The sequence below is a fragment of the Brienomyrus brachyistius genome, chromosome 4, assembly GCF_023856365.1.
Source record: "Brienomyrus brachyistius isolate T26 chromosome 4, BBRACH_0.4, whole genome shotgun sequence".
Taxonomy (NCBI): Eukaryota; Metazoa; Chordata; class Actinopteri; order Osteoglossiformes; family Mormyridae; genus Brienomyrus; species Brienomyrus brachyistius.
The window spans coordinates 29,389,566-29,502,530 of NC_064536.1; the positions used below are offsets into that span (position 1 = coordinate 29,389,566).

Sequence of the window (112,965 nt, forward strand, 5' to 3'; positions counted from 1 at the left end):
GGCGGAATTAATTACAGAGTTATAGCTGTTTCTCACTTGTCAGTTCCTCTGCACTCCATGTCTGACTAACAGCCTGAACTTCCGCCCACGTTTGGTGGACTGCTCACACTACAACTAGCGGGCGACACTGAACAGCGGGGTCGCGTAAGGTCACCTCCATGTTTATGCAACTAGAGTCCATCTCCAAGCACTCTGCCCCCACATCAGTCTGCAAGGTAATTAGAAGCACATTGCTATTTCAGTTCACGCTTGAACGGCCTGCGATATGTTAGCACATCCACAGTTTGATCCAGATCGTCATGGGGTTTGGACTTATGACAGCTGACTCTGTTTTAGGGATGCAGGTGTGCATAGAAGCTTTGTGGTGATGGTTTAGCAGATCTGTTTCGCGTCAGCAATTCTGCCCCCCTCCCTCAGTCATTCCCAGTACCTGTTTACTAGCTTGCTCCAATCACATCCGAATGCTCATCATCAGCACATTGGCCATTGATGTCCCTTCCAGAGCCCATGTGTTCACTCAGCTCAGACTGGATTTAAAGTCCAGCAGTCCTGGCATGTGATAAATGGGGCTTGTAGGCCAAACGAGGTAGTGTTTGGTTCTACAGGTTAGGACACCATATATTTGTAATCGGAAGGTTGCCAGGTGAAATCCCATCTTGTTCAGTAAAAGTCTGTTGCTGTCTTTTTAATAAGTGGACGTATATTATTGCTAATTTATTGGTCTTATTTTTAAGTTATTTCTGTAGTATCTCAATATTCAGTTTTTTTCTGAATATTTTATTTGTGTAAGATGTACCTTGGGGCAGCATGGTGGTGCAGTGCTTAGCACTGTTGCCTCACACCTCTGGGACCCGGGTTCGAGTCTCTGCCTGGGTCACATGTGTGCGGAATTTGCATGTTCTCCTCATGTCGTTGTGGGGTTTCCTCCGGGTACTCCGGTTTGCCCCCACAGTCCAAAAACATGCTGAGGCTAATTGGAGTTACTAAATTGCCCATAGGAGTGTATGTGTGAGTGAATGGTGTGTGAGTGTGCCCTGCGATGGGCTGGCCCCCCATCCTGGGTTGTTCCCTGCTTTGTGCCTATTGCTTCCGGGATAGGCTCTGGACCCTCTGCGACCCAGTAGGATAAGCGGGAAGCCTGACGGGATGCGGGCGTCCCCGCACTGAGGTGCTGACGCCATCCCTGATAACTGCTGCAATCTGCTGAGCCCCATGGTGCAGTGGGGTGCTTAAAATTCATGAATTCTCTGGTGCTATTTACAGCATAGAATTAAGAGATGCCCCCACCTCCCCACACACACACACACACACACACACACACTGACCTAGATGGGGCTCAGTTTCATAGAAGAGTTATCAGTCCATAGAGAGTTTTTCATAGAAAATCAAGGGCAATTGACAAATTTTCTCACTACAGGTACTTTTCTTCCAGTTAACAAAATCACCTTAACGGCAGTTACATTGCAAGGGTCTGCGACTCCCCCCGACCTCCTCCATGCTCATGAACCCTAAGACACCACTCAGCACTGGGGCAGTTCCTGTATACGGTTTCCCTTGCTGGAGCGGGATGTGTGGCATCAGCATATGAATGTCATTCAGTCGCCATTAGATCTTATATCTAGTTCACTCATCAAGAGGCAACATTAAATGTGAATGAGAATCATAAATTAAGAATGAGAATTGAAAAAAAATGAACACTGAGTAGAATGTTGCACTGGTGCCCTGCGATAGACTGGCGCCTCGTCCTGGGCTGTTCCCTGCCCTGCCCCTACAGTCTCTGGGATGGGCTCCGGAGTCCCACAACAAGCGGGAAGGAAAAATGGATGGATGATGGTGAACTTATGAAATGTCCCCGGATTCATAAATTCAGATAGGGGGCGCCAGCTGTACCTGGCCCTGCCCTGAGCCCACAGCAGCCGAGAGGCTGAGCACATCGGCTGAATCATTAATTAGCCGACTGCCGCTGGCAACATATCCACTTATCCGGGCTCCTGCCCTCCGAGTGTCGTCTCCTCGCTGAAAGTGAGGACTGGGCTGAGCCTCTCATGCCGGATTATTCCCACGATGTGTGGATGGAAGATGAAGACACTTATATAAGGTTATGTGGAACCACACAGGCATATGGAGGCCTCATGTGCCCAGCATGACAGAATGAGACCCAGGCAGGCTTTGTTTGGTCACACAGTAGGCCTCCCGCACACACACAGGCCGCACAGAATAGCTGTCTTTACATGCGCCTGAAGGTCCTAATTTATTTTTTAATGCACTGCATATATTTTGAGATTTTAATGTTTCTCTAGGACATTCACCGAGGCTGAATTATTAAGAAGCCTTGTATTTTTAAAAATATTTTGTCGCATGAATGTCTAATATGTGTCTTCAGTGTCTATTGAAAACCTCTGGTGTAAAATGGTTCAATGTCAGTTTTAATTTCTCTGATTAGATATTGAATGTTTCATTGTGTCCATCCATCCATTTTCTAAAGCCGCTGAATCCAAACTGGGGTCACGGGGGGGGGGGGACCGGAGCCTATCCTGAGAACAATGGGCACAGGCAGGAAGCAACCCTGGGCGGTCGCCAACACACCGCGGGGCGCACACACACACACACAAACACACACACACACACACACACACACACAACTACAGGGCCAATTTAGACTCACCAATAAACCTATCCTGCACACTTTTGGATTGTAGGAGGAAACCGGAGCGAAAACCCACATGAACATGGGGAGCCTGCGAACTCCACACAGAAAGGACCCGGGCTTTCATTATGTCACCTTTTTTTTTTTACTTATGGACGGTATAGTCTGACAGTCCAGGCCTTTGGAAGGCTGTAGTCTCATTTGCAGCCTCATCATATCCCGGGCAGTGCGTGTGAGAGAGTTTCGTACACAGTTACATTAAACTGCTGTTTCTGGGCTTTTCTCTGGAAGCACACCGGAGGTGTCCTGGGATGCAAAGTCAATGTTAGTCTTGCCTTTGGCTATCTGCTCTTCTGCTGCTCTCCCGCTGCTCCTGTTAGCGCACTGCGACGACCCACCGAAGACACTCATCTCCCTGAATTCTGTGTACACAGAATGTTAATGAGCTCTTCTAGTTGCCTCAGTTTCTGTATTCAGTAGGCATTCAGTCCCTCCCATAATCATGCCAGACCTGTGTAAGTCTCTCTGTGAGAACAGCAAATGGAAGTGAAAAGTCTGATCTACTTGTTTTAAATCTACGCTTTCATATGAGCAGGCAGGAAAAAAAAGGGTTAGGGTTTGTATTATTTTAAGTTGTTTACGTATAAAGCCAGTTGGTGATTTTTATTTATTTCCTGGCGACTCGTAATCCACGAGCGAAAGGCAGGGCCTGTAATTCTGTGCATGACCACTAGGTGCTTGAAGGGATAATAACGCGTCGGTCAGCAAAGGCGGCCCAGCCTTCCGTTTATCGCACTTCGTGTTCAGCGCCAGAGGATGCAGATCGTTTCCCTTTAAGAGCCACTGGGCTTTCGAGCGCAGTTACATGCTCGTGTTCACACATATCCAGTGATGCAGACGTCTCTGACCGCCATGCTAAATATGCGAGTGTGGTTTTTACACCTCCACACACCTCCCACGGTCAGCAGGTAGCATCACTGCCACACAACTCACGGATAGGATGTAAGATACAGCCCCATGGCTTTGTATGTCTCTCTGTGTCTGGATTATGTTTATATTACATTGTGGGGGGACTAATTGTCCCTCACAATGTGATCAAAACCTATTATTTTAACGCTGTGGGGACCATTTTTCAGGCCCCCACAAAGATCTGTGAATGCAATCACAAAACTGAAAATTCCAAAAGTCTCGTATTTAGTTTGGTTATTTATGGTTAAGGTTCGGGCTGGGTAGGGGTTAAGGGCATTATGTTGTGACTAGAATTTTTTCCATAGAAATGAATGGAGAGTCCCCGCAAAGATATTATTTAAATCCTGTGTGTGTGTGTGTGTGTGTGTGTGTGTGTGTGTGTGCCTGCCTGCGTGTGTGTGTGTGTATATGTGTTAATTGCAAGCCCGTGTTGAGAAGTTTACATGTTCAATTGCATTTCCTCTTGGTTTTGATGAATGCAATTCAATTTAATTTTACATGTCGCCTATAACAGCAAAGTCACCCCAGAACGCTTTACATGGGTGTAGTTCAGACATAGTTTTTTTGTGCTCATTAATGCCTGTGTCGGTTCACATGGAGGAATATCTGCATCTGCTATATGGGTTATGTAGTGCACTGGTCCCAGGACAGAATCCTGGTCGGTTGCTAGGATACATGTTCTGCTCTTGTTTCGTAGTTATAATCGTAATGTTCTTCACAGTTGGGTAACTTTGATGCTGGTTCTTCAGGTAGCAAAAGCAAGTGCCTTCTGTGATCTGAACTGCCACTCTATGGATCGCTTGCAGAGCGCTCTGTCTACCGCATGACAGTTTGCGAGCAGTAAAAGTTTTAAGATGTTTTAAGAAAAGGTGGAATCAAGGATAAATGCAGGTGATCCACACACTGACTGGGGAATTTGGCGTAGATAAAAAGGATGATGATTCTCTCTTTACATGAGACCTAAGTCATATTCCCCAAGAAAAATGAGTGTGTCTGCAGACAGCTGTATAAACACACCGTAAATATTAGCAATTCCGGAGAAGATGGTGTCTGAAGATTTAAGTGAGAGGTTTTACCGGCTAAATGCGTATATCTATCCATTAACAGGCTTTGAAATGCGTATATTTATCCAGAAACAGTTTTTTTTTACTGAGCCAGTACTTGCTGGCAGTTTGGTTTTATCACTCAGAAGCACAGATTGTTTGTGTCCAAGCACCCCCCCCCCAGAAATGGCCAGAAAGTTCCCCTTTTCAGCACCAAAATTTTTCTGAATATGTGTGAGCAGGAGACCCAGATTCAGACGGGTGAGCCGAAAGCCGGGTGTTTCATAGCAAGTTCAGATGACCTTTACCCTATGATGGATCAGCCCTAACCCTAACCCTAACCCTAGACTGCAATAAGGTCACCTTTTACGAATAAGTGAAATGCCCTTTTAAAAGCTTGAGTGACATCTGTACCTTAATGATCAATTAGCAGCAGGCAGTGATGCGGAGTGCCATCGAGAGGAGGCTTCATTACATCACAGCCATAATGCGGAAAACACTCCGTGTTAACAGCACAAACGAGGACCCGGTCCCGCCTGCTCCTCCCCCATGCCTCATTTTCCTTCACCCCTCAGCGAGCAGCCGTGCATTTTTACTCAGGGGGCTGTGCAGGATCCCCGGGTTTCTCATCCCGGGCTCCCATGAAGCCATGTTCCCCTACAGCCAGGCTCCCGTGAAGCGGAACAAAAGGGCGAATGATTATCCAGCCTTTCACACGCGGCCACCAAGGGCCTCCCACGGGCCCCTTGTCATGTTGGCCCCGAGCACTTCCTGAGCGAGCGTCTCCAAATGAACACTCTGTGTGAGATACTGGGAATTTCACTGCGGCAGCTAACCGCCATCGCTAGATAGCCAGAATTCTGGGACCCCCCCCCATACTGCTGCCACTTTCAATGGGGGGTGCACAGATGAATTGTTCCCCAAGCTTGTAAATGATCATTTTCCATGTTCAGTGGCCCCTATAAAGTGATGCCCCCCTGACTCTGCCCAGGAATCCATGCTCCTTCTCCCTACTGAGCCCCCATGGTCAGCCATTGTTATTATTGCATTTCTATACTGCATTTTTTTAATATATTTTATCGCAGATACTTTTACTGCAATAGACACATGAGTTCATGTATTACAGCAGTATGCTGGGCTGAGTTCAGGGTTAGATCTGTGCTCGAGAGCCGGAATGTCAATCCATCCCGAAAAAGCTGGAACCTAAGGTGGCTGAACATCACCCCGGATAAGGAGCATCGCACAGAGCAATTCCGTAATGCGGCAGAAGCGGGAACGTGGGCCGGAAATCGAGCGTGGGAGGATGCAGAGGAGTTCTTGGTGGATGACTGGGGGGGCGCTATAAAGAGGCATGTAGCCCTGACGAACTGGTCTCCATGCCCACCAAGACCCGGCACGCACTCCAGGGAGATCCGGGTCATGCAGAAGAGTGGCCAGCGTGCTGGAGGGGCCCCCGGGGGTGGCACACTGCTGCGTGTCCATCCCGCCATCACGCATCGCTAAGAGCAAAGGCTGCAGTGCTGTTATCTGGTTATTTAATATGCTGCCATTCAAAGCTGTGACCTTACATGCTTTTAAATTTACACCCCCCCCCCCCCCCCAAAAAAAAAAAAAATCAAATAAAGGTATCAGCAATTCCCCTCACGGAAAACCTGGCTTAATTTAGCCTGTACACCTGCTGGTGCCCCCCCTCCGGGGTAAAGCAGAGCAAACTGGAAGCCCTTAAGTAGGAACAAAAGAGCACAAACTCAGATTGTTCTAGTAATGGCGAGAACAGAACCAGTATGGGGCGACGTTTTGACACCCCTGAGGCGCCGCTCGGGTTTCAAGGTCAAGCTGTTACACTGGAGAGTGCAGAACATACAGACCCATGTGGATGGATGGGACACTCGTCTGCATCCTCCCAGGGCTCGCTCTATCTATCTATCTATCTATCTATCTATCTATCTATCTATCTATCTATCTATCTATCTATCTGTCTGTCTATCTGTCTGTCTGTCTGTCTGTCTATCTATCTCTCTGTCTGTCTATCTATTTATCTATCTACCTATCTATCTGTCTGTCTGTCTCGCTCTGTCTGTCTATCTATCTATCTACCTATCTGTCTGTCTGTCTCACTCTGTCTATCTATCTATCTACCTTTCTATCTACCTGTCAATCTGTCTGTCTGTTTATCTCGCTCTGTTTGTCTGTCTATCTGTCTGTCGGTCTGACTCTCTGTCTGTCTATCCCACTCTATCTATCTATCTATCTCTCTATCTATCTATCTCGCTCTGTCTGTCTATCTTGCTGTCTGTCTGTCTATCTATCTGTCTACCTGTCTCTCTCTCTGTCTATCTGTCTATCTATCTGTCTGTCTGACTCTCTGTCTGTCTATCTACAGTATCTCGCTCTGTCTGTCTATCTATCTATCTATCTCGCTCTGTCTGTCTGTCTGTCTGTCTATCTCGCTGTCTGTCTGTCTGTCTATCTATCTGTCTATCTGTCTCTGTCTGTCTGTCTATCTATCAATCTATCTGTCTGTCTCTCTGTCTGTCTATCTATCTATCTGTCTGTCTCGCTCTCTGTCTATCTATCTACCTATCTGTCTGTCTGTCTATCTATCTATCTACCTTTCTATCTACCTGTCTTTCTGTCTGTCTATCTATCTGTCTATGTCTCTGTCTGTCTATCTATCTGTCTGTCTGACTCTGTCTGTCTATCTACAGTATCTCGCTCTGTCTGTCTATCTGTCTGTCTATCTATCTATCTATCTATCTATCTATCTATCTATCTATCTATCTATCTATCTCACTGTCTGTCTATCTATCTGTCTATGTCTCTGTCTGTCTGACTCTGTCTGTCTATCTACAGTATCTCGCTCTGTCTGTCTATCTGTCTGTCTGTCTATCTATCTAGCTGTCTGTCTATCTATCTGTCTGTCTCTCTGTCTGTCTATCTATCTGTCTGTCTGTCTCTCTGTATGTCTGTCGTCTTAATTCTGCAGTGAGTCTCACATAGACCCTTTCTCTGCTTGCCTGCCAGCATCCGTAGCTAAATTTAACCACATCTCTGTGCATCAGGAAACGCAGCAAGGTGGTTTTGCACAAGGAAGTTGGATTAGAAATGAAAACATTTTGAGGTGAAAGGAGCTTATTCACAGGCTCAGTAATATGCACAAAAGGCAGTAATCTCAAAATGAATTATTCAAAAATAATTTACCACTGTTAGTTTGAGATCGTAATGTCCAATTGGTTGGTCTGCCTGTGATTTAATAGCTTCTCACTGATGTTTTTTTTTATTATCTTTATTAAAAACAAACAGCACTACAAAGTAATTTAGCTCATATGGTCTTTATTGTTCTTTATTTTAATTTTTTTTATTGTTTTGTTTTATTGCATCTGTCTGTAATAACTTAGATATCATCTTATCATCTCAGGTCATACAAAACACAGGGACAGCTGTCAGGGCTGCAGCTGCACTCGAGATACCATCTCAGGTGGCTTGTGTCCGAAAATAGGCCAGGTGTCCTGTTTGTCAGGGAGGACTTGTGCAATGCAGCCTTTTAGATTCACATTAAAGCTCTTACACGACGTGAGTCGTATCGGGGCAATGATATTGGCAGAGTCAGGGAGGAGCTGGGGATGTGACCTTGGCGCCCGCCACTCAGCGCCGCTAATGAGACCCTCCCCCCCGGCGAGATGCGACCTCATCAGTTTCTCTCAGAGGACATGAAAAACCAAGAGTCCAAATTAATTTAATGACCATCAATGCAGACCTTTGTTTCCCTGTAAGACGCTTAAGGAGTGATTTTGGCTGCCGCTGAGAAGAAACCTGTGTAGGTAAGTCAGAAGGTTGCGGGGAAGGTTTCTCGGTAAGCTGACCTCCCTGTGCAGCCTCTGGCCCAGAGATTCTCTCAGGGAGCCACTATCGTCGACCTTCAAGTTAGATTTCAGCCCTCAAGGTCACCCAGTGACCAGTCCTCGACCCCACCGCCCTCTGTCCAATGGGAGCGTCCTGTGACTCTCTAAGCCATCGTCACCCCCCTTCTGCTGTGACTTCAATGGGGGTATTTTCATTTGCTTTGCCAACAGTGAGATATGGGAGTGTTGCAAAAACACCCAGAGCAGTTTTTTTTTCTTTTCTTTACCGAAGGACTCGGCACCTACAGGGAGACAATCCCGGGCACCCGTGGGTCAAGGAGAATTTTAATGTGTTTCTAGGAATTCTGTTTGCTTTTCTCAGTGTAACACTGAAGGTTTTGGCATGGCCACTGCACCACTGGTAACACAAAGGCACATATTAAAATTAGAGGAGTCTGATTCTCCCTGAAATGTGTTCATCCCCCCCCCCGCCGATTCCCGACAATCCTGCCGGCTTTCTGTCTGTGTGCCTGCTTGACATCTATACACCGACAGGATGGCCAGTATAATGATCAACGGGAACATCTTTTGTAATCCTTACCTTTGATCTGTAACAAGATCAGTGCCATGACACAGTAACACCTTCCGGGGCGAATTTAACTCGCGTTATTTTTCGCTGTTTGTTGTTGGAGTCTCCAAAAGCCTGTACAGTGGCTGAAGACGCGTTCCTGGTTGTCCGAGGAAAGAGGTTAAATACGGCACGGCATCCCTGTGACGGATAAATAGCAAAACTGTAAGCATGCAAGTCAGAATGCTTCTTTTTCTCAGTATAGACCAGAAAATGTCCATAGGCCTTCGGACGCCTTTTATGTGTGTTTATGTATGAAATAATCAGCATTTGTTAATGCACGGTGCATAGGAGGTAAATAACAGCTCTTGCCCTTGGCCTCATCCCTGCCTTCGAGTGACTCATCATTCTGGGAGATCAGAGATCACATCAGAGATGGGAAATTAGTACGGACCAGTGTTTTGTGGTGATTAGGCCTACCCTTCTTTCTGCCGATGAGATAATCGGCGCTCGAATGTTGTTTCATAACTCGCTGAACCAGATAATTAAAAATAAAATAAGGCGCACACATGGTAGTTCTGGGATGCTGGATGTAGATGAGCTCTCGTGAACTTATTCCTCTAACTGCGTAAAACGACAGGGTTTGTGGAAAGGGCACTCTTACGCTCTTTTTAGTGTCGGCATCAGAGCCTCGATGGGAGCATGTCCTGCATCATCCTGCTGAAAATCTTGCTATATCTTCCATGACATTACACTCACTCACTGCCGGTGCACAATCCTGAGTAGCTGTGAGCTCTAAGTCAGGCCCAAAGAAAACTCGAGTAGGGGTGTGTCTTTGTTGTCTGTTCAGCGTGTGATGGTGGGGTCCAGGACTTGGATCTGAAGATCCAGATCAAAGGAGGGTTAACACTCAGGACTGCAGCAGGATCTGGAAATGTTCTTTGGGTCTCAGAAAGTGGTAGGTTCAAATCCCTGGGTCAGCACAGTGATCCCACCACTTGGCCCTTGAGCAAAGTCCTAACCCCAGTTCCTCCAGGAACTGGCTGACCATACTGTCTCCTCTACACCAATTTCATGAGGTGGCCTCCTGAGATGCTTATCTAGCTGTCCTGAAGGAGATCCCAAATATATGCTGAGCTCTCATTGGCTGCTTTTCCTCCAAAGCCATTTATACTGGGTTTAGGTCAGGTGGCCAGGTCATGTGATGAGACCATTTGTAGGTGGCTTGGTGTGTCCAAACTTTAGACAGGATTTATACATGTGTGTTTATGGTTTTCCATGGTGCCGAAATGAAAAACAACAAAATTTCACATTTTCAAAAAAGCTTGGTGCTTCATCCTCAGAGACATTTGTGACATGCCCTCCATACTGCCCCCTAGAGTGGGGTCAGATATGCACAGCTGCTGTTTGTAATTGGCGTGTCGATTAGTCAGTCGCCAGTTAGCACATTAGTCAATTAGCACATTAGCCAATTAGCGGATTAACGCTGCTGTGCAACAAGGACATATTTACAGTGGAGCCAGGGGTTCACTTCTGCCTTCCCAAGAAGATTGATAGATGTTTTATTAATTCCCAGAGGGCAATTTGAGAGGGTAATGAAAAAGGGTAATGAAGGCAATAAATCTTAGGAGCCCGTCGGTCGCTCTCCCAGCAGTCATTTCCGTTCGACCCCTGTTAGCATCAGCTAGAATTTAACCTGTAGCGCTGACTATTGTTTTGTAGTATCGTCCCGAGGTTCTGCAGTGGATGTCCTGTAGCTTAGCAAGTCCTCTGGCATGAACACCCAGCACCTGGAGTCCCCCGGGCACCAGCCGCTAAGTCACTCCCGCCGAGACAGGTGGCCCCCTCCTCCCCAGACCGAGCCCCACTGCCTGTAAGCGTGCAGTCTGCCACCGGATCCATCTCCCACCCGGATTCCCCGCCTTCTCCACTTTGTCATTCAACAGGAGATAAACAAAGGAGAACGTCATCAGGCAGAGGTGCTGGTAATGTCCTGAATTTAACCCCCACGGGGCCCCACTATTCTGAAACTGGATCCCTCCCAGCTACATAACAAGGCCTGTTTGGGGCTGAAATGGGGCAGAAACTCTATACCCCTCACTCCCACCCATCCACCCACCCACACACACACGCACATATGTTCTTGCCTTCCTGAGGAGTTTTGACACATTTTTTCAAATCCAACTTATGTATCTGCATGCTGCCAGGAGGGCGAGGCTTATGGTTAATGAGAGTTGTTTTCCCCTCAGATGATTTAACTGCTGAATAATCTGGCTCCTCACTGTCAAACTCATACCTCTGTCTCTAAATCAATTTATTTCTTCTATATTCTACTTCAGTACCAAACTTCTGTACCAATTTACACAGTCTTTCCCCAGAAGTTGGGTGGGTTACTGTGTCTATGTCTTAATGTCGTGTCTATATAATGTTTATATGTCTTAGTATTTATATTCGATTTATTACTTGTTTTTGTCCTACGACCAAGGAAAATGACATTTCAGCTTAGTGTGTGACTCCAGGCATCATATACTGCACTACACTTAATTCACATATAACCCTCTTTTGGCTTCTGCCATGTATCTCTTCCTCTGGGGGGGGGGGGGGGGGGAGAGGGGTGTAGGTAGGCAGAGAGCCTTAGTTTAATCACTGTCATGAAGTGTGGCTGCATGTTAGGCATTATCGTTATTATCAGTGTCGCGATTTAGCCGCTAATTAGCCATTAGTTGCTCAGGCTAGCGACCGCAGCCCGCGCTAATCGTCCCAGCAGTGCTGCTGGCAGTCTGCTGGACTTTGGAATTCCACAGGATAGGAATCTTCACAAGCATGCGCGACAACGAGGCCTATTCTCGGTCTTCCAGGACTCGGGTTTGAGGGGCACCTGTCTCCATGGAGACAGACACTGTGGGAGATCGTCTCAAATGGGGTGATGTTACACAGCGTGGGGACCGCAGCAGACACACTGACACCCTCTACGGCATCTAGAGTGCTTCTGGACATGGACCTTAATGTGGTGCAGATGCAGGTGGCCTGTATTCTGCAACTGCTGCATTTCCTGCAGTAGTATGTCATTGAGTGCCTTGCATGCGCTGGAATCAAGACGAAAAATTATTTGAACCATGGACCGTGATTCCGTAGTCACGCAGTGTGAGTCCACATGTGCGTGCTTGTGTGCATGTCTCAGCATGTTTGTGCGTGTGTTCGTTGCTGCGTGTGTTCGTTATACCTCATGGCTCGTTAGCTTGGGATTTTCCTGCGCTCAGCTGCCTGTGCCCCAACAGGCCTGCATTTAGGATCAGGGCCTCTCTATGCCCCTGGCTCCCAGCTGACACATTACCTCCACCCCAGTTCACTGAGTGAGGGGCACCGGATCGCAGGCGGTGACACGGCAGGCCAATCACACCATCCAGCTGTGCTCATCACGAATGCTTAGCGGTGTGTGGCGGATCTGGGGGGGATTCATGCTTCACGTGATATCAAATGTGCAGCCGTTGCATTGAGCATGGCCCCGTAATGAAGGGACTGGCACCGGTGTTTCCAGAACATTCCGTCCTCAATTCCACACAGGCTGCGGCTCGTGGGAGTTTGGGGGCCAGGGGTCTCCTTTGAGGGGCAAGTATTGAGTAGGGGTCCCTCAGGCATGTACAACTGAAATGTTCCTCCCCTACCCAAGAATGCCGCACCTTTCATCAGAGCCAAACCCACATATCACCGCAGTTTGCAAATCTGCCATCAGATAACCATATCAGTCTATACATTTAAATTACACTTTATCTCCCGCACTCTCGAACAACGCACTTACGGCTTTGCTGATTGGCTGGGAGCGATCCGCCTTGTGGGATGGCCCTGAGGATTGGCCGAAACCCACCCATATGGATCTAGGTAGAGGTGCAGAAATGGCTGGTTATGTAGTAATAAGAAACCAGAGAGCAAGCCGCTTTATGAATGACAGAATAACGACATGGCCTGATTAAGGGGTTTAATGGGATTAATGGGATGGTTCCTAATTCTCCTTCCTCCTATCAATCTTCTCTCTCTTGTTTATCAGGCCAGGGAATTGACATAATGAGCCAATCAGATAGAGTCGAGCTACAGACACCAAGAACGTCATCGTAATTACATTCCATATCAAACGGAGGTAGGTCTGATCCCATGCTATGCGATTCTGACCACGACGTTTGTTGGCTAAGCTGGCCTCAGTCTGAGAATGTTGCTCAATATTAATGAATTAATAATGAGTTGAAATAAAAATCCATTCAACTCCAGGATGTTGAATCACTAATGACCAGTGATGACCAGTAAAAAAAACGTGATGAGCAGCCTCTGAGAGGTCTCCCATGCTGTGATGTAGCTGCATGGTGGTTTCTCCTGGTCAGTGTGAGAAACCTCCAGGTCAGTCTTCCTGAAGACCATAAAAGCACATATGTCTTGTTTGGCTCTAGGTGGTGGGTAAACGGGTTCTTTTATTTTCTCACAGCAAGTTCTATAGGGACGCCCTAATCTCGCCTGGCTGGGGGCTGTTTTGACATTCAGCACTTCCAAACACTTACACCGGCTTTCATCTTCACTGGGAGCTTGAAACAAAGCCAGAAAGCGAAAAATCTAGACTTGACCTGTTTGTTCTTTTCATTTTATCATTTTTGGCCTTTTGCCTTTTTGTGGATTTGATTAAATTAATTTCAATGTTATTCATATGCCGAAGACAAAGGGCTTTACATTATCCCTGCCCAAAGCCCCCAGTGAGCAAACCAGAGGTGACAGTGGCAAGGAAAAACTCCCTAGAAGGATGAAACCTTGGGATGAACCAGATTCAGAGTGGGAACCCAGGGCCTGACGTTAAATGAGCAAAATGCCAATTTCTAAAGTAAAATAGTGTACAGTGCAGGTATACATGAGGAAGGTCCAGCTGACGTCAGGAGAGGCAAGTGAGGGAGCTGCTTCCTTTGGCGAGGTGGAGGGCAGCTGAGGTCCAGTGAGCAGTAAGCAGGTGAGGACAGCAGATGAGTAGGCAGGCTGGGGGGGGGGGGACGGTTAGGGAACTGCTACTGGATCATTTGTGCTTTATCGATGCCCATAGCCTTAGATGTACAGCCTCTACGTGTCCGCGTGTGTGGCGTGTGTGGCGTGTGTGCGTCACATGTGCCCGGCTGCCGCCTGCATGGCCTCTCCGTGTCCACGTGTGTGGCGTGTGCGGCGTGTGTGCGTCACATGTGCCCGGCTGCCGCCTGCATGGCCTCTCCGTGTCCACGTGTGTGGCGTGTGCGGCGTGTGTGCGTCACATGTGCCCGGCCTATTGAGTCGTGACCAGCATTCCGCCTGAGTCAGTCTTCAGTGCAGGTGCATTTCCAGTCTGCTTTTTGCTGTGTTAAAAATACACTCTCCACGCTGCCTCTTCAGGTACGCAGAGGGCGTTAAATGCCGGCGACTCTCCTGGCAGCACTTACATGTCCCGCGTATGCTGTGTTCCTACACCGCTCCCACACAGTCACCATGGATACCCACCAATCTCTGTACCTACGTATGGAGTGAGCGGGGTCACGTTGACCAAGATACAGCTATGGGCGGCCTGAGCCTAACCCTAACCCTAAGGCATTGTGGGTACTGTACCGGACACCTTCCTGACCTTCTTGGCATGCAGATAATGGGTGTCCCGTCGGCAGGCTGCAATCTGAAACGTAACGCGGCAGACAGGCTCCAGCACCGGGTGAGCCAGAGATTTAAAGCAGGACGCCATCGATCTGAATGCTCGTCTGTGTATGTGACACCGGGAACCCTGGTGACAAGAGCGAGGGCAGCGGAGCTGGTTGCTGAGGCCGATGTCGGGTGTGAAGGTTCCGGAAAGGCTGCTGCGGTGGCGGGGGGCCGAACGCCGTCTCCTGGCAAACCCGCCCCTCCGAGGATCTTGCCGGTTACCTGACCTCAGCCACTGTGGGAATGAGCTTCGTTGCTTCGCCATTGGCTGCTCGGCTTCACATTGGGAGGGGTGGAGTTGGGCTGTAAATTCTGCCTCAGTAGCATTCTGAAGCCCTGTGGCAGTGCCTCTCCCCCCTCCCCGTTCATTTACACTTCTCTCTCTCTGTGGTAAAGGATAGGGACAAGGTGACTACCCCCCCCCCCCCCCCCTGCACCCCAGACACGTGAGAACCACAGCATGGTGTGATGTGTGCCCGTTAGGTCTCTCACGTGGGCGTGCTGTCGCGCTCTGCCTGTGATTAAGGGTCACATGACTCTTTGAGTCACCTCCAGCCGGCAGACTGGGGTCAGCTAATGACTGACTCCAGCTTTCCCTCCCTGTCCTCCATCTTTCTCCCCCAGGGCCCCCCTCCTTTTCTGTCCCCGCGCTCGACGGTGTCGCTTGCTTCCATTTAATATGCTCTGTCCTTGAGGCAAAAGGCATCGCTAGCCTGTCTTGGGATACCTCCCTCCTTAGGGACATGAAGTACTGCAGATGTAATTCCGCATTCGATTACTAATGCCTGCACCCATGGTGCACGGCGACGCAATTCTGGGTCCGATTAAGCAGGTCTGTCCTTGAAAGAGTGACGTGGGTCTGTATTTTGTTAGCTGAGGCTGTCCTTGGGAGACGAAGTACAGTTTACTGAATTATTATGAGAGTTAGGCTTTGGATGAAGAATGAAACAGCTCTATTCTTGATTTTTGGGTCTCTGCAGCTCTGTGTGGGATTCTGAGGTGATGATTAAAGTCTTGCGGATTTAATATCTCAATGGACAAAGTTCAATCGTAAGGCGCTTGTGTATCTTTGGAGACTGGGCCACGTGAAAATGCTCTCAAGCACTAGAGTCCAGCTAGACAGCAGCGTATTCTTTCTCCCGTTAGACCAGCCAGCCCCTCTAGGAGGCGCCAGTGGGCTATTCACCTGCAGAACTGTGCAGAGGTCATATTCACGTTAAATGTGTGCTTGTGTGACCCCAAATCCCCATTTCAAAGTGGCATTGCCCCGACACCAAGCACACACACGCAGCTGAGAAAAGTCATAAAATAGATTTATTTAACTGAGAACAGCAGAATTACAGCACACTCTCCCAGCAGGTCTCTGACAATATTGCTTATCTTAAAGGCTTAAAATAAACTCTGCAATGAACAGATTTCTAGAGAAAAACACACAAGTATGTTTAGTTTATGATGGGAAAAAAATGAACAACTGGCATAAATGCTAGATTAATTAATTCCTCTGGTCCATTCATTCGTCTGCCTCCAGTCACTCTGTGACCCTCCCCCACCTCCCCCCACCATTGTCTCAGAAAATGCCAGAAGGAGATTCTAGGAATAACACAACATAAGAATCATTTGCATAATTTGCAAAAGAAAAAAATAAATTAAAAAGCTGCCAAACTAATAATTCAGCTATCGCCTGGGGCAGAACATGAGATGGGAAATGTAAATCTGAGTGGCCTCACATGGCCATTGCGGACGCGGCTGCCACGTTTCGTGGGACTGCTGAGCGCAACTGCGTGTTTTGCTGACGGGTGGCGACAGATTTTGGGGGGGTCAGACCGAACTGCAGTCTCCGGGAAGCTGACGGCAGATTACAAAATGAGGGCATGTCACCTCGGCCACGAGGTGCTTGTTTATGGCTACATCCTATTTCCTGAATTGCGACATGGTGTCGTGTGACTTTTGCGTGTTTGGACCCGTGATGATTCACAGCAGGTCAGGCATGGAATCTCAGCCCCCCCACCCAATCACAGGAGGTGTTGGGGAGCAGGGAGGAATTACTTGCACTAAGGTGGGAAACAGACACATGGAGGGGGGTGGGTTATGAAGGTTAAAGTTCTGTGCTTCTCCAAAGGGGGTGGAGTCAAGCCTGGGTGGGTGTGGTCATGACAGGGGGTGGGGCCATCAGGCTGATGTTGCTGATATTCACTCGAAAGAGGCGCGCACAGTGCGACCCTTGAGCGCCTGCGGGGGGCGATAGTTATCCACCATGCAGCATGGCTCCTCCCCCTCGGAGGTAAACAGGAGGCTGCGGAATGTCTCCATCTGTGGGGAGACGTAGTGGGAGTTAGGACAGGGTGGGGCGGGGGGGGAGGAACACGTAGCTACCTCATCACCCTCCAGAAGGCACCATAGTGGGGCTGCCTCTCACTAGCCTGCAGAGGCATAACATACAGACAAGGTCAAGCAGAACACCCTGCCCGAGATCAGAACCCACAACCTCAAGGTGCTGGGGCCGGAGCAGGAGAGAATCGGGACACAACGCCACTCATAACATCCCGGATCTCAGACGTCGGGATCCCTGCAGCCGACCCAAAAGAGTGGCTGTAACTGAAGAAGACGTTGGCACTGGCTGCTTGAAAGGTTCAGGTACAGCTTGTCTTGCGTCAGTTTTGACGAGTGCCAGGTGAAAGAGAATATGGTTGAGGAGCAAGAAGATAAAAGTATTCGCATCTGGTTTCACAAGCCAGACCAGATAAAAAGTTATATTTAGAAGCTCACTCACATAAACTGTGGATTATATTTGTTTCTAAGCAGCAGGAAACAGGGGCATCAAAGAGGAGAGGGGGCGGGGCCTAACCTGGTCAGAGCTGACACTGATTGGTTCCTTCAGCACAATCCAGGTCACACTCTCCAGCAGCGGGGGCGTGGTCAGGGACCCGTCGTAAGTCCAATAGTCCAGAGAACCAGGCAGCAGGATTGAGGGATCAAAGTCTGTGAACGTTGTCTGCTTGCCCTGGAGTGAAATGGATGCGAGAGCTAAAGGTTAATGCTGGGTCAGGTTGCCACGGTAACAAGCACCAGGCTATCGGGCCATCTGGGCTTCCTGGCACAGTCCTACCTTGGTCTTGACAGCATCCAGGACATCGAGAAGCGTTTGTAGATGTGGATTGGCATCACCGATCTGACAGAGAAGCACACGCATATTAATAACTGATTCAAATAACAGTCCGTCCATCCATTCATCCACACATCCATCCTTCCCTCATGGTACTAAAGATCTTGTACTTCCTAATCTGGTCCTCAGGACCCAACAGTAAGTACTTGTTTTTGCTCCCTCCGAGCTCCCTGCCAGTCAGTCCACACCGGGAGCTAGATGGAAGCAAAAATGTGGACTGTCTATGGCTGCCTGAGGACTGAATTGGGATACACTGTCCTGGAGGAACCCCCAGTAACAGATAGCCCTTGAGATAGGAGACGTTATTCATGTCTTAGTATAGTGAACCACGAAAAGCACCAAGGCAGCTGTGCCAGGAGTGAAACCCACCTGGAGGAAGACGCCCACCACAGCCAGGCCGTCTGGCTGAGCAACAGCCTCTGCGAAGCTGGGGTACTTAGTGTTCCAGTGCACCAGATGGAGCTGGGGTTGAGAAGACCTGTTAAATTAACTGTAGCAAGCGATGAACAAAACTCAGGGCAAACAGATCTAGCTTTTGCAGTGGCCATTATTAGTCTGTCTGTCTATGTCTGTACACAACACCTTTCCATTACGATTCTGGATCGTGACCCGAAGGTGGCAGGATTCCCGTACCTCAGCTGAGAACTTAGTCCCATCCACTGTGTGCTCTGAGCCCCTGTCGTCACTCGCCCCCCAGTGGAAGTGGAACTGCCGCAGCCGGTAGGTTCCTGAGATGGGTCCCCCGATCAGTGCTGTGGGCAGAGACCCGCACAGTGGTCAGTTCTACCCAGAAGGTGTGCATCTCACATCCCATCAAGTGTTCCAGACTCCCGAGTTCTGACCTGAATGGTATCGACATTAATCTTTTATTCTGTGAAGGGGCAACGTGCAAAACATCTAACCGTACTGTCTTGGATACGAGACAGGCTCATTATTCTCTCCATAACACAACCAGTCAGACCTCTCTCTGACAACGGGGATCAGCGTTGAATGCACTCGCTGATAGCGCAGTGGCAAAGAGACGTCAGGTCATTCTGTGTAGCTTTGTAGTCCTGTGTCGTTTTATGTTTCTCCAAGGTCCTGGAGAAACATTGTTCCGCTTCACTGCGTACTGCACCAACAATATGTTTGAGGTGACAAGAAAAAGCCACTCGACTTGTCTTAAAGTGGAAACTATTAATAGATGCCTAGTAATTATGTGTGTTGCACGCACCAAATACTCCAAATTAAACTCAACGCTAACAACCTTTGACCTGGTGGCTAAGTACAATCCGAGAGGGTGAACTTACGGCACGTTAGCCTCTCTTTTTATTATCGACGATTGATGACTTATATTAACGAAGACTATCTCACTGCATCAAAAATCGACCTGGAAACTCACACCTCTACGCAGCCCCTGGGACACTTTCTGCCCGGTAGACGTTCCAAGACTCTGAAGACGGTGGACACCTAACCGAAGAAGTCAGCTTTTTACTGTTATTATTTTTTTTGTCTTATTCAGCATCGTCCTGCATTTCACTGTAGATGCACGCGTTTTCTGCTAAGGCTTCACTGACCATGAACCCAAACCAAGACCCCGAGCGGCTGCAGCCGTTACATAAGATCCGGTGGTGCTCAGTTTCCTACAAGCGTTCTCTTTTCACAGCCTTTCCCGTCGTGCCAGACTAGGTCAGATAAACAGGATGTATTAGCTACAATCTGCTCCACATTCGCTGCCTTTTGAAGGTTTCTGCGTGTCGATGTGTGTTCGTAGGACACATTTACTTGCGTGTTTGCGCATTTAACTGTGGCTGCTGTTGACTCCTTATGGTAGAAAGTTTAAGTTTTTTTATTTTGATTGTGTACCTGCAATGTTACTGTGTATATAAAATTTGTGCATGCATGGTGGACACTGATCAGTATCTTAGTGCAGCTAATCCTCCAGTACCACAAGTAGCATCCCGAAATAGAGTTGGATTAATTTGAAGGCTTTATAAATGCAGTAAACGGAAACAGGCCATTTGCCAAGTACCTATGCTACAGCTGTAGCGGCATTTACGTTAAAAAAAAGAACAAGGAAAATTGACCTTGAGGAGGATTCAAGGACACATTTAAATTATATTACCATATAGGCCTATGCAAAAAAAGTTAACATCTCTTTTCAGAATAAAGCTCACGGAGATCACGACTCGAAGCGAACCTTATAACATCATTTTAATTAGTAGAGCGCGATCATTATTAAATATGGTTGATTATACACATTAAACGTCGTATTGTTTAATTAGTTCCCTCAAAATTTCACCTGGACTACAATTCATCTGGGTATATATTACTGTGTGTATATATGATAATTATTTGGTTATGCGGCATTTAAATGAATAACTGGTCGTGCAGATGTTACAGGTTTTTGCAAATCAGGTAATAAAACCGCATGCATTCAGAAATCCATTGAGAGTCGCGAAGGCGCTCATTCATTTGCAGCAGGACCGCGGTAGGCATCGTCCGTGCGAGTGGCCAGTACACCGGCTTTTAAACTGCACCGGCACACTAACTTGAAGTGTCGGTGTCGTCGGCGAAGTCCACTTGAATGGAGCGGCCGCTGTTGATGATGCTGCTCGAGGTGCTGGGGTCGTACTTCACGGTGAGCGGCTGCAGGTCGGAGTCGTACTGCGCCGCGCCGGGACAGATGTCTATGGGAGATTGCCGGGGTCCATCGGCGATGGAAAAGTTTTCGGCCCATTTGTCTGGTCCTGTGACAGAGCCGTGGTACACATGTCACACCTCTGCACCACTTTGGCCAAAATGCCGATACAGGATGCACAGTAACCCGGGTCGAATATGAAGGTTTTAATATAGAGGGTTATTCTAGGAGCCGATCTCATCGATTAGAGCATCTGACTCCTGCTCGCACCTGGCAATGAAAACGCACCTTGCAACCCTGCAGTAAGCCAAGCCGGTCACCTTGAAATCTAAAGAGGGGGGTTACATAATCCACATGCTATAACCTATTACCCTCCATATCCCCGTGTATCTCCGCGCCGCCAGTTGCCGTTTCCATTAATACTAACGCTGTGGAAATGAATCAGCTGACTTAAAGCAGCAGGCAGAAAACGCCGCAGCGCGGATCTCACCGTTCTCCGGTGCGTATCCCCATCCTAGAGACATGGTGGCCGTCGGTGCGCCTCTGCTTCTCTAAGCCCGCTTTCTGACACCCTCGGCCAGCACTTATATAGTCTCCTCGGGCTGGTGCGTCTTCCAAGGCAGTGGGTTTGGCCACATGATCCCCGTGAGCTGCGGGAGGAGTTTTTTTTAAAGATATGAATCGATGAGCCGTCCAGTCTCTTTTCCCCTCTCTGCATGGCCGTGTCTCCTCCACCCATCACTGGAGTGCATCATAAATGCACGCATGGCACAGTCTTCTCGTGCTGGAATATGAGTCACCTGTCACGTCCCGGCCATGCTCGCTATCCGGGGTTGTGTTGTCAGCACGAAAAAGGGTATAGGGGATCGATCTTCCGTCCGGCTCCGGCGACATTGCGACGAAAAGGCACCGCTTTCGCTGGCGACCAGCGCAAACATCAAGGCAATGCCGCCTTCCGCAATCCGACACCGCGTGTGAAGAAATGCCTGCTTCCGTCGGCACTTAGGAAAAGAAAACCCACTCAAAGCAAAAACAGATACCCCAAAATCCTAGTATCTGATGGAAGTAATAACTGCTGAAAAGGTGGCTCCGCGCATATTGATGTGGTATCTCCAACAAGGCGCGCTATCCGACGATTTCAAGCTGCCCTCTCCGAGCACGATTGCTCTTAAATCGACAATGAACCACTGCCCATAAACCGGCTGCAATTACTATGGGTCAGAGCAGCGAATAGCTGCTGGATCCTATTATTATTATTATTATTATTATTACTTCCCGGAAACAATTAATTACAAACTAATTACATCTTTCAATAAATACTCATGGCTGGTGCTATTTCTTCTTTGTCAGTATATTAAAGATGAGTTTAAATATTTGCAAACTAGCGTATTAAATAGTAAAGACGTATTACGCAATTTAGACACAAAAATGTGTACTCTTTCAATATTAGCCTGTTTAAACTTGTTTGACTAAGAAATAAAGTTTATCCAGTCTTCAATCAATCAGCAATGAACAAATTGCCTTAAATGATGGTTTATAATGTTGAGTGGTGTCCTAGGCTATATAACAAAAATAAAACTATTTTTATTACAATAAAAACATTATAATAATAACACTATTGCTACCGTATTGCAGTGTCCCGCACTGTCATGAGGGGTACGTCTATCAATTTGTCTAAAAATGTACTTGTGTAATAAAATACTGGACCGTCCGCATATACCAAGAAAATAAAAAAGAAATGCCCAGATCGTTTTATTAATCCGTAAATGCACAATTCCGAATGCAATCATATATTACAAACTATATTATCTCTATCTTAAGAGCAAACGTGTTGTTTTTGGACTGGAATCCCACCCATGATGTACCGCAGTTAGAAGATCGATGTATATATGCTGACTTTCATTTGCTGTGACATTTGCCTGTTTTCGCAATGAAACTTTAGCCGTTATTGCCACCTCGTGGTAGACAAACAAAATACACCGCGGAGCGGACAACAATACAGCTCACGTTGTATTTAGGAGACACTTTTATTCAAGGCGACGTACATTGTTGAAAAAGGGGTCATACAGTCCCTGGAACAATTGGGGGATAAGGGCCTTGCTCAAGGGCTTAACGGTGAGATCACTGTGTTGAATCGGGGATTTAAACCCGTGAGCTTCCGACCACATACAGCTTCCGAACCCGCTTGCCCCCCCCCCCCCCCCCCCCCCCGCACGGGCAAATTATTCTTTATTGTACCTGATGATGGAAAATTCCTGTTACGAGTTAAAGAAACTATAACAGAAATACACGTTGAAAAGCAAAGGACGATTTGGTTAGGGCACGCATTGCCGTGAACGCATATGCACAGGATTAACATGTCGCCAGGGCAACGTTGGCTAATTCATACTTGAAGAAAAGCCGATTAAAATGGTAATGTGAAAGCTTGAGTAATAAGGAAATAAAGTGTATTTAGAAAAGCACATCACGTGCAGGAGTAATGTCCATGTGGATTGGTGTATAGCTCAGCGGATTAGGGATCTGTATCCATCCCCCGTGAGTTCAAATACCCTGAAATAGACAGTTAAATTACTTCATGTATACTGGTTAACCACGCTGTTTGAACCCTCCTTGTATGTGACTTTCGTCATTTAGCGTCTACTAAATGGAAAAATAAGTAACGTCTCAGTTATTTCAGGCGAATTTTTTCCCTGATCTGCACACCAACAGGAACGATTATTCTATAGAGTAGTACGTGGGGAAACTCCAATCCAGTCGCAATTGTGATCTTCCGCATTAACCACGTGCTGCGGAGTCTCAGCGTCCTTGTGTACGGCCGTCTCTTATTGGTGGAACCGCGGAGTCGCATGTCAATTACGTCATTGCGACAATCTACACGAGGAGTCGTTGTTGCCAGTTAAGGTATGTATTAAATTCGTGTGTTTATATATATACAAGTTACGTCGCACAGGTTAGTGAGTAATATCTGTTGCCGCAGTTATACCAAAACGTTTGGAAAAAGTGCGTCAAGATTTATTTATCAGTGTTAAAGTGGCAGCTTCCGATGTACACCGAAACTATTTCCAGTACGAACTTGTCAAACTCATATTGGTAGCGAGCCAACCAGGTCAATTACTTGTCTTATTGAAGTTTATCTTTTTCTCTTGTCTCCTTTGGATGTCGTGTTTCTGATGTAGATCTACTGATGTAGTTAAAATGATGTGATCATAGTAATAAATCAGTATATCTATCGGCAGCTAATCATGGCCAAAAACAAGTCAAAGGGTCAAAAGCAGAAGAGCGTGTTTCAGATCGCCAACAAGCCCATGAAGAAGAAAAATAAGGCGAAGTCTGTCACCACCAGCCTGAAACATGTAAGTCTATCGTGATTGCTCATCGCCTGTTTTGTAATGAAGCTTGTTTTCTTTTTCATTGTACTTATACAAATTACACAAAATGAAGCCCCGGGGCGAATAAACCTCCATGTTGCTATCACATAACGTGGCAGACCCTCCTGGCACCGTCCCCTAAACTCCGGATCCTCGGCTGCTTCCCCCTGTTTTAATCGGTTCTGAGTGATATCGATCAAAGAACGCGGAACACGGTTGTATCAGCCGTTCAGCTGTAACGAAGCTGAGCATTGACCATTGTGCTGCACACGTATTCATGAATGAGCTCAGTGCATTGGAAATATTAAACTATTGGTGTATTTTCAGTTAACGGCAGGGACATTGTAGAGCATGGATACCCTGACAGATTCAGGGGGCCCGGCACTTGTCAGGGACCCCTGAATACATAAAATTATATATAAAATATGGGCAGGGGGGGCCAAGGTGACATTTTGTCAGGGGGTCCAGAATTGCTAGATACTCCCCCTGCACTGCCCCCTGGTCAGCAATTAGAAGAAATTAGTGTAGTCTTCCTATAACTTTTTTGAATCCAAATAGATATAGATGTAATTTTAGAAAATAGTTTTTTTTGTGCACTTAAAGAAGTCGGTGACTTTTTTCCTATTTGGATGGATCTTATTTTACTACATCCCACTGAAAATAATCTGGAGTCGCTACTAGACACATTAAATTGCAGGGATGTCTGAAGCAGAACATTACTGTTTTTACAGGTTGGGGCTGAAGGTAAATAGTCTGATTGTTTCACTGGTGGCTTGTCATTTTCACTGCAGATCAATGCCATGAAGAATGAAAAGGTGGACAGCCTGAATAAAATATTCACTGATGTCCAGTGCGAAATGCAGAGCGTGTCGAAGTGCACGGCAGACAAAGAACCCAAACACACACCGCAGGTAAAGGGAGTCACGTCGCTTGGCAGGAGGTCATTTTACTTTAGCATTCATGTCAATGAAATACACACCTGTAAATATCACTTGGATTTCTATAGAATGGCTTACCTCTGAGATGTGGAAGGCCTCTATGTTTATTTCTCACCTTTAAGACGAATGTGTCTTCCTTTTTATTAGTCTGTTTACCTTCATCCTCTTATGCAAGGAAAAGGGAATGATCTGAATTTAAAATTAATGAGTTTTTAAAATCGGTCCACGGATACATGACTCCTTTTTACAAGATAAGTATCTTGCTACAATGAGAAAATGGACAGGATTAATTTTTGTCATGGTGGTAGCAGTAAGCCCCACTGAATGATTAAAGTTTGATACAAAAAAAACACATTAGATGGAGGCGAGCTGACCAGAATGGTGGGTGTTTTCCGGAATTAACAGATCAAGCAGCTTCTGGTTTATTACACACAGGCTGTGCCGCGCGCTTTGTTCATAATGCTACAGCAATGTGTATGAACACATGACCTGTAGTTCCCCCATTGTCCACAGGTTGCTAGGGAACCGCCGGGAGAAGCAGCCAATGTGGACAGCGCAGCCCAGCTCCTGTCCCAGCTGTAGCCAGGAGGCAGTCCCTAAAGCCATGTGGGTTTGGGATTGTTCCCCTTCCCCAAAAGAAGGAGATACCGACTCTCAGAGGCACGGCAATGTCCCAGAGGAACCCACCGGTTAGCTGGATGACGTGGACCCTCTGCAGGGAATGATCAGTGCAGTTTGGACATGAAAGATATTTACCGAACTTGAATTAATGTACAAAACACCACCTTATCCTTCAGCGTCTCATGAAAATGGGATGAAATGGTAACATCAGGCCTACATGTGTAAGATGTTAGAGATGTGTGCAATAATCAGTGAGGTGTACTGCACTGAATCTACTCTGTGGATCCTGAAGTCATAGCAAGATGCACGTCAACTGCTTGTGTGAATTAGCTCTGTTTTTTTTTTTTTTTACATAAGTTTTACATACTTAGCAGCTCAATCTCTCAACTGCCATAGATAATCTACAAAACTTTATTGAACCCCGAGGGTTAATTCTGGTGCACACAGCAGCAAGGTACGTAGTGTAATGCAAAACAAAATACACAGACTGCACCTACTGCAACCTAAAAGGTACACAAATACTTGAAAACAGAATGTTTGGTATATACTTGTACGACTGCTTCAGAAGTCAGGATGTAAACTGCTTTTATAAAACATAGAGAGATGTGCATCATTCTTAACCTGCTTACTCTACAGGCGTCGTTGCGTAGCGAGTAAAGGCCAATTCATGCTTCCCTTTTCCCACGTGTATTCTCAGTTGCGAGTGAAGGGACCTGACGTGATTTTCATCAACATGGCTGGTTGCAGTCGGTGGGCGTGTAGCCCAGATAGATTTTTACTACTTTTATTTTTTAAGGAGGCTGGATGACTAACCTCGCAGTTGAAGGTTTGATGCCCACAAGGGGGCTCAATAACATTCTGGCTGATTGGCTTGATGGTGCTCTGCTTTGCTCCGATTTCTGCTTTGCACACTCTTGCCATTCTCTCGATGAGCTTCAAGAGGTAGTCACCTGAATTGGTTTTCCAACAGTCTTGAAGGAGTTCCCAGAGGTGTTTAGCAAGTGTGCAAAGCAGTAATCAGAGCAAAGGGTGGCTATTTTGAAGAAACTAGAATATAAAACATGTTTTCAGTTATGTCACCTTTTTTTGTTAAGTACATAACACATGTGTTCATTCATAGTTTTGATGCCTTCAGTGAGAATCTACCAATGTCATAAATGGTCATAAAAATAAAGACAGCACATTGAATGAGAAGGTGTGTCCAAACTTTTGGCCTGTACTGTATACAAAGTGCTCATATATGTGAGTGTGTATATATAGTAAATATATATAATATGACGTGTGTGTGTGAAATTATAAAAAAACTAATAAAAAAGGATGGATTAAAGAAACACAGGACACTGTGACACAGGACACTTAATCCGACCCCGGATTAAGCGGAAGATGATGGATGGATGGAGGACACTCAAATCAGGTCATTTAGAAAAGGTAGGTAGTTTAAAAACAAATAATACACAGAAAGAACCTGAACTAAACATAATGCATGTGTCCATATAAAAAAAATTATATATTTTTGTAACCGTTTAAATACAGTGATGCTACAAAAAAAATAAAATATATATATATGGGGCAGCATGGTGGTGCAGTGTTGCCTCACACCTCTGGGACCCAGGTTCGAGTCTCCGCCTGGGTTACATGTGTGCGGAGTTTGCATGTTCTCCCCATGTCGTCGTGGGGTTTCCTCCGGGTACTCCGGTTTCCCCCCACAGTCTAAAAACATGCTGAGTCTAATTGGACTTGCTAAATTGCCCGTCGGAATGCATGTGAGAGTGCATGGTGTGTGAGTGTGCCCTGCGATGGGCTGGCCCCCCATCCTGGGTTGTTCCCAGCCTCGTGCCCATTGCTTCCGGGATAGGCTCCGGACCTCCCGCGACCCAGTAGGATAAGCGGTTTGGAAAATGGATGGATGGATATATATATATATATATATATATATATATATATATATATATATATATACATTCACACACACACACACAGACATGTCATACCCGGCTTGTCCGTCCTCGTGTGTGCCCCCCTGATTATCCACGTGTGCTTCCCTGATCTTGCCCAGCTGTGTCTGATTATTTTCTCCCAGTCTCGTCTATTTTAGTCCATGTCTTGCCTTAGTTCTTTGTCCGTCATTGATGTTTGTCAATGTCAGTGCTAGTGTTTCGTCCTGCCCTACCCGTACCTTTAAATATATCCCCAGTTTTCCCCGTACTTTGCCTGCCTTGCCTGCTTCCTGCCCGTCTGCCTGCCCGTGCGATCACCTGCTTATGAAAAAATGTGATAGTTCAAGGAGTACGAATACTTTTTCAAGGCACTGTATTTTCCTCTGTGCACTATTTTCTTGCTGCTGTCTGCACCAGAACTTCCCCTAGGATCAATATAGTGAATCATAATTTTGATCTTAAACTGTCCAAAGCTGATTTGACTGTCCAAAGCCTTTTGGTTCTTAATTAAAAATAGCTCCTTTCCTTCACCTGTAACCCACTGTAATCCCTTCTATCCCTGCCTCTGCAGACTTGACAGAGCAAAACTGCCAACAATACAAGAGGTAAAGAAATGTAATGTGAAATTTGAGGATCCAGGTTTTCAGCACCACAGACAGCAGTTCGACTTACTGTCATTTAATGGGAGCTAAACCAGAAACCAATATATAATATATCATGCAAGGATGTTTGTATTTCATTTTGACCAACAGGTGTATGTTATGTATGTTATTTTTGACACATCCTTTGTTCCACCTTATCTGATATGTATGGGCTGCTGACAGCTGAGACAAGCTGCTGTGTTTTTGCTGCAGAGTGCAAAGTGGGCGGTCCTGGTTTTTTGATCCGTTACATCACACTCTGGGAGGGTCACTGATTGGTGGGCTCTGATGGGGAGGTGTGACCTGAAAACCACATACCATTTACTTTTATTAAAAAAAAAAATCCCAAGTGAAAGTTGAACATAATGAAGGACAAATATGTGAATTGAACCAGCAGGTGGCAGCAAAAGTACAAAGTAGTGGTTGCACAGTTCCCCACTAAACAATCCATCCTTGAAGTTTGTTCAGTCATTGTTTAATCATTTTAAGAGGATTAATGAGCTTGTATATTTAATCATAATTCCCTAAGACCCATGCTTTGTATTGGCCCCTCCCTCTACTTCTCTCTGATTGGATCCCCTCTTTCTACCGGAGCTCCAGTGCAGCTGAATGGCGATGATGGTGCAAATCAGATAAAACACACCAGTCCCAGCTTTCAGTACAGCACCCAGAACCTGCTCCCACCTGTCAGACATATAATACATCAGTGTGTCTGTCAGTCACACGTATCACATTTAAACCTGAAGAACAAAACAGTGAATCTACTCTGACAGAATTATAACCACCTTGATGACCAACAGCAGCACCGATAAGCCCAGTCCTACATACAGAGCCAGCTGGACCAAAGAGCTGAATAAGAGGGTGGATCTGAACAGTAAAGTCTTACAGGCTTTATAGCGACATGGTACAGTGACATCTGACCCATTTCACAGGCTATGCATGAGGAACAAGCGACATTAACAAAGAACTTGAAAATAACTACAGAATGTTAACTGCTTATAATGATTATTATATAATCTACAAGATCCAAACAGGCCTACTGCCAATCCCCAGCAGCACAGGGCACAAAGCAGGGGCCCACCTTGGATGGGGTGTCGTGTCACATATTTTAAGTGAAATAAAATCAAAAATATGATCTTTATTCTCAAACACAAAAGGGAAGTTTTCCATTCCTGCATGATCAGGTAAATGCCCCCACATTACTGTAAATGCTGCTGGATGCTTACCTCAGTTTTTCATTATTCCCTCCATCTTCACCATGTGCCAAAATAAGTACTGTAGTGGAAACTGGCGAAAAGGCAGATAATTAAAAAAATGTTAAAAGCATGTTCTATTAGTCATAAAGATCTTTCAGTCCATTAATACAGGCACATAAAACTACAGCCATCCACCCATCTATCTCCTAACCCCTCCTCCTGGTCAGGGGTGTGGGGCCTGGAGCCGATCCCAGGCAGGACAGGGCACAGGGATGGAATACATCCTGGACGGGATGCCAGTCAGTCACAGGGCACATAGACACACAGTCTCTATTAGAGACACCAGTTAGCCTGACTGCATGTCTTTGGATAGTGGGGGGAAACCCACACAGCACGACGTAATATTCAAACTGCTAAACATGGAGGTGTGAAGCAACAGCATCTGGGTCACCGTGCCACCCGCATAGAAACTATAATCCCAATAAATAACCCTGTTCAGCAAGAGCTGATAAATGGGGGGATTTAAAGAGTCTCCTGGTGATTCCCAGAGATAGTTTAAAAGGCAACAAATAACATTTAAATGCATAATATAGGGTGTTTTATTGACCCTGGTGCCTATTGGAACACCCTTGGTCAACACAACATTTATTTGTTTAGCATTTATCTAAGCATAAGGAAATTTGTGTTTGGTCGATTATTTCTTTGTTGTGATAATCGTTCTTGGAAATAAGTCTTACACCGTTGGAAAATCTGTTTATTTCCCTTTTAAATTGTGCCACATTTGTAAGGAAAATGCATTTGTGGGCTGAGCCCATGAAAAACCTGACAAATCCTCTCTTCCAAACAGATTCTGCTGTTGTCTCTTGTTTGGTGTCATTTATTGGATTGCATGATTGAAGTCTGAAGAAACTAGACATATTGGCAATTTAACAATTTATTCATTTAACAAACTGGAGTCTCAGTAGCGTGTGGAAGAACCACACACAGCCACAACAGGCTGGCACCTCCTCCTCAAGCTGGTTCACGCACTGCTGTGGGATGCCATCCCATTCTTCAACCAGCATCTGCGTTCTCCGCGTCGTCTCCCCACTCTGATCCTATGATGCAACTGCCGTAGGTAGAATCTGAGCTCATCGCTGAACATGTTCCTCCACATGTTCAGGTTCCAGTGCAGGTGTTGTTGACACCTGCGCAATCGGGCCTGATAGGTGAAGGGCAGTCACGGCAGGCCTCCTGGCAGCCCTATGAGACTGACCAGAGATTGCCTGTGTGCAGTCTGTTCCCAATAGTCTGGGTAGAGAGCCATTGGCCATATCATCCTGCAAACCTTGTCTGCAAATCTGTAGAAGACTGCCCCTGCATCCTAAGTGCTGGTGTCGTCTTCATGGGACGCCCTCTTCAGGGCCTGTTTCTGACCTCCTCCATTATATGGAACTACAGTTTGGAGATGGTACTAGGGTTCACTCCAAATAATGCTGCAACTTGATTTTGCAGAACATCAGCTTGAAGTTGCCCTATGACATGGGCCCTGTCCAGATCAGTCAAACGTGGCATGCCTGCATCAGACACTAACTGCCCTATGACATGGGCCCTGTCCAGATCAGTCAAACGTGACATGCTTGGATCAGACACTAACTGCCCTATGACATAGGCCCTGTCCAGATCTGTCAAACGTGGCATGCCTGGATCAGACACTAACTAACCACTGTAGCTGGGTACATGCTCACAGGTGCTGCTAATCAGGTGGCTCAGATACCTGACTGTCAGCACCTGCGGTATCAGAACCTCGAAACAAGAGTCAATGGCACAATCAGCTTTGTTTTGTTATGACTGCAGGCAGTTTCTTCACCTTGGTAATACCCTGGTAAACACGCCTCCCTCCTGCACGATTATCCCCACAAAAAAGCACAGACCCCCTTTATTTGTTAGTGACACTTTTGGGATCATTTAGTATTTATCTATTTGTATTGAAACATAAATGGTCCAAAACCAGATTTAAATCAGTTACTTACGTTCAGTGCTGGTTGTGGTTGTAGTTGTCTGACTGACAGTAATATGAACTGGGATCTGTAGGTTTCCAGCAGCACACCAATACCAGCCAGTGTCCTTCCTCTCCAGTCCCCTCACTGTCACACTGAAGACTCTATTTACTCTGTCATCCCTGATCAGGACAGGCCTCCCATCAAAACTCTCAGATCTCTCTGATGAGCAGGAGCCCCGAAACTTACACCATAACTTCACACTGTCACTCTTTTTATAGTGACACTGAACACTGACACTGTCTCCTTCCACACCCGTCACCTCCTGTTTGTCCACTGACAGCCTTGGGGGACCTGAACGCACAGATTAGGAACAAACACTGATATTTACACAGTAATAAAATATTTATAAATATGAACCAGTGAAAACATGTCTTTTTTATGTTTGTCTAATATGGGCATTTATTATCATATTTAACCCCCTGAATTAGCTCATTTGACCTGACACTGTTACTTCTCCCAGGTCTCATTTATCATACTGAATAAAATGTAAATGTGCAACCTGTTCTATATAAAAATGTTTTAAAATATGCAAAATATTCTCCTTTAGTGTTTGTGTTATTGTCCTTCCTTTCTGATTGAATGACGTGTTACATACTGTGCATCTCACTGGCTACAGTCTGCAGTACAGACATCTTACCATTAGTGACTGACAGGTAAAGTGATGCTCCAACATCTGAATCTACACTGATCTTCACACCACATGAATAATAATCAGACTCTCCAGCTGTCAGATTGTTGATGGTCACAGTGAAGACTCGCTGGTCGGGATCATCTCTGATTGACACTTTACCCTCCTGTACAGAGTCAGTGTGTACTATGGGAGTACATGAACTCACATTATTCCCTCTGCACCAAAATTTCACAAGAGTTTTATATCTGTCACCATAGAAACATGGGATGGTGACAGATTCTCCTCTCCATGCAGACACTCTGCTCACTGTGGACACACTGTCAGCACCTGTGGGGAAATTAACCAACGGAATAAATATTTTCCACATCACAGCATCTCTAAGTATTAATTCTTGGTTTGTATAATAATAATACTTGAATAAGGGTCATGTGTGTTTAGCAGAAGCATGGGGATGCTGTAAAAGACCCAGACTGTCATTTTGGCACAAGAACAAGAAAAAACGGGTGTCTGATCTTGGGAAGGGCTACAGCAGGATGTGGGATCGAGAATCTGAGCCTGGCAGTGTGTTCTAGGGTCTGAGAGGAAAACCAGGACCTTAAATTAAAATATCATTGCTATGCCGGTGATACGCAGCTCTATCTGCCATTAAAACCTGGTGACTGCTGCTCTCTGGTGGCCCTTTCTAACTGTCTTGAGGATATTAAGAACAGGACAGCAATGACTTTAATCCAGATTAATGAAAACAAGACAGAGGTAATAAGTTTTGGTCAGTCAGGGTCTGTTCATGATCTCAGAGAACAATTAGGGCCTCATTCAGAAAACTTCCGGTAACATTAAACATCTTGGTGTCATCTTTGATTCATCACTGAGTTTGATAAACAAATAAATGCTGTTGTGAAGAGGTGTTTCTGTCAGCTGAGTTCAATAGCCTGGCTTAAACCACACCTTTCAGCCTAAGACCTGGAGACAGTTACTCCTGCTTTTATCTTATCCTGATTGGATTACTGCAGTTATGAGAAATCTTGCTTAAAAGCCCACAGTTATCCTCTGGCTTCTGTTTGATCTAAACTGTAGCTTATATTTTTGTAGCTTTAATTCAACTTTGTCCACAGCCTCTGCTTTTCTTATACATTCATTTATTTTTTTATTTTGGTTTCTTGTTCCTACTTCTGACAACAGCGTAGCGCCAGGCAGAACGAGGCATCGCAGGAGCAAAGACAAGGAGACTTGCTTGCCAGGGAAAAAAACGCTCTTTAAAAGCAGTCCGTAACACCCAACGAGCACCAAACCAAATACACAGAGTGGAAACAGAAGGTTTTCAGATGCCGAACTGTAAGGTGCACAAACCGTGGGAGATTTACACAAGCTAAATACATGCAAGGATTGGACAGGGCATACAAAAGAAAGACAGGCGAACACGTACGTGATAATACAACCCTTAACAGCAACACAGTACAAAAAGGGCTATTTACACTTGCACGCAGGGCAGGGGAACATGCACCCCGACGATGCTGCATTATTTTAGTTCAGCCATTCATCTTGCACATTATCCAGTACAGGGTCAGTACAGGGGCGACATGGTGGTGCAGTGGTCACACGTGTGCGGAGTTTGCATGTTCTCCCCATGTCGTTGTGGGGTTTCCTCCGGGTACTCCGGTTTCCCCCTACAGTCCAAAGCCATCCTGAGGCTAATTGGAGTTACTAAATTGCCCATAGGAATGCATGTGTGAGTGACTGGTGTGTGAGTGTGCCCTGCGATGGGCTGGCCCCCCATCCTGGGTTGCTCCCTGCCTCGTGCCCATAGCTGCCGGGATAGGCTCCGAAACCCCCGCGACCCAGTAGGATAAGCGGCTTGGAAAATGGATGGATGGATGGATGGATGGGTCAGTACAGTACAGGGAGTGTGGAGCTGATCTGAGCTAGCTCAGGGCACAAGGCCGGGGAACACCCAGGAAAGGATGCCAGTCTGTCACAGAGCAAACACTCACACACAGTCACTATGGGCATTTTTAGAGGCACCGATTCACCTGAACCAGGTGTCTTTGGACTGCAAAAGGAAACCAGAGAACTGAGAGGAAACCAGCGTAGATACAGGGAGATCATGCAAACTGCCCACAGAGAGCTGGGCCGGATATGGAAACCACAAGCCTGGGGGTGTGAGACCCCCACACTGCCCCCAGTCTCTACAAGCTAGATGTTAACTAGTTCTACAAATCTGCTGCAGAGTGAAAGACAACCAGGTTAATTTGGCTGATCTTGAGCCCTGATAAACAGAGACCTGCTGCAGTAGCACATGAAGCTGGGTGTTTAGACCCCACTGACTGTACACACAGAAATGACTGATGGCATCTCGGCTGTCTGCTCACATAACCACCTGTGCTGCTGAAATGACCCCAGGAAGATCAATCACAGGCTTCACAGAAAATCAAAGTATGCAAGAGACAAGGGGAAGTCATTTTCAAGACAAAGTTACCCAAAGTTACTTGAGTTTGCAAATTGATGCTGTCACCTACAAATCTTTTCATAATCGAAATTTAGTGCTTTCTTCGGATGTAGCAGCAGATCTCCATCATGATCTCCAAACTGTAGCTGACAGTGTGCGGAGGAGCAGGAGAGAGATCTCTACTCAGTACCACTGTAATGAGTGACACTCACCTGTGCGCCCAGCAATGAGAAGAAACAGGAGCATCAGAGGATCCATACGTCTGTGTGTCACTGAGCCCAGATCTGTGGAGACTGACACTCACTGCCTCATCCTCTCTACCTTCACTGTCTCTATCGTTTCTATTCTCACACACAGCAGGCAGAGTGAAGGGGGAGTGGAGACTTTAAACAGGAAGTGACAAAACCACAAGGCTGAATATTTAGCACTTCAGGTAGTCAGACCATTATTATTTGTCTGTAAAGTATATAATAAACACTCAATGCTTAAACTCCTTCATTTACTCAGGAATAAAAGAAGATGAATGAATTAGAGTTAACAGGTATTTATACTGTGCTGTTGCTAATAAGAAATGAATATTAGATTTTGCCTCAAAGATTTTACTCTGTTTTATCATAGCTATTTATCATTAATATAATTATCTGGATCCTAATGCAGGAATAACACAATGAAAAGTGAGGTAAACCTTCAACAGCACGTCAGTCCATTGCAGGGCACTGAAACCTAGAGAAACTCCATGTGAACAGAGGAAGCCTGCAAACTGCATACAGACAGAGTGATGGTCACGTTCAAAGACAACAGTCAGGAGTGCTGAGGGGGCAGGTACATGCATTCAGAGGGATATTAACATGGTCAGAGGTCCCTGGACTTCAGCCTGGGTAAGCCTGTGCATTGTAGCCCCTGCATGCATTATACCACATTAACATTCTCAGAGGCCCCTGGGCTTCAGCCTGGGTAACCCCGTGCATTACAGCCCCTGTATGCGTTATACCACATTAACATTCTCAGAGGCCCCTGGGCTTCAGCCTGGGTAACCCCGTGCATTACAGCCCCTGTATGCGTTATACCACATTAACATGCTCAGAGGCCCCTGGGCTTCAGCCTGGGTAACCCCGTGTATTTCAGCCCCTGTATGCGTTATACCACATTAACATGGTCAGAGGCCCCTTGCTTTCAGCCTGGGTAAGCCTGTGCATTACAGCCCCTGTATGCGTTAAACCACATTAACATGCTCAGAGGCCCCTTGCTTTCAGCCTGGGTAAGCCTGTGCATTTCAGCCCCTGTATGAGTTAGACCACAATATCATGGTCAGAGACCCCTGGACTTCAGCCTGGGTAAGCCTGTGCATTGTAGCCCCTGTATGCGTTATACCACATTACCATGGTCAGGGGCCCCTGGGCTTTGGCCTGGGTAGACCTGTGCATTACAGGCCCTGTATGCGATATACCACATTAACATAGTCAGAGGTCCCTGGGCTTCGGCCTGGGTAACCCCATGCATTACAGCCCCTGTATGCGATATACCACATTAAAATAGTCAGAGGTCCCTGGGCTTCGGCCTGGGTAACCCCATGCATTACAGCCCCTGTATGCGTTATACTACATTAACATGGTCAGGGGCTCCTTGCTTTCAGCCTGGGTAACCTAGTGCATTACAGCCCCTGTATGAGTTAGACCACAATATCATGGTCAGAAGCCCCTGGTCTTCAGCCTGGGTAACCCCGTGCATTACAGGCCCTGTATGCGTTATGCCATATTAACAAGCTCAGAGGCCTCTTGCTTTCAGCCTGCAAAACCCCGTGCATTTCAGCCCCTGTATGTGTTATACCACATTAACATGGTCAGGGGCCCCTGGGCTTTGGCCTGGGTAGACCTGTGCATTACAGCCCCTGTATGCGATATACCACATTAACATAGTCAGAGGTCCCTGGGCTTCGGCCTGGGTAACCCCGTGCATTACAGCCCCTGTATGCGTTATACCACATTAACATAGTCAGAGGTCCCTGGGCTTCGGCCTGGGTAACCCCATGCATTACAGCCCCTGTATGCGTTATACTACATTAACATGGTCAGGGGCCCCTTGCTTTCAGCCTGGGTAACCTAGTGCGTTACAGCCCCTGTATGCGTTAAACCACATTAACATACTCAGAGGCCCCTTGCTTTCAGCCTGGGTAAGCCTGTGCATTTCAGCACCTGTATGAGTTAGACCACAATATCATGGTCAGAAGCCCCTGGTCTTCAGCCTGGGTAAGCCTGTGCATTTCTGCCCCTGTATGCGTTATGCCATATTAAGATGGTCAGAGGCCCCTGGGCTTTGGCCTGGGTAGACCTGTGCATTACAGCCCCTGTATGCGTTATATCACATTAACATAGTCAGAGGTCCCTGGGCTTCGGCCTGGGTAAGCCTGTGCATTATAGCCTTTGTACAGTGTATGCGTTACATCAATGTACACTTTATACCGCATTAACATGATGTCAAAGGCTGTAATCTTTAACAGTAAATGCCCCTGAGTTGTGAGGTAAAATTAATTGATTATCTGGATCCTAATGCAGGAATAACACAATGAAAAGTGAGGTAAACCTTCAACAGCACGTCAGTCCATTGCAGGGCACTGAAACCTAGAGAAACTCCATGTGAACAGACTCAATTAGACTCAATTTCAGGAATAAAAGAAGATGCATGCCTTAGAGTTAATAGGTATTTATACTGTGTTTTTGCTAATAAGAATTGAATACTGCTTTGCTGCCTCAAAGGTTTGTATCAGTCTGCCATACTTTTTCAGCAACCAGGTTTTCTTATTACCAAGTGGTAATCTGCATTGCAGTGAACTTAAACAACCTCCACTTAACACTGCCATCTACTGATGACACAGCATACTGTATATTTAAACTCGATACACAATATTAGGTACATACACATGTAGCTGTTGCATGCCCACGCTACAACTACTCCTTATTTCAGTCCCATTTTAGATCTTAGTTCTACAAACCTGTTTATTTTAAGTGGCGTTTGTTTTTTCAGTTTTGCAGTATGAAAGCACAATAACCTTTTGTTCAATCAAATCATAAATGCAGTGGTGTCTGATATGGAAAAATCCATGATTATGCAAATCCAATGCTAACTCAATCAGTAATCAATAATGAAACTTATGATAACACTGGTGATTCGAATACGATGATTGTACCGATTAACTTCTGCCTTGAAACATTTAATATACTAAACATGCTTAAGTAATAGGTTTTCATTTTTGTACGTAATTGGAAATAACGTATTTTAGTACGGTAGCTTATTTTGCAAAAAGGTCAAGGTACAGACCTGACCTGAGAAGTAAAGGCTGCTGCAGAAAACATTTATAAGAAATGTATGTATTTTAGGGGTCAAGATTACGTGAAAAGAGACCTAAGGAACGTATGAAGAAATGAGATGAACTTGTTTGAGCAGGGTGATGTAATCACAAGAACGATGATGAAAAGGTCAACTCTGCCTTTACCTGATAATGGGTCCAGATTAACAGAAGTAATTGGTGTCTACAGATATCTGACTCCTCCCTTAACTGTCCGAAAACTGATGCGTTTTTGGCTATAAAAGATGTATGCACTTGTGTTCAGGGAGCAGATCACAAGCCGCATGAAAGACTGCTGAGTGTTATTTAGTGAAATAAAGCATGTCAGATTTTTAAACAAATCGACTTCAGAAAATTTTCTACCAAATGACATCTGTATGTTTCACTTTTGCCTTGATAATCTCCCTGGTTGCTAGTTTAGTGCATCCATGGTTGTCCTCATGTAAAACTGTTGGCTCAGACGTTGACTCTCCAGGAGCATGAAGTTGGCTGGCATAGGCAGCAGAGATGTATTCTGCCTTTGCGGAAGATAAAGTTTTGCTTCTTTCTGAGCCAAGATATAGGACTGCATCCCAATATAAACAAGTAACCACCACGGGAGTACTCGCCCCTTTGCTTCAGTTATGTCAAAATGATGTAGAATCATATCATTTTTCAGTTTCTTTTACAACAGGAATGTGCCATCTTCATACTGTATGTTGATTTCTAGGTAGTTTGTATCTCTAAGGTCTTTCATCTCAAGTTTAGTACCTCAGTCTGGTTTAGTACTTCAGTTAATTTCACTATTTCTTCACTCCTTTTGTGAGCAATGATCATCCACACAGAGTAATACACTCACCGGCCACTTTATTAGGTACACCTTGCTAGTACCGGGTTGGACCCCCTTTTGCCTTCAGAACTGCCTTAATCCTTCGTGGCATAGATTCAACAAGGTCCTGGAAACATTCCTCAGAGATATTGGTCCATATTGACATGATAGCATCACGCAGTTGCTGCAGATTTGTCGGCTGCACATCCATGATACGAATCTCCCGTTCCACCACATCCCAAAGGTACTCTATTGGATTGAGATCTGGGGACTGTGGAGGCCATTTAAGTACAGTGAACTTATTGTCATGTTCAAGAAACCAGTCTGAGATGATTCGAGCTTTATGACATGGTGCAGGATCCTGCTGGAAGTAGCCATCAGAAGATGGGTACACTGTGGTCATAAAGGGATGGACATGGTCAGCAACAATACTCAGGTAGGCTGTGGCATTGCAACGATGATAAATTTGTACTAAGGGGCTCGAAGTGTGCCAAGAAAATGTCCCCCACACCATTACACCACCACCACCAGCCTGAGCCGTTGATACAAGGCAGGATGGATCCATGCTTTCATGTTGTTGACGCCAAATTCTGAAAGTCACTTAAATCACCTTTCTTCCCCATTCTGAAGCTTGGTTTTGTGTTGTTATATGATAGTTAAAGAGAACTGCATTACCCAGAATGCATGGCGTGCTCACGGGGGCAGTCTTGGCGGTTGTACTTGTACTAGGAATGGCGGCAGTACAGGTGTTTCTGGAAAACCCACACGGACTGTGTGAGTGTGTTATTTGAGAATGCGCTACACAGCATAACAGGTTTGAACTGCAGCGGTTCGTCTTGACCATGTCAACGTGCCTAAATGCATTGAGTTGCCACCATGTGATTGGCTGATCAGTGATTTGCGTCAACGAGCAGTTGGACAGGTGTGCCTAATAAAGTGGCCGGAGAGTGTAGATACATATGTTCAGCATCTACACATAGAATACAAACCTGGATCAGCTGTACTTTGTGTTAATCCTTCATCTAGCAGAACTTTCATTTTTATTTTTAAATTCCATGGTAGAGCGGATTGGCGGATCGAGTGATTTCTACTGTTTGCACACAAGATGCTCTTCTTCATTTTCCACATGCCCTTCTGGCTCTGTCATGCATATTTCTTCGTCTATGTCTCCATTAAGAAAGGCTGTCTTGATATCATGATGATTCACAATCAATTACTGTTGAGCCTTTACTGTCATTAGTGTAGTAGAATGAACTTGCATATGATTACGTCACGCCCCCCCCCCCCCCCCATAGCATAGAGTTAATAATATTCTGGGAAGTTGTGATTGTTCAACTTCACCTAGCAAACATACATATGAGGTGACTGAGGTGTGGATTGATTCTGATCGTTTATGGACTAATCATAGCGAGGTTCATATACGTTGTCCATGATTCACCCATAATATTATTGTGCCAATATCAAACTGCACATGATCACTTATATAACCTGTTTTTTCACAAAATACCTTGTTGCTCATGAAAGGTGCCAAGATGCTTACCTTGTCCTAAAAATCCTTGTTCTGGGATGCTTACCCTGTTCAAGGACACTTACCATGTTTTTCTGAGGGCTTTTCCTGAAGACAAGAGAAAGTGTTGCCCAATATGTTTTGCACACCACTGATCAGTGTGCGGGACACTTATCTCATCTTCAGGAAGAAGGGAAAGCGTTGCTCAAGGACACTTTTCTTATTATCTTAGATTGAAACCCCAAGCAGCATTACCCGGACAAAATTGGAAAATTAAGAGCGCATTGCCTGGGGGGAGGGGTGAGCCTGGCCAGCTCGTCCCCTGTCCACACACAGCACCCAATTTAGTATAAAGGATGGGGCAAACTCAGTACTGACCGGAGCTCAGCCGTGGGATAAAGCGCACATCGCCTGGCACTTTCCCGGGACTCACGTGTTGTTCTCCTGCCAGGACTGAAAGGGGCTCCCCAGTCCATGTGTGAAGGTGAGTGATGATGGCACGTCCGAGGGTAAATCGCTTTGCAGCTGCTTTTGCGTCTTAATCAATAAAGGGACTGTTTGTGCATTTTTTATGATTTCATAACTTTGCATCGCTTTCAATAAAATATTTCTGAGCGAAACTAAGCATGCCTGTTTGTTCCTTCGAGAGCCGTATATCTCCCTCTCACCATAAAACAATTAGTGTTCTGAAAGTACTTTGTTTTGCAACAGGGGCAAAAGTAGCATCATAATCTCCAACAAATCTTTGTGTGAACCCTTCTGGGACCAGCCTTGCCTTGTACCTATAGGTTTTGCCATCTGAGTCACATTTGGCTTTGAAAACCCACTTACATCCAATAGCACACTTACCTTGAGGTAGCTCTGAAAGTGTCCATGTCCAAAGTTCAGGAAATGACATCATCTCTACATCAGTAGCTCTAGTCCACATTTGCGTCTCATGGGTTGGCCATTTTTGCCTCTCTTCCCATGAACCCAGCTCAGGCTGTGGTGCTGTGTGAGCCTTGTAGGACAATCATTTCTCTCGGATACCTTTATTGCTTCCGGCGGTCTTCTGACTAAAGTTTCTTACAGTTCTTACAATTCCTTCTCTTTCAGAATTTGGACTCTCAATAATAATTTCCATTTCTGTGTTACTTTGTTTAATTTCCCCCTCGGTTTGAACAGGTGGTGTCAGTTCCTGCATTTTTGACCACACTGAGGTTTCATAAATAATCACACTTCTGCTGTTACCTGTTGCATTGTTTGTTTGTGTATTGGTGTAGAATTCTGTCCTGTAACCCACAAGAACATCTTTAGAACAAGCATCACAATTTGTGCAGTTTTCCTTTGGATTGTGCACATTGGCTTTGCTTCCGAATATTTTGAGTCCAGTTTTTTTGTCTGTTCCATGGTTCTTATGGAGTTTTCTCAGTTGCTTTTCCAGGCAAACAATTTTGGAGACAGCATGCAGTCATAATTTCCTCCCCCCCAGTATGTGGTTGCAATGTCAGTAGCAAAAAGCCTGCTCCTTCCCCACTCACACAGAGTAGGATTAATTCTCTCTGCAGCCTCATTGTGTTCTGGGTAATAAGGAACATGATTCCATGCTTTCTGAGAATGGATTCTGTAGCACCAATTGCATATTCAGTTCCATGGTCTGTATGCTGCGCTTTGCCATTTGATTTGATTTGTTGTTCACTTCAGCCAAAGTGCTGTTGAAGTTTCTAATTTTCAAATTAGCTCATACACTCCAGATCGTTACAGCATCATGAACTGTCCTATTACTTAAATTCAATACCTTTTTTTACCACAAGATGACACTATTGTCAGCTCTTTAGCCAACGTGGGAATGCTGAGAAGAGGCGCAAACACCTGTTTTCATCCTAAAATAAATCATCATGCCTAAAAATGTGATTTGTCTGAAAGTGATCCAAATTTATGAAAAACAAACATTTTCAAATGACATATCTTTGTAGTCCAGTTAAAAAAAATGTCCATCTATTTAACGTTTGGGTTAGGAAACTAATCCACACCCATCTGAAAGGGTTTCCCTGCATTTAGGTGAGGAATCTTACATGAAGTAAGTGTACTTCCTTTTCCTAAGGAGATCCAAACATCCAGAAAACACAATAAAATGTTAGTTTCCTCCCTCTCCAGAAGAACCTCCCGCATTTAACCTGCCACCCCAGGAGCCTGAACACCGCCTGTTCCCAAGATCTCCGGTTATGCTCTGCTTGCTACCTGAAGGCCCTGTCTGCGGCCTGACTGTGACAGTCGCTTTGCCGGCCCCAATTCTGGCATGCCCTCCTCTGGCCCTCGCCTTGCTGGCCCCTGTTCCGGCACGTCACCCGGCAGCCTCTGCCTCGTCAGCCTTGGCACCAGTGTGCCCACCAGCAACCTTCTCCTCGTCTGCAGCCCCGGTCTCCATTGGCCTCCAGTTCCTGTCCAGACCCTCTGTCATCCCCAAATTCCTGTCCCGGCCCTCTATCCACCCCCAATTCCTGTCCAGACCCTCCTTTATTCGTTGGACCTGGAGCCGACTGTTATCGTCAGCTCTGAGAAGGGGTACTCGGAGGACGATCACTCTGAAGCCTTGGAGCGGGACCCTTTAAGGATGGTTGGACCCCTGGTTCCCAGTCCAGAAAGGGCCTCCATACCCAACGGAGGTCCAGGGGGGGGTCTGCCATGTTTCGGTCTCCCGTAGAGGGAGACGGGGCCACACCCTCCGTGGGCATCAGTCTGGGCCCTCCGGTCCCAGTGTCTGTCATCATTCCCTTTCTCACCCTACAGGTGCTCCTGTGGTTTCCGGTCCTGACCCCACAGTTCTGGCGGTGCCCTCTGGCACTGCTACTTCAGGGGCGCCCCCTCGTCCGGCTGCTTCGGCATCGTCACCTGACCCATTAGATTCCTGTGTCCCAGGGGAAACTATTCCCCGGGGCCAATCGAGTCCCTAGTCCAGCCTTCACCCGTTCAGCTCTCCCGTTTTAGCCTCTGTGTCCAGTCCTGCCTTTGCTTTCCCCTGGCCAGTTTCCATCCTTAGTTTCCCCAGTAGCACCATTCCCATTCTGGTTAATTCCTGCTGTCCAGCCTCAACTCCTGCCCTAGTGCCCTAGTTCACTATGCTCACTAAGGTCTAAGGGTTTCACTATGCCATATCAGTCCTTCCTGAACCGTAACAAGTAATGTCTTATTGTGCATAATTTATCAATTAAACTTCACCATGTGTATGTACATGAAAATAAAACCACAGATGGTTCGCTTTTATCCGTGACTTTTATCTCCAATCACAAGTTAAATCATTAAATAAATGCTAAAATATGGGTCAGTCGCAGAAACTTGAGAATTTTTCTAAATTAATATTGTGGTGAAATAGTGTTTGTTTTCTGTAGAGTAATTGACATTACCTTTTAGGTACCAAAATGTCATCTATTGGTGTTATTTGTTGATTTTTTTAATACCATTTTAAGCGTTAGTTAAAGATGTTTATTAATTGTCAGCCATATTGGTATTCTTACCTGCAGATATTTATCATTTCTACAATGCAAAAATATTGTTTTCAGGATATTCTATTCGTATGCTGTGCAGGACTCGGCTAATGAGTTCCCAGCGATGTTGCTGGGATGTTGCTGCAGTTCACCACAGACTGATGGCTGCTGCCAGACTGATGTTGGGCTTCCCAGTTGGTGCTGGTTTTGAGCCTAACACTCCGGCCACGACCTGCCCAGAGGAGGACGTTCGAGGAGGAGTCCTGCTCCTTGGCCTCCAGACCAATGGTTCTGCCACGTCACTCCCAAATCCCAAAGGAGTTATCGATCTTGGAGAGCACCCAGGAGGGGGGCTCCCCTCCCAAACAGGGAGAAGGGGACACACCATCCGAGGCAGATGTGCCAAGTCTCGCTTCTTCCCTACAGACTCCTCAGGGTGTCCCAGCACAGTGGACCTTTGGGGCTCTCAATTACTGGATCCTCCCCCTGTCCTTTTGACCCTGTAGTTGTCCTGGGTACAGGTTCCTTGATGTCCTCTGTTGATGTCCTCTGGGCCCAGCCCAACTGTTCCCACAACACCACCTGACTCCTCAAACTACATGGTACCCCCAGGCCCTCCTGACCCACAGAAGCATAGAAGGTACCACATCATGGGACCACTGGCCAACGTCTGAGAGCCCTCCAGAGGCCCTTATTTGGCCTCAGTCTCTTTTGTGCCCCGGTCTGTGCCTTATTCCATCTGTTTAGCTGGTTTGTTTCTGTGGTCTCTTGTTTCTGTGGTCTCTTCACCTGTCTGTCCTGTCATCCATCCATCCATTTTCCAAACCGCTTATCCTACTGGGTCGCAGGGGGTCCGGAGCCTATCTCGGAAGCAATGGGCACGAGGCAGGGAACAACCCAGGATGGGGGGCCAGCCCATCGCAGGGCACACAGACACAACCAGTCACTCACACACGCACACCTACCTCCACTTATTTACCTTGGCTATTGTTATGTCCTGTCTCCGTGGTTTTTATTGCCCCTACTACTATAGTCCATTTTCTTTCATGATAACCTCTTCTGTATTGGGCAGACACTTACCTAGTATCTAGGCAGATGTTGAGCTGATATCTCAGGAAGGAGAAACAATCAGAATGTGTATTTCGGATGGTGTGTTAGGGCTGTGTCAGATAGCCCACAGACTGACCAGTGAGGGGATTTCCTGATTAACCAAAGATAAATAACTATAAGAGCCGTGTGAATCATGTGGAGAGAGACAGGATTGGGACAGACTCTCCCTAGGATCAGAGAAACAAAAAGCTGACGATACACTGGGTTGCTTTTTCCTTCTCCTGTTTGTTTTTTAGTGTCCAGGAATTTCTCAGCTCTCACTTGGGCAAGTTCATATGTATTTTCCTCTGTGCACTATTTTCTTGCTGCTGTCTGCACCAGAACTTCCCCCAGGATCAATATAGTGAATCATAATTTTGATCTTAAACTGTCCAAAGCTGATTTGACTGTCCAAAGCCTTTTGGTTCTTAATTAAAAATAGCTCTTTTCCTTCACCTGTAACCCACTATAATCCCTTCTATCCCTGCCTCTCTATACTTAACAGAGCAAAATTGCCAACAGAATAAAAGGGATACAGTTAAGTCAGCTAAAGAAATGTAATGTGAAATTTGAGGATCCAGGTTTTCAGGACCACAGACAGCAGTTCGACTTACTGTCATTTAATGGGAGCTAAACCAGAAACCAATATATAATATATCATGCAAGGATGTTTGCATTTCATTTTGACCAACAGGTGTATGTTATCTTTTTATTTTTGACACATCATTTGTTCCACCTTATCTGATATGTATGGGCTGCTGACAGCTGAGACAAGCTGCAGTGTTTTTGCTGCAGAGTGCAAAGTGGGCGGTCCTGGTTTTTTGGTCTGTTACATCACACTCTGGGAGGGTCACTGATTGGTGGGCTCTGATGGGGAGGCGTGACCTGAAAACCACATACCATTTACTTTTATTTAAAAAAAAATCCCAAGTGAAAGTTGAACATAATGAAGGACAAATATGTGAATTGAACCAGCAGGTGGCAGCAAAAGTACAAAGTAGTGGTTGCACAGTTCCCCACTAAACAATCCATCCTTGAAGTTTGTTCAGTCATTGTTTAATCATTTTAAGAGGATTAATGAGCTTGTATATTTAATCATAATTCCCTAAGACCCATGCTTTGTATTGGCCCCTCCCTCTACTTCTCTCTGATTGGATCCCCTCTTTCTACAGGAGCTGAAGTGCAGCTGAATGGCGATGATGGTGCAAATCAGATAAAACACACCAGTCCCAGCTTTCAGTACAGCATCCAGAACCTGCTCCCACCTGTCAGACATATAATACATCAGTGTGTCTGTCAGTCACACGTGTCACATTTAAACCTGAAGAACAAAACAGTGAATCTATTCTGACTGAAGTAAAACCACCTTGATGATCAACAGCAGCACCGATAAGCCCAGTCCTATATACAGAGCCAGCTGGACCAAAGAGCTGAATAAGAGGGTGGATGTGAACAGTAAAGTCTTACATGCTTTATAGCAACACGGTACAGTTACATCTGTACTATTACACAGGACACATGTGAGGAGACATTGGCAAAGAGCATTTTAATTGCCAGTTTCATTATGGTTATTACATAGCATGTAATACTGTTCTGAAAAATTCCAGCCATCCATCCATCCATCCAAACAAGCCTGCAGTCTGTCCCCAGCAGCACAGTGCACAAGGCAGGGGGTCACCATGGATGGGGTATCACCTCAAGTACATTATAGTTAAGAAAAAAATAAAAAACAAAATTCTTATTCTCATAATTATAATGGTAGATTTCCATTACAGTGTGACAAGGTAAATGCTGCTTTAAGGACCCCCACACTACTGTAAATGCTGCTAGCTGGACCTCCACACTACTGTAAATGCTGCTAACTGGACCCCCACACTGCTGTAAATGCTGCTAGCTGGACCCCCACACTGCTGTAAATGCTGCTAGCTGGACCTCCACACTGCTGTAAATGCTGCTAGCTGGACCCCCATACTGCTGTAAATGCTGCTAGCTGGACCCCCACACTGCTGTAAATGCTGCTAGCTGGACCTCCACACTGCTGTAAATGCTGCTAGCTGGTCCCCCACACTGCTGTAAATGCTGCTAGCTGGACCTCCACACTGCTGTAAATGCTGCTAGCTGGACCCCCACACTGCTGTAAATGCTGCTAGCTGGACCCCCACACTGCTGTAAATGCTGCTAACTGGACCCCCACACTGCTGTAAATGCTGCTAGCTGGAACCCCACACTGCTGTAAATGCTGCTAGCTGGACCCCCGCACTACTGTAAATGCTGCTAGCTGGACCCCCACACTGCCGTAAATGCTGCTAGCTGGACCCCCACACTGCTGTAAATGCTGCTGAATGCTTACCTCAGTTCATCATTATTCCCTCCATCTTCAGCATGTGCCAAAGGACAGCAGCGGAAAGAGGAGAAAGGATAAGTTAAAAAATTAAAAACACTGATCTGTTAGTAAGCAAAGATTCCTAAGATAATGTCATTTCTAAAATTAAAATAATAAACATATTCAGCAGATTAGCTGCTTGAATGCAGAATATTACATTCAGGTTATGTTATTGTAGATGAGGCACATGGTGTTAATGTAGCGGTAAACATAAGACTCCCCATTCAGTATCACTATTTTCCTAATGATAGTCAGAACAATGAATCTTAGACAATTTACATAAGACATTGGGAGGCTGCAGCGTGTCATCCGAGTGGCAGAGAAGCTCATTGGCTGCAGCCTCACCCCCAAGAACACAAAGGTGACCTGGCGAGATCATCACCGACCCCTCCCACCCCGGCCATGAACTCTTCCAAGTTCTCTTCTCTGGGGATGCCAGTCAGTCACAGGCACATAGACACACACTCTCTATTAGAGACACCAGTTAGCCTGACTGCATGTCCTTGGACAGTGGGAGGAAACCCACACAGCACGACAGAGCAGAAGTAATATTCAAACTGCTAAACATGGAGGTGTGAAGCAACAGCATCTGGGTCACCGTGCCACACGCATAGAAACTATAATCCTGATAAATAACCCTATTCAGCAAGAGATGATAAATATGGGAATTAATCAAATTTCTTAGGGATTAACCGAGATATTTAAATTCAAACTCTTTAGTTTTCCTCCGATTTCAGTTACTTTGTTCACCCTGGTGCTTGTTGGTAATACCCTGGTAAACACCCCTCACTCCTGTACCATTATCCCCACAAAAAAGCACAGGCCCCCTTTGTTAGTGACACCTTTGGGATCATTTAGTATTTAACTATTTATACTGAAGCATAAATGATTCCCGGCCAGATTTAAATCAGTTACTTACGTTCAGTGCCGGTTGTGGTTGTAGCTGTCTGGTTGACAGTAATATGAACTGGGATCTGTAGGTTTCCATCATCACACCAGTACCAGCCAGTGTCCTTCCTCTCCAGTCCCCTCACTGTCACACTGAAGACTCTGTTTACTCTGTCATCCCTGATCAGGACAGGCCTCCCATCCAAACTCACAGATCTCTCTGATACACAGAAGCTCCCAAACTTACACCACTGCCTCTGACCATAATCGTATGTATAGCGACACTGAACAGTGACACTGTCTCCTTCCACACCCGTCACCTCTTGTTTATCCACTGACAGCTCTGGGGAATCTGAACACACAGATTAGGAACAAACACTGTGAAATTTACACAATAATAACATATTTATAAATACGAACGAGTAAAAAAATATTTATTTTAATGCTTGTCTAACACAGATATTTATTAACATATTGCCATAAAATTTAACCCCCTGAATTAGCCCATTTAAACTGACACTGTTACAGGTCTAATTTATCATACTGATTGAAATTAAAATGTTTTACTTGTTCAATATGAACAATGTTCTAAAATATTTTTCTCCTTTAGTGTTTGTGTTAAAATCCTTTCTTTCTGAATGAATGACGTGTTACATACTGTGCATCTCATTGGCTACAGTCTGCAATACAGACATCTTACCATGAGTGACTGACAGGAAAACCCGTTCTCCAACATCTGAACGTCCACTGATCTTCACACAACACCAGTAGTAATCAGAGTCCTCAGCTGTCAGATTGTTGATAGTCACAGTGAAGACTCGCTGGTCAGGATCATCTCTAACTGACACTTTACCCTCCTGTGGAGAGTCAGTGTGTACTGTGGAAGTACATGACCTCACATCATACCCTCTGCACCAGTATTTCACATGAGTTTTATATCTGTCCTCATAGAAACATGGGATGGTGACAGATCCTCCACTCAGTACAGACGTAACTTTCACTGTAGACACACCTGCAGGGACAGTATGAAAATTACCAGGCTGATTAACTCTCACTCCCTCTTATACCATTTATACAAATGTTAATAAGCACCACCCACTGTCAGCACCACCCCACTGTAGGGTAGAGTACTTCTCTCATTTATCACATTGAATAAAATGTGGAACCTGCTCTATATAAGTATTGTCTTAAATATTAAAATATAGTACTTTCTAAAATATTTTTCTCCTTCAGTATTTGTGTTAATGTCCTTCCTTTCTGACTGAATGACATGTTACATCTCATTGGCTACAGTCTGCAGTACAGACATCTTACCATCAGCGACTGACAGATAAACCTCATCTGCAACTTCTAAGGCTCCTCTGATATCCACACCACAGGAGTAATAACCAGAGTCCCCAGCTGTCAGATTGTTGATGGTCACAGTGAAGACTCGCTGGTCAGGATCATCTCTGATTGACACTTTACCCTCCTGTGGAGAGTCAGTGCGTACTATAGGAGTACATGAACTCACATCATGCCATTTGCACCAGTATTTTATATGAGTTTTATGACGGTCACTATAGAAACATGGGATGGTGACAGATCCTCCTCTCCATGCAGACACCCAGCTCACTGTGGACACACTGTCAGCACCTGTGGGGAAATTAACCAACAGAATAAAGATTTTTATTTCTACATCAGGATGTGGGATCGGGAATCTGAGCCTGGCTGTGTGTTCTAGGGTCTGAGAGGAAAACTAGGACCTTAAATCACTAGTAAAAGCCCCAAATGAGTTGAATGAATGGGCTCATCCCTGTGTGGGACGGCCACACCCCTTCAGTACTATGACCTTACTTGTAAACATATCCAGTCCTGTGATACAGGCCCTCTCCTATTCCCTCTATACATGCTTCCTTTGGGCTCCATTTGTGAACATTATAATGTAAAATATCATTGCTATGCCAGTGATACGCAGCTATATCTGCCATTAAAACCTGGTGACTGCTGATAAAACAATGCTGTTTGTCACAGGCTCTCCCCATATTCATGTGGGTTTTCGCTCCTACAATCAAAAGCATGCAGGATAGGTTGCTTGGTGAGTCTAAATTGGCCCTGTAGTTGTGTGACTGTGTGTGTGTGTGTGTGTGTGTGTGTGTGTGTGTGTGTGTGTGTGTGTGTGCACCCTTCGGTGTGTTGGCGACTGAGTTGGTTCCCGCCTGCGCCCATTGTTCCCAGGATAGGCTCCCCCCCCCCCCCCACTACATCCCCAGTTGGGATTCAGTGGTTTCAGAGAATGGATGGATGGATACAGTGCTGCTGTGAAGTGACGTTTCTTTCAGCTGAGCTTAATGTTTATATTTTTTTTCACTGTATTGCATTTCTGTACAGCACAACATACATTGTGCTATTTCAATAAAAATTACTTCACATGACTTGACATACAAAAAGCATCTAAATGTATTTTAGTTCAGTCATCCATATTGCACATGCTTAACCAGTACAGGGTCAGTACAGTACAGGGAGCGTGGAGCTGATCTGAGGCAGCACAGGGCACAAGGCTGGGGACCCAGGACAGGATGCCAGTCTGTCACAGGGCAAACACTCACACACAGTCACTATGGGCACTTTTACAGACACCAATTCACCTGAACCACGGGTCTTTGGATTGTGGGAGGAAACCGGAGAACTGAGAGGAATCCAACGTGGATACAGGGAGACCATGCAAACTGCCCACAGAGGGCTGGGCTGGATATCGAAACCACAAGCCTGGAGATGTGAGGCCCCCACGCTACCCCCATTCTCTACCAGCTAGAGGTTAACTAGATCTCTAAGCCTACTGCAGAGTGAAACCAGGTCTAGTCTCAACCCCAGATGTAGATCATGAACCCTGACAAACACAGACCTGCTCTAGTAGCCAACTTCTACCCAGGGCTGCTTTTACCAAAAGGCAAGGGCAGGCCGCTGCCTGGAGCCCCGAAAACTAGGGGCCTCATGAAGACAGAATTTGCAGAAGTTGCATTTAAGGATATAACATGTAGCACCGGGCTGACTGAGGGATTGCAGGAGCAGGCAGGACGAGGAGACTTACTTGCCAGAAAAACACTCTCTTTTATTACTGCCCTTAACAGGACTGTAACAGGCAGCCAATGAGCTCCGAACCAAATATAACAGCGGAAACACAAGCTGGTGAGACACCAAACTGCAAGGTACACGTACAGTAGGAGATTTATATAGGGTACAGGGTACCCACAAGACAAGGGCCAACAGACGCGCGACTATTACATCACATTACATCACACTTGTCTGACACTGTCTTGCTAAACAGGAATACAACTTGTGAACAGAGATGGAACACAATTAAATGAAAGTATGCAAAAAAATCAAGACTAACCTTATCAAAAGAGGGAATGTTGAAATGTAATAAATTTGACTGATCAATCCTCTGGTTCGATACCCCCATCCCCCTTCAGCAAATTTTACCAACAGCACTCCTGCCCCCCACCCTGATCGGTAAGCTTTACTGCTCGCACCCAGCACTTTGAGTAGAATATTATTGAGAATATTTTGTTTGTAATTCCCAAAAACATCTCCAATGGCCCACTTAGGGGGACCACCTACCCATTTCAGCTTAGGGCCCCCAGAGAAGTTAGTTCGCCCCTGATTGTAGCTGACAGTGTGTGAGGAGCAGGAGAGAGATCTCTACTCAGTACCACTGTAATGAGTGACACTCACCTGTGCGCCCAGCAATGAGAAGAAACAGGAGCATCAGAGGATCCATACGTCTGTGTGTCACTGAGCCCAGATCTGTGGAGACTGACACTCACTGCCTCATCCTCTCTACCTTCACTGTCTCTGTCGTTTCTATTCTCACACACAGCAGGCAGAGTGAAGGGGGAGTGGAGACTTTAAACTGGAAGTGACAAAACCACAAGGCTGAATGTTTAGCACTTCAGTTAGTCAGACTATTATCATGCGTCTGTAAAGTATACAATAAACAATCAATACTTATCAATCCTTATCCTTATCGTCAAAAGTAATACAAGAAGATGCATGAATTAGTTAACAGATAATTGCTTTATTGTATAAAATATTTCTCTCATTTTTATCAAAGCAAGTTATCATAAGTATAATTATTTGGTTCCTAATGCAGGAATCAGACAGTGTAAAGTGAGGTAAACCTTCAACAGAACATCAGTCCATTCTAGGGCACTGGAAGGTCTATGCCATGTGAACAGAGGAAGCCTGCAAACTGCACACAGACACAGTCATGGTCACATTCAAAGCCGAGAGTCAGGAGTGCTGAGGGGGCAGGTACATGCGTTCAGAGGGACATTAACATAGTCAGAGGCCCCTGGGCTTCGGACTGGGTAACCCCGTGCATTACAGCCCCTGTATGCGTTATACCACATTAACATGGTCAGAGGCCCCTGGGCTTCAGCCTGGGTAAGCCTGTGCATTACAGCCCCTGTATGCGTTATACCACATTAACATGGTCAGAGACCCCTGGGCTTCGGCCTGGGTAAGCCCGTGCATTATAGGCTCTGTACACGTTATACCACATTAAGATGGTCAGGAGCCCCTGGGCTTCGGCCTGGGTAAACCCACACATTACATCCCCTGTACACGTTATACCACATTAACATGGTCAGAGGCCCCTGGGCTTCAGCCTGGCTAAGCCCGTGAATTACTGGCCCTCTATGCATTACGTCACTTTCACTGCCCTCGCTTTCAGCCTGACTAACCCTGTGCATTACAGCCTCTGTACATGTTATATCACATTAACATGGAACTTATTTTTAAATAAATTATCTAGCTTGCTTGGTTTCCAGGGTCATTCATGTCAGTCATGGCTATTTTCTGCAACTGAGCAGAAAAGTAAATGTCTTAAGCGGTGAGGGCAGGTCAACCTGTCAAAAGCCTAGTGAATTACAGTCCCTTTCTGTTGAAGGAGTTTGTGCAGTTGTGTATCTTTTGTGTATTTCATGACTTTTAAAAGAAAAACATTTAAATTCTGCTTTTGTCCTGCTGTTTACAGCAAGAAAATGTTTTTATTGTATCTGGAATCTTAGAACTTTTGAAACAGAACTTAAATTTATCGATAGTGGGTCTTTTCAGTAAATCAGTGCAGCTCACATACTTTAAAAATACGTGCTGTTGAACAAATAAGTCTAATTCATTTCTGATCTGTTTAACTTCCTTGTTTTTCCTCTCGTACATGAACATAAAGCAGCAAAACAATTATCATGATGCAAAAGTTATTCTCAGAAAGGAATGGAGAAGCAGAAATGTTGTCATACAGGATGCGTGGGTGAGACTCTGTAGAAACACTGTGTGTTACAAATTTCATTGCAGGGGTCATCCCATCTAGTTCTTAAACAGCATCAGTCTCCTATAATGTAAGAACCTGTTCTTTGATAAACCTCAGGACAGGGCCTCCAAGTCTTATGAAAGGTCTTTAAGGACCATCCAATTCTGGTGGCCGTTTGGGAAATGAGGAAACAACTTTTGCACAAAGTGTCTGCTTTGAAATAAATGAAAGAGATGTTTCTTTGGCATGTTATGCTTGCCTGCTAGGATTGTGACTGTTGCAAACACCCCTTCCTCATATAAACTAATAGTGTTGATCCATTTTTTCTGGCCATTTAAGAAAAGCAGCTAAAGTTTTTTATACATTTAAACATTAACAAAAGCTGTTAATGTATTTTCTTTAAAATGCACAAGTCTATTTTGTCTGTTTTTTCACAATAAGACTCATGAACGACTAAGTTAGTATGTTTTGGGGTCTGAACTGGGAAGTAAACCTGCTGCTCAGTGTGACCTTCTGCTACACTAAATTTTGTTTTAAAATATAGAGTGTTTTCTTATTTTTTTTCCATCTCTGTTGTATCTGATAATCTTTTTCCTAAACTGTGTGGTTTAAAAAAGACACGCAAATCATGATTTCTAAAAAAGGGAATATATGTTTGGTTTAGTAATTTGGAATCACATACAGTGCATTACTGATGTAAATCAGGAAGCTATCCACATTAGTCTTTAGTAAAAACAGGCTGCAGTCAGAACAGCAAATCAACTCAACTATGTCCATTCTCGTTGATATTAAATAAGCTCATTCAAGAAAGATTTACTGCATTTTAATTTTACAGGTTTACTTTCGAGTAATTGTAACAGGTTAATGTTCTATTGTGCATTAAATAATGACTGTACCCGTTAACCATATCTGGCGTGTTGTGATGGGGACGTTAACTGAGGGACCGCTGCGTCTCACGTGCTGCGACCGACGGGAAACCCGCAGGTACCTCAGGGCGGCAGTAGGGGGCGTGCGGCTCTGCCGTCTGAAGTTAAACCGTGTTTTTAATGAGTAAAAATGTGTTACGCTTTATTTTGAAATACTTGTGCAATTATTTACTTAGGTAGTAAGTGCCATGATATGTAAATAATCTATAGTTATCCTGATGCACAGATGGATGATGGGAGTGTCGGGGCGGAAAATAAAGATGGACAGCTGAAGCCAGCGCACTCGGCTTAAGTGTCTGTTCACCAAACTATATCAAAACAGTAAGGACTTAGTTCGGCTTTTAATGATTCTTTTCCCGTGTTTTAATGGGGGTGAGAGAGACGCCATTTGCTAATTAGCTTGTCGATTGTCATAGTTTTAGTTAAGAAATTGTTTTTCTTGCTTGTAGTATTTTGATCGAGTGATTTAATCTAACATGTGAAACTAATGTGATTTATAACTTTTTGGTTTTAACTCTATGAATATTTTTTGTTTTTGCTATTATGTCTCCCATCTCCTTTTACATGGTTATTATATATGCTTATTTAATCTAATCGTGTTAGTTATGTTTAATTACAGTAAAGTGAATTTATTTAATTGTATTATAAATTATGTTACTCATTTACACTTTGAGCAGAGCTGAACCAGGACATTAATAGGATAGAACAGGAAGCCTTTATTGTCAGTGTACAGACAGGAAATACAATATACATACAGAAATATATAAAATGTACATATACAGGGGAGGGGAAACCCCCCCCAATCAGGATTAAATTTCATCATATTTCAATCAGAGAGAAAAACAGTCATTCTGCATTCTTGTTCAGTTTCCTGAACCCAGTCACTTATTTCGTCTGACATATGTCTCACTTCAGACAGAGTAAAAAGGGTTATACTGGTTAAAAAGCAGAGATTTCACCTTTTTGCCACGGAGAAGCAGCGACATGTGACACTCTGATAAGGTAAAAATGATTCCTGCAGCACACAGTGAGCTATCCCAGCATGCACAGCGACACGGAGGAGTTTGGATAAACCAAAAACCCTGGATAGAGGGATTCAGTGAATGAGGAGGTGAAACTGTACAGGAGGGTCAGTCCATCAGAGGAGACTCTGTAGAAGGACAGAGTACCAGCCGCCCGGTCCAGATACACTCCTACTCTGTGGGAGTCTGAGGGCTCTATGGGTATGTCAGTCCGTTTATTATTGTGCCAGACAGAGTAACTGTCAGGAGAGCAGATCAGCATCCATGACTTCTCATTGGCTCCAAGCAGACAGTCATCACTGTCCCCTTTTCTCCCGATTCCTTTATAAGTGACTCCTATCAGGGCTTTATCTCCACTCCACTCAGCCTCCCAGTAACAGCAACCAGTCAGACTCTCTCTGCACAGAACTTGGGGGCACCAGTCAAATCTCTCTGGATGATCAGGATATGGCTGCTCTGCCCCCCATGTCACCTTCCTGTCCCCCCCTGACAGAGACACTTCTCTGTTTGCTGTGTTGGGGTCCAGCGTCAGCTGGCAGGAGTCTGTAGGCAAGAGGAAGAGCGATTAATCCCATGACGAAGCCCAGCATCTCCATCATTATCACTGTCACACCTCACATACTCACTAACACAGAACTCGCTCCAATACACACATTTTAATCCCAATATACTCATGTAGCCGCCCGAGTCTGCGGCGCTCCGGCTGCCCCCTGCGCTGTGAGACACGCCACGCTGAGAGACTCACTGGGGACCCAACTGCACTTTAGCCTGAAAGCTATTATTCTGTACGATACATAAAATATAAAAATGAAGCGGTAATTCAAGTATGTGAAATAGCTCAGGAAATGTCGGACACCCGCACGACGCAGGCGGGAAGACGCGCCGAAATGCTGCGCGTGCAAATTAACCGGCTTAATTACAGGTTAATAAAACTATAAACAACTTTCATCAAAAGAATAACCCTTAAAACCCGACAAAAGCAAAATGCGTTGCTTTTCGCACTCAACCTCAGGCTGGTAACTTTGAATAGATATAACAGACAGGCATGATCGAGAGAATTTACCTGATCCGGGTGTCCAAGATGCAACATTGTGCGCTAAAGTATTAAAAAGTAACCCTGTGCGCAATGAGGCATGTATTTTAATTTACTAAAATGTGAGAAATTTCAATAGGCGCTAGTAGTTTATCTTCATACAAAAATGACATCAATGATGTCAAGAAAAAGAAATTTCAAGACTGCGTCAGCATTTACACATCAACTTATGACATATCAGTGTAGCCCAGAATATCCTGAAAACAAAAACATAACTCATGTACATCCTGTATAATAAACCTAAAATGAAAGGCATAGAAACATTCTCAAAATGGATAGATTTCAAAAGCTTAACCATAAAATTATACTCCAAATTTACCACTAAAACTGAGTTTGTCTTTACGTCATAATATGAACATCCTGTGAACCACTTCACACACTCACCTCCCTCCAGCAGCGCTAAGTGCAGACTGAGGAGATGCTCTCAGTGTTGCCAACTATTTTCAATGGAAAGTAGCTAAAGTCTGCTGGAAAAGTCGCCAAATGTCGCTAGATGACGTCATGCGTATATTTGCATATCGATGACGTAATTACGTCGTACTTGCATTCTGCGTGTTTTCCCTAATACTTCCTCACGTGTCCAATATAAAACTGTCATCAATTACTCACTGGTCAGAGCAGACACAGGGAGATGAGTAGCTGTACTGGGAAAGCAAGACCTCGCGCTTACAGGACAGTACTGGCGACATTTGGAAAGTTGCTAAGGTTTGTCCAAAAGTCTCTAGATTTGTCGCTAGGTGCTTTTTTGAAAAAAAGTCATCAAAGGGGGTCTGAAAAGTCGCCAAATCTAGCGACAAAGTCGCTAAGTTGGCAACACTGGCTCTGTGTCACAGCCAATTTGGGGGAGACTATGGGTGCTGACTTAGGACAATACTAACGAATCTCAAAAAAGGTATACTCAGTGCACAAAAAAATAAGTTTTTTTTTTCTAAATTATCAATTAAAACTACTATTTTAAAAGAAACTAGGCATGTTCAGACACAAACCTACCCTGTTTATAATAAGAAAAAAATAAACTAACAAATGAAATTAAGTGATTTTCTGCTTCAGTGGATCTTTGGATGTTGTCTAAAATCACACTCACGCAGAAATTCACCTGAACACAATCAAATCCATCTACATACAGGACAAAAAACACACACATCACAATAACTGTGTGAATGTATATACACGTACACATACCCGAACACTAAGAACAGTATTTAAATAAATGTAACTTTTTTTCCCCTTTTTAACATCAATCCTCACCCAGTGTCTTGTGCTCTCATTGGCTGTAGCTCATTATCACTGTGACACTTTCACACCTACAGGATTTGGAGTCGTCAACAAAGTCGAGATATTTACAACTCCAAATACCTGACGGGTGTCTGCGACGCAACAGCGCCCCCGCCAGGTCGCATCTCTGAACTGTCACAAATGGTGACTGAGCTCTGACATGCCGGCACGAATCAAAACTGATTTTGGCTGCGATCTGGGGATTTTGACAGCGATGTCAAGCAGAAAATTGTGGCTAAAATCATGTAGTGTGAACTTAGCTTAAGGATGCAGATAAAAGGCCTTGATTAGTTGTTACTGTGTGGGACCAAAAAGTTCCTGCTACCCAAACAAAGCGAGGACAGCCTCCCTGCTTTCAGTATTACAGTGCAGGCTGACATCTAGGACAGGCTGAGCCCTTAAGCTCCACCCCCTGCTTACTTGGTTTGGATCCACTGCCCACACTAGGCAGTGAGGAGTAGCCCCAGTGTCAGCCATTCCTGTTCTGACTGACTTCAGGGGGAACAAAGTCCATCAAAGCCCACAGCTACTCTATCTAATCTGACTCCAGTTGTGTGACACCTACAGACTGGGTCAGACAATGTGTTTAATACATTAATCTTAGCGTTACTGAATGTCAGGTCTTTGGCTGGCAAATCGCTACATGCGGCACTTTTCCACCCCCTAGATCGGCAGGTCGACAACCTTTTTAAAGCAAAGAGTCATTTTATCTTGAATGTCTGACCCAAAATTTACAAAGAGGGTAGAGAAGGGGGTTTGACATACGATTTTTAATGCAATATCAGTGTATATGCATTTAACAGAAAGACAAAACTTCAAGTACGTACAAAAAATAAAGACTATTTCAGGGGAAAGGGGGGTATCTCAGTTTGAAATCACTCGCACATGTAACAGATCAAAGGTGACTAATATTACGATATTGTTCAGTTCTGTACTGATAGTCTTCACCCTCACACCTCCTGTCATCACCTGCTCGTCCGATCCACCTGTTTGCCATGCCCCCCTCGTTACCTCATGTGAATTCCTGATTGTTCTCATCTGTTCTGCATTTCCGTCCCTTAGTCATGTGTATTTAGTCTGCATTCAAGTCAGTTTACCCAAGTCCGGTCACTAAAAGTGTTGTGAAGTGTTCTCCGTGTTTATGTGCTTAGCCCGCATTAAACCCCGTTTTGGGACTTCTGTCTGCCTGACTCTGATTCCTCGCTCCCGGTTCGCTCGCCCTGCGCACGGACGTCACCCCTCCTCTGTTGAGTAAAGTTCCTTTGGCTCTGCAGTTGTCTGCCCTTCACTCTGCACTTCACTACTGTAACTGCTGATCGAGCAGCGCAAAATGTCCTCACCACTCCCAACTCAGCTGGATATAATAAGTAAATCAGAGAAAATATACCGGTTTTTATGAAGACTCGGGAAGGAATGGTAACAATTTACTACAGAAAGTATAAGAAAGAATTAGAAATCCCAAAAAGCACTGAAGCGTACATCCAATCTTAGGTACTGAAGAAAACTCCGGAAAGCATATCATTTCACCAGAGACATAATCTCGTCGAAGAGAATGAAGTTGAGGAAGATGTAAATGATGTAGTTAAGACGTTACAGAAGCGTGCAATGGACCACCCTCCATAAATAGAAAGCCATAAATAATTTATTATCATAATATGTGAAGACAAGAAAATGTGAATGTGTCTGTCATTCTGAGAAGAGCCGCAGCCACAAGGTCAAAGAGCCGCATGTGGATCGCGAGTCGCAGGTTACTGACCCCTGACCTAGACCATACAGCCTTGACAGAAACTGTTCAGCACCTTAGGCCTCCAGCCAGCTGCCTTGACACTCTACCTACAAGCTCCTTTAATGTTTTTAATTTTACAGCATCAGATGTGCTACAAATTGTCAATAGTTCTCTTCAGTCAGGCCTTTTTCCAAGGGCCCTGAAGACCTGAGATATCAAATCTCTTTTAGAAAAGTAAAACCTAGATTCCTTACTAGTAAGTAACTATAGACCTATTTCCAACCTACCCTTTTCAGGAAATCTCATTGAAAAGGTTGTTTTTTTAGCAACTTAGTTCTTTCATGGTTCAAAACAATGACCTTAAATGCTTTTCTGTCTGGATTTCGACCACAGCATAGCACTGACACTACAGGTGTTAAGGTTTTAAATGACATCCACCTCAGCAGTGATGAATCACAAATCTTCATTTTGATCTGTATTATTGGATGTCAGTGCTGCGTTCAGCACAGTTGACCATAAGATAATATTACATAATAGCATAAGAGCATAATACACCTGGTCCTTAAATTACTGCACTGGCTTCTTGAGCATTTCAGGATTCATTGTGAAATATTATTCTTGTGAATAAAGTACTAATTGGTCTCAGACATGAATACATTTCTGATTCACTTGAACATTACGCAGCATGCAGACCCCTGAGGGCATCTGGGAAAGGTTTACTCAGTGTCCCAGAATCAAGACCAAACAGGGTGAAGCAGCTTTTAATCTCTATGCTCCCTGTCTGTGGAACAAGCTTCCTGAAGACCTGAGGTCTGCTAACACTGTCAGCTCGTCATAAATAGGGCTTAAGATATTAATGTTTGCTGTGTATTTTCAATGCACTAAATCACCGGGAGTTTAGTCAGACGCTGCCTCTGCAATGTAGCTTCTTTTTAAATAACTATTTACTTGTTTGTTTGGCTTTTAGGCTTTTTAAAATATCATTTAAATCGCCAATGAACGTGTTTGCAAGTCCCACCTCAAGTACCAAAAAAGTACCGCAGCTGCTTTGGTACTTTGGGTACAGGAACTTTTAATAATAATTAATACTTTTTATTGATCCCTGTGGGGAAATTCTCTTTTTATACCTCCCTCCCTGTGCTCTTTGTAGAGTAAGTTGTGTGTGAAGAGCTACCACCTGTAGTGGTGCCCAGGGAGCTGGGAGTTAAGGGCCTTGCTCAGGGACCCACAGACATGCTAAGGGTGAGTTTTAACTGGCGACCGTCGGATTACAGGCACACAGGTTTTGCCCACTGAGCCACACGCTGCCCTTTTGGTCATTAGCTGGAAGTCAGTGGAAAAGATAAAGTACCAAATGTACCATTCCTGGTGTGTGGAAAAGCCCCAGAATGAACTTGCCTTGCAATTGAATTAAAAGGCTACTGACATAAACAGCTCATGTAAATGTGAAAGGAGGCAGCAGGAGAGAGAAAGAGAAGCTCCTCTACCAGAAGAAAACAAAAGACAATAAAACACACTCCACCTCATACAGGGAGAGAGAGGTGTGTGTGTAAACAGACTCACATTGTAAGAATTCTGCTCTGGTCCTGAGCACTAATGCTGATAGGACGGCGTCTTTGGTAACTAGAAGGAGACAGAGAGGAACAGGGATGTGAGTAAAAGGAATTTACTTGTGGGAGATGGACGTCACTCACTGGTGAGACACCAGCAGTAGGGTATTATCATTATGAGGGACAATAAAAGGCAGTTTAACAAGTTGTAAATCATTGTAAGTTACTCATAATACAGATTTTTTTTGGATTCTATAAAGCAGAAGAAACATGATTCCTGTGATCTGGGTTTTGCAGCCTGTAGAATGTGGAGCTAAATCATCAGTTTTCACAAAGATTGAGTATTATTGAAAACAGAAACTGACTTGGTCACACAAACATGAGACTGATTGCACTGCATACTCTCTCTGCATGGTCTATATTTACATGAATAGACTGGAAAATGTATTTATTTGTTAACCTGTGTGATGGATCTCTGCTGTTTTCTTTTCGCAAACATTCTCCAGTTGATCCTTCAGTTCAGAAACCACCTTCCTCACGTTCTCAAAAGAGCAGCGTGGATAGACAGAGATTCTGGGTCCAAATCCAGCTTCAGGGACAACAGGAATATTCTGGCACCTCTACAGACACACAGTCTGATTAAACAGATTCATCACAACAATTGTGTATTATAATGGAATGAACAGGACCATTAACATCTGACAAATGACAGACTAGTTAAATTACAAATTAAAACGTGCATCCATTTCAATACTCTGGTTTTCTTATTGCCAACGTAGCTGTTCTGTTACCTGGAGGAAATGGATGTGATCCTCTGTGACTGAAAGCTGCTCCAGCTCAGAGTGTCTCCTCTTCAGTTCATCAATCTCCTGCTCCAGTCTCTCCATGTCTCTCTCAGCCTGACTCACTACAGCCTTCTCCTGATCTCTGATCAGTTTTGTCACCTCAGAGCGTCTTCTCTCAAAGGAGCGGATCATCTCAGTGAAGATTCTCTCGCTGTCCTTCACTGCTGACTGTGCTGAACTCTGTTGATGACATAGGGAGCAGAGGACGGTAAGTTACAATTGGCCCCTTTTGAGACTCCATAGAGCCTCATTGTACAATAGAGATGTGAGCCGACAGGAGGTATAAAAACAGCACAGGGCTGAGGTTTGGAGCGTCACCATGCTGGATGCCTCAGGTACTGAAACCCAGCCAGCAATGATTGGAAATGATCACTAATTAAGCTCATACACTGTCAGCTGCAGGGATTTGGCAGAGACTGGTGGCAGGTTGGGTGTCACCTTTAGCTCTCAGTTCAACTGGTAACTTCATGGCGTTTATTTCCATTGCACAGGTATATGAGAACTTGCTGTTTCTCAAATGAGCCTTGAATGGTATTTTTCCAAATAAATAGGAAAACTCCTGTAACCGCAGATTAGTTAAACCCTGTTTGTGAGCATGAGCCCGGATCGCTTGCAGGAACCACTCCGCCCAGCCCAATGTACCTCGCCTGAATATTGACAGCTGCTTCCTTTTAGTCCTGGTTACTGGTAATATAAAACCGGGTAAACTGGGTAAACTGGCTTTATTAATGTTTTCATCTTATTATGCTAGACTGCTGAGTGTTTCTCTGCCCTGGTTTCTGTGAGGTTCCTCCTGTCACTCTTCGTGTGCCTGATCTCACAGACCCTCCCACCCAAGTGACTGCTGACCCCGACCCCCATCTAGGTGAGCCTGAGTGTCTCGCCTTCACCGTGTCCCCATGACTGTTCCCCTTTTCCCTCACTCCCCTGGGTAGATTAATCCGCTTTCCGATCTCTGTTACAACCCCGACTTTGATTGCCATACTGTGATTTGGCTCTTTGACTGCACCCTGTCTGGGTGCCCTGTTCCTGTTCTGTCTCGTGACACTGTTATCTGGCACCTTTGTCCCACCAAACCTCTGACCCAGAATAACCCAAAGTGACCTTAGTATGATTAATCTGCACAACTCTATAAATCTGTTGACTCTGGTGAGGAGTCGAGATTCAAGATGATCACAAGCCAGCTGTTATCTTCTCTTCAGGTTCATACTCACTCTGAATGAGCCCACAGCCTCTCTCAGTTCCTGCAGCTCCTTCTCTCTCGTCTGAATTCTCTGCTGAAATTCCTTCTGTGTTTCTCCCATTTCTTTCTACAGACAGGAAACAAGATGACAAAACAAGTTTCTTTCATTAGCTGAGATAAAATGCCTTAATCATCCTGTCCAGGGTGGACCCCAGCCTTGTGCCCCATGCTGCCTGGGAAAGGCTCCAGGCGCTCCACATGACCCTGATCAAGATAAGTGGTTAGGAGATGGATGGATGGATGGATAGATATTCTTAAATGACTGATTGACTGTAGGTAGAATAAACTGGACATAGACCCTTTGACTCACCACCATTGTACTGAGCTGTTATTTTTGCACTTGTGACCCTCCTGTTAGCTGTAACAGTCTGGCTGTTCTCCTCTGACTTCTCTCATTAACAAGGTATTTTCACCCACAGACCCACCACAGGTGTTTATGTTTATTGCACCATCCTCAGTAAACTCTACACACTGCAGTGTGTTAAAATCTGGCTGTTTCTGAGATGCTGGACCCACAGCATTTGGCAGCAACAATCACACCACAACCTCTTAGCTCAGACATCTCAGCCATTCAGATGCTCAGCCAAACAGTAAGTGAACCTCTGAATCCTGTTTGCTTGCTGTATGTATCCAGCTGCAGTCACATGATTCACTGTTTAAAGAAGGTTTCAGTAGGAATTCAATGAGAACTTTTTAAACTTTATAACAATATTTTGCATTTTTAGTTCATTTTCCTTTCACTTTCCCAAACCAGACTTGATCTTGGTGTCTTCATAGCGGATAAACTCAAATGGATACAAGCTATTTTTATTTAAAATAAATGTTATAATATATATAAGAGTATTTCTGGCCTGACCTGTATCTCCGTCCTTCCTGCAGCAGCTGAGACTGTATCATGGACTCTGTGTTCATCCATCACACACAGCAGGCAGATACACTGCTGGTCGGTACGGCAGTAGACCTCCAGGAGTTTGTCATGCTGGGAACAGACCTTGTCCTGCAGATGTCCAGTGGCATCAGTCAGCTTGTGCTTCTTAAAAGCTGGAGACTCATAGTGAGGCTGGAGGTGAGTTTCACAGTAAGAGGCCAGACACACCAGGCAGGACTTGACAGCTTTGCGTTTTCTCCCAGTACAGACGTCACACTCCACATCTCCAGGTCCAGCATACTGGTAAGCAGGAGCAGCTGCTTGTAGTCCAGTCTTCTTCAGTTTCTCCACCACCTCAGCCAGTATGGTGTTTCTGTACAGAACAGGTCTGGGTGTGAAGGTCTGTTTGCACTGGGGACATCTGTAAACTCCAAGACGATCCTCCTGATCCCAGCAGCTCTTAATGCAGCTCATACAGTAACTATGTCCACAGGCTGTAGTCACTGGATCTTTTAGCAGATCAAGACAGATTGGACAGGTGAACTCATTCTGATCCAGTGTGACATTGGCTTTTGCCATTTTCCAAAGAATACTGATTGTATTAGTTTTTGTTTTCATTTACAATTGCTTTTATTTGTGAGAGTGGGAGGAGCTTCCTGCTTCTGCAGTAGGTGTGGTTTTGGACTGAGGCCAGACTGAGAAGAGCAGACTGGACAAACACTGAATTTGGAGTCGATGAATATGATATTACATTATACACAACCTATACACAACAGATATTTGTTTAGCTTTTATGAGTATGACTGTTACTGAAACTGCTTTTCCACAAACAAGCTATAATCCCACTATTTCATTTTGTACATAAAAATAAGATAGAAAGGTATAAGTGAGGTCTGTTGAAAATGAATTTCTGTGTTTGTTTAGAAGATTGTCTTTGCGTGTTTCTGCAGATGATGCAAATTTACCATAAAAAAATTATATGACTTGAAGGTACTGTGTGATATCAGATGTAACATGCAGATTTGTATAATTAATGTTAACATATGTGATTTCATACTGTACGTTATACGTACTACGTGTCTGTTTGTATAAATGCGTCTGCACCAATAAAGAAGTTCCTCTTTCTGGTTTATGAGTAACTGATGTGAGCAGTGTAATCATTTTCCCTCCGTACAAAAATGATGTAATTTTTCCCTACATAAGCCTAGAGAAAATGGCTGCGTCAACAATTATAGTCATGTTTAGACAGAACAAACTTTTGTAAGCAGTTACTCCACCAATTTGTTTTTTACATTGTTCAATATAATATACATGAAAATAAAGGATGTAGCAGATAAATATCTTTATTCATTTTGTTTCTGTGTCTGTGCTGACAGTATATTAGTCTTAGGAAGGTGGTCAGATTCAGAGTGAAAATTTTTCCACCAAAATTTTCAAGAACTGTGTTGGAACTGAAGCTCACTTTAAGAATGTTAACTTACAGGATTGACCTCTTTCCCCACCCTTCACCTAAGCAGGCGTGATCTCTGTGCCTTCAGAGCAGACATACTCACTTACAGTCAGGTCCATAAATATTGGGACATCGACACAATTCTAATCTTTTTGGCTCTATACACCACCTCAATGGATTTGAAATGGAATGAACAAGATGTGCTTTAACTGCAGACTTTCAAGTTTAATTTGAGGGTATTTACATACAAATCAGGTGAACGGTGTAGGAATTACAGCAGTTTGTATATCTGCCACCCACTTTTTAAGGGACCAAAAGTAATGGGACAAATTAACAATCATAAATCAAACTTTCACTTTTTAATACTTGGTTGCAAATCCTTTGCAGTCAATTACAGCCTGAAGTCCGGAATGCACAGGCATCATCAAACGCTGGGTTACCTCCCTAGTGATGCTCTGCCAGGCCTATACTGCAACTGTCTTCTGTTCCTGCTTGTTCTTGGGGCATTTCCCCTTCAGTTTTGTCTTTAGCAAGTGAAATGCATGCTCAATCGGATTCAGGTCAGGTGATTGACTCGGCCATTGCATAATATTCCACTTCTTTGCCTTAAAAAACTCTTTGGTTGCTTTCGCAGTATGCTTCAGGTCATTGTCCATCTGCACTATGAAGCACCATCCAATGAGTTCTGAAGCATTTGGCTGAATATGAGCAGATGATATTTCCTGAAACACTTCAGAATTCATCCTGCTGCTTTTGTCAGCAGGCACATCATCAATAAATACAAGGGAACCAGTTCCAGTGGCAGCCATATATGCCCACGCCATGACACTACCACCACCATACTTCACTGATGATGTGGTATGTTTTGGATCATGAGCAGTTCCTTTCCTTCTCCATACTCTTCTCTTCCCATCACTCTGGTACAAGTTGATCTTTTCTCATCTGTCCATAGGATGTTGTTCCAGAACTGTAAAGGCTTTTTTAGATGTTGTTTGGCAAACTCTAATCTGGCCTTCCTGTTTTTTAGGCTCACCAATGGTTTACATCTTTAGTTGAACCCTCTGTATTCACTCTGGTGAAGTCTTCTCTTGATTGTTGACCTTGACACACATACACCTACTTCCTGGAGAGTGTTTTTGATCTGGCCAACTGTTCTGAAGGAGTTTTTCTTCACCAGGGAAAGATTTCTTCGGTCATCCACCACAGTTGTTTTCCGTGGTCTTGCAACTCTTTTGGTGTTGCTGAGCTCACCGGTGCGATCTTTCTTTTTAAGAATGTTCCAAACAGTTGATTTGGCTACACCTAATGTATTTGCTATCTCTCTGATGGGTTTGTTTTTATTTTTCAGCCTAATGATGGCTTGCTTCACTGATAGTGATTGGTCTTTGCATCTCATATTGAGAGTTGACAGCAACAGATTCCAAATGCAAATAGCACACCTGAAATGAACTCTAGACCTTTTATCTGCTCCTTGTAAATTAGATAATGAGGGAATGACACACACTTGGCCATGGAACAGCTGAGCAACCAATTGTCCCATTACTTTTGGTCCCTTAAAAACTGGGTGGCAGATATACAAACTGCTGTAATTCCTACACCGTTCACCTGATTGGTATGTAAATGCCCTCAAATTAAAGCTGAAAGTCTGCAGTTAAAGCACATCTTGTTCGTTTCACTTCAAATCCATTGTGGTGGTGTATAAAGCCAAAAAGATTAGAATTGTGTCGATGTCCCAATATTTATGGACCTGACTGTACATATATTTACATTTACATTTCTAGTATTTAGCATATACTGTTCCCAAAAGTGACAAACGTCACATTGCAAACATACAGCTGTTAAGGTCTTGCCTAGACACAAGAGCAGCTTGGCTGATATTTCTGGCGTCTGGAAAGATATGACAGGGATTTAGGCTAGTGCCAAGGATAGAGTTAAGTATGAATGGTCCTTGGATTTTCCTCCAGAACTCTGGGGCTGGATAGAAGCAGCAGGAGATCCTCAAACCCTTAGGAGGTGAAAGAGTCTCCCAAGCTGAAGAGAGGTTCACTGGAGCCCCGATGCTTGATAATAACTGTAGGTCCTGGGTCCAAGGCCAGAATACCCAGGCTGGAGGGACATCCTATATCCCTTACCTGGGAAAAGAGGCTCCCATCCTTGGGAGACTTTGACTGGAGCCCTGGTACTGCATGGGTCTTAGTACAAGGACTTCTTTGACTTCTTACCAGGGGAAAGAGGCACCTTAAGTCAGGGACTTAGGCTCCAGAGCCCTGGCCTCCAGGCCTGGAAGTGCCCTGAGCCCATGGAGCCTTTGCCTGAACCCTGGCCCACAGGCTTAAGGTGTAGTTAAGGGGTGGTTAAGGGATGCATAGAAATCCCCAAATTAAGCCATTTTAGACAAACGTTTGGGGCATGATCAGGGATCACTTAGGTATTACTGACTTGTTTTCTTAACTTTGTTTTTAATTTCATTTTGAACGGGAATCATGTGTCATGGCTGCACTTGGAAAGACCCATAAAACATTATTTTCAGAAACAAGTCCCACACTATCCTGGGTCAAATAATTGGTCCATTTCCACCAAAGTTTCTCTCCTGTTTATTCTTCCAGTCTTAAGATAAAGGTCATGCTTTCCATATTAAACATCTCCTTAACAATATCGATCTAATTCCTTTTGATTGCTGATTGCTGGTGCTTTTCTATAAAATTTTGACTATATGAGTAAGAGACGCCGACTGAGACCAAGCCAGGGGGACGATTACCCACAATCCCACAACGAGAGAAAGAGAAGAACCATTGGCTCAGTTGTGATCATGTGATGCTCAGCAGACAAAGCGTATATCTAATACTGGTATTGCAAGACCTTGCTTGTTTATCAAGTTAAAATGTGTTTAAAATGTTTGCTCGTCTTGCGAAACACTCGCGGACCAAGTTACTCGCAATCCAAAAGCTCCATTAGGGCTGGAAGGCTGAGCTCTGGATTGCTGAGATACACCATCACATCACCAGCATGCACAGAAACCTTGTGATCTCTTTCCCTTATTGTTACATCCTCTACAGAGAGATCTTGTCCTACAGCTTCGGACAGCAGTTCTATATACAAGTTAGAAAGGGTCAGTGAGAGCGGACACCCCTACCTCGTCCCTCTATCCAGGGTGATAATGTGTCATGTGTGTTTAATTCTGGCAGTGGCGGCTGAATATAGTGTAATACCTTCAGGTATTATGTGTTCCATGTTATTCTGTTAAGTTAGGTTCTATACTTATGAGGGTGTGGTTATGGTTCCGTGTGACGTGGGACGTGAGGATGAGAGAGTCCGGGGGTTTTGCGTGAGATTATGATTATAATTTGTTCTGTTGAGCTAGTGTGTGTGGATATAACCGCAGCCACTTACTGTTAATAAATCCACATTCTGCAGCAGCCCTCGGAGATCTTATTTTCTTTAATCTGGTCATTACAATGTTGTTTTAATTCACTGTGTAAATTCCATACTAAAACCAAACTTTCCCATGACCTGGTATAAATATTCCCAGCGTACAGAATCAGATGCCTTCTCTGCATCTAGGCTGACTAACACACTGCTAGTCTTTTCCCTGATGACCTGGTCAATCACGATGTAATGAGCTAAATGTCAGCTAAGCACGTGACGTGGGAGAAGCATGCGTGTGTGCGCATGCAGCCAGACGGAGACGGCGCTGACGCACTGAGAGGGAGCGCGGGAGGCCAGCGAGTAGAAGGGAAGAGAAGAGGAAGTACATTTGTGCTCTGTGTGCAGCTAACTGCTATAAAGTGCAGAGTCCTGTCCTGCAGCCCTGGTTATTGTGTGTCCGTAAGCAGAGCTGACTGCAGACACACCTGTGGATGAGTGGGGTTACCCTCAGAAGGAATCCTCCATGACAGCTAAACACCCAGCTCATCACAACATGCAGAGTCTGTCTTATACTCTCCTGTATTTCTCTGTGTTTAATGAAGCCAGTCTGCTCCTTGTGGTGTCCTCTGTGAGGGGAAGGGGGAATTATGATTTATGGGGTGATTATGGTTTGGTTTTCTTTTTTTTTTTCTTCCCCTTTCAGCAGTGCCACGAAAGCTTTGGGGAGTTCGCGCCGTCCCCCATTGGTAATTGAGGGGCGGGATTTGCTAGATTGGGGGGCGGAGGCAGAGACTTAATCAGGTTTTAAAGATAGCCACGTCGGGTGTTCGGGAGCGCGGTCCGGGGACAGAAGGTAATTTCGGCGGTAGTTTTTAAAGACGCGTCAGTGTAGACCGGGAGCCCAGAGGGGTCAGCCTAGCTGAAAACGAACCAATTTCCCTTAGTATAATCTTGCTGGGGGCATATGACAGTTCATCAGAATGGATGTCTGCCGGGTCCGTGGTGCTGGGTGTGGCTGTGAGGGGTGTGGAAATTAATTCAAATTATTGAGCTAGGTCAGCTCAAAAATGAACTTCTTGAAAATGGTGCTTCAATGTACCTTATACAATCAGGACTTGTAAACAGGCACCACCAGACATTTTTAGTGGTGGGGTACCCTCGGCAGAGTTATGTAACTGTCCTGCAAAAATTGAGCTAGATTAGCTGATATCCGAACCAAATGAAATTAGTTGGAACTTGTTCAGTATCAGCCCAGGTATCATGAATGAACATTGCCAGACCGTTTCTGTGGTGGGTTACCCTGCCAGACACGCCCAAATTTGAGCTTGATCACATCGAAATACGCGCGTGTCGAACTCATCGCCTTACTCCAGGCAATTCATGTTTACCTTAAAAAAGTCCTAAGAGTAGTGCTCGGTCACATAAAAAAGTCAGCCAAAGACAAAGTAAACTTTATAGTCATCTCAGCTACTGTATATACAAGTATATAGAGAGACAAGACGACGTGACTCCGACGTGACTTACCGTTATCAGGAGTGGCAAGATGGACTTCATAACTGAATATTACACTGAAGAAGAGAAAGATACCATTGTCTACCCCTTTTTATTTCAATTTTCAAATGTTTCAAAGACATGCATTTGTTTTTAGAAAACACAGCCGACAAGGGCTTAGTCGTGTTTTGTGGTTTAGTGTAGTAGGTTCACTGTACAGTACATTGTTATTGTCACAACCGATTGTTCAGACCTCATGTGGACCATGCCTACCTCATTTACCTCGTGTGAATCCCGCTTGTTACCAGCTTTCCTGTTTGATCTTGTTTGTCTTGTGTATTTCAGTTCGTGTTCTAGTTCATTCCCCAGATCTGTCGTTGTTGTTGCTACGTGCCTTGTTCCCTGTGATTCACTTTTTACCCTGATTAAACCCCGTTTATTCGCATTCACGGCTCCCTTCGCCTGCTTCTCCGCATCCGATGTCAGTTATTTTATATATTAGTCATATATATGCATGTGTTTTTAGTGAAAACTCCTTAATCACTGATTGCAGTACTGTAAATTATTGTATATTTTCAAAGATCTGTTATTTGTATATAGTATTTATTGTCATTTTATAAAGTATTTCATATATTTAAGTGTCTTATACTGTATTCTGTTGACATCCTGTTGGGTTTGAAAAATAAACCTTTTGCTGTTTTGCGAGGATTTTTTTATTACTATTAAAAACAACATAGTTTGTATATAACTAGAATAGTAGTTTTTCTTGTAGAAATTTAATTCTCATCGGCCCCCTATCTGCAACACATGGCATAACCATGTATGATACCATATATGGACATAAGCCCTCGACCAATCAGAATAAAGGATACGCCCCCCTCCCACTTTTGACGTCAGAAGCGGAGCAAAATTAAGCTCCGCAGAAGGTACCAGGTAACATCTCTTATATGAGCATATTGATTCACTTCACATGGGCCTTATCAGCCATCCTCTCAGACTGAGCGCTGTTTGTGTTTCTCTCGGCCCCTAAAGGCTGGTAATATTATCTATCCGTCCATTTTCTGTAACAGCTTGTCCTATTGATGATCACAGGGGTCTGGAGGCAATCACGGAGGCCATGGGCACAAGACAGGAAACAATCCCAGTTGGATTTTCAAGGCATTTTCCCAACATAAACTGGTATATATTAGGTTTGACTGGAGTCCATTTACATTTGTGGATATAAAATGTGGCATAATAAGCAGACAAATTAAACATAAAGGTATACCATCCTTTTCACATTTAGTCACTGATGATGTAATTTTTCGCTGAACAGCACCCTCTTGTGGTGTTTAATCTCAGGACAAATTCATCTTTTCAAACTGAAGGCAATCGGATCACAAGAGATGTTTCTCAATACCAAGAATCCAAAGAACATAATCATGGTCTTGGCAAGAGTAGTTTGGCTAACTTGCCTCCCAGGAATGAACCGCAGTGAATCATGGGATTGGTCTCATTTGGCGAGGATGCAACTGATGTATCCGTGACGTTAGGGGCAGAACAAGAATGACATGTGGGGAATTTACTGTTCTCTGTACTTCTGTTCTTAGTATTGGAAGTGATCTTCGGCAATGGTAGATGCCGTAAAACGGGACTATGAGAACACAAGTATGGTCAAGTATGCATATTGAGAAACAAGTTCTCTGGTCCGTACGATTTTCTTTGTCAGAGATGGATAGGACTCTGGCTGCAACAGGATTCATCACTGACCCCTGAAATACACAACTGATGATGTCAGTACAATGCCTCTCTGCTTACGTCTGCTATTTTCCATTCGGGTGTTACAGAGTGGCATGGTGAAGGCAGGGAAATGAGGTGATGATCTACCTGTAGATCTGATACAGGAGGAGTTTATTAAGAAAACGGAACAACAAATAGGAAACCAGAAAATGAAAGGACCATGAGGGGTCAGAACTAAACAGGGGTAAACACTACAAACAGAATCATCAATAAACTTTAAAGGGATTGGGCAACACAGGGAACAAAACTTAGAAGTCAGGCAAAGTAACAACACACAGTAAGAGTAGTACAACTGACATGCATCAATAAAGCACACAAGAATGGAATAATGAACTGAGCAGGGTTAGGCACAGGCATACAACAGGCAAGCAGGCAAACGAGATGGGCAAGGTGTGGAACATCAGAGAGTCAACCAATCACAGAGGGCACAGGACAACAAGCAATAGACGGAGCCATTAACAAACACTGAACCTAGAAAACACAACCCACAAACCTGGGAGGCTACACTAAGGTAATAACAGGGAACAAAATACAGAAAGGACTAGAGGACAACAAGATCATGGCAAACCTAAGACAGGGAAACAAAAGGAAAACAAGAAACACTGGGGAAACAGAAAACTAATAAGTAAAAAAAAGCAAAATGTCTCACTTTCAACATCTGATGTGTTTTATTGTGAGTAAAACATGGGTTTATGAGATTTCCGTGTCACTGCATTCTGTTTTTATTTACAATTTGCACAACGATTCAACTTTTTTGGAACTGGGGTTGTATTTAAAAATGAAATATTGATATTATATTAATGATACTGTTACGTGCCGTAAGGTTTGGGGGGGGGGGGGGGGATTGTCCTGATTGTTGTTCGGCTGCCTTCGTCTCCGCCTCCCGGACCTGTCCACGCCCCGAGCTATACGCTACTTCCGCATTTATGATTTAAATGGCCGTGGCGGGAGAATAGCGGGAGCTCTGCTCACAGTTGGTTGTTGCGTTATTGATTTGCTTGTGTTCTTTTGATTGATCGTGTATGACAGTTCTTTGGTTTTCCGGTTTTCGTCTCTTGCCTTATCCCTCTGTACCTTTGCCTTTGGTTTTGACTGCTTTCTGGTTTGTGATCTATTGCCTTCCTCCTGACTCCTCTCTTGCTTCGCCCCTCGGATACTGTGTTTCGGCTTTGGTGTGTTCTGTATGTTCGTTTCTGTTAAGTACGTAGGGAGTGACGGCTGTTTTGTTTTGCGTACGTGTTGCTTATTCTGTGTTTTGGTTAGGGAGTTAGGCTTAGTCTATGCCATTTCTTTTCTCATCTTTTTTGTTTTGGTTAGGGAGTTAGGATTAGTCTGTGTCATTTCTTTTCTCATCTTTTTTTGTTTTGTTTAGGGAGTTAGGATTAGTCTGTGTCATTTTCTTTTCGTTTAGAATTAGCTTAGTTTGGGACGTGTTCGTTAGTGGTGTTTTGTTTATTGTTTTGGCGGTGTCACTCCCGAAGTCTGTTGCCCTATTGTGTGTGAAAGTCTTTGTGAATAAACATAAAAAAAATACAAAAAAAGATCCCTTTGTGTCCCGTGTTCCCTTTTCCCATAGCCTGGTTGTCTCGTTTCCCCCTCTCCTTTCCCTTTACCTTTCTGGCGGTCCTCAACCCTAGACTGAGGATCGTAACAATACACATATGAAAATATCATAAAGCATGCAGTTTGTGTTTTTTTCTCATTTAAATAAAAAGTCAGATAACAGAAACATACTATGAAAATACTCTGCCATTTTACGGTAAACCATTTTGTTTACATTTACAGTAATTATACTGTAACCTGTAACTACTGTACTGTAACTATACTGTATATGGTAACAATACAGTATTGTGGTGGCTTTATAGTTCAGCAAGAACTGCTGCTAATGATTCCATTGAGTGAAAAAAAGCTGTTTTCCCTGATTGTCATTTTAAGTGCTCACTCAAGTTGTCCATTTCCAATTTTTACCTAAATATCCACCCATCCATTTTCCAAACCACTTACCCTACTGGGTTGTGGGGGTCAGGAGCCTATCCTAGAAGCATGAGGCAGGGAACAACCCTGGATGGGGGGCCAGCCCATTGCAGGGCACACTCACACACCATTCACTCACACATGCACACCTACGGGCAATTTAGTAACTCGAACTAGCCTCAGCATGTCTTCGGACTGTGGGGGGAAACCGAAGTACCCGGAGGAAACTCCATGACGACATGGGGAGAACATGCAAACTCCACAGACATATGACGCAGGCGGAGATTCGAACCCGGGTCCCAGAGGTGTGAGGCAACAGTGCTAACCACTGCACCACCATGCCGCCCCTTTACCTAACTGTCCCATTTTAAAAATATCACTTTTAATCTTCTTCAGTTGAAATTGCTGCAGTCTAGTGACACAGTATATTGGTTTATGTACTGTATAGCTTTGGTTCACTCTGACTTGAAATATGAACTTTGGTGCATTTTTCAGCCATATGTATATATTATTATTGGGATCAGGAAAAAGGGAAAAATAACAGACATTTCTCTAGTCATTTGTCCAACTGGCATAAGACTTTGCTGCAGCATTAAGAGTCAGAGACACACAGCACTGTGCAGAAGTCTTAGGCACTCAAAAGAAATGTTTAACGCTATTTATCTGGGTAGTAAGTGCACATTTTCTTAGAACAAAATATATAATTTAACATAAGAACATATGAAAATTACGAGTAACACAATAAAAACTAGTAAAACTGTCTTCTGTTCTCCAAAAAGTTACTGATATCTACTTGGATAGCTAGATGAACACCACTTCAGTTCCCAAACATCTCCTCAGTAGCACCCGAACCATTCTATGTGTTTATTAAATTTCACCACCAGCTCGCTTTATTAATTAACTTAATTAGTTTAAAAAGTGAACGAGATATTGAATAGATATATGAGGTGGGCTAGCGGTCAGGTAAAAAAATACACGGGTGTATTGTATGGTTGCTGGAAATAACAGTGTTATTTTAGCAGAGGTTTTGAAATGGCAAAGCTGACACATTTTGCTAGGCGTAACAGCATAGTTTTACACCAACATGACAGTTATTTAAACATTTTTTTTTTTTGGCTGCCTAAGACTTTTGCACAGTACTGTATACAGTCGCCCCACCATGACCGCATGGGCTACCTAAACAAGACCCATGAACACACACTCAAACACAAGTGCACGTGCTATGCAGAACTCAAAGGATCCAAATTCAGACTATTCCATCTGGGGCTAGTGGAGATCGATCACAAGCAGTCTGTAAAATGAATCTGATGTCATTAAAATAAATATTAAAGGCGTCACTACAGGATTTTGTAAAAAAGATTGAGAAACATCATTGCCTTGGACATTCAGCATGGGTTTCTGAAAACAACAGCATAGACCAGCATGGTTTCTAAATCAAGATACAGAAACATTGATTTGTGGTGAACTAGGACTCATGGTTTGGCATTGGGCTGGTGCCTAGGCGGATGCTGAGCTGATCTGTATTTCTCAGCTCTCACTTGGGCAAGTTCATATGTATCTTCCTCTGTGCATTATTTTCCTGCTGCTGTCTGCACCAGAACTTCCCCCAGGATCAATATAGTGAATCATAATTTTGATCTTAAACTGCCCAAAGCTGATTTGACTGTCCAAAGTCTTTTGGTTCTTAATTAAAAATTACTCATTTAATATACCTGTAACCCACTGTAATCCCTTCTATCCCTGCCTCTCTATACTTAACAGAGCAAAATTGCCAACAGAATAAAAGAGTTACAGTTAAGTCAGCTAAAGAAATGTAATGTGAAATTTGAGGATCCAGGTTTTCAGGACCACAGACAGCAGTTCGACTTACTGTCATTTAATGGGAGCTAAACCACAAACCAATATATAATATATCAGGCAAGGATGTTTGCATTTCATTTTGACCAACAGGTGCATGTTATCTTTTTATTTTTGACACATCATTTGTTCCACCTTATCTGATATGTATGGGCTGCTGACAGCTGAAACAAGCTGCTGTGTTTTAAGGGCAAAGTAGGCGGTCCTGGTTTTTTGGTCCATTACATCACACTCTGGGAGGGTCACTGATTGTTGGACTCTGATGGGGAGGCGTGACCTGAAAACCACATACCATTTACTTTTAGTTTTAAAAATTCTACATTTTTAATAATTACCAATACCAGCAAAATACAACATGTACAATAAAGCATTTATCAAAAACATCAGAAAAAAAAATTATATTTCAGAATTAATGAGCAATAAGGTTCACTTATTTCACTATTAAGTTATTTTTAGATGCTGCTACTATGTGTTGAGACAGCAAAGTGAATGCTGAACATAATGAAAGACAAAATTCTGAATTTAACCAACAGTTGGCAGAAAAGATCTTGCGAAGAAGTGGCCATCAGCAGTACAATTCAGTGGCTGCAAAGGTCCCCACTAGACCATACAGCCTTGAAGTTTGTTCATTTAGTTACACTAATGTACATTAGTGTATTAATAAGCTTGTATATTTATTCAGACCCATGCTTTATATTGGCCCCTCCCTCTGCTTCTCTCTGATTGGATCCCCTCTTTCTACAGGAGCTCCAGTGCAGCTGAATGGCGATGATGGTGCAAATCAGATAAAACACACCAGTCCCAGCTTTCAGTACAGCACCCAGAACCTGCTCCCACCTGTCAGACATATAATACACCAGTGTGTCTGTCAGTCACACGTATCACATTTAAATCTGAATAACAAAACAGTGAATCTATTCTGACAGAATTATAACCACCTTGATGATCAACAGCAGCACCAATAAGTCAAGTCCTACATACAGAGCCAGCTGGACAAAAGAGCTGAATAAGAGGGTGGATGTGAACAGTAAAGTCTTACATGCTTTATAGCAACACGGTACAGTTACATCTGTACTATTACACAGGACACATGTGAGGAGACTTTGGCAAAGAGCATTTTAATTGCCAGTTTCATTATGGTTATTACATAACATGTAATACTGTTCTGAAAAATTCCAGCCATCCATCCATCCATCCATCCAAACAAGCCTGCAGTCTGTCCCCAGCAGCACAGTGCACAAGGCAGGGGGTCACCATGGATGGGGTATCACCTCAAGTACATTATAGTTAAGAAAAAAATAAAAAACAAAATTCTTATTCTCATAATTATAATGGCAGATTTCCATTACAGTATTACAAGGTAAATGCTACTATAAGGACCCCCACACTGCTGTAAATGCTGCTAGCTGGACCCCCACACTCATGTACATGCTGCTAGCTAGAAACCCACACTACTGTAAATGCTGCTAGCTGGACCCGCACACTCATATACATGCTGCTAGCTGGACCCCCACACTACTGTGAATGCTGCTAGCTGGACCGCCACACTGCTGTAAATGCTGCTAGCTGGACCTCCACACTGCTGTAAATGCTGCTAGCTGGACCGCAACACTACTGTAAATGCTGCTAGCTGGACCCCCTCACTGCTGTTAATGCTGCTAGCTGGACCCCCACACTACTGTAAATGCTGCTAGCTGGACCCCCACACTACTGTAAATGCTGCTAGCTGGACCCACACACTGCTGTTAATGCTGCTAGCTGGACCCCCACACTGCTGTAAATGCTGGTAGCTGAACCCCCACACTGCTGTTAATGCTGCTAGCTGAACCTCCACACTGCTGTAAATGCTGCTAGCTGAACCCCCACACTGCTGTAAATGCTGCTAGCTGGTCCATCACACTACTGTAAATGCTGCTAACTGGACCCCCACAATGCGGTAAATGCTACTAGCTGGACCTCCACACTACTGTAAATGCTGTTAATTGGTCCCCCACACTACTGGAAATGCTGATTGCTGGTCCCCCACAATGCTGAAAATGCTGCTAGCTGGACCCTACACTGCTATAAATACTGCTAGCTGGACCCCCACACTGCTGTAAATGCTGCTAGCTGGACCCAAACACTGCTGTACTGTAAATGCTGTTAGCTGCAATCCCACACTACTGTAAATGCTGCTAGCTGGTTCCCCAGACTACTATGAATGCTGCTAGCTGCACCCCACACTGCTGAAAATGCTGCTAGCTGGACCCTACATTTCTGTAAATGCTGCTCGCTGGACCCCCACACTGCTGTTAATGCTGCTAGCTGGACCCCCACACTGCTGTAAATGCTGCTAGCTGGACCCCCACACTACTGTAAATGCTGCTAGCTGGTCCCTCACACTGCTGTAAATGTTGCTAGCTGGACCCCTAAACTGCTGTAAATGCTGCTAGCTGGACCCCCACACTACTATACATGCTGCTAGCTGGACCCCCACACTGCTGTAAATGCTGCTTGCTGGTCCCCCACACTGTTGTAAATGCTGTTAGCCGGACCCCTACACTGCTGTAAATGCTGCTAGCTGGACCCCCACACTACTATACATGCTGCAAGCTGGACCCCCACACTGCTGTAAATGCTGCTTGCTGGACCCTACACTGCTGTAAATGCTGCTCGCTGGACCCTCACAGTACTGTACATGCTGTTAGTTGGTCCCCCACACTACTGGAAATGCTGATCGCTGGTCCCCCACACTGCTGTAAATGCCGCTAGCTGGACTCTACATTGCTGTAAATGCTGCTAGCTGGACCTCCACACTGCTGTAATTGCTGCTAGCTGGACCGCAACACTACTGTAAATGCTGCTAGCTGGACCCCCTCACTGCTGTTAATGCTGCTAGCTGGACCCCCACACTACTGTAAATGCTGCTAGCTGGACCCCCACACTACTGTAAATGCTGCTAGCTGGACCCACACACTGCTGTTAATGCTGCTAGCTGGACCCCCACACTGCTGTAAATGCTGGTAGCTGAACCCCCACACTGCTGTTAATGCTGCTAGCTGGACTTCCACACTGCTGTAAATGCTGCTAGCTGAACCCCCACACTGCTGTAAATGCTGCTAGCTGGTCCATCACACTACTGTAAATGCTGCTAACTGGACCCCCACAATGCGGTAAATGCTGCTAGCTGGACCTCCACACTGCTGTAAATGCTGCTAGCTGAACCCCCACACTGCTGTAAATGCTGCTAGCTGGTCCATCACACTACTGTAAATGCTGCTAACTGGACCCCCACAATGCGGTAAATGCTACTAGCTGGACCTCCACACTACTGTAAATGCTGTTAATTGGTCCCCCACACTACTGGAAATGCTGATTGCTGGTCCCCCACAATGCTGAAAATGCTGCTAGCTGGACCCTACACTGCTATAAATACTGCTAGCTGGACCCCCACACTGCTGTAAATGCTGCTAGCTGGACCCCAACACTGCTGTACTGTAAATGCTGTTAGCTGCAATCCCACACTACTGTAAATGCTGCTAGCTGGTTCCCCAGACTACTATGAATGCTGCTAGCTGCACCCCACACTGCTGAAAATGCTTCTAGCTGGACCCTACATTTCTGTAAATGCTGCTCGCTGGACCCCCACACTGCTGTTAATGCTGCTAGCTGGACCCCCACACTGCTGTAAATGCTGCTAGCTGGACCCCCACACTACTGTAAATGCTGCTAGCTGGTCCCTCACACTGCTGTAAATGTTGCTAGCTGGACCCCTAAACTGCTGTAAATGCTGCTAGCTGGACCCCCACACTACTATACATGCTGCTAGCTGGACCCCCACACTGCTGTAAATGCTGCTTGCTGGTCCCCCACACTGTTGTAAATGCTGTTAGCCGGACCCCTACACTGCTGTAAATGCTGCTAGCTGGACCCCCACACTACTATACATGCTGCAAGCTGGACCCCCACACTGCTGTAAATGCTGCTTGCTGGACCCTACACTGCTGTAAATGCTGCTCGCTGGACCCTCACAGTACTGTACATGCTGTTAGTTGGTCCCCCACACTACTGGAAATGCTGATCGCTGGTCCCCCACACTGCTGTAAATGCCGCTAGCTGGACTCTACATTGCTGCAAATGCTGCTAGCTGGACCCCCACACTACTGTAAATAATGCTAGCTGGACCCCCACACTGCAGTTAATGCAGCAAGCTGGACCCCCACACTGCTGTAAATGCTGTTAGCTGGTCCCCCACACTACTGGAAATGAAGATCGCTGGTCCCCCAATATGCTGTAAATGTTGCTAGCTGGACCCTCACACTGCTGTTAATGCTGCTAGCTAGACCCCCACACTGCTGTAAATGCTGCTAGCAGGACCCTACATTGCTGTAAATGCTGCTAGCTGGACCCGGAGACTACTGCAAATGCTACTAGCTGATCCCCACATTGCTGTTAATGCTGCTAGCTAGACCCCCACACTGCTGTAAATGCTGTAAGCTGGTCCCCCACACTGTTGTAAATGCTGCTAGCTAGACCCCCACACTGCTGTAAATGCTGTAAGCTGGACCCCTAAACTGCTGTAAATGCTGCTAGCTGGACCCCCACACTACTATACATGCTGCTACCTGGACCCCCACACTGCTGTAAATGCTGCTTGCTGGTCCCCCACACTGTTGTAAATGCTGTTAGCCGGACCCCTACACTGCTGTAAATGCTGCTAGCTGGACCCCCACACTACTATACATGCTGCAAGCTGGACCCCCACACTGCTGTAAATGCTGCTTGCTGGACCCTACACTGCTGTAAATGCTGCTCGCTGGACCCTCACAGTACTGTACATGCTGTTAGTTGGTCCCCCACACTACTGGAAATGCTGATCGCTGGTCCCCCACACTGCTGTAAATGCCGCTAGCTGGACTCTACATTGCTGCAAATGCTGCTAGCTGGACCCCCACACTACTGTAAATAATGCTAGCTGGACCCCCACACTGCAGTTAATGCAGCAAGCTGGACCCCCACACTGCTGTAAATGCTGTTAGCTGGTCCCCCACACTACTGGAAATGAAGATCGCTGGTCCCCCAATATGCTGTAAATGTTGCTAGCTGGACCCTCACACTGCTGTTAATGCTGCTAGCTAGACCCCCACACTGCTGTAAATGCTGCTAGCAGGACCCTACATTGCTGTAAATGCTGCTAGCTGGACCCGGAGACTACTGCAAATGCTACTAGCTGATCCCCACATTGCTGTTAATGCTGCTAGCTGGACTCCCACATTGTTGTAAATGCTGCTAGCTGGACCCCCACACTGCTGTAAATGCTGCTAGCTGGACCCTACACTGCTGTAAATGCTGCTAGCTGGACTCTACACTGCTGTAAATGTTGCTAGCTGGACCCCCAGACCACTGTAAATGCTGCTAGCTGGTCCCCCACACTGCTGTAAATGTTGCTAGCTGTTCCCCCACACTGCTGTTAATGCTGCTAGCTGGACCCCCACACTGTTGTAAATGCTGTTAGCCGGACCCCTACACTGCTGTAAATGCTGCTAGCTGGACCCCCACACTACTATACATGCTGCAAGCTGGACCCCCACACTGCTGTAAATGCTGCTTGCTGGACCCTACACTGCTGTAAATGCTGCTCGCTGGACCCTCACAGTACTGTACATGCTGTTAGTTGGTCCCCCACACTACTGGAAATGCTGATCGCTGGTCCCCCACACTGCTGTAAATGCCGCTAGCTGGACTCTACATTGCTGTAAATGCTGCTAGCTGGACCCCCACACTACTGTAAATAATGCTAGCTGGACCCCCACACTGCAGTTAATGCAGCAAGCTGGACCCCCACACTGCTGTAAATGCTGTTAGCTGGTCCCCCACACTACTGGAAATGAAGATCGCTGGTCCCCCAATATGCTGTAAATGTTGCTAGCTGGACCGTCACACTGTTGTAAATGCTGCTAGCTGGACCGCAACACTACTGTAAATGCTGCTAGCTGGACCCCCTCACTGCTGTTAATGCTGCTAGCTGGACCCTCACACTACTGTAAATGCTGCTAGCTGGACCCCCACACTACTGTAAATGCTGCTAGCTGGACCCACACACTGCTGTTAATGCTGCTAGCTGGACCCCCACACTGCTGTAAATGCTGGTAGCTGAACCCCCACACTGCTGTTAATGCTGCTAGCTGGACCTCCACACTGCTGTAAATGCTGCTAGCTGAACCCCCACACTGCTGTAAATGCTGCTAGCTGGTCCATCACACTACTGTAAATGCTGCTAACTGGACCCCCACAATGCGGTAAATGCTACTAGCTGGACCTCCACACTACTGTAAATGCTGTTAATTGGTCCCCCACACTACTGGAAATGCTGATTGCTGGTCCCCCACAATGCTGAAAATGCTGCTAGCTGGACCCTACACTGCTATAAATACTGCTAGCTGGACCCCCACACTGCTGTAAATGCTGCTAGCTGGACCCCAACACTGCTGTACTGTAAATGCTGTTAGCTGCAATCCCACACTACTGTAAATGCTGCTAGCTGGTTCCCCAGACTACTATAAATGCTGCTAGCTGCACCCCACACTGCTGAAAATGCTGCTAGCTGGACCCTACATTTCTGTAAATGCTGCTCGCTGGACCCCCACACTGCTGTTAATGCTGCTAGCTGGACCCCCACACTGCTGTAAATGCTGCTAGCTGGACCCCCACACTACTGTAAATGCTGCTAGCTGGTCCCTCACACTGCTGTAAATGTTGCTAGCTGGACCCCTAAACTGCTGTAAATGCTGCTAGCTGGACCCCCACACTACTATACATGCTGCTAGCTGGACCCCCACACTGCTGTAAATGCTGCTTGCTGGTCCCCCACACTGTTGTAAATGCTGTTAGCCGGACCCCTACACTGCTGTAAATGCTGCTAGCTGGACCCCCACACTACTATACATGCTGCAAGCTGGACCCCCACACTGCTGTAAATGCTGCTTGCTGGACCCTACACTGCTGTAAATGCTGCTCGCTGGACCCTCACAGTACTGTACATGCTGTTAGTTGGTCCCCCACACTACTGGAAATGCTGATCGCTGGTCCCCCACACTGCTGTAAATGCCGCTAGCTGGACTCTACATTGCTGCAAATGCTGCTAGCTGGACCCCCACACTACTGTAAATAATGCTAGCTGGACCCCCACACTGCAGTTAATGCAGCAAGCTGGACCCCCACACTGCTGTAAATGCTGTTAGCTGGTCCCCCACACTACTGGAAATGAAGATCGCTGGTCCCCCAATATGCTGTAAATGTTGCTAGCTGGACCCTCACACTGCTGTTAATGCTGCTAGCTAGACCCCCACACTGCTGTAAATGCTGCTAGCAGGACCCTACATTGCTGTAAATGCTGCTAGCTGGACCCGGAGACTACTGCAAATGCTACTAGCTGATCCCCACATTGCTGTTAATGCTGCTAGCTAGACCCCCACACTGCTGTAAATGCTGTAAGCTGGTCCCCCACACTGTTGTAAATGCTGCTAGCTGGTACCCCACACTGCTGTAAATGCTGCTAGCTGGACCCCCACACTACTGGAAATGCTGATCGCTGGTCCCCCACACTGCTGTAAATGCTGCTAGCTGGACCCCCACACTGCTGTAAATGCTGCTAGCTGGACTCCCACATTGTTGTAAATGCTGCTAGCTGGACCCCCACACTGCTGTAAATGCTGCTAGCTGGACCCTACACTGCTGTAAATGCTGCTAGCTGGACCCTACACTGCTGTAAATGTTGCTAGCTGGACCCCCAGACCACTGTAAATGCTGCTAGCTGGTCCCCCACACTGCTGTAAATGTTGCTAGCTGTTCCCCCACACTGCTGTTAATGCTGCTAGCTGGACCCCCACACTGTTGTAAATGCTGTTAGCGGGACCCCTACACTGCTGTAAATGCTGCTAGCTGGACCCCCACACTACTATACATGCTGCAAGCTGGACCCCCACACTGCTGTAAATGCTGCTTGCTGGACCCTACACTGCTGTAAATGCTGCTCGCTGGACCCTCACAGTACTGTACATGCTGTTAGTTGGTCCCCCACACTACTGGAAATGCTGATCGCTGGTCCCCCACACTGCTGTAAATGCCGCTAGCTGGACTCTACATTGCTGCAAATGCTGCTAGCTGGACCCCCACACTACTGTAAATAATGCTAGCTGGACCCCCACACTGCAGTTAATGCAGCAAGCTGGACCCCCACACTGCTGTAAATGCTGTTAGCTGGTCCCCCACACTACTGGAAATGAAGATCGCTGGTCCCCCAATATGCTGTAAATGTTGCTAGCTGGACCCTCACACTGCTGTTAATGCTGCTAGCTAGACCCCCACACTGCTGTAAATGCTGCTAGCAGGACCCTACATTGCTGTAAATGCTGCTAGCTGGACCCGGAGACTACTGCAAATGCTACTAGCTGATCCCCACATTGCTGTTAATGCTGCTAGCTAGACCCCCACACTGCTGTAAATGCTGTAAGCTGGTCCCCCACACTGTTGTAAATGCTGCTAGCTGGTACCCCACACTGCTGTAAATGCTGCTAGCTGGACCCCCACACTACTGGAAATGCTGATCGCTGGTCCCCCACACCGCTGTAAATGCTGCTAGCTGGACCCCCACACTGCTGTAAATGCTGCTAGCTGGACTCCCACATTGTTGTAAATGCTGCTAGCTGGACCCCCACACTGCTGTAAATGCTGCTAGCTGGACCCTACACTGCTGTAAATGCTGCTAGCTGGACCCTACACTGCTGTAAATGTTGCTAGCTGGACCCCCAGACCACTGTAAATGCTGCTAGCTGGTCCCCCACACTGCTGTAAATGTTGCTAGCTGGACCCCCACACTGCTGAAAATGCTGTTAGCTGGTCCCCCACACTAGCTACTGGAAATGCTGATCGCTGGTCCCCCAGACTACTGTAAATGCTGCTAGCTGGTCCCCCACACTGCTGTAAATGCTGCTAGCTGGACCCCCACACTGCTGTAAATGCTGCTAGCTGGACCCCCACACTGCTGTAAATGCTGCTAGCTGGACCCCCACACTACTGCAAATGCTGCTAGCTGGAACCCCACACTGTTGTAAATGCTGCTAGCTGGTCCCCCACACTGCTGTAAATGCTGCTAGCTGGTCCCCCTCACTGCTGTAAATGTTGCTAGCTGGCCCCCCACACTGCTGTAAATGCTGCCAGCTGGACTCCCACACTACTGTAAATGCTGCTATCTGGACCCCCACACTACTGTAAATGCTGATGAATGCTTACCTCAGTTTATCATTATTCCCTCCATCTTCAGCATGTGCCAAAGGACCGCAGCGGAAGGAGGAGAAAGGATAAGTTAAAAAATTTAAAACACTGATCCATCAGTAAGTAAAGATTCCTAAGATAATGTCATTTCTGAAATTAAAATAAGAAACATATTCAGCAGATTAGCTGCTTGAACGCAGAATATTACATTCAGGTTATGTTATTGCAGATGACGCACATGGTGTTAATGTAGCGACCTGGCGAGATCATCACTGACCCCTCCCACCCCGGCCATGAACTCTTCCAAGTTCCCTTCTCTGGGGGATGCCAGTCAGTCACAGGGCACATAGACACACACTCTCTATTAGAGACACCAGTTAGCCTGACTGCATGTCTTTGGACAGTGGGAGGAAACCCACACAGCACGACAGAGCAGAAGTAATATTCAAACTGCTAAACATGGAGGTGTAGTATTTACATTTAGTATTTAACTATTTATACTGAAGCATAAATGATTCATGGCCAGATTTAAATCGGTTACTTACGTTCAGTGCTGGTTGTGGTTGTAGCTGTCTGACTGACAGTAATATGAACTGGGATCTGATGGGATTCATCATCACACCAATACCAGCCAGTGTCCTTCCTCTCCAGTGCCCTCATTGTCACACTGAAGACTTTATTTACTCTGTCATCCCTGATCAGGACAGGCCTCCCATCCAAACTCACAGATCCCTCTGATACACAGAAGCTCCCAAACTTACACCACAGCCTCTGACCATAATCGTATGTATAGCGACACTGAACAGTGACACTGTCTCCTTCCACACCCGTCACCTCCTGTTTGTCCACTGACAGCTCTGGGGAATCTGGACACACAGATTAGGAACAAACACTGTGAAATTTACACAGTAATAAGATATTTATAAATACGAACGAGTGAAAATATATTTATTTAAATTCTTGTCTAACACAGATATTTATTAAGATATTTCTATAAAATGTAACCACCTGAATTAGCCCATTTAAAATGACACAGTTACAGGTCTAATTTATCATACTGAATAAAATGTAAATGTTTTACCTGTTCTATATAAACAATGTTTTAAAATATTTTTCTCATTCTGTGTTTGTGTTAGTGTTGTGTCCCCGGTGAGGGGAAGGGGGAATTCTGATTTATGGGTTTGGTTATGGTTTGTTTTTTTTCTTCCTTCTCCTTTCGGCAGTGCCGCGAAAGCTTTGGGGAGCTTGCGGCGTCCCCCGGTGGCAATTGAGGGGCGGGATTGCTAGATTGGGGGGCGGGAGGCAGAGACTTGACCGGGTTTTAAAAACGGCCACATCAAGTGATCAGGAGCGCGGTCCGGGGACGGAAGGTAATTTCGGCGGTTTTTAAAAACGCGTCAGTGGGGCGATGCGTGCTTTCCCAAGCGGAGAGCGGACGTGAGTGAGCCGAGGTACCAGGCTACAAGTCACGGGTCCGCGGTATCAATAGAGGGACGGCGAGCGCGCAGCCGTAGCGTCTGGGGAGGTAGGAGCAGTGGGAATGCGACGCAGATGACGGCTGTGGGGAGGCGAAGGAGCGGCACGGGATATTAGGCTTAGGACCCGGAAGTAAGGGGAAGTTCCTAACTGGCGAGGCGTAAGACGGTAGCCATTCGGGTTACGGCAAAGACAGTGTCGTTCCGGGGTTGTTTGGCTTTGTTTCCCCGCAGGTCTAAGCTCGCCGCTGTGGGTCGGCTGGCTTGTAGTGATGTGTCGGTCGCGAACGAAACGGCTCTCGGTGCCGGCTCTTTGAAATGAACGATCGGAGCCGGCTCCTGCCTGTGAACCGGAGTCAGAGCCGCTTTTTTTCTTTCTCTATTTTTTTTTACACCCCCACGGATTGGTCAACTACACGATGCGTGTCTGCACTGAGCAGGAGGGGGAGGGGCGCTGCTACAGGGTGCGTTAGATTTGGGCTTTAAGTCTTAAGTTGTCTTGCTCTCCTGAGGTTTTTGTACCATGTGACATGGTGAGATTTTGTAGCGCCGGCTGAAGTCGGACAAAAAAACTCTAACCATGATGTATTGCTTTAAGTCAGCGCTGCAAACGACAGCTTGAAGTCTAACGCACCCATAGACAAATACAGCAATCGCACGCACAGGCAGAGAAACAGGACGGAAGGAGACGCGCGCGACAAAATGAATGACTGCAGGAAACGAAGTAAAATTTGGATACGTTTCAATTACATTGATAATACAAAGGCAGAGTGTAGAGCGTGCAAGGTTAAAATCTCATATCAAATAGGCTCTACAAATAACCTGCATTGGCACATGAGAACTGTACATCCATCAGTGCAGTGGGAAGAAAAAAACAAGTGAACCTGCTACTAAGGAATGTGAGTTTGTCTACTGCAACTTTTGAAAGTGCCAGTTTGTCAATGTCTACACCGTCATCCAGTACAGCACCACAACCACCTAGAGCTCTATGAGACAGTTTGTGCAAAAAGCTATGACTCCAGTAAAACAGAAAACAATTGATGAGGAATTGGATAAAATGATTGCACCTGATTTCCAACCATAGTAATTCATTTCACTAATAATTTTACATTATTTTTGGTAATAAATTCATTTAAGCACCAAAAAAATCTGAAGAGCCATTTGAGAGTCGAAAGAGCCGGCTCTTCTAAAAGAGCCGGAATTCCCATCACTACTGGCTTGACTCTTTTTTTTTTTTGTTTTGTTTCTTTATTATTATTATTATTATTATTATTATTATTAGTATAATATTTTGGCTGTTTTGTTGGGGTTAGGGTTATATAGGGGGGACCTTGGAAGGTCACCCTTTTTGGTTTTGTCCTGTCCTACGTGACCTGACTTCCTCTCCCCGCTGCATAAGTGTGCTGTACATAAGGGTGCTGTGCCACTGTGTAACTAGTTGTAGTGGAGATTGGGGGGGAGGTGTGAGTGCTGTGGGTTCTGTGGAGTGTAGTGCTGGGGAATGAGAAATAACACTTGTAGTGGTTGTGTGATTTATCTGTTGGTGGGAGGGAGGTGGTGGTTGCCTGGGAGTCTGGAGTATCTGTAACCGAGCCCCAAATAAATCTGTGCCAAGCTTTACCTGTTTGTGTTTGTGCTGTTGTGTCATTGCCCCAGGACATCCTAAAGGGTGTGTGGTAGCATTTTGCTGTGTGAAGGAGTAACTAAAGACTCAGTACAAAAATAATTAGGCGGTGGGGGTCCTACACCCTGGGCCACCACATCAGTATCCTTCCTTTCTGTCTGAATGACATGTTACATACTGTGCATCTCATTGACTACAGACATCTTACCATGAGTGACTGACAGGTAAACCCGATCTCCAACATCTGAACGTTCACTGATATCCACACAACACCAGTAGTAATCAGACTCCCCAGCTGTCAGATTGTTGATGGTCACAGTGAAGACTCGCTGGTCAGGATCATCTCTGACTGACGCTTTACCCTCCAGTGGAGAGTCAGTGTGTACTATGGGAGTACATGACCTCACATTATACCCTCTGCACCAGTATTTCACATGCGTTTTGTATCTGTCATCATAGAAACATGGGATGGTGATAGATCCTCCTCTCCATGCAGACACTCTGCTCACTGTGGACACACTGTCAGCACCTGCAGTGAAAATAACCAACGGAATAAAGATTTTTATCTCTACAGTAGAATGTGGGATCGGGAATCTGAGTCTGAGAGGAAAACCAGGACCTTAAATCCCTAGTAAAAGGCCTAGATGAGGTGAATGAATGGGCATGTCACTGTGTGGGATGGCCACACCCCTTCAGTACTATGGCCTTACTTGTAAACATATCCAGTCCTGTGATACAGGCCCTCTCCTATTCCCTCTATACATGCTTCCTTTGGGCTCCATTTGTGAACATTATAATGTAAAATATCATTGCTATGCCAGTGATACGCAGCTATATCTGCCATTAAAACCTGGTGACTGCTGATAAAACAATGCTGTTTGTCGCAGGCTCTCCCCATATTCATGTGGGTTTTCGCTCTGGTTTCCTCCTACAATACAAAAGCATGCAGGATAGGTTGATTGGTGAGTCTAAATTGGCCCTGTAGTTGTGTGAGTGTGACTGCGTGTGTGTGTGTGTGTGTGTGCGGCCTTCGGTGTGTTGGCGACTGCCCAGGGTTGGTTCCCACCTTCGCCCATTGATCCCAGGATAGGCTCTGCCCCCCCCCCCCCCCCCCACAACCCCAGTTGAGATTCAGTGGTTTCAGAGAATGGATGGATGGATGGAAACAGTGCTGCTGTGAAGCGATGTTTCTTTCAGCTGAGCTCAATAGCAAGGCTTAATATATATATATATATATATATTTTTTTTTTTTAATTTCTGTACAGCACAACATACATTGTGCTGTTTCAATAAAAGTTACTTGACATGACTTGACATACAAAAAGCATCTAAATGCATTTTAGTTCAGTCATGTATATTGCACATGCTTAACCAGTACAGGGTCAGTACAGTACAGGGAGTGTGGAGCTGATCTGAGGCAGCACAGGGCACAAGGCTGGGGAACACCCAGGACAGGATGCCAGTCTGTCACAGGGCAACCACTCACACACAGTCACGATGGGCACTGTGGGAGGAAATCGGAGAAATGAGAGGACGTGGATACAGGGAGACCATGCAAACTGCCCACAGAGAGGAGGGCCAGATATCGAAACCACAAGCCTGGAGGTGTGAGGCCCCCATGCTGCTCTCAGTCTCTACCAGCTAGAGGTTAACTAGCTCTCCAAACCTACTGCAGAGTGAAAGACAACCAGGTCTAGTCTCAACCCCAGATGTAGATCTTGAACCCTGACAAACACAGACCAGCTCCAGTAGCCAACTTCTACCCAGGGCTGCATTTACCAAAAGGCAAGGGCAGGCCGCTGCCTGGAGCCCAGAAAACTAGGGGCCTCATGAAGACAGAATTTGCAGAAGTTGCATTTAAGGATATAACATGTAGCACCGGGCTGACTGAGGGATTGCAGGAGCAGGCAGGATGAGGAGACTTACTTGCCAGAAAAACACTTTCTTTTATTACTGTCCTTAACAGGACTGTAACAGGCAGCCAACGAGCTCCGAACCAAATATAACAGCGGAAACACAAGCTGGTGAGACACCAAACTGCAAGGTACACGTACAGTAGGAGATTTATATAAGCTAAGAACACACGAGGACCAGACAGGGTACACACAAGACGAGGGCCAACAGACACACGACTATAGGGAATGCAGCTATAACTGTAACAAAAACAACAATACAAGGGCTATTTACACACCCAGACACAGGGCTATATACATGAGTGCTCACGAGGCATGTCAGCATGCGCAGATCTCACCAGTGGTACGAAGATAATATGATCATTAAAATGACAGGATTTACGTATCTTATTTACATTTTTAGCGCCAGTTTTCAGGACAGTTACATAAGAACATAAGAATTGTACTAAATTTACAAAGTTGCCCTCATCCCAGCTGTAATGGACTATTCTACTTTCAGACTTAACACTACCCAGATTTCTTTTACCACTGGAGTCTACCGGTTGTTCACTGCCAAGCAAACTGGAACAAAGTAACAGGAAGGAAACAGCGCAAAGATACCAGAGTAACATTACATCACACTTTTCTGACACTGTCTTGCTAGACAGATATACAACTTGTGAACAGAGATGGAACACAATTAAATGAAAGTATGCAAAAAAATCAAGACTAACCTTATCAAAAGAGGGAATGTTGAAATGTAATAAATTTGACTGATCAATCCTCTGGTTCGATACCCCAACCCCCCTTCAGCAAATTTTACCAACAGCACTCCTGCCCCCCACCCTGATCGGTAAGTTTTACAGCTCACACCCAGCACTTTGAGTAGAATATTATTGAGGATATTTTGTTCGTAATTCCCAAAAACATCTCCAATGGCCCACTTAGGGGGACCACCTACCCATGTCAGCTTAGGGCCCCCAGAGAAGTTAGTTCGCCCCTGATTTTAGCTGACAGTGTGTGAGGAGCAGGAGAGAGATCTCTACTCAGTACCACTGCAATGAGAGACACTCACCTGTGAGCCCAGCAATGAGAAGAAACAGGAGCATCAGAGGATCCATACGTCTATGTGTCACTGATCTCAGATCTGTGGAGATTGACAATCACTTCCTCATCCTCTGTACCTTCACTGTCATGGTCGTTTCTATTCTCACACACAGAGGCAGAGTGAAGGGGGAGTGGACACTTTAAACAGGAAGTGACAAAACTACAAGGCTGAATGTTTAACACTTCAAGTCATTCTCTTGTCATTTGTCTATAAATCATACAATAAGTGATCAATGCTTAGATTCATTAATTTTTACAGGAATCAAAGAAGATGCGTGAATTAGAGTTTTCAGGTACTTATACAGTGTCATCGCTATAAGATATGAATGGATTTGCCACAGATTAATAATAGCTAGTTATCAGTATAATTCATCATCAGTATAATTACCTACATCCTAATGCAGGAATCACATATTGTAAAGTGAGGTAAACCTTCATCTGCATGTCCGTCTATTGCAGGACACTAGAAGCTGGAGAAATGCCATGTGAACAGAGGAAGCCTGCAAACTGCACACAGACACAGTCATGGTCACATTCAAAGCCGAGAGTCAGGAGTCCTGAGTGGGCAGGTACATGCGTTCAGAGGGACATTAACATAGTCAGAGGCCCCTGGGCTTCGGCCTGGGTAACCCCGTGCATTACAGTCCTTGTACGCGTTATACCACATTACCATGGTCAGAGGCCCCTGGGCTTCAGCCTGGGTAAGCCTGTGCATTACAGCCCCTGTATGCGTTATACCACATTAACATGGTCAGAGGCCCCTGGGCTTCAGCCTGGGTAAGCCTGTGCATTACAGCCCCTGTATGCGTTATACCACATTAACATGGTCAGAGGCCCCTGGGCTTCAGCCTGGGTAAGCCTGTGCATTACAGCCCCTGTATGCGTTATACCACATTAACATGGTCAGAGGCCCCTGGGCTTCAGCCTGGGTAAGCCTGTGCATTATAGCCCCTGTATGCGTTATACCACATTAACATGGTCAGAGGCCCCTGGGCTTCGGCCTGGGTAAGCCTGTGCATTACAGCCCCTGTATGCGTTATACCACATTAACATTGTCAGAGGCCCCTGGGCTTCAGCCTGGGTAAGCCTGTGCATTGTAGCCCCTGTATGCGTTATACCACATTAACATGGTCAGAGGCCCCTGGGCTTCAGCCTGGGTAAGCCTGTGCATTACAGCCCCTGTATGCGTTATACCACATTAACATGGTCAGAGGCCCCTGGGCTTCAGCCTGGGTAAGCCTGTGCATTACAGCCCCTGTATGCGTTATACCACATTAACATGGTCAGAGGCCCCTGGGCTTCAGCCTGGGTAAGCCTGTGCATTACAGCCCCTGTATGCGTTATACCACATTAACATGGTCAGAGGCCCCTGGGCTTCAGCCTGGGTAAGCCTGTGCATTATAGCCCCTGTATGCGTTATACCACATTAACATGGTCAGAGGCCCCTGGGCTTCGGCCTGGGTAAGCCTGTGCATTACAGCCCCTGTATGCGTTATACCACATTAACATGGTCAGAGGCCCCTGGGCTTCAGCCTGGGTAAGCCTGTGCATTACAGCCCCTGTATGCGTTATACCACATTAACATGGTCAGAGGCCCCTGGGCTTCAGCCTGGGTAAGCCTGTGCATTACAGCCCCTGTATGCGTTATACCACATTAACATGGTCAGAGGCCCCTGAGCTTCAGCCTGGGTAATCCTGTGCATTACAGGCCCTGTATGCGTTATACCACATTAACATGGTCAGAGGCCCCTGGGCTTCAGCCTGGGTAAGCCTGTCCATTACAGGCCCTGTACGCGTTATACCACATTAACATGGTCAGAGGCCCCTGGGCTTCGGCCTGGGTAAGCCTGTGCATTACAGCCCCTGTATGCGTTATACCACATTAACATGCTCAGAGGCCCCTTGCTTTCAGCCTGGGTAAGCCTGTGCATTACAGCCCCTGTACGCGTTATACCACATTAACATGGTCAGAGGCCCCTGGGCCTCGGCCTGGGTAAGCCCGACCATTACAACCCAGTATGCATTAAATCATGACAAACTAAAGAAACAGAGGTACTTTGGGAAATCTGAGCAAGACCAACAGAAGATGTTGGCTTCTGAGAGTCAGACCTCAAAATAAGGTGGACCGTATTTTAAAATGAACGATTTAGCTTGCTTGGTTTCCTGTGTCATTCATGTGAGTTGCAGCTATTTTCTGCAACTTCTCATCTAAGCAGGAGAGGAAATGTTGTAAACAGTGAGGGCAGTACATATCCTCAAAGGCTGCCACAAAAGCTCCGCTTACAAGGTGCATGGCGTGCAGGTGATATCCAGCGCAGATACATAGTCGGGACTATTAATAGTCATGCATCTGGTCAGGTAAAGTTGGATACTACATGTACAGTATGATAATCTACACCACAAGTGTGTCTGCGGGGGTGTGGCATGAGTAAATGGTGTCCTGTAGTTGTGTTCCAGGCATAAAGCAACTCTGGATATAACGGGCTTTGGATATAACCTGCCTTTGTTGACCAAACAACAACCTTCCCCCATCAATAGTGCCCATACATCAAAGGCTCATACTGAGTCAAGGGTAGAATAACATGGTATCAAATAATAGTCAGTTTATACATTTTCCTAGGATATCTGCTGTTGGTCATTACAAACAAGAAGTGAAAAAACAACCATCCCAGATTAAGTGATTCTCACCTAGAGGCTCATCAGAGGATGAAGAGGAGCATCAGAGGAGCCTTATGTGTGTCTCACTGACCTCAGATCTGCGGGGACTGACACTCACATCCTGATTCCCTGTAACTTCACTGTTTGTCTTCTCTATGCTCACATACAGCAGTCACAGTAAAGAGGGAAGGGTCACTTTACACATCACACAGGAAGTGATGTAACCACAATGATGTTTCCTACACAATGGGGTCCCTTGTTCTCAGTTATATTCATGCTTACATTAATTCATTAATCATAAAATGTCACACATCATGGGTTTGTCTTTGACACCGTTACGAGTGTAAGTACTCTGTGATGTAGTCAGATGATGGGTTTATCTGATCTTTATCTATTCCTCACTGGAATACCTGGGTCTCTCCTCGGCAGTGCTTTTCTGAAGCATCACATCATTTTATTAGGAAATCTCCTGTGTGACTGCCCTCTAGTGGATAAAACAATCAGCTACATAATCAAAAATGAATATATTTAATCATAGTATGTTTCATGGCTTCACTGTGAGGCTTGACTTTATTTCCCTGCCCAGTGATTAAAATGAATAAGCAATGTAATAAGATTCAATTTTACTTTCAGTAATTAATAACCCATTATTTATCCTACAGTGATAAGACAGCCACGTGAAAATTGAACATAATGAAAGACAAAGGTGCAGATTGAATCAGCAGGGGGCAGCAAAGTGCTTGTGTAGAAGAGACCATCCAGCAGTACAAAGCACTGCTAATACATAGGCCCGTTCTACAACTACTTCTGTTGGACGATAATATTGTCTCAGAAGTAATTGCGATAGACGCAATTTAAGACAAGATCATTTAAAGATAATTTTATGCCACCGATATGATATTATGATAGTATAATAATGCAAGTACAGCCTTTCAAAAGCAATGAACCTTTCATTAAAAACATTGACACTGGAATTAGAACGTCAAAAAAAATGAAAATAACCTAAATAAATAAAACATAAATGAAACCACACAACCAAATAAATAGATAAAATGGACTCTCAGGCTCTGTAAAAAATGCATTATATATTAAACATTTGGCACACAGGGGTACAGTGAGTCATTTATTCTATTACAGGCAATATACTGCCAACCCAGAACTGGTGTGAATCTCATACTTTGGTCCTCATGTACCTGTTTTATGCCATCTTCTATTGCCAAAGACCAGTTCCAATACTAAGAACACAAGGACAGCGGACAGTGAAAGTCCATGGATGTTGGTCTTGCTCCACCCCAAATATCAAGTTGCATCAGTTGCATCCTCGCCAAACAAGACCAATCCCATGATTCATTGCATCCCAAGTTTCCTCTTGGACGGCAAGTTACCAAGAAAGAAGTACGGTCTCTGCATCCTCGCTATTGTGATTCACCTTCGCACCCTTGCGCCGCTCAGTGACACAAATGAACGTCGATCGTTCTTTGGCCAGGGGAAAAGTAACAGGAAGTCAGTTCAACACAATTGCACACTTTGTGTCTTACATCAACATACGTCGCCAAAGTGTGTACTGGGGCAAATGGGATGAAGGCCTTGGCTGAGAAAGTCTGGAAATACCAGCATTTATATGATTTCTCACTAAGGATTGTAGACTAGATGGCTACACACTAAAATAATAAACGTTTGCACTGCAGCCCCATAAACCCCTGTATGTTTTTGCATCAGTGTTTTCATTTTTTTTTTTAATTTTCATTTGAAATCTAGGGTAACGCTTCACTTAAGGCCATGTTCTTGGTAATTTATAAACGCATTCATAATGCATTATAACGTATTCATTAAGCATTATAAACAAGGCTATATTTATAAAAATACATGAAACATTACAGCCATGTCAAATCAAATCAAATCAAATAGCCTTTTATTGTGAACTAACTATATGCCCATAACATACAAGTGAATCGAAATGCTGTTTCTCGCTCACCTTCGTAGTACAATATAGAATACAAAAGTATAAAAAGTATAAACATATAAGATAAATACCAATAGTACTAAGTATAGCAGACATCTGTACAACATGCAGTACTCAGTAGTGGAAAAACAGCACAAGACCAGTAACAGTGATGTAAAGTGAGAAGGTGCATTTTTAGAGCAGTTTATGAGAAGTGCAAAAAGACAGTTAACAGCAGAGGTAACACTGAGTCTTTATATGGTAGCGGGTACAGTGGGGTACTTGGTAGGCAGTGACTCTCTTGTTATACTACAGGGGCAGGGGGCAAGGGGGGCGTGGTAGTGGATAGAGTGCAGCATCCTGACAGTCTTGTGGAGCGTAGAGGATGAGAGGAGTCATCAGCAATGCTCCACCATACCGCAGTATTTGCGTGTGCTTTGATACCTTCATGTAACTGCACCACTGCCTGCTTATTCTTATTAAATATTTTTTCTCTCTCTTTTGGCCTGTGAGCTCCTTCAACGTGGACAGAAAGCTCTGCAAATATGACTAAGAAGATAAAAGCTCAGCGCACTGCTCTGTTTGTGGGGAATGAGGAGGTTGGCTTCAGCAGCATTTACTAATGAGTAAGGAGAGCTATCTGTCCTGCGACCTTTCCTGACGTGCTGCATAGCCGCGGTCTGCGGCTTGTGGGGGCTCTCTTTCTCCTTGTCGCTCTGTGTAGCTCCAGAACCGGGGCGAATCCGCTACGCCTCCAGGGTAATAAACTGCTTCAATGACGAGGGACGGCCTGAGACTTTAACGCAGATGGGGACACTTTAACTTTCCAGTCCGACATACGTGGCCCATAAAAACAGCAAACCCACCAGTTTAACACGGCATGCCGCATATGCTACTTGCGCCACTCACCCCCACCCCCCAACACATTGACTCTACACCAGCAAAATCCCGTAAACCCATATCAGGTGCATTACAGAATCACCATTGGTTTTAAAGCACAGTAGCTTTAACATAATAGCTTTTAACATAAACAATTATACTAATGAATGGCCCACACTGAATATATTCAAACAATTTAAATATCGCAGTCATGCTGCTTTTATTGCTTTTAAACACTAGAACACTCTTTTTTATCAGTACAGTTATTGTTTCAGTTCAAAGACCCGCCCATTCTCCAAACGTTACTGGTGGTCTTTTGGTTCTCCTTGGTCTACCCATCTGTGCCTGATTCAAAGGAGAACTAGTTAGCTCTGCCCTGCCAAGGGCTGGATCCTGTGTTGGGCACTGTGTTACCCCCACTGGCCTGTGCTCCCACTTCCAGCTCAGGTGTAGGGCTGGGAGATACATGGGAGTCAACAGGCTCATGATCTCCTCGTGATCATTGCCTTGATCCTCCTCAAACAAACTGGACAAACCCAGCTCTGTATCGTGAAAGGCTTCATCATGATCAAGGGGTGGAACTTCTGTGGGTTTCCATGATTGCGTGTGCTTGAGCACGCAGCGATTTTCCAGAGATGTGCGAGAGTTATAAGGCTTGAGTTTATCGTGAGGAACAGCCTTCACCCTTGTTCAGCTCCTTTGAATCCGGCACACAAGGTCATTCAATTGTGCCCAGTTTGACATAAGGGGTCTTAAAGTTCGGGAGAAACGTATGGTTATTTCGTGGTATCCTCTTGGTTCCCTTTATTAGGTATCATACAGCATCTCCAATATTATAGAGATTCTTGACCATGTGCTTATCGCAATGCTTCTCAGTCCACTCCACAGACTGACCCAGCATTACCCTTGCTATTCCATTAGCCAGCTCTAATCTTATAGCTCACTAACTGTGCATTAGACCTACCACAAGTGTGATCAGATGGCAGGCCAACTACCAAGTCAATAGGCTTAATAGGCTTTTCCCTTCCCAAAAGCGTCATGTTTTGGGTAAAACCTGTAGAGCTGCATTTGGTGGCTCTGTGGGCCATCACAGCAAATAATGACATCAGGTCCCAAACCCAGTGACAACGTTCAGCAGTGGTAGTAAATAGGGATGGCTTGATTTTTTTTGGTGCAATACCGAAACCGATTCCAGAACACTGAGTATCTGCCCATTCCAATCCGATATTTAATTTTTCTCACTAAATCAGCTAGGTTGTCAATAGTACATAAGGCTCAAATAGTGAACCAAGTATTTTGCTTTCCTAAAGGAAGAAATACAGTCCACAGCCTGATTCTGCTATGTAATCACTGCTGATTCTTTTTATTTTAACACTTTCTAGGCTTTTCGAAATGAACTCGCACTCTTGCGTGTACGTGTTTGGAATCGCCGTTTCAGAGAAAAAGTGCCGGTTCGGGAATGCGTAGCAGGGCTCCAAATTTCCAGCGTTGAAAAGCCGCATTTTCCACAACAGAAAGGGGCTGGTCATCCAGCACTATGAATTCAGCGACCTTCTGTGTAATGAGCATGGCTTTGTTACTGTCCGAAGGGAGCTTCTTGCGTTTCTGAATTGTTTGTGGCTTCTGAACATTTTTGTTTTTTGGTCAGTATAAATTCGGCATATTCTTTTGCATGTTTAATCAAGTGTTTAATCAAGTTCGTTGTGTTAAAATATCTAACGCCACCCATTGAAACGCTCCGAATGCATACAGTGCACATGGAAGTTAGGCTTTTTACTTAAAGTATGTCTATACCGTAGACATGCTGGCAACACTCTTGGAATCAGACGTTGTACCAACGTGCATCACGTGACATGCTGCTCATATGATACGGTTGCCTTTGCTACATATCGTTCAGCTAAGTTCAACTAAGCATTTACATGACGCGCTGATGGATCAGATACTCCTAGTTTTCTTCCGATATCCGATCCAGTAATTTTGGCCAATATGGGATCGATACCGATATTGTGGATCTGATCGGTCCATCCCTAGTAGTAAGGATTCACTGCAAAGTGGCATTGAATCGTTCTACCTATCCGTCTGACAGTGGTCAGAAGGAGTAGTGCAAGTCTTCTCAATTCCCAACAGCTCAGAGATCTGCTGGAAGACTTCCGGAATGTTGGCCGCTGTGAAGGCTCTCTCATAACATCCATCCATCCATCCATCCATCCATTTTCCAAACCGCTTATCCTACTGGGTCGTGGGGTCTCTCGTAACAACATACCCATTATGGCACTTCCATAGTAACAGCTTTATTGGGTAAACAGTAGACTTCTACCTGATCTCTAAAACAATCCTGCTCCACAAGAATGTAACGATTGCAGCATTCAGTTTCATTCAGGGCACCAATGAGGTCAATGGCGATTGTGCTCCAGCACGGACGGTGCCCATAGGTGCAGTTTCTTAGCTGCCGCAGTGTAAAAGTGAAAAAGTTAACTAGATTGACCTAAAACAAACTGGCAAACATCCAGGTTTTACAGCATTCCACGAATCGAGTGAGTGGACGTAATACCATTTTTAATCACAAGATGGAGACAAACGCTGCCTTGCCACTGCATCATCGCTATTACAAATATAATAATTATCATCCATGACCAGACCCAAGCATTAAATTTCCACACTAAGGAAATGGTACCTTATGCATGACGCCACAAGATTACTAGTTAGTTCAAGCCTTTTGGCATGTATTCTGTAGGTGTAGGGGGGATCAGTATTGAAAAAAAATGTATTCTAAAAAGAAATCACGTTTTAAAACTGTTCTAGTCACTAGTTGGTAGTGAAATACGATGTCACTGCTTGACCTAAATTTTAAAATGCGTTTCATTTTTGCTGCAATGCTGGATGTTCATAATGCTGTGATGAGCTACAGATAAGGTGGCAAAGAGTAATCTAGGGGTAAACAGTCAGCTGAGAATAAGACGCAGTGACACACAGAGTTAACACACAGAGAATATGCTTAGATCAGGGGGCCGAGAGGCTCTCACTGAGACGTATACAAAGACCCCTCTTATGAAACGGCCCTTATACTGCCATGAAAGGGGTACGAGCGTAACTGCATTTTTTATGAAAACTGAGTTATGACCAAAACCGGGTCCCCTACAGGGCAGAATATTATCCAGGAGGAAACTATTTAATTAACTGTTTAATTGTTCACCTCTGCTCAGGTTTTAAGAAAACACCATCATTTCCTACCTGCTACACGTATGTCTGGACAGACAAAACAACTCAGTATCGGTGTACTTGCGGAATTTTGCCTTTGTGGTGCAGTAGAGATGGCAGAGTTTAAACGAAACCTTAATTATCTGACACCCTGGAGTCTGACCTACTAAGAAATAAAAGCACAAGACAGCACTGGCTCTTGGAGTCAGTCCTGCAGCACCTTCACCTGAATTTCTGCTACAGCTGGTTTACCCTGTCAGTTGTCCCAGTTCAGTAAATGCGCCTTAATTCAGTCCTAAGATGCAGGGCAGACAGAGGACAAGCTGCTCCAGCCCAGGGGAGTCTTGTGAATGTAAACTGTGGCACACAGTAACGACACTTTTCAGTCCCATAAAACCTTTTAGCTGCCTGGGATATATGGCAAATGCATGAGGAGGCCTAGCCAAATGGCTCAGGGGGTCTCCACGGAGACCGCACCTCTCTGCCTTTGATGTCAGAGAGGATAAGGCGCAGAAAGCCACGCCGGTGGTTATTAAGAGGGGAGCTTCTAGAATCGGGCTGGCATTCACTGCACGAGCACGTGGTCAAATCCAGGCAGCCGGAGCTGAAAGCTGAGGTATGAATACCAAGCATTCCTGCTGCTTCAACCTGAGCGACGTTCCTCTTCTCCGTCTGGTGAATAAAAGACGTGCCGGTATACAGATCCCCCACGATGTCCCTCTAATCCCAACATAACCGGAAAAGATCTGCTGAATCCAGAACAAGGAGTGTTTTCATTTAAAAAAAAAAGGGTAAAATAAGTGTCAGTCAACCCTGATTATAAGGGGTATTCTTAGGGGTAAATTGTTAGGGGTAAACAGGTTAGGTTAAAGGTGATTTTGAAGGGTGTAAGGATTCTGCATGCTCTGGGATAAGGGTCTCGCAGAGCTGATTAACTTTTGCAGGCATTTCGGTCTTTGCGGTTGCTACTCCAAGGGTAATCGACTCAGGCTAATGCTCAGCATCTGGTAGACACTTACATCACAAACTGATGTCAGGTATGTTACAATCAGTGTTTAGTGCTGTCTGGGATGAAACCTCTCAATAATACAAGCTCTCAGTGTCTATTTTTATATTACAAGACGCTCAATGCCTGCTAGCACCTGAAAATTCCCTTAAGACGGATACTATACATGAGAGATGAGTCTGTTTCACATTTTGCGTGAACTAAAGTGTCCACAAAGGCTGACTAGATACCAGGATGGGCTGCCCGCCGTCTTTGTTTACCGGAGTGACATTTTCTGTCAGCAGCCAATTTCGCGAAGTGCTTTTCGCCTTGCCCTGTCATTCAACGCAGAAATGACACACCCGTCCCCCGACCGTAATTCCTCTGTGAAAGCTGCCCTTCTCCTCAGTGCTCACAGATCTAAAGGCCACCCTTATTGTGCTGATGAAAATGGAAGTGCGTTTTCAAGCCTGAAATAGACTCAGTGCTCTCCTGCATCACCTGGACATACTATATTCCCATATTCTTCCAATAAAGCTTCTGAAGAATAAAAAACACTATTCTTTACCCAGTATTGCTGGATGATTATCTAAAAACAGAGACCTAGTGAACAGTATAAGGGTCAGTTTAAAAATAAAGGGTGCATAGTCTTGGTTGGTCTTGTTTTTCCTCTGTGGGCCTTTTCTCAGATGTATCACGGAATTCTGGTTCTTGGCATCTGCGTTGGCCGTAGTTGGCAAGCCGACCCACGTCGGACAGTAGGGACACGTTTCTCATCTGGCAGCAAGGTCAGGAGGAATGTGACCATTTGGAAATGTCTGCCGAGGTCTTACGGAGAGCACGAAGCGAAAAACCAGAAGGTCCTGCTTTCAGTACAACATCACCACTTTAAAAATCAATGCACTGCTCTCGCTTCCTTATTGCAGCAATAATATAACCCCATAAACATGAATCCATCCCCATTCGGTCTTGTTCCTATATCACGCAGCAGCAAAAGACCTGCTTTTCTCCATTTGGAAGAAGCCGATCAACTGCTCTAATATGCTGCAGAGTTTTCCTGTCTATATGAGTGTGCAGATCTTCCCTGCCCATGGAGGACATGCATCAAAGTCAACCGGGGTATTTTGCTGGGGTATCTGACATCATAGAGCATAAAGCAGAGAGTCGAACTTCTTACTTGTGTTTTCTGCCTTCAGTTTCCTTTCTGTTGCCCTTTTCTGTCCTCCATTTTTTCCCTTTTCTCTTGTCCTGTGGGAAACAGTCAAAATGCAGCTTCTGGCAGAGCAGGCGGGTCAGATTTAAGACCTGGGCAGCCGTGTGTGGAGAAGTGACAGCTTGGGGTTCACACATCGGCACTCGACTCGCTTTCCTGACAGCTGAGAAGAACGAATTGCGGTCGCCACTCGCGAGGCACACAGATTTTCTATAGAATTTCCCTCAGTGTTAGTCTACAGCTTTGAGCTTGGATAACGTCGAGATAGATCACAGAAACAGGCACAAGCGTGTATGGCATGAATCCCCATCTTACTCTTAATATCCCGTGTTACTCTTATTTATCCTGATAATGTAGCAAAGTACAGATATGAACCCTTCATCCCTGCTAAATTAAAGACTCTCATTTATGCTCCTATTCTGGGAAATTACAGAGGCACTGAGGCCTCTGCTTATCACGGCTTGGACTGTCACTGATGCATCCTCTTTCCTGTCCTGGATGTTCTTACAGAAACCGGCGAAGTGGCTGAGATGGACGTGACAGTTTGTTATTGACCAATAATCCCAGGGCATTTAATGTCATTCATGGTATGTAGAGGTCCAATTTAACCCAGTAACATAGCCCAGGGGAAATAGGCGTAAACAGCAGGTTGGTAGTGTGTGTAAATCCCTCCTGAATGACATCCAACACCGGAAATGAGGAGACCTTTCACTCCATAAGCTTTCGACTTTGTGTAAATTCTCAAGGCTCATGTTTCTCTATACATATATAGTCCTGTGTACACAGTTCATTAGAATCAGTATTTGAATGCTTCTTGCAGACCACGCTGCCAAATAAATTCAAGAACAGAAGCAGCTGAGAGGACACCTACATCTTCCAGGCTTGAAGAGATGGTAGAGACCTTGGCCTGATATTCAGGTGTCATCGAATGGTTCAAGAAACTGAGTGAAATACTACCCTGCTTATCTGAAATTTCATCATCACCTCACTCAGGTGTCAGTTCACTACTGCCAGGAACCAAGCCCAAAGCCTGCAAGTAACTTAATCTCTACCAGCCAGAAAAAAGGACACACTTTAAGAGGCCTGCTGCCTGAGGACCTTTTAACACTCTTCATATGTTATCTTGAGGAATTCTTATACGTTAATACCCAAATTCACCCTCCTTCCTCACTCTCCCGCCACTAATAGCGCCCGTCAAATTCAGCAGCACCGAAACGCAGCAGATTTTCCTATAATTTCTATGCGAATCACACGTACAAATTGTGCATGACCAGGGATTGCCTGTTTGGGGGTTTATTAAACCGTCTCTGCAAGATCCCCATTCCCGGATTCCGCTATCGATCAGCTTCTCTCTCGACCAGAACCCAAAGTCCGGCTGCCGTCGAAACCCAAAACGGCACCGGAATCGATCGACCCCGAGTTTCGGGTCACTGGCGCCGGGAGGACGTACAGCTCTTCGCAGTACTGTAATCAATAAGCTATATTCTACCCAAGAATCCAAGCCGGCGATGACATTTTTTTCTGTTTAACTTACAAGGAGCACAGTCCTGCTAGCTTTCTTAAACATCTTTAGTGACTTTTGCAAAGAAACACCTGCTATAATATTAACCTTCTGGGCCTTAAAGCTTCGATCTCTACATTACAATCACAGGCAGATCCTCCCGTGTAATTTAATTTCCGTTTACATCTGTGCAAGTTTAAGCAAGCCAATTCACCGTCACCACATTCTGACATTAAATGACTGCTGTTATGGATTAAATACAGGGCTGACTAGGCTTAACAAACATACTTGTAATGAAATTTAGCAGCTGGTTTCATCCAGGCATCACACAATTAGTTCTGCGCTTCATCAGTATGCAAACGCTTGTTTATTCCTCCTGCAGTTCGCTCAGTTTAATTTTCTTGTCAGTGCTGCACCCCTGTTAATCTCTCCTACTTTTGACCCATGAATTGCTATTAAAGCCTTTTATACTGATTGCATGAATTATTCAACTGTCTGTCAGCCGCCGATCGCATCTGTATTTCTTTCAGGCAACAACCCGGAGTGATTTATATAAAAAAAGAAAGAAAGAGGCTCCCTTTCATTGCGGCGTAGCCAATATTTTGCCTTTACACCTGTGAAACGTGATTCTACACGTCAAACAACTGCTTCGAAGGGATGCAGAGCATTACGGGTAAACTGGTAACATTATGACAGAAAATGATATAAATCAATGCATGCTGTGTAATATACCACAGTTTATATCAGCATATTTAACCACTGTGGTTTATTACAATATAATTCAATAATTTGCATATTATTTTGTATAAAATATAATGCATAACTTAGCTTGCATGCCTACATATGTATATACAAATATATGTGTCTGCATATAATTATACTATAATAACAAACTTAGGGTACCTGGTTCGTCCAATAAGCCAGAGAGAACCATTCCCTAAATCCCAACAGAGGAGACTCTGCTCTGCAGTCCTAGGGGATAATCAGGGGGTAACAGTTCCCTCCCCCACCCTAAGGGGGCGGTATTTCACCACTGAAAAACAGTACAGACCTTCACTAAATGTGGCCTTTGGGTGATAATGCAGCTGCCCTGGGCAAGCTTGAGCCTTGGGGTCTTTCATAATTCTTCCTCCTAATTATGAAACCACGACTGAAGGATGCAATTACATCCAAGCTGAAAGCCTCAGTGCTAAAGCACGATAACTTAGCGTTGCAGCACCATCCATCTCCTCTCGCCTGCCCACGACGGCTCTTTAAAGTCCGCCTTAGCTGAATTGTGCTTCCCAGGGCCAGGTGATGGACTGTAGGCCTTGCTTATACATCCAAGGGCAGAAGGATCACGATACATATCGCCCCCATGCTGCGTAAACACCACAAGCTACCAGACCCAGCTTATGCTACGCTGGTGCTACTTATTATTGGTGGTAGTAGTAATATTAGCAGTATTACACGCCTGGCTAAGTTGAAAAATTTGCGAACACTTACATTTGTTGTCTGTTACCGATCAGGTATTTTACATGTATTACGAATATTCAATCATAGTATTCTATATCCTTTCATTTGTATTATATCTCCATTTCTACTCAGTTACATGTCCTGTGTGAAGACTCTGACTATGCACCAGAGTAATTTCCTCAGAAGTATAAATGTCCTCTGCGAAATAAAGTAATCCTGATTCTGAAACGCGTTTAACTCCATGTCACTACGTCAGTCACAAGGTTACATGTTTTGGTAGGTCTTCAGGGGATGGTGAATGTTGTCATGTTTTACCTAGATGCTCTTCTGACAAGTTCATGCAAGACCAACCAAGGTTCAATTCCTATGGCAAATGATCCCAATGTAGAGCTTTGCTGAGCTTGACATCGGCTCACCTAGAATCGGTCATACTTGCCGAAACTCATGAACGTACTTAGGCACATGTAAGCAGCACCAGGGAAGACTGACCCACGAAGGTGACTCAGTCACGGCTGATTGATTCTCGCTGCAGGTGCGATCTGTACTTGTACAGGGTGGACATTAGATATATAAATATAAACTGCTGCAAGACCAGAACATTATCATAATATCTATGATTAGCAGCAAAATTCATAATTAACTCCACCCTCCAGCATGATATACAGTATTAGGTGAGTATTCCCTGAAAAACACTGTGGTTTTTAACGCTCAGGACTGATGGTGCTAATTGTACAGTCCTTCTTCGGGCTGTAACTACCCTTCTCTAATTAAAAACACTAACAGGTTATTAATTTCTTCCACCCATTCATCCCTTAACCACTTACCCAACAATGGGTCACAGTAACTCTGCAGCCAATCCATAGACTCTGAGGGTGCAAGACAAGAGTTCAATGAATCGCAGGTCACGTGCATGAAGGATCACAACATTGAATCTGCATGTTGAATTTTAGGATTGAGATTCATGACTCATTCATGATGGTCCCTTAATAAATGAAATGCTTAATTTGCCTTTTGTGCAAGTATAATTATACTATATAGGCAAAGGTATTGGGACACACCTCTTAATCATTTAATTCAGACCCATTGCCACAGGTGTAAAAAAAATCAAGCACCTAGCCATGCAATCAGGTTTAACAAACGTGTGAAAGAACTGCCCATTTTGAAGAGCTTAGTGAATTCAAGCATAGTACTGTCATGGGATGCTACCTTTGCAATAAGTCAATTTGTGAAATTTCTTCCCTGCTAGATAGTGTTGTAGTCAAGACCGCCTAAACCAAGACCAGGACATTGCCGAGACCGGAGGGTATCAAGACCAAGACACTACCGAGACTTGAGGGTACCAAGACCAAGATCAAGACCAAAAACAGACTAGGGCTAGAATCGACATCACATTACTAAGATCAACTGTAGAGAAAAAATGCATTGCTGTAAAGTGTCTTTACTCGTTAAATCAAATTCATGTTGCCTTTTCAATTATATTATCCATATGTCTCTCATTTAAAATCTCCCAGATTTCTCATAGTTACGAGGCCTGATGGAAATTAATATTCTTAGCAATCCTCTCCTATAACAATTTTATCAGACCTCGTCAAGGGAAAGAGATGGGATGTACCAGAAAGATGTTCATATTAAGTCTCTTATACCAGGGACAGAGGCCTCGGGTAAGCTATGAATATGGCTATGTAATGATCCCTTGCTTTGAATTGGAGAGAATGAGCCTCCAGATTGACTTGCACCTCCAAGACCGTGCTTTATAATGAATGTAAAATACCTGATTTACTTGAATTATAACTATGCTATAGACTATGTTGTATACAATAATAGATAAACTGGAATTGTCCCACTGTAATCTTTACATTTCGATATCAACATCACTAAAATTACTTACCATATAGCATAGAACGAATGCTTGCTCAACACAATGCCCATAAACAGATGCTATATAAAATCGTCCATCCATCCATTTTCCAAACCGCTTATCCTACTGGGTCACGGGTATATAAAATCAATGATGATTTATTATGTCAAATAACACCACTGTAATAGTTATACAATATACCCACACAGCAGTCTCCGTCAAGGTGGTTAGACAAAATTGGCATACAGCAGAATGTTTTTTTTCTGGGACGTTTTGCAAATATACTCTTTGTGCTCTGTAAAGCCAAAGTTAATTACTGCTGACTTCACTGACATTTTCAAACATTTGTTTGCCGACCTGTGCATGATGTGTGTGGACTGTGAAGCGCTGGCAATGTCCGTTGGGAAAATGTATACAATGTAACATTTTTAAAATAGATGCATCTGACTGGTTGCATTTGAATTGAGGCGTGTAATAAATAATGATACTGTTCTTTGAGGATTCACTGTTTTCTCTTTTTTTTTCCTATCCCATCGAGACTGCTATGTCCAAGACCAAGACAAGACCGAGACCAAATAGAGTCGAGACCAAGACAAGACCGAGACCACAAAAAAATTGCACTACTGCAATTTAACTGCAACTTAATACTAAGTGGTATTATTGCAAGCTGTAAGCATTCAAGAACAATAGAAACTCAGCAACGAAGTAGCAGACCACATGAAGTAACAGAATAGAGTCGTTAAGTGCCAGAGACGGCCACACAATGGTAATATGGTAACCCCGCCTTGACCCGCATGCACAAGTACTTGCACAAGTAGTTTTACAGAGGTTTCATTTATATGCATTTATACATGGTTTGGTTTTTCATCACTATTCTCATGAAATACACAAGGCACATTTAATCAATTTTATCTGTCAGGATGTTCAATTAACAAGGTACGGCTGTGTCAACATTCATGTGTTTATATTCTTAAGTTGCAGTTACCTGGAGGAGTGGAACAGCTGGAATTTGTGTAGGCATTTTTTCGGTCCAACGGGCAAACAGCCTAGATCACGGTTCCCTTAAAATTCCCATCTGCGGTACCAACGGGAGCCCACAGTAGGGGGATGCGGAGTTGGGTTTTGGCATAGTTGTTTATTTTTGATTTAGTTTTCCTTTGTAAAATTGTTTGTATAATTTGATGGGCTGAATATGTTATGGGGTTTATGGATTTATTGGCATGTAGGTGTAGATGTCATGGTAGGGTATCCCCCTTGTGCGTGTTGCTGGACTGATCACCCAGTATACAGTATATGTTTCCCCAGTGTGTTATTTGGGAGGTTAAATTCTTTTGTATTTTGATGATTTTTGGATTTTCAGTATAGTTTGGGTTAGTAACCAATTCTGTGTCCCTGTGTCTATTTGCTGGTCCCTCACACACATAATGCATAAAACTCTTTGTTGACTCAGTATCTACATAGTTACAAACTTCCTCTGGCATTAACCCCAGCACAAAAACTGCATCGTGGCCAAGCAGCTGCATGCGAGCCTCACATCACCAAGCACTTTGCCATGCATCAGATGGAGTGGTGTAAAGTACACTGCAACTGGGCTGTGGAGCAGTGGAAACGTGTTCTGTGGATTACAAATCGCACTTCTCTGTCTGGCAGTCTGACGGACGAGTCTGGCTTTGGCAGATGCCATGAGAATGTTATCAACCTGACTGCCTTGTGTGAACAGTAAAGTTTGGTGGAGGAGGGATAATAGTACGGGGTTGTTTTTCAATGGGTTGGGCTGGGCCCCTTAGTTCCAGTGAAGGGAACTCTCAATGTTTGTCACATTTTGGACAATTCTATGCTTCCAACAGCTTGGAACAGCTTGGGGAAGGCTTCTGTTCCAGCATGGCTATACCCCAGTATATAAAGCAAGGCTCATAAAGACATGGTTGGGTGAGTTTGATGTGGAAGCACTTAACTGGCTTCCACAGAACCCTGACCTCAACCCCATAAAACAGCTTTGGGGTGAACTAGAACAGAGATTGTGAGCCAGACCTACATGATCATCATCATTGGTTGACCTCAGAAATGCTCTTCTGGATGAATGGGCAAAAATTCCCACAGACACAATGGGGAACCGGCGGCATGGTGGTGCAGTGGTTAGCACTGTTGCCTCACACCTCTGGAACCCGGGTTCGAGTCTCCGCTTCGGTCACATGTGTGTGGAGTTTGCATGTTCTCCCCATGTCGTTGTGGGGTTTCCTCCAGGTATTCCGGTTTCCCCTCACAGTCCAAAAACATGCTGAGGCTAATTGGAGTTACTAAATTGCCCATAGGTGTGCATGCGTGAGTGATTGGTGTGTGAGTGAGCCCTTCTGTCACGCTCTCTAAATTTACCCAGTGCGTCTGTGGTCATTCTCAACGCTCACGGCATCTCAGTGGGATGGCAAATCTTCAAGGTCTCGCCCATGACATGCCGGACGGGTCTGGGCTTGGGACAGACTCCCACGACCCTTTATACAAGGGGGTCGTATGAGGCTATGAATTTTATGACGCTGTGTCGGACAGCTGGCGGATCAAATCCCAGGGTCAGCGCAGTGATGTCACCATTGGGCCCCTGAGCAAGGGCCCTCAACCCCCAATTGCTCTAGGGATTGGTTGACCAGACTATTTCCCCATGAGGATCAATAAAGCATCAATTATTATCATTAAGTAATGGGAACCTGGCTATGGTATCACAAACACAAACTAATATGATTAAAAGACATTGATTGTTAATGAGTGGAATCGGTGGTGTGAGAATGCGTTTGCGGGTAAGTCCTGCTGAGCAGCTGGCTTCCTTTGGTGAGACCACACTTACGTTTGAGGTGAAAAAAAATCCCTTATATATTAGATTAAACATTGATTTGGCTCAAATCACAGCAGGAAAACCAGGGTGCCTCCACAGATACGTGCGAAAAAGAAACTGACGGAGAATCGCTACTTATTTTTGAGATGAAAATACAGAGCTTATTTCTCTAACTCCTTAAATGAACATGCTAGTACAGATATAATTTATTTCTCTGTGTCATGCTCCGTAACTTACATGCATGAATAAACATTTTAAAGTATTTATGAGGACAAAATGGGAGCGGCATGGTGGTGCAGTGGTTAGCACTGTTGCCTCACACCTCTGGTACCTGGGTTCGAATCTCCGCCTGGGTCACATGTGTCTGGAGTTTGCATGTTCTCCCCATGTCATCGTGGGGTTTCCTCCGGGTTCTCCGGTTTCCCCCCACAGTCCAAAAACATGCTGAGGCTAAATGGAGTTGCTAAATTACGAGTAGGTGTGCATGTGTGAGTGATGGGCTGGCCCCCCATCCTGGGTTGTTCCCTGCCTTGTGCCCATTGCTTCCGGGATAGGCTCCAGACCCCCCACGACCCAGTAGGATAAGCGGTTTGAAACCGACAATGGGGAACCAGCTCCATATTGATGCCTATGGATTTAGAATGGGTTATCATAGGTGGCAAGCTGGTGCAGTGGTTGTTGCCTCGTACCTTTGGGACCTGGGTTTGAGTCTCTCCCATGGCCCTATGGTTAGGGAGATTGCATGTTCTCCTTGTGTCAGTGTGGAGATTTCTCCAGGTACTCCCCCCCCACATGTACTTGCATGTCTAGACCACTGCCTTGATTGGTGCAAATACTCCCTGCATGTCTACATTGCAAGTCCTGTTTGGTGCCAATGCTCCCTGCATGTACCTGTATGTCTACACTGCATGCCCTAATTGGTGCAAATGCTCCCTACATGAACCTATATGTCTACACTGATGTCCTGATTGGTGTAAATGCTCCCCACACGGACCTGTATGTCTACACCGATGCCCTGATTGGTATAAATACTCCCCCAGATATAATGTAATGTGCATGAAAACAACAAATAACACAACAGCATAAAGAGGTGGAATACATATAGAGAAATATCTAGTGTGGGGTGTGGATATTCTCATACACACGAATCACATGAGCGATTCTGAAACCTTACATACTCACCGCATACCATAAACCCCCCGGCAAAAATTGTCCACTTAATAAGCACGATTCATCACCCGTTGGAAGAGAGGATCCCTGGGATAGGCTGATGGGTATCCTGCACTTGGGGGCGCTCTCAGTCCTGCTAGGTTCCTGACACATCAATGTACTGCATCCCACTGGCAGCCTGGAGAGAATGGCGAGTGTCGCTGAGGATTACATTACATGCTCACGGGCTCATAAGGGTGCGAATGTAAACGGCGGCACATTGTCGTGGAAAATGCCTTTCCTTTAAAAGAGGTTTGCTTCTGTAAAGGGAGTCGAAACAATATACCCCTCCCCCCAAGCTGCTCTCACAAGGCGTTTGCCAACCATTTAGCGTCCTGTGTGCAGCAGCCTCTCACCAAAGGGGCGTTTTGTACCTGAGGCTGTTGCCAGCCTGATAGTCTGCAAAGGCGGGCGACCAAAAATTCTTGAGATGAATAGCACGTCGAAATCCTTATATCTACCAGTCTGCTATTCGGAAGGCTCAAATGAAATAACTGAGAGACACTGACAAAGCGTGAATCACCTATAATGCCGTTTCAAAAGTCACACACTGGCAGCGATTTACACCGCAGACTGTTCAGAAACAAGGGGTTCCGCCTGGTGTATGACATTATAACTTTAAAGTGCGTACTTTTTTTTTTCTTTTAGCAGTGGCGGATCGTATCATGGACAATTTGACTAATTGCCCATGCAGGGAAGCATCTTATGAGTGGGCGCCCCCCCCCCCCCCCCCGGGTGAACACGACGGGGGGAGGAAGTTTACTAGGGCGCAAATTAACTTAGACCGCCACTAATTTTGTGCTTATATGTTCATACAGTAAAAAGATATATAGAACGACAAAAGAAAAGACAGCGGATAAACTTTGAGGACGACGCGACAAATTTCTCGACGGTTGCTGTGCCGAGTTAAGTTCGTAGTTGTCTTACTTTCTAATTACTCTGAAGTCTAGTCACTGTTTGAAAACACGCCAAATTTATTCTTTACCCCTATATTTGTGTACGGCAGGTTCATTTCAATATTTTCCACATCAAAACTAAAAGAAATATTCAGATCAGGCAGCCCTAAGCTAATATAATATAAATGTTAATGAAGATTTGCACGGCGAGTCAGTGAGAGGAGCGTTAGTAATATATTGGATCTACTTTTTGGATACAGCAATCCTCTCGACAAGTTTTCTTTTCTCCATTAAATTTGGTTTGGGAGACGCCAGTATCGAGAGTAAACAAAATATAATATTTGAGAGACATACACAGATGATGCACTGAGAAGATGATGATGGTGGCAGCGGTGATGGTCTTGTATACAAATGCAGAGGAAGGTGGACACATTCGTTTGAATTCTGCTCAGAAGGTTTCATTTGCTTTCAAATCCCTCTCATTAATATTTTGTCAAACCCATAATCTGCTTAGTTACCTTTATCATAAATTGAGCCTGCTAACAATTTGCACTGGCGAGCTTGCAGTCTCTCCCTCCTATCTCCAAACGGGGAGGCCTAATTCTGCTATGGGTAAATGCTGTTTTGATTGCGTTTGCCTTGCTGTTTGAGCACATTCTTGGGGAAAAAAGTTAATTAGATATTAGCAATTGATTTTTAATTTCAGTTATTTGCTTTGAAATATGAAGTACGTGTTCCACATTGCAATGGTCTGCAAATATATTGAGTGATGAAAACCTGCGGCTGTAATGAGATATTTGTGTTGTTTACCAGGAGCTTAACTGTAATTAACAATCTTAGGAACAGTGCAATACATATACAGACCTAACTTTGATCACAACTTTCCTAACTTTGCGGCCTGGAGTATAACCAACACACCTGATGAAGAGAGGGAAAAATTGTATAATTATAAAATATATTTAGCTATATGATGATTATATATATATATATATATATATATATATATATATATATATATATATATATATATATATATATAATTAAAAAAAGATATAAATTCAAGGTACGTTCATCAGTATTCTAAGTCTAGTTCAGAGTATTTTAGTCTCAATCTTCGACAGACAGACAGACATACAGATAGATAGATGGATAGATAGATAGATAGATAGATAGATAGATAGATAGATAGATAGATAAAGGCCCCAGATGAATCTCACTCAGCCCCTGCATTTTCCTCAGTAGCTAGAAATGCTCTTGATGCACAATAGGCCTTTTGATAAACGATTTCAGTCTTCAGATGCACTTACTCACTCATTCATGTCGGCAAAACATAAGCATACACACACACACACACACACACACACACACACACATACACACACACACATATATATATATATATA

The 112,965-nt window shown here is 44.8% G+C and overlaps 4 protein-coding genes and 1 long non-coding RNA gene across 11 annotated transcripts; 2 read left to right on the forward strand and 3 right to left on the reverse strand.

The window, feature by feature from the left end:
• Positions 1-16,052: 16,052 nt before the first annotated feature.
• On the reverse strand, positions 16,053-21,645 carry LOC125740834 (carbonic anhydrase 1-like). The gene is made up of 7 exons (XM_049012551.1): positions 21,031-21,645; positions 20,452-20,649; positions 18,554-18,672; positions 18,290-18,382; positions 17,864-17,926; positions 17,603-17,758; positions 16,053-17,067 (listed from the first exon to the last, which is right to left on the reverse strand). Exons 1-7 carry the CDS (start codon positions 21,062-21,064, stop codon positions 16,948-16,950), a joined length of 783 nt encoding a protein of 260 aa, XP_048868508.1. The 5' UTR covers positions 21,065-21,645; the 3' UTR covers positions 16,053-16,947.
• Positions 21,646-23,300: 1,655 nt separating this feature from the next.
• Positions 23,301-26,661, forward strand: rbis (ribosomal biogenesis factor). Its single transcript, XM_049012562.1, has 4 exons — positions 23,301-23,441; positions 23,777-23,893; positions 24,700-24,819; positions 25,360-26,661. The coding sequence occupies exons 2-4, from the start codon at positions 23,783-23,785 to the stop codon at positions 25,426-25,428; spliced, it is 300 nt and encodes a 99-aa protein (XP_048868519.1). The 5' UTR covers positions 23,301-23,441; positions 23,777-23,782; the 3' UTR covers positions 25,429-26,661.
• A 1,709-nt stretch (positions 26,662-28,370) lies between these two features.
• LOC125740822 (polymeric immunoglobulin receptor-like) lies at positions 28,371-93,765 on the reverse strand. 7 transcript variants are annotated; one of them, XM_049012517.1, is made up of 8 exons: positions 93,633-93,711; positions 91,337-91,451; positions 90,913-90,984; positions 49,154-49,474; positions 48,540-48,851; positions 47,871-48,191; positions 46,919-46,943; positions 45,461-45,833 (listed from the first exon to the last, which is right to left on the reverse strand). In XM_049012517.1, the coding sequence occupies exons 2-8, from the start codon at positions 91,386-91,388 to the stop codon at positions 45,674-45,676; spliced, it is 1,263 nt and encodes a 420-aa protein (XP_048868474.1). In that variant the 5' UTR covers positions 91,389-91,451; positions 93,633-93,711; the 3' UTR covers positions 45,461-45,673. The 7 variants fall into 7 exon arrangements, 6 of the variants coding, with proteins under 6 accessions (XP_048868478.1, XP_048868474.1, XP_048868476.1 ...); XM_049012519.1 differs by having other exon boundaries at positions 90,913-91,041; positions 91,333-91,451; XM_049012521.1 differs by lacking the exons at positions 45,461-45,833; positions 46,919-46,943; positions 47,871-48,191; positions 48,540-48,851; positions 49,154-49,474 and adding exons at positions 28,371-28,729; positions 84,865-84,889; positions 85,392-85,712; positions 88,154-88,474.
• LOC125740815 (E3 ubiquitin/ISG15 ligase TRIM25-like) lies at positions 54,752-64,264 on the reverse strand. The gene is made up of 6 exons (XM_049012479.1): positions 63,666-64,264; positions 62,781-62,876; positions 61,513-61,746; positions 61,182-61,341; positions 60,735-60,794; positions 54,752-55,620 (listed from the first exon to the last, which is right to left on the reverse strand). The coding sequence occupies exons 1-6, from the start codon at positions 64,254-64,256 to the stop codon at positions 55,088-55,090; spliced, it is 1,674 nt and encodes a 557-aa protein (XP_048868436.1). The 5' UTR covers positions 64,257-64,264; the 3' UTR covers positions 54,752-55,087.
• Positions 61,717-63,825, forward strand: LOC125740846 (uncharacterized). Its single transcript, XR_007397787.1, has 4 exons — positions 61,717-61,774; positions 62,318-62,431; positions 62,883-63,399; positions 63,689-63,825. It is a non-coding gene; the product is annotated as an uncharacterized LOC125740846 (long non-coding RNA).
• Positions 93,766-112,965: the final 19,200 nt, after the last annotated feature.

Coding starts and splice junctions, on each gene's coding strand:
- LOC125740834 (XM_049012551.1), bottom strand. CDS start 21,064: ATGTCTCTAGGATGGGGATACGCACCGGAGAACG. Junction 17,927..18,289: donor TGGTGGGCGTCTTCCTCCAG/GTGGGTTTCACT, acceptor CTTCTCTGTCAG/ATCGGTGATGCCAATCCACA. Junction 17,759..17,863: donor TGGATGCTGTCAAGACCAAG/GTAGGACTGTGC, acceptor ATTTCACTCCAG/GGCAAGCAGACAACGTTCAC.
- rbis (XM_049012562.1), top strand. CDS start 23,783: ATGGCCAAAAACAAGTCAAAGGGTCAAAAGCAGAAGAGCGTGTTTCAG. Junction 23,894..24,699: donor TCACCACCAGCCTGAAACAT/GTAAGTCTATCG, acceptor TTTTCACTGCAG/ATCAATGCCATGAAGAATGA. Junction 24,820..25,359: donor AACCCAAACACACACCGCAG/GTAAAGGGAGTC, acceptor CATTGTCCACAG/GTTGCTAGGGAACCGCCGGG.
- LOC125740815 (XM_049012479.1), bottom strand. CDS start 64,256: ATGGCAAAAGCCAATGTCACACTGGATCAGAATGAGTTCACCTGTCCA. Junction 62,877..63,665: donor CAGGAAGGACGGAGATACAG/GTCAGGCCAGAA, acceptor TCCTGTCTGTAG/AAAGAAATGGGAGAAACACA. Junction 60,795..61,181: donor AGCAGAGATCCATCACACAG/GTTAACAAATAA, acceptor GTCTCCTTCTAG/TTACCAAAGACGCCGTCCTA.
- LOC125740822 (XM_049012517.1), bottom strand. CDS start 91,388: ATGCAGATGAAGGTTTACCTCACTTTACAATATGTGATTCCTGCATTA. Junction 48,192..48,539: donor TTTCCTGTCAGTCACTCATG/GTAAGATGTCTG, acceptor CTGTGTGTTCAG/ATTCCCCAGAGCTGTCAGTG. Junction 45,834..46,918: donor GGGAATAATGATGAACTGAG/GTAAGCATTCAG, acceptor TATGTCTGACAG/GTGGGAGCAGGTTCTGGATG.